The sequence below is a fragment of the Boleophthalmus pectinirostris genome, unplaced genomic scaffold, assembly GCF_026225935.1.
Source record: "Boleophthalmus pectinirostris isolate CB_2022bp ecotype Guang Dong unplaced genomic scaffold, ASM2622593v1 HiC_scaffold_6, whole genome shotgun sequence".
NCBI classification, from domain to species: Eukaryota; Metazoa; Chordata; class Actinopteri; order Gobiiformes; family Gobiidae; genus Boleophthalmus; species Boleophthalmus pectinirostris.
Window position 1 is genome coordinate 20499837 of NW_026571447.1, and position 113712 is coordinate 20613548.

Genomic DNA, 113712 nt, shown 5'->3' on the forward strand with positions numbered 1-113712 from the left:
TTGCCTTAAGCTACAGAGAAGTTCGTGGGATATATTTCCCACAGTGGTGGGACTGGCCTTGCTTGTAGCAGCTGTCAGTGATATTTCAAACAGACCCCACTGAGCCACACGACTTGATGATTAAAGTCGTATTTGTACAAATGCCCAACTTTCCACCAAGGACACTGAGCCGTTATGCAATTTCTCTATTTGTCACTTCTGATTTATGTCATTTTTCGTGAGACCCTCTTGTGGCACAAAACTGATAATCACGAAATCTGCTATGGAATATTAGTTTAACGGATTCATTTACAAAAACGGGTCAGAAAGAGAATGGCACAATATATCAATACGCAACTCACACAGGCTGTATGAGACAGAGCACTAGTTGTGGTGACAACTTGACAGGAAAGAACCAAAAATAAAAAACAATACTGAGAAACCTACTTGTCGGGATCAATAAGTTAAACTTAGTTACTGTTTAAGGAATGTCATATGTTTAACCCCAAAGAGTATTACCATTACCACATGGCAAATACCAACTCTTGGATTCCGGAAAAGAGTTGGTCAAAGGATCACATTAGGCATAAATCAATCAATCACATCTCATAAATAGTGCATAGAAGACCATTGCAACCACAGCAGTCATATGTGAGTGCACCAATGTGCCAGTCTGCATGAAAATCATTGAAGTGTAAAACCTATGTCCATTCAATAAGCTCAGTCATAGGAGGCAAATATTAAGCTTCCTCTAAAAGGTGATGATGGCATTATTTTGCTATTACTTGTCTCCATGGGCCATTGGACTGTATAATTTGGTACCAGACCTGAGCTGGCATCAAATTTACATCAAGCATAAAACGCCAAATCCAAATTCAAGGGCGCAGATGATTTGCAATGGCATGGAAAGCCAATTAAAAAAACAGACTTAAACCCAAATAGATCTTTTGGCCAATCTAAATAATACAACCTAGTTTTAAGGCTGCAATTTGGATGTTGTATCTCAATGACAGGGCTCTGTGTTTAGCTCTGATTTACTCCCATTAGTTATTGTTTAACAGCGGCTGGCAGGGTGGTTTCCCTTTGACAGGCTGTGTGGGTTTATAGGTTTATATATGTGCGAGTTGTTTGTCACACAGCTGTCACAGTGATCTTCCCTCTGCCTCTTCTGCTGTCTCTATCATCGCTCTGCACTTAAACTCCATAAATCACCAGATTATTGGAAAAGCCCACTTAACCCACAAGTAACAAAGGCGTGTGAGAAATATTAAATTACAATGGCATGGGTTAACAGAGCAAGCTACTGTATGAGGCTATACAACCCAAGCTGACAAATAGAGATCTGAGCTTTAATCACTGGCTGCAATTTTGAATTTGATTTCTCTGCTATTTAATAAGCTTTGGGGAAATATACCCACTGTTTGATCCATAAAAGATGATAGCTGTTGTTTAAATGGCAGAAAAGCCTGGCATATGGCATGGATCAACACAAGATTATGTTGCACACAAGGTCATTTGAGTCATGATACATCTCTCTAAAGAACTGTTGCATTGAGTAGGACCATATGTAAAAACATGGGATGACTTCAGCTTTTACTGTCACATTATTATGAATTACAACATTATATCTTCAAGAAATACAAAGGCTCTTAGCGCAACATGAACCTAGTGCCATTTCAGTATAATATTTTTAAGGTTGACGTGTTATGTATCATTGGGCTGTTTTATAAAGGTCAGACAGGAACCATAAAAACGAATAAGGGACCCATTGAAATGTATTTGAGTGAAACAAACTGGCATCTTATTTTATGCTAATAACTTTGTCAATCAAAATGTCCCTGTGCCATTCCACTGGTCCGTGCTTTCCCTGCCTATAATCCATGTGAACATAAAGTACGTATAAGCAGTAAAACAAACAAATAAAAAAAGCTACATACCTTTTTCTTTGATGCCTCTGACTTTTTGGACATGTTTCTTAGCTTTTTGTGTAAGTGATTTAAAACCTGAAAGGAACACAACATAAGTAAGAAACGTCGTCCAAGTCCAAAAAAGTTGTGCATGATATAAACTTGTGCCTACCTTCGCATAACAGAAGGAGATGAGGAGCAGAGGCAACACATAACCAAACACAAATGTACACACGACATAAATCTTCCTCTGGTTTTGATCCGGCCACACTTCCCAGCAGTACGTGTGGTTCTCACCTCTGAGGAATATGTTCTGGTAATACATAATAGGCGCAGCCATGGCCAGCGACAGTATCCAAATGACTACCACGCCGATTAAGGCATGTTTGGCCACGCGGATGGATGAGGACTTTCTTGAGTGCACGATCGCAATGTAGCGGTCCACGGACATAGCAGAGAGCGTAAATATGCTCACGAGCATGGAAACAGTGAAGAAATAGTGAATGAATTTACATATGAACGCACCGAGGACCCAAGTTTGCATCATGTAAATTGTTGATTGAAAGGGGATACAGAGGAGCAGGTAGGAGAGGTCAGCTATACTCAGATTGAGGATGAAAATATTAGTAGTGCTCCGTGGTTTTCCCGGCTTGCTTTTGGCTAATACTGTGATAACCATAGAGTTCCCAAGCACCCCAAGCGTAAAGATAAGTCCAAACACCAGGAGCGTGATGAAATTATCCGCGCCAATGCCAAATAAAAGTTCATGGTCTTCTTCCTCCCCTGTGCTACTATTCCAAGGCTCCTCATAGAGCCAGACAGCATCCGACAAGTTCATATTTACGATCATCATCTAAAAAATATAAGAAGTTGCTGTGGTGCGCATGGCACAGTTTTTAAAAGTCGTGATTGAAGATCCTTTCCATTTACGCACGACGTAACTGCCCTTCTTTCTCATGTCGTATCGTTTCAAATGCACATTTGTCTGCAACAAAACAGCCACGCAAGTTCATAATTCTGTAGAAATCTCTCTAGCCCCGTGCGTTTCTGTGCGCACCTGATGCGCTCGGACAGACGCGCAGACCCAGTCACCATAGACTCCCTCTCCTGCGCGCTCTTCATATAACGGGGGTTGGGCCAATAAGGCACGTCAGTACCACGACATTACCTCTCCAGAATGGGCCTGAATATGAAAATATGTACCTGGGTGTTTTTTTTTTTTTCCCTCCACTTTTTCCTCTTCAGACTTAGATCATGGAAACGCATAGCCTATTCGTCACTGAATCCAGAGTAATAATTACTGAATGTATGATCTCCTGTTTGGTCTGAAGTCTGGAACCAATTTAACAGCGAGACAGAAGAAGGGGTTAAACTGGTGTATTTGGGAAGCTATACTATTGAAATGAAACGTCAAAAAGCAAATGTCTTTGTATGTTGGTGTATAAGATTGGACAGTAATTTGTTTAATGATGTTTAGTGTTCCTGAAAAGATTAACTGGGCATAAGTATGGAGGCATTAATCAAACAAGAAAAATAATATTAATAACAAAAAAATAAAGTAATTTATGGTTCAATTTATTCCAAGTTATAAATAGTTCCATATTTACATTTGGATTCTTATCCATTCACTATTCACTGCAGTGTATTACCCAATAGAGGAACCTTCCTGCTCCCTAGACACTGCCTTCAGCAACTAGAGGCATTCCTTAAGCCATGACCCGTCCCTGGGAGTCCATGGAGCCGATTTCAAGAGGTATGCCAAAGCACACGTCTGATCTCCTCTCTTCACTGGACTCAGGAACAGCAGCAGTTTTATTATTCAGTGTGACTGGTTTCAGTATCCAGATAGTGTATCCACATTTGTCCTCTGGTCATGATCCGTAGGTGAGAGCTGGAATGCAAAATAAACTAGAATTGAGACTTCAGTTACTTTCTCTATTCATAAATGAGATCCAAAGGTCCTTGAGTTCTCCTAAAACCCCCAGGAAGAAAAACTGTTGACAGTCTCCAGTGATGAATTATGTGTTCTTAACTTAAAAAAAAACATCACATCATCTATTTCTTCACGTTTAATATACAACTTTTTAGGTACACGTGAAAGGCTTAATATACTGTTTCTATATTTCCATGAATTTTCTTCTACAGTACTGCAAATTTAGTCAACTTTAACATTATAATGACACAGAAGAACTACTTTAAATCCCAGATTATAGAAACCATATCCTAAAGCCAAAATACATTTGAACCCGGGGTCACTCTGTACTCCCCCATCATGCAGACTTCTTTTCCCTTTGGACTTTTAGAGTCATGCTAAGATCATGGAGCGGTCAATGAAAATTTAACACATGAACTATTGGCCTTTTGTTCATCTGAAATAAGTTTGGTATGCAGCTGCTACAGTTTGAAATGTACATGTGAATTTGGTATTCTGGAAGATTTGCAGCTGGCGGCATTATATTAACTACTGGCTTTACATAATGGAAGTATCCCAGCAGGAAGTGATGTACTAACAAATAAAAAAGATGAGGTTAGCAAATGTAAGTTGCAAACGGATTCAGTTTTCACACTTCAAAATGCATTATCATGTTTTAAAAGTCAATGAATTCCCACTCCAGCTATTTCAATCCCTTTTTGGCTCCACAGCAGTCACAGTTTTCCTCAGTTAGAAGTCTAATGCTTTAACCACTGCACATTTTCAGCTGTTCTTGTCTGACTTCCCTTTTTGTCATTGCCAGTGTATCGTTACCTTCAATTGTGTTGAAAAATTAAAAAAGATTGGAGATACAGAGTTTTGTTGGCATACAGAAGCCAGCTCTATAAAATTTAGTTAGAAGATAAAAAAACAATAATATGAGTGTATATTCCAACATAAAACTGAAAAACAAATCTAATGCTTCTATATATTTGTTTGTGGTATGTCGGCAGAAGATTTCTGTTTAAGGAAGGATTCTTAATGGAGGATTCCAGCATAATCTTTCTCCTATTTACAACTCCATCCAAACAAAGAAAGCAATAGGGATGGCCAGGTCAGGTGATTATGCCTACATGACCCCACACTCAGTGCAGTTCAATAGGCCTAGCTAACTAACAGAAGCTGTGAACAAGTCGGTGTGCTAGTTTCAGAGTAGTTTCAGTGTAGTTAGCTCCTCCGTTCAGACAGATATAAGGCAGTGTTCACCAGTGTCTGACCAGAACTGAAGAAGCAGCTTGGATGAGCTGTGAAACATATTCAACCAAAAATAAACTTTTGTCCAGTTGACAAATTGATTTTTTTCTTTTTTGTCATGGATTCTCCCTGGACGACTGAGGGATTGTACACACATCTTGTGGCTTGTTGATTAATGTGACCTCTTAATGGGCTGAGGGACCATCATTCAAAGGTCAGACGCTCAACAAAACTAAGTACAAAACAAATTTCTAAAAGGTCAATTCGATTGGACATACCATATTACAAAACCCATTGACATTTTGTATACACTCTCCATCGTTTATAATATAACACTAGTCATGCTCTTTTTCAGATGATTAAAGTATATGTCACTTGAGCAAAATCAACACTCACTATGTGACCTTCATTCACTGTTAAAATGTTGTAATTTACAAAAATACTTTGAAAATGAAGTATGTGTCAAAAATGTATATTTCTTAGTAAATTATATACATTAATTAAAGAATTAATTTAAGTAAATTATGTTAACCACTTTAAATGGAACATTAACTTAATATTGCTCATATTATCAGAAGTTATTTATTTCAGCATAAATAATATTAGGCACTGTTTAGATAGTATTGTGACTAACCAAGATTCACACATCTATATAATATGTTCCACTAGATGGGGCTATTTTTTATAACAGGGTTTCATTATGACCAGTATAACCATGCTGGGAAGGGCATCTTCTTTTCAGTTGAACTTTTACTATGATTTGCATTCAGTTAGTGATGAGCAGATATAATAATATAAACATAACTACCCTTGTGAAAGAGTGTAGTTACTCAAGAGAATCCCTGTGGAAAAACAAAACAAAGCATTGGCAATAAGCCTGACTACCCTGCCAGATGATACAGAGAAAATATAATAATTATTTTTACAGTATGTGAAGACATAAATCACGTATACCACAAGGAAGGAACACAGTGGGAGAGCCTGCCAACTTCACTTTGCACCCTCTCTGGAGCTCCCATTGCTATCAATACATCTACTTACAGGTCAGCCCTAGAGCTTATGTAGTGGAGAAAATTTTTTCCTGAAAAGCTTTTTGAATGTACTTGTACAGTGAGTGTCTGGAAGGTATTTAACTCAATAAACTTAATAAAGTTTACCACAAATTGCCTGTATTGTTTTACTGTGTTGGTTGAGTCTGTCTAATGTAATAGATACATATCTAAATTGTTCAAACAGAATAAAACAGTTTGCCATTATTTACATTTATTCACAGTTTGTGGCTGTTTTGTCTGAAAGTTTAAAGTTTTCACCACACGCTGTAGCTGTAAGGCTTATCTGAGGGGTAAGGGTGTGCAGCTCTGTGCTGTGGAGCTCTTGTATATGGGGCCATGGTCAGCGTTGGATGAGATCACAGAGATTGTCCCTTTTCCCTCTTGATTAAAGTCAGTAAGGGGAAACTAGGCAGCAAGCTTTAATATTCACTTTGTTACATGGAGGTCATTAGCCAAATGTGTCTGTGAAGAGAAACTGTTCTTCTTTGGAAGCCTTTAACTTTATGAAGTTTTTAATGATTCGCTTAGCCTATGTCTACAGTAAAAGGGAGTCTAAATTAAATATGGTAGGCAAAGAAAATTAGTGTTTTATAGAGCTTTTATCACTTTATTATGTGCTGCTTTCATATGACAACCAATTCAAATTAGATACAACATTAAAGCACTGGTGTTCGCCTGATGATCTGCTAAAGCCTTCAGTGACCTTCTGGCCTGGTGGCTTTAGTTAAACATATGGTGAAGTATATTCCATGTCTGTGTGTTCACGCGGCTAACATCTGCACTACAAGGTGAAATAGTGAATGAATGTGACAGCCTTGTGACTACTACCCAAGGTTTATGATATATACAGCCCTCAAGTCAGTTCTAACAGTGAAAAGACACTACTGAACAAAGTGCACATTGTGATTTAATATAGATTCTATTAACTAACCCTCTGTTGTGTATCAAGGTCATTGTCTATGGCATACTCACTTAAGGACCATAAATGCTACAATATGCAAAAACACTGAATTAACAATATTATGAAAGGTGCATAACTTTTCTGATTGAGGGTCAGCCCCCCGTTGTCTCCTTGGGGATGAAATTACTTTACCAATGTCCCACAGTATTGCATCAAACTTATATATCTCACATTTACTAAGTCTGAGATGTTTATTGCTCCAAAATACACTGCAAAAAAAAGCTTGTCTCTCCAGAGATATGACCCTTAACTTGACCTGGTAGAGTCATCTGTTTGTCTCCATAGAAAGAGATACGTTTAATGTCACACTCTGGAACATTAGCATCAATACAACCCATCAATGGCTCAAATAAATGATGGACCCTATATAAAAAGTTACACAGTGCACCTTTAACACTACTGTTCAAAGGTAAATTGTATTATCAGGGTAAAAGGTAATAATGTTTTCAAGAAAGGCATCAAACTTTTCAGGAAATCACTTTTAAAATCACACTTAAAATGCGTTCATCATAATTTTCGATCCAACCACGGTATTGATGGAAACAAATAAATGAGTGAAATTCTGAAATCCAATTAAGTCAGGCAGAGACAGAAAATTCAATTCCAAACCAGAAGACCCTCAGGACAAGGACTGGTCATGGCCTTGTCTAAACTGAAATGTACTGTACAATGCTACTGTAGCTATAAACATGTCAGATCCACAGTCTAGATCTATATAGAGCTTTTTGCTAAAGATAAGAGGAAATCCATCTTGCTTTTATATTCATGAGGACTTTCAATCAAGCTAATAGCATCCACCACACACAAACATAAGCGAGGCACTGGGGTTTCTGTTTTCAAGCAGTAATCAGAGAAAATCAGTGAGCGATACATAAAATCATGAAATCAGCAGGATGTTTCTTTTTGAGGTCTTTCGTTTGGAGTTCACCATCTGTCTTTGTTCAAAAACTATTCACCTCTGTCTCTATCCCAGTGTGTCTTTTCTCTCACATAAGCTGTTACGAATTAAAGGTGCACTGCGTAACATTTTTGGAGAGTCCGCCAACAGCTTGTCTCCATGGAAATGTTATCGCTTTGTCTAGAATGTTCCACAGTATAGATTAAACCTTTCTATCACAAGGGAGACGAGCATGTTACTGCACTACGCTACATTACAATTCAGATCTGTGGAGAGTCACCCCCACAGGTGGGGACTTGTGAGTCATGACTTGGACTCAAGTCAGACTTGAGTCACAATTTTTAGGACTTGAGACTTGACTTGATAAAATGGACTAAGACTTGGGACTCGGGATTTGACTCGGACTTGAGGCCTGTGACTTGAGAAGACTTGATGCTTCTCCTAAAAAAAAATATTTTTAGAAAGTACTTTTCTCGGTGCTGAATTTTACAAGAACAAACTGGAACATGTCCCTCCCACTTCTTCTTATTACTTTGGATGTAACTGATATGGTATCCTCAAATGTACTACAGTAATATATAGAACAATACAGTAAAATACAGTAGAGACTAGAGAGAACACAACCTTTCGTGATAAAATAACTGTTATTAAGCATTTTTAAATCTGAATTCTTTCTGTTCTGATTGTAATGATTCACACTAAAACAAGACAAGACATTTATATATATATGTACTCTTATATAAATGTACAATAAAGTACAAATTAGCTTAAAATTCATATAAACTGCAAAAATTTAAGCTATATTTAGCACTTTGGTTTAAAGACCTGAAATGACTTGAGGCTGAAAGCAGATGACTTGGACTTGACTTGGACTTATGGGCCAGTGACTCCAGACTTGACATGGACTTGCCTGTCTTTGACTTGGGACTTGACTCGAACTTGAGACTTACATAAGACTTGCAAAACAATGACTTGGTCCCATGTCTGGTCACCCCTATAGAAGAAATTATCCTGTTTTTGAGCAATAAAAACACCCGTAATGAATAAATGCTACATGTTTAAAGCCATACCATGGAACATTCCAGGCAACGCAATAACATCTCCATATAGACAGCAGACCCTCCACCAGAAAAGTTGCACAGTGCACCTTTAATTTTCAAGTAAAAATGATGACCTCATAGTATCTAAATGATGGATAACCTACACGATTCTAGGTTCATTACCTTTCGCCTGTGCCAGGAGATTTCCATGACAACGCGTTAGCATATCTCTGTCTAAATCAATCAGGCCAATGCACTAATGGTCCTACGATTATGACCGCCGTTTGTTGAGCCATTCTCTGTCCTTTGGCTCTTCTCCATAGAAAGCGATCAGATCACCCCCCTGTGCCACAGCTCATCAAACCTCTGCTCTCACAATGGCTCAAACAGGATACATTACCATGGCAATTTGATTTCTCTGGCCATCTTTGTCTCATTATTACAAATTGCATCATCTTTAAGTGGAATTGTTGAAGCTCAACAAACTGAGCAATGACTAGGCCTGTCACAATAACAGATTTTGGAGTTTGATATATTGCCTCAGTAACTATAGCCACTAATTCACGCCAGTGACACAATACGAGCAGATTTAGACCACAAAAACTAATATTCTAAATAGCTTGTGAGTCATGGAAGTTATTAATTCAACCTTTTACGGCTTAAATCTTATCATAAAACCAAACATTTCCAAGTAGTGAAAAGAAAATGCACCACAAACGATAAATACTGACCCTAAAATGTTGTTTCATCTTTTATATATATTGAATGATAAGTTGTAATAGTAATTATCATGACTAACCTACCAAAGACTAGAGTTGGATATTGTTTAAAAGGACCACTATCCCCCTAATATACGTATTAATATCTTATCATTTGAATGCCTGATGGGTCCTGGTAGAGCAATATCAAAAGTGATGAAATTTCACCGCAAATGAATGATAAAATCTATAGCGTCTCTTCAAATAAATACTACTCATTTGGTTACTACTTTCGTGGTTTTGGATTAACACATTAACACAGATAAAGAATCAAGTATTAGTGAAAACCACAGACTATCACACCAAACTGAGGTGATGCTACAGGTTACAGTTGGTTTATTTTAAGATTTGAAATGTGTTAGACTGAATTGCCTTTTTATTTGGATCTACGTGGCTAATGGGTTGGTGGTTTGCTCAAGGCGTGACAAGGCACAAGCACTCTCCAAATGAAAGACATCTTCAGACTCAACATAATACTTAAAAATCCGTATTTTTGACATCTCAAAGTGATAAGTGAATTTTCAACACTATTTTATTGGTAGGTCAACATGAGACTATAAAAATATCACAACGGCTGCGCATAAAAGTCTTATGACTAAACACAATAAAAAAGTAGCAGACCTATTAATGTTAAAGAGGGGGGTATTATATTTCTATGGGGTATTAACTGGTAACTTAACATATTTAGATCACCCTGTTACCTTTAATTGTTTTGAATATTTGAATGTTTTGCTATATTCACCAAAAATGACATATTAAAAGACACTCCCCTATTTTTGATGAGGGAACAATATTGTAGAAAACTCAAAAAATCAAATTTGTCAAACCTTCTTAAACTTTCAGCCAATGCATTTCACATTTATGATTACAACTTTCACTTCTATCAATTGTGCTAAAACAAAATTGCTACTCCTGCTTGTTTTTTTGTATTGAATCTTTAGTTTTGTAACTTGGCGCTTGGGTCAACAGAGCACAAATACACAGTGTTTAAACAAGCTGGAACAGATGATGTGTGGTAAAAGAACAAATAAAAGGTGTCATGAAAGATAGTGTGGAGAGCAGAAAGTGCTGCAGGGCTCTGGCACTGGGGACACAGGTAGACACAGACAAAGTGGAGAAAGCGAATTTATCTTTAAGACTGCCAAGGATGGAATGACATACTTCCATGGCTCCTGCATTATTGAACTCTTTTCTGTACTGCTGTCTGTTTGGGGCAAATCACTTTGGATTGTTACTGATTTTAATATCCTCAAAGCTCTCACAATCTCACCCACTTCACTGAACTACAGGGGGCAGTGGAGCTCATTACTGATTAATGCCCTGGACTAGCTGTTACTGAATTCTCCTTCTTATCTCATTTTGTTTTTTACTTGAGTAACTTACTTTGAGGGTCAAAGGGTTAGTTATCAAAAGCCATACAATATATAAAAAAAGACAAACAGAATAACTTTTAGTGATCTATGATTATTGCACACACCTCATTGTGCAAGACAAGCCAAGCTCACTAGGATATGTCAAGATGTGTAGATATAGTACTATTATAATGTATTGTTTATTTATTCCATAACATGGCAGCATTTCCCTGCATTACTCTCTCTATAAAGACTTGTCAGTCAGTAAAAACAGTTTTATTATATCCTAGCTTTGCCTAAGAATTGTATTTTTCTGCAAAACCATTTATATTGAGGATAGATTAAGGACCTTGTTTATTTGTCAGTTAAACCAAAGCAAACATAATTTTACCTTCAAAAGTGAGCCACAGAGCCACTATGCACATTGTGGAGAATAATTTTCCCATTGATCAACACTGAAGAGAAAGATGTGTAAGACAAAGACTACAAAACACAGTTTCACATTTGTCATGGATTCCGCAGAACACAAATACAACTCATCATCTTGTTCCCTTTAAGACAAAATCAAATTTGATACATTTTCTATTTGACAGAACATAAGAGATGTAAGAGAAACAAGAATTTGTGTCACAGTATTGGTAAAGCCTGTCATGTAGGCTAAAAAGTAGATCAGCATAAACAGTACCAAAAAAATAGATAATTGATTGTACCAGACTAAAACATAGTCTGATGATCCTAATGCACTGTATAGCCTGTTATAGCAAATTGCTTAAATTGTTTGTAGGTTTGGAATAAAATGGGATTTCATGATGTTTGATAATCCTCTCTAGTTTTCATAAACACCAGCCAGGTAAGGAATAGTTACACTCTTTCTCTTGGGTTCTTATTCTCTTTCTTCTTTCTTCTCTCTTATCTTTCCTTTGCCATGGATTCACATCATAAATATAAATATAAATAAATAAATAATAAATTATATATATATGTATATATATATATATATATCTGAACCTGAGTTGCCTTAACCTGCACATACAAGTTTTCCTCATTCTCAGTATATGGCCTCATGTGAAAACTCAGAACCTCCTTACTCACTGAGCTGCAGAGGCTGCACTGGCACTGATTCACGATTGGCTGCAAGTGCCTGGGTTTAGGTAGAGACCATTCAGATCAGAGAGAGGGATTAAACAGAGAATTAAACCAACTGGATTTCAGCATTGAAAATGGGAACCCAAATGAAGGACCCATGTGAGGCTGAGATTCTGCTTTCTGATTGGATGATTTGTTTTGATTTACTGTAATGGCCACAGCGATGGAACGCCGATTCCAGTACTGTGTTCATCACTTTTCTAATTTCTGACCTGTTACAGAAAAGACATATTTCAAGAGTTTAGAGCAACTTTATGGAAAACCTCCACAGACCAATGCTGTAGAAACACTGTACACAGAAAGCAGATACACAGCTAAATATGGCACTTGGACCTAAATTCAAGATGGCAGCCATGCAAACTCCTGCACGGGCACAGCCAGGGGCACCTTCAAGAACGCCCTGGCTCAGGTTTGACAAAGATTTATGTAAAACTGCTTGTACAAACAGTGATAAATCTCTTTTGTAACTTATTTTCATGTTTTTACAACTTAAATAATCAGCAATGAAGCACATGTATGTTACAAAATGATCATTTTTGTGCATTTGGCTTGAAAATGGCCTCAACTGCTTAACATACTCAATTAGTTAATGGTCAGTTAAAATTAAATAAGGGTGTATACTAGTAGAAGTTGTGTTTCTAGATCATACACACATTTTAAATCATGCTAGTTCAAAGTTTTACGTTTTAAGGGTTTTTGAAATACATAAACAGCAGTGCCAGGATTCCAGTTTTCAATGTGGCTGTGTTCTGCTTCTCCAAACAAACAGTCTAAATTTTAACCCCATTCTGTATTGAATTTTGTGTCACCGATGAGCAACTGTGATTTTGAGTGTGAGAAGATTGATACAGTGAATATAGATTTCTTTAAAATCATTTGTGTTACAGGTGAAGGCGCTGGCAACAAGCACCACTTGGTTCTTTGTTGCCAGCAGCATGGCCCAGCCCACGAGAGGATCTTCTCTATCACCCTCACAGTGGGAACTCTCTCCGCTCTGGGTCAGGCTCGCAGGTGCCTTACGTAACTTTTCTGACACCCCACCTGCTTGTCCACAAGAAGATATTACATTACTGTGCCTGGAATGTTTCAGTGTACAGCTTCAAACTTGTCTAGTGGCCAAGTATATGAAGTGACCAGGTCAAGTTACAGGTCAGATCTGTGGAAAGGGGAGTCCAGCATAAAATAAACAATCCAAACCATTAACATTCAAATTAATTAAAATAAAGACTACCCATGTATTTTATATGTTGATTACTTCAGTTTGTGGAGTTGTTTTAATTAAAAGTAACATGCACACATACATCATCACATGGGAAAGTATTTGAGGTATTTATTGCATTTTTTAAAAGACTGAACTAAAATACTGTAGCTACAAGTCTTTTCCTGTTCAAACCTGCGCAAGTGTGAGATGTTGCAACATTACACAGCAGATCAGTACTGGGTACTGACATAGTCCCAATAGGTTAACAATTGCCCAGCTATTTGTGTTTTATGAAGATTAAATTTTTTACCACCACTTTTTGCGATCCAATTCCCACAACTTCAGTCAAAAGTACGCGCATTTAAACCAAGACGTGTCACAGATTGCTATTAAGATATATATTTAAGATCAGTCTATTATAAATCACGCGCGTAAAAGCTAAAAACATATGCATCTTCTACAAGGCGTGCTTTGCTGTAGCGAGCGCTCTTCTAGGCGGCTTAAAGCTGCGCTCCGCCCCACCCCTTTACAAACATCATCACTACACTGTACCTAAATCAGGAAGCACCCTCGTCACACGTTTCTCTTCTCGTTTTTTTCATTTGGTTTATTAATTTATTTTCTACGGACGCATTCGGGTGGCCAAGGCAACGGAGGCACCATCACAAAAGGGGAAGAGGTTCAATTTTTTACGAGCCCCGACGACAAGAAAATACTGACAATTTGGCACATCTAGTACGAGGCTGCGCTTTGGATGCATTTGGCACAGACTTATCGGACACGGGTATGTGCACTGTGAAATGGAAATGTGTAAAGGTGGACAAATATAAGAGATGGTGTTTTAATTTGTCAAACACTACGTACGCACGCACGGGGTGTTAAAACAGCAGCTACTCCACGTCGACTTGTTTACAACTGCACTTACGAAATTACCAGTGCTGCTGGCGTAAACGCGCTACAGTTTCAACACTGGCGCTCCAGCTGTTTTGCTCGCTTGTGGTGTGCGTACGTTAAAGTACTGTTTATTTACTCGCATCACTGTCACTGCTGTCACCGTATTTTAGTCATGTGCTCGCCCCCTCCACCTCTGCACTGCACTACGTAGCCTACGCTGCAACCCCCACTAGATGCGCTCTGCACACTTGCCCCAATCTCGCCTGAAATCTTAGATATTTAAATTTCTATTACAGCATTTGCGCAAGGGCGGGACCTATAGATTATATATGTATAAAAGTATGTCACGTGACTAGATTCTCCTGAGTAGATCGGAAAGTACATGGGGTTTACAAGCAGGAACATATGGCATTAAATTGAGAGCTTTTAATCGATCTGTACAGCTGTGAAAAGGAAGGGGGGAAGAGCAGAGGAGGGCAAAGCCAGCCAGTCATTAGTTAGTGTGTATTAGCCTTCTGCACCTTTATTTTAGAGTCAGATTTTATAACCAGTATGTTAATGCGTTCATTTCTAGTTCAGTTCATGTAAAAAGGAACAACTGTCGACTACGCACATGGGCTTTGCTGCCAGATGCGATGTTTTCTTGCTTTGGTGAGTATAGGCCAAAGTAACAAACTGCTGGAAACAGGCTGTGGCAGGGCTGCTCTAGTGCACATCCATCACTGGCTCTGCTACACACAGTACAAGACAACAGGGCAGTTGTATCCAGCAAATATTGTGGGTCCTTACCAGAGCTCTTGGGCACCATGTTACATCACTGTCTTAATCAAGAAGTGCTTTACAATAAGCTCCACACATTGCCAGACTGATCACAAAGCAGTTTGGTCTATCTCATTTAGGCTGCACTTTCAGGGTCTATAGGGCTGAGATCAGATGAAGCTGTTTTTACTTGAACTTAAATTCTCAGATGATGTTTCTTTGCTTCACTGTAATGTACACTGGGTTAGATGAAGCAGAAGTGTTTGGATTTATTTAAGGTATCAATGGCAAATATTTAGTTGAGAAATTTGGGATTGTATTAATCTGTATGCTGTATGAACATAATATTCTTTCTGATATTTGCATTGATTTTCTCTTTCTCAAATCAAATGTTGGATGAAACTGTGAGTAATTTAATTTTGATGTATCATATCCCAGGAACTTGAAACTTGGATGTAATTCAGTCCTGCCCCCTCCGTTTTTAGTCAGCATGATCCAACTTGTCTTTTACTTTCTGTGCAAGAATCTCTTTGGCATGACCTAATGGATTTTGTTCAGTTTGAAAGGCTGTAGTAAAATAAGAAAAAATATGAAAAGTTTTCACTGTGAGATGCCAGCGTTTTTTGATTTGCCTAGTTTCAATTTTATTCTAAACTACAGGTTAAATCTAGCTCAGAATAGTGCAGGAATGCATTCCTTTGTACTCGACAGAACTGGCCTCAGCATATCCAGGAGAGAAATACCTCAAAAATTGCTAAGCCTAGCCTTCACATGGTCTAGACTGCACAGCATTCCTTTCTCGTGTCAAAAACAGGCAGGCTTTCCACCTATCTGAGGCTATATTGTTTACCACCATAGTTGCTTTCAGAAGCTTCTGTTTGAATAGCAGCAAATCCTCATGCTACATCTGTGTTTTGCAGTTTACGTTTGAGGTTAGTCAACATCCGTCCCCACAGACTGACAGGCTTCCTGTATTTTCTCAGTTTCCAGTTGGTACTGCTTGTTCTTGGCAGACAGGTTGAGTCACATTACCTGCTATGCTTCTACCTCCTGTGTAGCAACGCACTAGTTCTGCCCAAGGCGTGGTTTTACAGACTGAGTCTCTTGACATCTACTGAAGTGTCAGAGCATAAAGCATCTGAAGAAACTCACTGTGATCCCAGCAGATGGCTTACTTGAACACTCTCACTTCAGATGTTCATGAAGAGATTGAGGCTCAAGGAGAAGATGGCAAACTCCAGAAGTCATTTCCTCACTAGAGTATTTACTAAACACTATGGCTACTTACACTGTGCCAAGGAAACCCCAGGGGGACTTAGAGGACAGAATGTGTGAATTACCAAAACAAATATTAGCTAATTGTTAGCTATTAGCTGCAGTGTATCTTGCACAGTGTACAGGGACTTGCTGTTCTGCATATAACAGGAATGTCCTCTCTGTCTGTGTCATATAGCTTTGGCGTACACTGCTGTTTTGGTGGTGAGCTGCAGTCTCTGGGCAGGCCTGAGTTGTGTGTAGGGGTAAATCTGTCTGACTCGATGCTCGCGGTTCAGCAGTTACAGAGCCGTCCAAATTCTGCATACTCCCATCTGCTCCAACTGTCAACATTTACCCCGTGATAACCATGTGTTAAACATGCTCTGTGTAATGTCCACTTTATTGGATATGGACATGTTTAGTGCACTCATAAGTGACATTTGGACTCCTTTTTCTTTTAGTATTCTTGTTTTAATATGGGTTCAAGTCTTGCACAGCCAGCCTCATATTCTCTTTGATTATTCACCAAGAAATGCTGATTTCACCATGGAAATCTTTAATAACTGGAGCATGCCGTTTCTGTTTTATTATAATTTTTTTTCTACTCTCAACCTTAGAGTTTTCTTGCTCTGGCAACCTCATCTCATAAAATATGCACAGAGAAACTAATAAACCAAGCAGACAATGCAAAATTGCAGATCTTAATATCTCTGGTCTGGTCAAATATTGTTCCTTTTGGGGCTGTAGAAAGAAAGATTCAAATACCAGATGATGAATAAAATACCATCCTAATTTAGCTGTGAATATTTATGTATTGATCAAAAAATAATGTATGTTCTTGTACTATACGTTACAGTGTGTTTCTCTGGTTAAAGCAGCCTTTGCTCCCCCTCCCCCACTGACCCCGATGCACATGCTCTGTGTTATTACATAATTGACTGGGAGCATAGTGACAGGAAGCAGCTGACGGGTTAAAGCCATGCTGGCGTGTGCGGACATGTCCGGGGCAATAAAGTTTGTTGTAATATTTGGCTTCTGTGCAAATTTGCCTGACATATGTTTTTGTTGTTTTGTTTGGTTGTTTGTTTTTTGACTTGCACAATTCATTTCACAGGCAAGCAGGCTTTAGGAGTCCTTAAAAGCTGTGGTTTCATGTTTCAGAATAGCTTTATTAAAATGTAAGAATGGACAACCAAAAATTAGACAACAAAGTACTGTGACAACAGGCATGAAGCCACTTGACTGGGCCCTGAATTCCGTCCTTGATACTTGCAGAATTCCTGTCTTGATTTACTACTACAGTTTCCTCTATCAATGATGCCTGCTTTGGCCAAATATTTAAAATATTTAGTCACCTAAAGTTGCTTCAATACTAAAGCATCTAAATCTTGTCGTAAATTTGGTGTAGCCTCTCCCTAAGATGAAAAATGTCAGTTATGCATTATTAGCTGACACTGGCATAACATCTGGAGCATCAAGCTGCAAGTCAATAGCCGCTCGATAGTGAAATCCTCTGCATAAACTGATGGTCAGCTGCCAATGTCCGAACACGCCAACAACACCTCGCTTTGCATACAATTTCAAGTCTTTGCATAATTGGTCTGTGTATTTGGCTTAATTAGTTATAAGTAACTTGACTTTAGGCGAACTCTGAAGGGGCTAGACCAAGAAGTTAAAGCCATTGTTTTTTTCTTTTGATACAGCACTTTTCCATGTCTTGTTTTTTTTTGTTTGTTTGTTTGTTTTTTACCACTTGGATAGAGTGAATTGCATTTTTTTGTTTATCTCCAGCCATCATTTCTCAAATTCCATTCTTGCATGAATCATTTAAGTGTCACCCAACTGTTTGTCTTTGGAAAAAGACATGGCACATTGTCAACAGTTTGCAAAGGCTCACAGATGTGCTTAACAGGTGGATAAAGCCTGTTTCTGGTACAGCAAAGATTGTTTTCAACGCCTGATAGCTCACCAACAGTTTTATGGCTATAGTGAGGTTATCCTTTTTTCCATTTGACAGCGTTTATAAAAAGACTCTTGTAATCCTGATTTGGAGGATTTATGTCACAAAACCTTTTTATCTCTGAAGACCTAAAGCCTGACTTAGGCAGCTTTAGCACCACTGTTATGAAACTCCATCTATGTATCCAGTTAATTTTTGCTTAACTCTTAATTAAATCTTATCACTGTTCATAATTATCCTGCTTCCATCTTTGAACTGCTGGACAGGAGATGCGTGTGTAGTTTTTGTTTTAGTTTGTCTGAATGTCAACATGCAGTGTGTTTACACATCTAATGATCTCCTCACCGTCTGGTTTGAGAGAGCTGAAGGCCCCCAGGTAATGTGGTGCTACATGTAAAGGCCGATCTCATGCTTTGACTTGTAATATGGAATTTATGTTTGTGTATTTTCCATGATCATGCAAAGGAATCTGAAATTTTAAAATTATTTGAAAAGAAAAAGTCATGCTTCTTCTTAGACGTGGCATGATTTTAGGATTATTTAAATCTGATTGTGGAAGAATGCACTGCACAACTGTCCAGTTTTGAAGCATGTCTCAAATGTGGAAGACTCATCTTAAAAATCCTCATAACATTCAGAATGAAATAGAACTACTTTAACCTCAGATTTTATAGATGCATACTTTTCTCATTGATTCTACAGAAATGCATGCTGTTTCTCAGTCCTCTGCATTATTTTTTGTTTTAAGTCGCCATGATTGTTTTGACACAAATTGACCATGCGTTTCTCTGAGTGGTTACCCCGTCTGTCACATGAGGATTTGATTCCAGACTGTATGTCTTGGTAAAAGGATGTGGTTTTAGCTGCCCAGGAAACATTGTGGTTAGTGATTAGTGATAGTTGTTAGTGTTCATAAAACTGTTAAATTAAGTTCCAGGGCACATTGGGTAAACACACTGAGTTTGGTGTGGTCTGCATTTTTCCACTGTGCATGTGTGATTCAGATCCACTCCCCAAGTTAATCATTTGCTATATTCCCTATTCATAAGCCCTGTTTTTAAGAGACAAAATTGGTCCTATCCTGCACAGTAATTTAAAACATTTGTGTAACATGACACAAATCATTGATCACGGTATGCTACATAAAAATGCCAAATCTATTGTTTCATTATTTTAATTGTGCTTATTGCTTGTGTTTCCCTGTTTGTATTTCAGTATTTAAGGCAGGGGATTTTACTTTTGTACAGAAGTGTTAAAAAGTTTAAGAGCTGCTACTTCTGCGTAGTCTCACACCCGCCCTCTTCCTCTGCCCATGCCTTTCACTCCATTGTGCAACAGTCGTTTTCTTGCATGTCCTCGTGAGGATCGCAGTTTAGATTGTGCAACGAGCTGGAGTGAAACTAGCTGCACAGACTCTTATTTAGACCCATACCATTACACTGAATTTCTGCAGTAAGCAGGCTTTTGTCAACTCATCGGCTTATTGACCGGTAAAGCTGAGTAAGTGCTGGGTTCAAAAAGGATACAGTACATTCACAAACCAAAGACTGTTTTTTCACTACAGTTGTTTTGGTTTGGCCCAAATGAATGTGTGACAGAATTCATAGATGTATGTTTGTGGGTGTAAATATTGAGCCTATAATGTTGACTAACTGGGGATTGTTTATGATTTCATACAGAGTGTTAACCACTTTCCCACTGTGCCTCCAGTACATGTGGCTTGTTGAGTGAGGTGGGGGTTTTTGAAGAGGCGCGTGTTGTAGATTGACAGCTACTTGCCACTTTGCATCAGTCAGGCCAGTGTTTAGTGCAGACAGCACTTACCACCAGTCTGAAGATGAAATACGAATTAGCCCCTATGCTATAATCGGTATCAGTGCAGTATTTAAGTGTTTCCAAAGTGACCCATATTGGACGATATGAGGGTCCGAAGAGGCACTTGTGAGGAACTACCTTCCTGAGGGGTCCCACGAGGACATGCTCCAGGTCAGCTTTGGCTAAGAAGGAGCTATGCACTTCTGCTGTATGAGAGCATACTCAGGTGACAACAAGGCATGACAAAGCAGATATTTAGCTGAAACTTACTTGATCGTGTGTTAAACAGGCTGAAGATAGTAACTAGTATACTAAGCAACAAAGCAGAACACTGAAAAAACTGAAAGAATGAGTGCATCAGTAGGTCAAGACGGTAATCTCTGCTAGGATGAGGCCAAAAAGTATTTAAAAATAGATAGCGGGTGGCTTGCCACCACTTGTCATGTTACAATATGGTTTCCTGTTTTCTGATGCTCGGCACTCACATCAAAAGGACATTGAGTACAGACTGAAAACAAACTTGGGATTACTCTTTTTGTCAATTTCTGAGTTCGGCCTTATTTATTAAGAAAACATTTGTTGTGTTTGGGTGACATCAGTTGCTGATGTAGCTGCACTCAGAGCCATGCTAGTCAAAAAATGCCTTTAGTGCTATCGTTTTTTGAGCACACATTTTATTATAATTGACTGAAACACTGAGAAGTTCTACTTGAAGCATTTAGCCAACCCACAGGACACTGGATAGCGTAGGCCTTTTGGTGCTCTAAGCCCCAGTCTGTGATGAGAATGTGTCATACAAATTGGTAAGATTATTAAGAGGGAACCATCAGTCTCATTTTCTCCGTGGGACAGCACTATTGTTACAGTCGGGCCAGAGCATGATTCTGACTCAGACTATGTTGGGAACCGCTCAGTCATTTCAAAGACTTTTACTGTAACACTGTGGGCCGAAACACATCAGAGCTGCCCTCATAGTCTGACAACAGTAATATATCAAGAGTTTTATGGCTCATGATAACCTTTTAAATAAAGCAAAGTGCCTCGAAAGAAGCGGCTGTAAAGTCCCCTATTACCATCAGGCAGCATCTTAAAGCCCAGGTGGAAGAGACGCTCAGCTTTAATAAAGTAGTCACTGTTTTAGACCTGTGCAGCTGCTGTGCATAATACTAAAATGAAGAGCTGTTTAGTGCTTCTGGAGAGGTTACCTCATCACTCTTCAGTGCTGAATTACCTGGCTGGAAAAACTAAAAATACACAAAAAGAAAAGGTAATTTCAATCACTCAGAATGTCTGTTTAGTTAGTAGTATGATAAATTGTCCTTCTGCCTTGAAATCTAGTTGTGTCAATAATAAGACATTATGAGGATTCATTATCCTTTTCCCAGTGTTGGAAATGGCAAAAGTGAAGAAAAAAACACAGTTAAAGAACAAGAGGGAACAAGGCACGCTTTTTGGTTTATATATGTTTAAAAAATACTTCTCAGGAGAGACAAATTCTCTGTATTCAGGCAATAAACTGCAACTCTGAGGCCAACTGGAGATTCACAGTTTGTGTTCTGATATTTTTTGGTATCATAGTATTTTATAACATCTAACATCTAACCCTAACCCTCACTTCTTAGATTAGAGTATGTATTATAGTATAAAGTAATATAGTAATATAATCTTGAGACATATGCTGGTGCCATTTGCCTATAACCAAGCTGCAGAGAGATGAGTAGCCTGCTGTAGACACAGACGATGCCTAGATGGTTTGTAATCTGATTAAAGCACAGTAATATACTCATTGAGAGTCTGGGACAGTTCTCCCTCTTCAATGTGAACATCCATGATTAGTTTTACATTTCCGGCCTGACTGAACCTGCAAAATGTGACAAGTTTGGCCAATAAGAGGTCTGACCCACTCCACAGGATAGCACTTGAGGACAATTGCTTGACAAGTGAGATGAGACTGTGGAGGAGAAACTTAGATAGATAGAAGATAAGGTGTCCATCTCCTTTTTCCTGCAATTTCACTTTTAGTTTGTGTGACACATGTGACATGTGTCCTTGCAGTCATGGTGTTAAACTTGAAAAACCTTTAAACTACTCAAATGTAATCACGTTTCCTTTAGTTGTAATGTTAAGTGTGTAGTTTAAAAAGCAGCAGCTCTCTCTGAGTAAATAGTTGTTCCCCTCTGTGTTCCCGTTTCAGAGAACAATGCTATCGCAATCGCACTTCCCCCACAGTAATCTCTATTCACTGTGGAAACAGGTGTAACCCTTTAATACACCTCACCTGACCGACCGTGTTTGCTAGACAAGGGTTAGCAAAAGTCAACATCACCATAATTTGCAATCTTTTGGCTCCAGTGACCTGTTGTAGGAAATGACAGAGGCTTGGGATTTGCATGAAAGTCTGCTTTGTAGCATACATAGACTTGATCAAATGAATAGTTGAATTTAGATGTTTTGTCTGCATATTTTAGTTTTGACCTTTTTTGGTTGATAAGGAAAAAGGAAGTTTAGGGGCTGTCACCTATACTAAGTGGTTACTGCCATTGCCAGGGTATACTTCATCTTTTGCTTTAGTTGCTGGGATAATATTTGATAACCCCATTACTGAGAATGCATTAGAAACATTGGACAACTTCTATCTTCTTATAGTTCCATATTTGTTCTTGTATTAGTTGACTACTATTACGACCGTGTCAGCTAAGATCAAAGTTTTAGCCTGAATTAACTCTCCAAGTCTGTGCTGCGATCATTAAAAGGAGACTGCCTCCTGTGAAGAAAGATATTTGCTCTGAAAGGTAGGGATTTGACTCATGCAATAACCAGTTTGATATAAACTTTGACTAAAATATTTTGAAATGACTCACACAAGAGTAGGTTAAGGTCTGTCATTTCTGCTGCTAATAAAACCACAATACCTGTAACACTGGCAAATGTCACTGCACTTGTATTTACATTGAATGCATAAAAACTTTTCTGCCTGACATCTATTTCAGAAGGCTGGAGAAACCATCCATCTGTACTGGAAAAAAATCTTTTGGCAATAACAGCATGACAATGAACCAATGTTCCCTTGGGCCTTAAAAAGCTCTTTTAATTGAATTGAAAATAGAACAACATCTTTCCCCTCTGCTGCTGTAAACCAGCCTTTGCCATTCAAAAATGTCACCTCACGGCTCCAATTGACTGGACAAATATTTAGTCAGAAAAGTTGATTGCCTGGGACCGAGAAGCAGAATTGTAATTGTTTGCAAATGTTGCTTCAGAAATATCCCCCTCTGTTTACAATAGAGAATAATGTAGTGGCGCACTGGCAAATTGACTATTGTTAATATGATATTTTTTTCTTTATCATATGACAACCTTCTGTTTGAGCAGTTTCTCAATATTCCAAACATTTTGGTTTAAAAAGGCATTCCCATTTGATATAAAAATAACTAACCGTGAAGGAAATGGATGGAAAATATACAATTGTTTCACTCAGATTCTGCCTTTACTGTAGCAAATGACCTCTCCCTATGACCTTTCCACATGTTCTGAATGCAGAGGAATGAAAATAGAGGTTTATGTGAGTTTATGCAAGATGTTATAATGAGCACACCTTGGTGTGATCTTCTATGTCTTGAAAAAATGCAAAAAATCCTAAATTCCATTACAAAAAGCCTTTCAAATCAAACACTGAATAAGTCACTGTTTATTATATTTTCTCTGAGCTTAATTTGCTTAGATAAGGAGCAGTGCCCAGCTACACTGTGGTTTAAATTCTTCTTCTCATGGACCTGTCTTTGTGTGCTCTCTTGCAGTCTCTGTCTGCAGCATGGGCCAACATCTAGGAAAGAGGGAGACTTCTATGGACACTAAGGTATGACTACACACTGTATTAAATAGCCCTCAGGCTGTTGCTTTTATCACTTGTGAGATTTTACTTGGGCCTTTCCCACTGGCCTTTATCAGCTGGACTCTAGACCCTGCCATAAACAAGCTGTCCAACTTCTGCACTTGTTTTGATTTAGTACTTAGAGTGAGACATCAGGAGCATTGCTGAAGTCTGGGATATTACACTTTAGTAAAAAAATGCTAAGTTTTTTTATTTTTTTATTTTTTAAGATTCAGCTTCTAAATCTGATATCACAGGGCTATGCACAAACGTTATGTTTATGTTTTTAAGATACTGTGCTGTGCTCACAGATCACAGATAAACTCATTATACAATATCACCTCTACTGCACAAAACAACCCACTTATCTTCATATTCATTTTTCTCATTTTGCGGGGCTTAAGTTATCTTTGGTACTGCACTACAATTTACCTATAGTGTTGAAATACTTAACTTATGTATGACTCAACTCTACTACTACCACTGTAGTTCATTTAGTTATTAGTTTCATTGTGGTATTTATTTATAGCAGATCATGTTTTATCAAGCGTTAAGGTCATTGTGTTAATGGCATAAATGTGATTTCCATACTATTATTAGCAATAATATACCGGTAATCCAAAAAAGAGGATATTATACATCAGTGATCCTTAACCTTAGGGCTGCGGCCCAAACTTGGGCCTCAAGTCGTCTGTGCTCGAAGACTACAGTGGTGCAAAGCATCTGGACAGAGGCGTGAATCCAGTTTGGTTGCTGCTCCTGCTGGTTCAGGACTCTGGGTTTGGATCTAGTCCGACTGTAGCATTTCTCACACTAGGCTAAATGCAGTTTATTTTATAAGTTGAATCAATTGAATAGGGCCTATTCAGTTTAGATTCTAACTTCACAGCAATGTATTAATGGACCAAGGACCATACAAACCAATCGTGATGCTACTTAGCCAATCAAATCTGTGTATTCAAGGCAATCATAACTCTGAATGCAGACACAGAGCAAAGAGGTTTTGAGGTATCTGTTGAAAAAGGTATTGAGACTGTTAAGTCGAGATGTGAAAGCTAAAGAAAAAGGGAAACTCAAGCTCCTATTTTTTTTCTGAAATTAAGCACTTTGTTTTAAGATGCAGTTTATCCCTTTTATTTATTTTCTCTATTTTAAACTGCACCCTGTATCTAATGTAGGCCTACTGTGTGTTTCAGTATTAACAAAATGTATTTTTGTTGAAATATTTTTAACTTGTATTTTCGTTGATTTGACATATAGTGTTAATATTTAATGGGCCCTGGGCCACTCTGCATTGGAAAAATCGGGCCTCAGCGTCAAAAAGGTTAAGAACCCCTGTTATACATGATATTATATTCATAAGTCGTCATGTTATATTGTCATTGAAAACACTATCAGCCCAAACATCATGATGCCATCTCTGAAAAAAGTTCAGTAACTTAACTTATTTTAGAAAATAAACAAACACTATGAGGTGTGTTTTGGGTACTTTTTTATGATAATCTCTAAATATCTATACTTCTGTCGATAAAAAGCAAAAATGAAGTAACAGCATCCATTTCCACTTCCAAGTTATGGAAGAAAGTAGAATTCCATGTTAGTTTAAACCCTCTAGTCTCTGTTGGAGATCTCGCTTACAAAGTCACATATCATAAAATCAAATAAATCAAATAAAAGGATCAAATGAAAAATTAATTAAATTATTCTGAATGCATGACTGGAGAATATTTCAAAGATAATATTTAGCCTGTCTGCCTTTATCAGTGTCCATTTTTAATTGAATTTGGTGGCCATGGTTACAGTGCGATGAGTTTGAGTCTTTCATATTAGCCCACCACCACTGAGAGCCGTGTTTGAACTCATGGTGCGCATGATGAAGAGCAATGGCACTGACACTGGACTTCTATTAAAATATATAAATGATTTTAGCTCAGCCCTGAAGCACTTTAGATTCTGATTATATTACTAATGGACTTTGTTTCAAATTGACTTTACATTGAAAAACTGTCACCCCTTTCTCTGTAACTGCTGCTGTGAGCCTCGTCATTTTGGTCTTAAAATGTTCGTATTAACCTGCTTACATGATTCTGGTGGCATTATTTTGTCTGTAAATAAAATCCTATTTCTAATATGGAATTCTTCTCCAAATTCACCCCTATATCCACTAGCATTGTGAGCTTCATTTGACTGGTGCCGAACACTGCCTTAGTTCACTTCTTAATATGATCATCTATGAAACTACCTCATCAAGAAAGGAAAGGTGAAACTAACACATTCTATATCTTAGCAGAATAATCAAGATATGAGTTCTCCTCTTTGAACACTGTAATGACTGTCCATTGCTGCTCTGTCTAGTCTGTGTGGGCTGTCTGGGCTTATACCGAGATGGTAATGTGTTTTAATGGCTTCATGCAATTAACCTCAGCCCTGCACAGACTCCTTTTGTCACAGCTTTTCAAAGTGACTGCCAATATAATGAGTTTGCCCATTAGCCCAGAGGTTGCAATCAAATTTGAAGAGGTTGCCGGATTGTTGTCAGCTTTCCTACCCCTGTACAGGGGAGTAAAAAGGAAAGACTGGCAAAGGGATATGACAGAAAAAAGAGTTCATCAGTGTCAGGGGACTGCAGTGTGCTGCTGGGTTGAGTCTGTGGATCTGTGTAATGGGGAGTTCTGGTGCAGATCAGGCCACGTGGCTACCAGCAGGGAGACCATTGTAGCAGCCCAGACTTCATATGTTTCTGATACCTTCAAGCACAGTGAGAAGAAAGGATAGACCTAGTATATAATCTGTAGGTGCAGTAGGTCCAATCTTGGAACTTATGTAACTCAGTTTGGCCTGGAGACTAGAGTAAGGGAGGGAGATTTTCACAATTTTAATTTTATCACTCATTCATTCATGTATATTTTTTCTATTGCTTTTAAGAGGAATATGAAGTAAGTAAACTTTATTTACATTGCACTTTTCACAGACATGTAGTCACAAAGTGCTTCACAGTAAAACTCATCAAAGTAAAATTCTTCTTCTGAAAGTGACACTTCACTGTGATAGGTTAAATCCAGCTGTCACTCACTCAGAGTCTTACAGATACTGGGTAATTGGTGAAGTCAGTGGGAAAATGGGTCTACATTTGAGCAGACTGCATTAAATATAGAAATAGTGAATCATGATATGACAAAAAAACATGTGTCCATATAGCCACACAGCCCAGTTTGTTAAATAAGCAGAAGATGCCAGACCTGTAAAACTGAAGTATTTTGTGCCCGACTATTCCCATACCTGCATGTCCTTTTCTCTGTCTTTGGAGCCAACAATCAGAGTCAATTTGAAAGGTCTGGCACAACAGCTGGTTGTCATAGGAACAGTCAAGCTGGCGCAGAGCGTGACAGTCAGAGGTAGGTTTGTGTTTAGGAGTCGTGAGCCCACTCTAAGTCCCAGTGGCTTTGAATGATGGCTGAATAATGATGTTGAATGACAGGTAGCCACTGCTCCCTTTAGTACTAGCTCTGGAACATTCCCCTGTAACAGACAGCTGGAGTTCGTTGCAAGGCAGTATCATTTTGTGCCAGGTACAATATGAAAAAACAGAGATTATTTTATCAGGCCAGGTGTTGCACCTGTATTATATCTACTTTATTCTTGATACATAACTGTATGTTTGCTGATGCTCACAAAAACCATACTTTTGCATTGACAAAGGGATAAAAAAGCTCAGATGTACAACAGATGTACACTAAACATTACAAAAAGAGTATTTCCACAACAAGCCTCTATAACACCCAGTATAACACCAAACTAATCTGTGATGCATTAGTTGAATAATGAAGTGGATTCAAGTCTTAATATGTTTGAGTCTGCCGGCTTTGTTCTGGTCTATTATTGTAAAATGTCACCAGTGTAGTGTTTACTTTGCCACCCACAATCGGTCAACATACACAGCCTGAAATTAAGCCGGTTTTAATGAACAGTTGAAAACCATTTGTCACTGTTTACATAGTTTTAGATGTAATACTGATACTAAGGTCTACATACAATAATATAGGATTTCATAACTATAGTGGCATCATAGGTAAATGTTGTTTTGCAACTGATGACTCACTTACCTAAAATGGTCCAATTCTTTGCTCATCTTAAGCAAATATTTTTCTCTAAAAGGTAAGACCAACCTAGAGCTCTCTCCTCCTTCTTAAGTATTAGAAAAATTAATTATTTGTGAAAGTATAATTAATAATTGCTAAATGACCTTGGTTATTGCAATAATTAGTACTCATTCATGAATGTCATAAAAATTTAAATGCAATTAGACTACCAACAAAGGTCAGGCAACACAAAATCATGCTGCTAGAGGCATGTTTTTTCACCCAATTTTTCAGCTTCTTTTGATAACAGCAATGAAAAATGTTTTTATTTGTCATAAGGGCCTTAGGGTTTTGACGATTTTTCACAGTTGCTTATCACACAGAAACTCAAACCAAGCAAAGAAATCCATCAGTTCAAAGGCGGATCGTACCCTGAGTGTGTCTGCTTTGTATGGATCCTCTGTAGGTCTGTGCAGGTCCAGACTTCCAATGGACTCAGCAAAACACTTTTCCTGTATCTGTTTATAGTGGGGAATACATAAAAATTTGGGATTTGCAGAATATCGATATATCTTAATACTAAATTTGGTGATACAGTACTGTTATCATGGGCTGCTTTATCGATATATCACCAAGAGTGTTTTGGGTTTTTTTTTTGCTGTTTTTTGTAACTGTACTACAATTTTGTTGCTCCTTTAGTTGAAGATAACGTGTTTATGCATTTCACTTCCCTGTTTTGATGTTTTAAATTTATGTATTTCATATTAATAAATTAACAAAGAAATATTGTTGCAAAAATGTATTTGGTTCTTAAAAGACAGCAATAGATCATGTGCAATGCATCAATTATTGCATGTTTGCCATATCCTCATAATATATCGTATCGTGAGCCATGTATTGTGTATTGTATCGAATTGCAAGAGACATATGATTCCCAACCCCTAATTAAAATGGCTCTCAATCTAAAAGTAAAGTATTACATCTTTTGGGAATTAAATCCACACAGACAACAGGTGAATCATGAATTAACTTCTGCATAGATTTTAATTTTGACTAGACATTCAAAGGGCTGAGTTGCTGAAGAAAGCTCAAATAGAATAATGCATTCCATGCCATGAATATTCCTCTGTGATTTGACTGTGGTTTCATATTAAAAAGGGGCTTTGTCAGTCACTTTGCTATTGCTGAGCTGAAGGTTGCAGTCTCCAGACGAGGGAGCAGGAGACTCATCTGGGAGAACTGCAGCTTATAGATTCAGCGAACGCCATTGTACCACTGAGGGCGCGCTGTGCATTGTGGTCAGCCAGACAGCCTCAGAGCACTCCCTTGTGTTCTCATCTACAGGAAAAGAAAAACAACTGTTGTTTTTTTCACTCAGTTCCTTCGATACAATCGCCTCTTTCTCACAGCACTCTCACTCTACTGCTTCAGAATCCTGCCTCCTGCTTTCCTTAATCTTAGTCAAAAAGCCAAGATGAAGGGTGCTCTTTGTCTTCCATTTTTAAAGTGCATGGACAGGATGGAGCTCTGAAGGGCACACCTATCCCCACACTGCAGCAGATGGGAAGGAGAGCGAGGATTCCTTTGATTGTCTCAAATCACCTTGGCCTTTGAAAGGTGTCCAAATCACCACACTCCTTGTGCACTTTGCCTCTCGAGCCTAGGCTGTACCTACACTTACAGCAGCTACACTTACAGCAGCTCATCCACTGCTCCTGCCCCCAATGGGGATCAAAGGCCTGAGTGGAGATGGAGCATGACGAGTATTAGAGCACAAAATCATCCCAATACAGTAACTGTAAAAAAGACTCTGAAAGTCATATTGTTTTTCAGAGTCATAGGCCTATCTTTTATGTTCAAATGCATTGGATATCCATTTAAGTCATGAACACAGATATTTAGCTGGATTTTAGGCCCTTTTATCCTCTTTGTAGCACTTTGCCATGACACTCCCCATGTGTGATGTGTGATGATGCGATTCCTCCATGTGCCGTACATCTCTCCTAAAGTCCAGTGTGGTCTCATATTCCTTCATACGACTGTGAGATAACTCATTGTTGCATGATGTTGTTAAATCTGCCATTGATAGATTTTTAATTGTATGTGAATGTAAAAGGCAAATTACTGATGTGTGATGTGATGACTCAAGAAAAAAAACACAGGAATTAAGACTGCTGTTTTCTGTTGTATTAGGGTAATTATTATCAATTTAACTATATTCAGTCATTATTAGCAGTATCTTGTGTTTCAAACAGTAGTTTAACAGACTTGCTGACCTATTGTTTGCTGTTCTGCAGTCTTTTAATCAAGCACTTTTAATAATTCTGATCACCATCAATCATTCATACACCAAATTGTGGGTGACTTGCCCATCCTATACCAGCGGGGTTCACTCTGCCAGCCTATGGCGGGTGGGGAAACTTTCTAAACACTGCATTTGCAGCCCTTTATGGGCTAATCTCTGTGAAAAATGTTTTAGCTTACTTAGGTGCAGAATAGCCTCAAATACTTTATTATGGTCACTACTTAATAGCCGTATCATGGCACCATGGAATGCCTGTTAATAAATGTCCCAGTGTGAGTGTAATGTAGTGCATGTTTCACTGTGCACACTTGTCTCTGAGTTGAAGTTCAGTTTAACTATAGGTGATTTATGAGCCAGTGCTGAGTAGGTGTGTAGTCATTTTGACAGCTCTTGCCCAAGAATATCAGCTGGCTGTGAGATCACTGCCTGGTCCGCTCCTTAGCCTTCATAAGGTAATAATCAGGGTCATAGCAGGCAACAAGGCCCATCTCTACTAACAAGTTCAACACCTATAGGAAAAGTATTCACATTATTTATTACATTTTAATAGTTTAACCACACTGTTTGCATAAATGTCATTATGGTAATGTTTGGATTTGATTATAGAGTGCACACTAATGCAAACACACCTGACCATAACCATGTTTTCAATGCAAATCGTACCTGAATTATACCCTTTAGGCAAATATTTGTGGAGGTATCAGACCTGAGATGATCTCACCTATAAGAACTATAAGAACTAAACACTATATGACTCAAGATGGGATCAATGGGCTGAGAAAAAAGAAAACAAAACGAAAAAAAAAAAACAAGCTGAGCACAATAGCTCTGGTCAAATGCAACAAGGACTAAATATTGACACTATATTGTTAATTGTGTTTTTTATTTGAAACCACATGTATCTATTTCGCACAATAACTCAGGGCTATACAGGTGAAGCCTGACACAAAATATGATTGTCCAGCCTTCCCCAGAACAACCACTTGGATTTATATATCATTTTTCCTTTGGATTCCTTGTGTGTGAGACAAAGGAAAGGCAGCTCAACCTAATGCAGGGGATTCATGGTGTAGATCAGCAGTAAACCTTCCCAAACCTTCCCAAACTTATTTTATTGGACTTATATTTAAAGATGAACAATGTAAGTGTTTGTCTTGGTTGTTAGTTCTGCCTGATGTCACACATGATGTTTTTGTTTCGACACTTTGAAGTCACAGACTTTTTTTTAAGCTCAACCAAATTTCAACTTCTCATTGTGTTCGTGGAATACATTTAGTAGTATCAAGTGGGAGGATGAGGAGAAGAACAGGAAGTCAAATAGTTAAATAATTTAATGTCCTCTCCAAAAGGAAGTGTGTAACATATGGAGCAGCATATTCAGCAGGTGGTCACAATGCAGTGACTGGCTGGTGTAAATAAAGACTTCACTCCAGTTCAGTGAATCCCAAATGGAGAATTCCCCAATGAAATCAGACCAACAACATTACTACATGCTCTACGGACATAGAGCCAGAACAGACGCCCACGGTCTGCTGCCGTGTTTGATGGAGACCATTTTTACCAACAATGGGCTGCATCATCACTGTCCCTTCTACACAAGAGCTGTGGATATTTGGGAGAGATTCACTTGCCAGATGTACTTTTAAAACTTTACACAGTGCTAACTATTTATGAGCAGCACTGAATTGTGTTTTCAAAGTAAACTTTTCTTTCTGAGGCCATTTGTCTCCAAATCTAATTTCAGCTTTCAAACTTAAAGTAAGTTAAATCTTAAGGGGCCAATATGTAGAACATTGTACATGCTGAGTCACTTTCCTGTCCAATATTTTTCAAAGCAAATGTTGAAATAATGCACTTGAGCATAGTGTACAATTCATAAATATAATGTTGTACTACTGTGAATTGATTTGAACTTGTCCGTTTGGTCAGTGTAGCTAACCCACCTTTTTAGCATAGGAGTAATAAGGTTGTTGGAGTTTGTAATAATGTAATTTCATGCTTGAGCTTGCAGCAGTTATAGGAGAGCACTGGTGCAGAGACAGATGCAGAGGTGGAAATGTACAGAGATGCTAAAATTAGCTTCATTGTTGGGGTGAAACGCCAGTGCAGTTTACACTTGGAAAGGGTAGATAAAAGCAGTCATGTTGATGCCTGTTTGTGCGTGAACAATGTGTCCTTCAAAAAGACTTGAGTGTCTTGACTTATGTATTGACTTTACTAGATACAACATTGTATTGACCTCAGTTTCTCATTACTGATTGCTTATTGATAATAAGTTCTGTTTGTTTTAATGAAGGGAGAGATTGCTTTGCAATTCAAAAAGACAATATTTGTTTATGACCAAACTTATTATAAGTAAACAATAGCTTTGTTTTGGCTTACAACTCTTTGTTACATAAACTGGATAATAAACTATAATGATGGTCACAGTTTTCACACGCACTGCATCTAGACTGACTAGAACCAAACCAAACCAAGTGTACATCATTCAGGACTAAATTGGGGTCACACCAGGAGGAGTGTGTATGCAGCCTAAGCCTTATAATACTATATATATATATATATATATATATATATATATATATATATATATATATATATATATATATATATATATATATATATATATATATATATATATATATAGTAATACTTTGGTAGTGGAAATGCTGCTGACTCAGTTCTCATTTTTGTTCACCTTTGCTCTTAGCTCTTTCAATCACTGGTAGCATCCCATTTTCACATTTTCTGGTCTTTCCAAGTGGTTACCTTTTCCTGTGTTTTTGTCTGAAGGTTATATGAGGCCTCTGTGCTTTATAGGTGAGAGAGTTTAGAGAATCACATTGGTGTCTTTGAGTCTGGGCTATTTGAAACATCCTTTTTTAATGCACTCTGAGTATCACATGATCTGCCAACGGGAAGCCACAGGGTTTCATTGCACAAAAAACACCTGAGGTTATTTGCCTTTCTCACGTCTCACTGTCTAAAAAAAAGACATCATGAAAAATTGTGTTTTTTTTATTTGAATTCTAAACCACTACAAGGCCTTCACTTGTCAGTTCATGGTACTTCATTGGCATAGTTGCGTTTTGTTGAAAGTTGAAAAGTTTATTTTGAGATAATTATAAGTCCAAATCATGTTCATTCTTTGGGCCCACAGACTTTGTCAAAGTTGCTTGATAAAGCCATAACGGCTTGTCAAACCCTGATCCCGTCAGATCTCAGAAGCTAAGCAAGGACAGCCCTGGTTAGTACCTGAATGGGAGACTGCTGGGAATTCCATGTGCCATAGTTGGGTACCAGTGGCAAAAAACTGTTGGTGTGTCCTTGGGCAAGTCACTTCGCCTACATTGCCTACTATGAAAGTGGTGTGTGCGTGCATGATTTGTGGTGGTCGAAGGAGCGATGGCGCAGATTGGCAGCCCTGCTTCAGTCACATCTGCCTTAGGGTAACTGTGGCTGCAATAGTATCTTACCATCATGGAGTATGGAGTGAATTATGCACAAAGCTCCTTTGAGTGTACAAAAATATACATTTGATGCTTTATTATTATTTATTATGTATTAAAGTTGTTTGTTTTAAACACATTCTGTTGTATTTCCCCCCATAAGGATCATTAGGATCATCTTAGTACCTACAGACACAAAACTTTACAGTCTTGTGCTTAACAATATTTAGATTTATCTCCCAAAAATTAGGCAAATTTTTTTTTATTTTAGGCATTTTTTTCTGTGAGATTTAGTTTATTCAAATGCTAAATAAGAGAAATATTAATTAGTTTTATATGAAAACATGACATGATGAAAAAACTTTTATTACATTTTCTCTCATATTTATGTCACTACAGAAGAAGTTTCAAATTGATACCTCTAAATTTAAGATTTTTTTTTTCCCTATTCACCTGCAGTGTCTTGCCTTAAGTGCAGAAAATCAGATCAAACGCTGGTGTAACAACAATGCAAATCTTTTTAATTAGATTTTGGGTTTTATATAGAGATATATATAGAGAGATATTTATATAGAGATGTTTGTCTCTCCTCAAGATTATTCTGTCACAGATCTTACTGGGATAAAGAAGTAGCTTTCCACAAATCTTTTAAGATGCTCTGCATATTTACACAAATATAGAAGTTATCTTTCACCCACAGCCTTTTAATTGGAGATCAAAACAGACAGAGCAGATTAGAGGAATAAGAACTCTTTAGGCAATGCGTGGAGACAAGGATAAACCGTCAATTGCGAAATCATTGTTCTGAAATCTGCAGTTTGACCCCAAGTTGTTTATCATGTTATCTTTTCTATTGTAATTATTTTTTTTTTTTTTTTTTTTTTTTGAAAAAATATAAAATTATTAGCTGTCTTAAAACTCAAGAGTGTGAACAGAGTGGCATAGCATAAAGGGCAGATGGGAATTAGTTACTGTGGTTTTCATAACAGAATTCAAATATCTGGGTCCGGTTCTTGATCCCCAACTTAAATTTGATAAACATGTCAAAAAAATATCCAAAACCATCTAAAGCAATCTCAGCTGTTTCAAATGCATCAGGCATTACATCCCAAACCAGGCGGCCCTGCTGTACACGCATGCTATGATCTTCTCTCATGTCATACTGCATGACAGCATGGGCCCAGGGAGCTCCCTCAATCACTAAACACACTGAGTCATTCTACAATCAAGCAATAAAACATAATAAAAAAATAATAATAATCTGTTATCACTGTAATATACTTAAGAAATATAATTTATTAAGCTTTGAAAGCTTTAGTAAATTATATTCTCTTAAACTGTTATTCAAATGCATTAATAATCTAGCATCAGAGACATTTACTTAGTTACTTACATTTAGAGATAAACAAGCAACAGAGTCACCAGAAGCACCTCCAGTAACAAGTGTACAATCCTATGCCGCAGAACCACATTTAGAGAGTCAGTGCATAACAGAGCTTAAGCTGTTCACCTCAAGACTCAAGTCCTGGTTAAAAACAAACCAAAGTTGGACCCACTTCTTTAAAATGTTTTTGTTTTAATTGTCAGCATATTTCTCGTAGGTAGTATGTAATAAGAGCAGTATAGGTACTTATTAAAACACAAAGAGGGTAAGTGTTTTAAACCGTACTTTCAAAACTGATAGAGAACTGCTATAGCAATATCTCTGCAGTAAATATTTCATTTTATTTTTCTTGGTTCACTCATTTTTTTACACTCACAATGAAAAAAAAAATCTAAAACCGAACAAAGAACAAACATAATGACAGATGTTTTGTCCCTGTTTGTTTCTCCCAGTGCCGGATCGTCCTTTGCTTTGTTACCATGGTACCTAAGAGCTTCACCTATTTTTGTTTTTTCCATCACAGGCACCTGAACCCAAAGCAGCCGACGCCACAGACCCAGGAGAGACGGATGAAGTCTTTGGTAAGACTCAAACATATAAAATCACATGAAATATACTGAAAATATACTTTGTGGACATTGCTACAAAATACTTTTAATTATTGAAAGGTTAAATTATGGGTTAATGATGATACATGGTTGTTTACTCATCTTTTAATAGCAACCATTACTCAAGTCTGTCATAACCTGCACAAGATTTAGAAAGTTTTCCTCATACTTATGTAACATTCATTAGCCAACAGAATATAGCCTTTGCAATACTGCACCCCAGCAGAGGAGGGCAGAGTCCATTACACAATAAATATAGGCCACTTTGGTAATAACTATGGACTAATGCAAGATGCCCATTATCATAGAATATCAAAAGATTGTTCAAATGGGATTGATTAAAACAGCTCTGCATGAATAATATATGAAGTGTTCAGCATAATCAAGAATTGTGCTGGAGCTGAAAATGAGAATGGTATTGCAGATATATAGACTTTGATTTAGACCTGTCCTATATTTAGACCAAGGTTAAAGCAAGTCACTTCCTCTTTCTCAACTGAACCGAGCATATCACTGTACATTGACTTCCTGTTGGATCTGTGTCCGATAAGTTTGTGCTACAGTATGTTTCAAAGACACTGCAGGCCATGGCAAAAAGTAATCGTATATTGCACTGAGGTGGAGTGCAAGGGGCAAGAAGCAGCTATGTGGAGACTGTAGTTTTTGAGAAATCCTGATTTATTATTTTCATCTAAGGAAACTCAGAGGGCACATTGGTTTAATGGTCATTGCTCCTGCCCTGAACCCTGAAAGTTGAGTTCTATTGTTGCAGTATTTTCGTTTTGCTGTACAGTGGTATACTATACACGCCCTCCTAAAGTCTACAGTGGCTATCGATCACACTGTAATGGTACTTGACAATACATTGGCATTGCAGAGAGTTGCCGAATTTTAAGTAGAGTTTCTTTCTACTCTTGCTAGTTTCCTTATATTTTTTCCACAAAGCTTACACAGTGCCTTCTAGGATTGAGTTCATACAGTTCATGTAGTCTTTTTTGTCCTAAGTTTCTATGTCACCTTTTGCAGATAATGAATTGTGTTTTGAAGTAATTAACTAAAGCTGCCAATGATAAAGGTCGCAGTGCTGGTACTAGAAAGTGATTGGTGATGGTGCATTCTTCTTCCTTTTACACTTGCCTCTTTTCAGATCCCCACTGCATTTGCCTCCTAGCCCGCAGTGATTTGCATATTAATTTTGTTCAGTCCGCCTTTCACAATACTTACGAGTGGTTTCTTTAGTTCTTCACTTGTTAATTCTTGTGTCTGAGTTAATGTTAGGGTTAACGTTTCAACCAAATCAGTAAAATTACATTGTTCCTATTTCAAGTTGCCCTAGTTTCTGAGCTCAGCAGTCAATACTCCATCAATCAGTGATGCTGGGAACTCATTTCATAATCAGCCTCAAATGCAAATGTACATTCCAAACAATACTAATGATTTAAGGCTGTGAACCATTCAATCAGCTCCCCATACATTTAACCTGTTCTAGTAATTACACCGTAGCCTGCGTGGCCAAGATTACGCTGTCTATTGATGTCATTTCAGCCTGGCTCGATGTTATCTGTCCTTAGTGTCTGAATGTGTTTACCGAGGAGTTAGTCACTTATCACGGAAAGTTCTAGCTTTCTGAAGTCTCACTAAAATTGATCAGTTTGTCAATCGATGTACTCCTTCTACAGCAGCTAATTAATGCTCCCTGCGTTGTAACAGCATGGTGCAGGCATATAGGCAATCCGGCTTTGACACTTCCACTGAGTTCCCCAATATAGTGGATATATCCAGAAGACTTTGCACTGACATCACGCCAGGGGTTTTCTACATGTATCTTTAATGGTGGAAAGCTTAGAAGTTACCATGGTGACACAGTGCACATATTTTAGATTGTTTGAAAAGAAAAGAAAATATACAAAATGGATTTAAACAGTACATTTTCAGGATCAGTACGAGCATTTGTGGTCCTGTTTAGGTGTTTTAGGTGATTTTCAACAATGTGAGATTAATGTAATGTGTGAGACATTTGTTAATTTAATGTGTGAGAGATTTGGTTTTCTCGCCTGTTGTAAGTCCAAGTAAGGCAGTTCTTTCTGGTCAGACTGTGTTAAAACAAAGCTCAGATTAAGTCTAACTTTAGTAACACAGCTTCTAACAGAGTAGTGCTTTCAGTTAGCATCGCACCTGCAGGAAATGTTGATGCCATCAGCAGTGTGGCAGTGACATACAGGGGTTAGGTGTAATAAGAGCAGCTTATTACATCCAATTTTATGCACTGCCCTGTAAATCACAGTGTCACAATTATGTAATTTCCAATGGGATGTCCTGTGCTTTAGGTGAACTTGTGTGATCTATTTAAGCATGGTCCGTGTATTGCGAAGAGGGATGCAGACTTCTCCACATCCCCCTCCGGTCCATAATTAGTTTTTTCGCACAATGGGAGGGATGATAATAACACAGTGGTGCTCAGAATGGATGTTAGAAAAGGATACGAGATTAGCTTGTTGAGCTGAGATTGTTACAGGAAATAAATCTCTTCGAAGCAGAGAAACCAGCTTCACATAAAGGAATATCACTTTGTTAGGTGTGAAGCAAGTTATAATTTTAGTACTCGACTGTCTCAGGTTATCATTTCTTCTGTACAGTGAGATATTTTCCCATAGACTTAACAAAATAAAGGTTTTTGAGAGATGGTGACTAAGGGCTTCTGGAGACTGAACATCTACGAATAAAATGTAAATCAGAAATTGTTTATTCCTTTTTGACATTTAGATTTAATAATGCTGCTGTTGTAAAAGTCTTTTGAGATGTGTTTTAGAGTCTGTATATGCCAGATAATGATAACAATTATCAAACTCATCTTTTACATTTTAGTTGCATGACTTTTTCTTTTTTTTTTTTTTTTTTTATCGTCATGTGTATCTCAGGCCTTTTTTCCTTTCACACAGCAATGCATTCACCATTTACCTTTTGCCATTTAATGTTGTTTCTTCATCAAAAACACACAAAGCCTGAGTTCTTCTCTCAAACAGAAAATACTGTTCCACCTTGTGATGTCACGTGGTAATACAGAAAATGCTCCTTTGTGTTTTTAAATTCCATACACCTTCACTAGAATAATTTGGAAAATTTCATCCTTTGAATTACTGCTGAACATCTCTGCTGAACAAAAAAGAAACGATAGCTTTTCAACTACCACTTCATGACATCACAAGGTAGAAGAGCATTTTGATCCTTGGAGATGTAGACAGACTAATAATAAACATGTGTGAGTAAAACAAAACACAACTCCAGATATGTTTTGAGGAGGTACAGCATAGCTAAAAGCTCATAAAAATCAGTAATATTGGACCTTTAAAGTACTAGTAGTACTTGTGAGTGATGGATATCTTCTTTATCATAATATACATTTTGTGTAGAAACCAGAAACTATACTTTGTCTGCATGTGCAGATGTTAGTGCCATGCTTAATGTTTAACTGGCTGACCCGGTCACAAGGTGAAAAAAGCCCATTTTCTTATCACTTAGTTAGCTTCACAGGTGGAACATTGTGGTTATGAGGGGTATTTAGAAACCTGTCTTTGACCTGTGCACTAAGGCCTACCTAATTTAACACCATTTGGTCGATTCAGGGCGCGAGCTCCAAACCAAATAAGACCGATTTCCAACAAATTGAGCGGCGTAAGCGTTTTATGATGACAGGGCGAGGTGCTTTGGAGATGTCCTTTGTCGGCGTCAAGGGTCCGTTCGGGGATGTCTCCGTGCACTGCTTCCTGTTTGCTCTACTTTTCCACTGCAGGACAAACACCACTGTCAGCGCCGTGGCAGTTAAAAGCCCATTATACATCCATTACCTGGTCCTAGTTTGTGGCAGGACCCCGCCCAGAACAGCAGACCCTCTTTCTGCCTGCCTCAGTGTCTGTTGCATAATGGTTTTGTCCAGGATACTGTCTCTACTGACTAGTATTGACCTTAAATGGCTTGATGCTTTCGACAAATATTCAAATGGTGATTTTGTTCATCCTTTTTATTCTCATACAAAATCTACAGTATACTGACATAAAATGGAGACTTGGAGAGTAGCTCCTGTCTGTCAGAACTGAGTTTATAGATTCAAATCTTTGGCTTTAGTTTTAATGTACTGAAGATTTTCTCTGGCCAATTTGAGATCAGCCTAAATAGTTGCTGTCAGGTTGTACCCCCTATGGGAGGAGCTTCAGCCATCTCCAAGCAGATACTGTACACTTTTTTTGCTTTTGAGTGAGAACTAGGTCTGAATATCCTGCTGAAAATCGATTTAAAAATGTAAAATATGGAGCTAGTTAAACTACTGTCGTAAAAAATTTAAATACTTGATCTTGCCTGGAACAATGATAGGAATCATTGCGGGAGTGCTGAGCATAACACAGTGCAGGGAGTACTCTCCACATCATTTTAATACTGATTCATGTTCCCTCTGAGACTCAATTCTTCTCCCACAAAAATGAGATGATATAGTTTAAGCCATTTATCACATGTTTGCATATAGCACAGGGACTTCTGGAAAATGCAGTCTACTACACAAGACAGAGACCAAGGCAACCTTGTTTATTTATCCAAGTGTGACAGGGTGGGCGTAGAGTGTGGAAACTGCTATCTAAGAAAGTGCAGAGATAGCGTCATAAAATGATAGAAATGTGTGGTAAGGGCAAACATTAAGGCAAGGGAGTCCAAAAGTGTTTAAGTGCTTCACTCTTCATCAGATTTGCCAGCAGGTATATGGCAGAAGTTTTATGAACAAGAATTCCAGAAAGTATATTACTGTATTGCTTATTTCAAGTTTGGAGTTTATGATTAGGTCCTCCAAGGCTATACTTAAAACTTTTTTGTGGATGGTCCTCTACTGGTTTGCTTCCCATGAGCCCCTGTAAATGAATAAATTAAGATTAAATGAAGTCTAATGCCATACTGTGAAACATTCCAGGAAAAGCAATAATATCCAAGTTACAAATTGTGACTTTCAGATTTTTTTCAGCAGCTTTTATGACATTGTTGAGCTGTCCATAGTCTTTCAAATATAATGCAGGATATTTTATTAGAAAGTATAAGGTCGAGGTTTAGACTGTCAGAGACATATTATTTTTGATTTTGCTTATTGAGCATGTCTGAATGCAACAGCTGAGACAGTTACTTGTCTCTGTTGCCGTGGCTGTCACTGGCCAGTACATGCCCTGGTACTGCCAACTCTCCACCCCCATCCCCATCTCAAAAGCTTTGATTGTTAAAGGGCAAGATCCGTCACTGCACCATTGTTTTCAGTCTTATTCTGACTTAGTTTTTTCTCTGATTTGACACTTTCTCTAAACTAAGCTTCTGCATCTCCATTATAACATTTTTATTGCTACCACTCTTCCGTAATGTGCAAAGTTTTTTGTATGACAGCGAATTCAGGAGGACCACTGCGTCATCTGCTTTGGACCATCTGGCAGCACAATCAGCGAGTGTGTGTGCATCTTAGCAGCTGGCTCTATGGCTACGAGAGTCCAGTGGGGAGGCAGTGATGAGAAGCCAACAGAGAACAAAAGTACTACCATGGATACTGTGTTCCCATATGTCAGACAAGATGAACACAAGCCATTTCCCCTCCGCTCCAAACAACAAACTCCTCTTAATGCAACAAGTCTCATCGCATGTTTTATCCTGACAGCGCCCACATCCGAACATAGATGACATTTCACACTCTCCATTAGATAATGTCCGTCATGGCTGGCTGGGTCGATGACTTGTAGAGGGATCTGGCATCGCCACTGTGGCTCTTAGTGGGAAAGATGGCAGATGCTCCCCACATTCGTGCCTATCCTAACACAGACGGCAAACTAGTCCATCATTGAAATCCAAGAACACGCCTCGGGACCAAATTAAAAATTATTTGTCTTCGGTTGTTGAATATGTGTGTAATCATCTCAAGATATTAGATGAATAAGTGCAAATTAGGCCCATTACTGACAGAGCTTTTGGTTTAGAGCAGCTGGTTTGTATTCCTTTGAGATCAACTTGTGATGAACCTTTTAATCCTTCTTATCTTTCAGCTCAGTTTCTTCTTAAGAGACTGCATCCATCTTCCATCTGTGCTGATCTGACATGTGCTCTAGTGCGGGCAACAAAACAGATCCTAATTGTTGCTGCTGTCACTACACAGATTACTGTTACTCTTAGTCCATTCATTAGTTTTTATTTTAGCGTGTAGTGCTGTTTGTGAGTTTATTTCAAATCCTTCCTTTATTATTGTATTTGTGAAATGCTCTTGTCTTGGTTAGTGTACTTTTTTTCATATAATTTTCTGAAAAGATATTTATAGATCTCATGGACAGGGATTATGATACGTCTGTAGAACTTCCGGGTCCCTGCATGTCTTCTCTTTGTTAATTAGGTTTTCCCTCTCTTGGACTCCTCGTATCAATTAAGATGCAATTTGTCTGCAGAATATGTTGGGCCCAAAGTGGCAGCATGGACTTCATCTGTGTGTGACCCCTGTTAGGAAGAAGAAGAATGAATGATGAATAATTGAAAACGACCTTTACTGACATTAACAGGCTCCTACAGACTCAACCAATTATAGTGTGATTTTCGAGTTCTGTGTCAAATCTTATAGTTTAAACCTTTCTTCATAAGTGACATAAGCAACTGATATCAAATCTGAGCATCTCAATCTTGCATCATTTAGAAAAGATTCTGAAAGCGTGTGTGTGTGTGTGTGTGTGTGTGTGTGTGTGTGTGTGTGTGTGTGTGTGTGTGTGTGTGTGTGTGTGTGTGTGTGTGTGTGTGTGTGTGTGTGTGTGTGTGTGTGTGTGTGTGTGTGTGTGCTAATCAGTGTTGTACCAAGAAGATTTCAAAACTATTCACTTCATAAAAAGATTGTCCCACTCAGAAAATTGAAAAATGTATTTCTTAAACGAATTCCACAAAAAAATTAACCAATGAACCTGTTCCACTTGAAAGGAGCAGGACCAAGTCTATTCAAAGCACAGTTTTTATCTTTAAACTATAAACCACAAGGAAAATTTTGAATAGCTTCGAGGAGTGCTACAGAGGCTTTCAAAAAAAAAAAAAAAAAAATGTTTTGCACAAGGAACTCAGTGGGGCTTGTGTTTAGTCTGGCTGGCCTGGTGGGTCTTTTAGCGTTTGCTCAGCCAAGGAAGTGCATTGTATAAACCTCTTGTCGCTCTAGTGCATCTTCTGACTTCCTTTCAAACATAAAATCTCCACAGCTTAAACTTTTGGCTCTCAAAATGTGGCACCGGTTTTCTGTGTTTGGCCCAGGTTTAGATTTGGATTTTCTTGTCATCCTCACTTTGTGCAGCAGCAGTATTAATTGACATTGTACAGGGATATAAACTAATGTAATAAGACTAACTACTGGTCATAGTTGGCTCAGAAAGTCTCATGATATTTGATTTTTTTTTTTATATACAAAGCTGTTCTTTAGTTACTTGAGAGATAAATAACAGCTCTGTAACACATTTGGATCAGTTTGTCTTATTTTATTTTTGTTTTAAGGAAATAAATGCCATTATCAGTTGATCTTGACTTTCAGCAGATACTTAAAGCCAGCATTGAAATCTGTATTGGGAATGTAAAAGCTGGATTAGTGCATCCTGCATCCATACAGCTCTGATGCAGGAGGTGTAGTTTGGGTACACCGAACTCTTATTCACGCTGTCACTGGTTTAAGCTTCTTTACACAAATCCTGCCCTTTTTCTGAAATACTTAATTATTCTCTAGTTTGTTCATTGCACTCAAACATCATGAATCACCCCCGTTTGTCTGAAGCGGAGTTATAAATATTTAATATGAAACTGTCAAGAAAAGCTGAAGATGTGGAAATCACATTGGGTCTAACAGGGGAAGTATGAGCGCTGCACTAGGCTGTTGCGTCGTCTGAATGAACATGAATCGATCATATTTGGTGGGTCTGACAGTTCTGCTGACAGCTGTAGGATGAATGAAGATCTTAAACCTGAAATGTGCGCACAATAGGACTAGCTTCCACAGTATATGATTCGATTGCGGTTGCGAAGATATGTATTTTAAAGTGTACTTTGTACCCTTTCTGGTAGAGGACCCACCAGATGCTTGTTCCCATGAAGATGTTATTACTTTGTCTGCAATGTTCCAAAGTTTGGCATTAAACTTACCAATCTCCATAGAGCCAAGCAGAAGATGACACCAGGTCCATTTACAGGTGAGATCTGTGAAGAGGCGACCCCAGTCACAGTCAGAATGCATGTTTTTAAAGGTATTTTGAGCAATAAAAACACCCATAATTGAATAAATGCATTTTATATAAATTTAATACCATATTGTGGAACATTTCAGTCAAAGCAATAGCAATTCCACTGTAGCGGACCCCCAGCTGGAATAGTTTAGTTTCACAGTGCACTTTTAAGTGTTTTCATACAAGAAGTACATCAAAGGAGTATACAACATAACAAGAGGAAGTTAGGAGAAATTATTGTCCCTGTGTTTCCATTTTATTACTTTTTTATGTCAGTATTTTCTCTAGCTAAGTGTTCAATCTCTCCATGTTGTTAAATTGAGTGTTGTGGATTTTTTAAAGCACAGGATATTAAAGGTATGCTTACTTCTGAAATAGGGCCATTTGAGATTTTGTCATTTCTAATTGATAATGATTTTCTGGGGACAATTTAAGAGAGCGGCACAGTCCAATCCTTTTTCTAAAATTGTGAACAGTATGATCAATATGAGGAAATTGTGATTCATTTCCCAGCCCTACTTTCAAAGCCATTATGCACTGATTTCGATGGGTGTCTACTGTTTTCAAGGTGATGTAATGAATCTTAGGACAGTTTTTTTGTGAGGTTGGAGTTCAAAATGGAATTGTCATGGTTGTCACTTTGTCACACCAAGTGCAGTTCAACTGGATTTGTTTGGCTATCTGTTCTCAATGGGGTGATTGCTCATCTATTCGAGGTCACTACTTCAGTATTCTGTATTGCACCTTGTCTTTTTCTCCTCTTCCCTTTTGATTTCTTGAGATGGAAAGCTGTACTGTATGGGTAATTTTTCCAAATGTCATCCTTGAATCAATGTATATCTCCACTCAAAGGGGATGGACTTATCATTCAGTATATGAAAACCCTAACAATATAGTTTGAGGCTCAATATTTATCGTGTAGACAATTTATTTGCAATAGTGTGGAGCTTTTTTCCCACTTTTATGTACAGTAATGTAAGGTTTGAGCTGTAGAGGCTAGAATAAATAACTTCTATGGCTAATTCTTGGTTCATTTAGCCTTTTATTTGTTGCAGCTCAGGTTTTTAATGATGCAGTATATCTAAAAAATTGTTTCCTGGAGCATTATCTTGCTTTGCGTTAGTGGAATGAAGTAGTTTAAACATTATTGTTTATTGCTGTATTTCTCTGTAGCATTATATTGTGCAATATATATGTGCTTTAGTTTGTTATCGTGACAGGCCTACGTGGACGTGTCTTGGGTTAGAAATAGGGAGTGGCTCTTCTCTGACTCTTATCTGGTCCAGAACAATGTCCCGAATGCCAGATGGGTTTGGAGACAGAGAGAGGGGCTGTTCGGTCCGAGCTGGTGGGTGCTTCAGATTCTGCCTGAAGAGGAATTGCCAGAGGCCCGGTGGGAGGTTTGGTGCGCAGCCACATAACTATCGATGGTTTTTCAGCAAAATGCTTCCCGTGCTTCATCCCACTGTTATCTTTGTTGTTGTCCCAGATGCACGGTTACACATCCTCTTCACACTAGAAGAAGAGGAGGCAAAATGGGGAGATTGAGCCCACATCTCGCATACTTCAATGTTGATTTGGCTGCTTTTGGTTTTCAGTATTTGTGACTGACTACTCTTACACAATACATTTAATGATTTAATACTGATTTGACTTTGATTACTTTACCATCACCACAACTTTATCTATGATATTTCTATCTTCAATCCAGTGGTCTCCAATCTTTTTTTTTTTATTCTGGAGACAAAAGCATTGTGTGATTTATTTTTTATTTTTTATTTTATTATTATAATTTTTTCAGATAAACATCACATGACAATCTCTCCCATAGGTATATCCATTTGAATGAAGCATAATCAGTATATACTGTATATAGACTCCTTTTGGCCCTGCACTTCAAATCACTACACTTTGATGCTTATTTCTTGTTATTTTGCTACTTATTTTCAGTGTTTCAGTATTTTCATTATTAACAATAATATATTTGCTCTTTGTTGTAAGATTAAATTATATTGTGATGTGTGAGCCACTGGGTCCAAAAAATTTTCCTTTCCTTTTCCACATGGATCAATAAAGTTTGTCTAAGTCTAAGTGCTTATCGTGTTACCTCCTACAGAAATATTGATTTGACCTTGTTGTTAGGTAACATAGCGTTTCTTCTGACAATAAAAAGCAAGTTTAAAAAGTGTTTTACATATGTACTGTGTGTGCTTTTGAGCCAATAAGTGGATGCTGCTACCTCTGCTGCTCCTGTGAGGTGGCTTTAAGGACCCTGGGGGTATGTGCGCATAAATAAAGTTTAGTATTTATGAAGGATGGAACCCCTGCCTCTCCATCTCTGCTGTGCTCCACACCGCCAGGTAATTGGCCCTTAGTGTTGTTTACAAAGCTGGGTTTGAATCCTTTTGGTGAACGTCTGGAAGAAGGATGTGACAAAAGAGCATACGGATAATGTTATATGCAAAGACTAGACCATTATATTCTTTCTTTCATCTCACCGTATTTTTCTGTGTGTGTGTGTGTGTGTGTGTGTGTGTCTGGCAGGCATAAGTACAGAGATAACAATGAAAGTTAACAGGGAGAATGAGTAGAGCTGTGAATTGTTGTTCTAACAATAGGCAGGAAGATCATATATTCACTGTGAATTCATTAAGATTTTAACATATTCCCTTTATCATTATTTAATCCATCCTTCATACATTGAACAATAAGTCAATATAGTAATTATATTGACAGACCTATTTCTTATCTTATCTGTGCTCGGTCAGATGCATACACTGTGCCAGTCTATAGACCTTATGTTACCCTTTTCGCCATAGTTCAAGCTTATAATAATGGCTATAAAAGCAACATTCAAAATGACAGTGTTGATGCTTCTGGTGATCTTCTCAAGGACAACTGCATTTTCAAGCCATTTTCTCTCTTTAGCCTCAAGCTGTTAGTTTAATGGCTACACTTTACAGACAAGTCCAGTACTATTTATACATTTACTACCTATGCGTCCTCCAGATCTCCTCAGTAAACACAACAGACAAACAACACCACATCTCGCCCTTCAGTTTTATTTCCCAGCCTGCTGTCTCCGTCATACCACATTAACTGCACTTCCATGGACCATTGTTCGACGTGTTGTGTGGACCCTCCCCACAAAAGCACACTTCATCCTTGGGCTTTTGTGCTTACTCCACACCAATATTTGATGCTCATTTCTTTCCAAACCCAGGGCTTTTCATGGCTACAAGAACACAGTACATATATAGTTTATGTGGAAAAAAACATCGAGATTGGAATGAGAGATGTAGCCCCAATTTCTGTAGTACACAAATATTTTTATATATTATTCAGGTCACACACTGTCTATTGCCATGCAGCGGGGGATGATAGCTCAGTTGGTCTGTTATCTGATCTAAAGTTTGGAGGTTCAAATCTTGCTCCTCGCATATATATATTGTTGGAGCAATGAGAACCACTGGTCCACAGTTTGGCAGTGTGACCTCAGCTTCCACACATAAATATGGTTGTTGTGTTGTTGAGCAAGACCCCTCACCCCCTGTGTATGAATGTTTGCGTGAATGCGTCAGTGGATCTTTGATTTAAAGTGATGGCTAATGCATTGATTGAGGCAAGGAGGTAGAGAGAAACAATCGATCCATACTTAGTCTTAATATGTGTGCTCTAAAATGCTATGCGAGTTACTATGTGTGAATGTGTCCTATGTCCCTGTTCTACTGCACCAAAAGACTAAACTAGATGCTGGCATAAGCTTCAGACACCCATGGGAAAAACAAATGAAAGATATTGCTTGGTTTTTACTGCATTTTGGTCATAAAATGTTGAAGTGTTTTATGTATTTTTATGGTTATAGATGTTACTCATGGCCCACATTTAGCTTCTGGGATTTGTTTTGCATGACAGACTAAAGAGCAGTTGGACTGTGATTAGCCTGAGAACACAACGCCCAGGCCACCTTTTTGGTGAGTCACGCTCAGTGATCAAGAGGCCCAACAAAAACATCCCTGGACACATCCATAATGCACCTGTAATGACACGCCAACGGTCTCAGTCATTAGCACATCTCCACAGCACGAACCAGGAATTGTAAACATCATGGCTCAATATTTGAGTTTTGTAAGCACCAATGAAATGCGGGTGGGTGGAACTGGTCCTGCAGATGGATGATAATACAGGAAATCGAAATAAAAGGTCGGTAAAAGGTCAGTGAATGGTGTAAAAAACTTAAAAATCTTAGTGGATTCATATTTTATGCTTATTTATTAAATATGGGACAGTGCACATTAATCAACATGTGTTAGTGCAGCAAACAACAAAAATATAAAGTGAACATTTAGCCTAAATTAAATCAAAATGCCCTTGAAACAGCACTGGGGAAGACCACAGTAGGATTCTTACTTGACAAACTGGATATATGACTAAAGTATACATCTTAGAAGAAGTAAATAAACAATCTGTAGAGCTTGTATATCTTCCTACTCTCCTCCAATTAGAGAAGCAAATATGAGAGTAAATGGTTGTTATATAAGCCTGCCTCAGGTCCATAGTTTCTTGTATTTGCTGCTTAGCCCCATGTGTCTCGTTGCCAAATTCAGCAGAAAGAAATATTGATTAATTTTGCGGTAGACAGCACCGTCTACACACAACAGTATAAACATGTCAAAAACACACTTGTTGTCAGCGCTGTGTGTGGATCCAAGGCTGCCTCCACTGACAGAAGCGTTGAGTGCTAAATAATAGAGAATGCAATGTCAGGGATTACTATTGTGAGTTGTATATGTTACACACACAGCATGCAATACAGCACTGTTATTTATGTTTGCATTTACAATGATGAATGTAGGAAGAACTAAAGCAAATGTGTGAGTACAGTATCCAGACACATATGTACATCAAGGTGCATGTATGGAATAATAAATATATAAATAAATAACATTCACGGTATGATTCGCAATATGACAAATGATATGAGAAAGAGGACACAGCTGATTTGACAGAAACATCTTTATTAGTTTTTAAAGCCAAATGGTTCAATGTATGGTGTACTCATTGCAACAACACTATTCCCAGGATGGCAACATGTAATTATGGATTATCTTCTGTGGAAATAATTCCTTTTTGATTTAATAACATTAAAATTTCCCCATGAACCAGAAAGCCATAAAAGAGCAGGTGTTGGCACTACCCATTGTGCATACTTCATATCACTAAGTCTACTGGTTACTTATACTGTGAAGCTTCATGTAGTGTACTAGATCATCTCTCCCTAACCCTCAAACCAATTAGCTGTACAAGCTTTTTGTGCTTTTGTCTCACAGGAATTGAAGACAGTCTGGGCTTGTTTTTAAAAGTTTGCATCAGCCCTCAAGAGGAGACTGACTTGTCCACCCACATATAGATTTTTGTTAATTTGATGCAAAAAAGTTTAGTAAACCAGCTCATTATAATAGGAGATCTCATTTGCAGGGCTGTCTGCAACAACAACTCCAGCTCGCCTCGAACCCGATAAGTATCACTGTGCATCTTGGTGAAAAGTCTTACTTATAGGAGTTATTTTTGTGACACAAGCGCCATTGTTTTTTCTGTCATAACTATGTGGCACTCAACAACAAGCCCACTGTTAGGCTGATATTAGCATGCAAGTTCCCTGGTGTAGCACAACGCCATTTCTGCTAGCACAGTGAGGAGATTGTGTGAGGGCAGGAATGCACTGGATGCTCTCCTTGGCGGTGGGAGCCTAATGGATAGCTGTCAACTGTGGACATTTGAGGAATAGCTCTGCTCCTAAATGAATGGGCTCAATATGCCGGGACATGCCGCTGATGGTGGAGATGATAGGCCCGATGGAAAAACACAATTGAAAGCCATAACCCTAACTGCCCTGTGCCCTCGAGTTTTCCTGTGTCTTGCCCCCCTGCAGTTATTTGAAATACTCTCAATGCCCTCTACTTCCTTTTATCATCACATAGAGAAGTATCAGTGTCCTGGGGTGATGGCGCCTTAATAGTTAGAGCAATTGCAGTCCAGCAGAAAGGTTTGATTTTTGGATTGGCCTTCTCATGATTACTCTGAGGTGATGGAGGTTGTCAAAAAGCAAATATTGTCTTTTTCTGTATTTTTCTCTGTTAAAATAAAATGCACAATGCTCTCGATGTGTCCTGTCTACAGCCCATAATTAGTGGGATAGACAATCAATACAGGAAACCAATGAGACAAAAGAGAACAATTGTGATGGTTTGTTCAAGAAAATATAATAGGAAATAAAGTAGTTAGCAAAGTTATAGCTCTCCATCAGGCAAGTTTAGTTGATTTGAAATATGAAAAATGCTAGCTGCAGTAGTTAGCCCCAGACTATATAGAGAGCCCATTGTCCTGTGTACAGTGTGTTGTGTGCCATAGATGACCCTTTTTGTCTCTCGCCTAGGCCTGTGTGAGGCAGATGCCAACCAGAACAATGGCTGCATCTCCAAGAAGCCGGCGGTGACTGACTCCACGGGCGCTGAGGGCCCCCATCCTCCCGGGACCCCCCCGACTACAGCTGACCCTGACGAAGCCACGCCACGCCCCCACCTGGTACGCCTCTTCTCCCGAGATGCCCCGGGGAGGGAGGACAACACCTTCAAAGAGCGACCCTCCGAATCGGACGAGCTGCAGACCATCCAAGAGCACAGCGGAGCGGCTTCGGAGTGCGGGTCGGAGAGCCCAGAACAGGACCTAGAGTAGGCTTAGCTTAACCCTTCCTCTCCTCGCTAATCTCTTCTCCCTCCTCCAAAACGAGCCACTTTTGACCAATACAAACCCACAGACTACTACTATTATAGCACCATGGCTTCCGCAAGCAGCAAGAAGAACCCCGGAGTCCTGGATCACATTGGAAAGATTTTTGGAGGGGACAAAAAGAAGAAGAGCAAGGTGAGGTAGCAGGACACCACCTGCCGATCACTCTCAGAACCACTTTTACCTTCTTTTAGTTTTATTGTATATTTTAAGTTTTGTTTTCGTTTGATGGTACCCCCAAGTTGCCAAGACATTGTCCACAAAGAGGTTATAACTGGACTTTGAACGACTTGGGGCGGGGTTGCATTTTTATTCAATCATGTTGAATGCAGGCTACTGATTTTCTTTATAATTTCTATTTGTATAATTTTGAAAGGTACTGACACGAGAAGAAATGTTGTTTCAAGTAGAATTTTATTGTGAAAATGCTTTAGTCTTAAATTAATGTTGGCATTGTTTGTGACGGAGTTTGTCGAGTATAAAAGAGCAGTTTGGCACACAGCTATTTTATGGTACTTCCTAATGAGATTGCAAAGATTTCTCCAGTGTGACTCATTATGGTGTTCTGGTAAAAGTCTTCATAGATACACTGTACAATTGAATAATTTAGTCCCCTGTTGAAAGAGGTAATGACTATATTACAATGAAACAATCAATGGCTTTCAGCTATGAACACTACGCCATTAAATGTGATTGGAAGCCACAGGGAATGTAAACAAGAAGGTGCAAGACATCCAACTAGTATTTTGCTTAACTGCTTTTTTAATTTCAAAAGAGAATACAGAGATGTCTGAGCTAGTTTTGGGATCATCTAAATGGCGGCTTGCACACAATATACTGTAGCTTTGGCTGCAAATATCCACCATAATTACTCCTCTCTATGTGGGATTTGCTTGCACTCAGCTATTTTGGAGTTATATTGAAACTTTATGGCTAGAACAGCATGTGTTAACTAAACTCCTGTCTGTTATTGAAAATACCATCATGTCTGCAGTGCAAGGAAAGACATCAACCTTAAAGCTGAGGACAGAATACTTTAGGTTTTTGCTCATATTTTGTTAACAATAAAGAGATATGAAAAAGTTTAAATATAATGAACAAAAATATGCACTCCCTCTTGCCTTACACAGTCTACTTCAACTATGAAACGCAGTTGAGAATTCAGGAATAAAAAGATATATTTTGCAAATGCTTTTACCAGAATCAGTCTTATGAAATGTTACTTTGAGATTGTTCAGGGAAATGTCAGAACAAGTTGTGATTTTTGACTACGTAGCTAAGGCTATGACCAACTTCTGCTGCAGTATTTTTGGTGCCAGGAAAACTGTCTGCTGCTCTCCACTTTAATGCTGTTGTTACTTAGAAAAACAAGAGCTGTTTAATCTGTGTTTATGTATTCACCGTGGATTTGCCTTCTAATGATTAGTGTTGGTGTTGCAGATAAGAGACGAGAAGGCTCACTCCACCTCACAAACACAAACAAATTTTTTAGCTTCCAGCTTTTTTATGGAGACAGCTGTGATTTAGCCTCACTTTGAACCCAACCTGCCTCTCTGTCTGTTTGTGTGCCAACATTCACATATGATTTTTAAACTTCCATCAGTGCAGTATTACTAAAAAATCTGATGTACAAAGGCAAAATGTGGTATCAGCGTCTCTGTGGCAAATTACGGAGAAATCAATGTTTGATTTGACAATAACTTGAACATTTACAAACATGTAAAATTGTAAAAAGTAAATTGCTATTCTTCAAACTGAAAACTTTCAAACTTTTTTGGGAGCGGAGATTTTTGTAGTTACTGTTGGATTCTAAGGGGAAAATGTGACAATGGACTGAACTGTGACATTTTTAATAACCATTTGATTTGGATAGAGATCAGTTACCTCTTAAATACATCTAATATAATTGCTATGATATTTCGGGATGTGTAGGCATATTAATAGTTATGGATGATATATATACTATATACATATAGTAACTGTATATATACACTTTTTTTTTTTCTTATGGGCAACAGTGCACACGTATTACACTACCATTATGTGAAATGGAGATGCCACCTTCTGCCTATGTACGCCAGTGTTGTACCATACCCTTATTTTCTGTGTTTAAAAATGCATGCTGCTTTGGTATTTTTCTTTTACATTTTTTGCTAGGTTAAAAATATTTTATGGTTCTTTGTTGTAATTAGAACATTTTCGAATCAAAAATGAATGCTTACAGCTGTCTTTTAGTGAAAGTGAAATTATACCAAAAATGATTGAAAAATATCTCAGGATGTCAAAAACAAAGAGTGGGTTAATTTGCATCACAAAGCCAAAGCTAATTAAAAGCTTCATTATCTTGTCATTAAAAAGAAATACACTTTGCATAAGAATAAGCTTTTCATGCAGAAATATGAAAAATTGGCATATTTTCTGGCTCAGTTTGCATCTGTTGAAAGGCAGACAAAATCACTGATGTAAAATTTGGGTTTGGCAGAAGTACTAACTGTACGGTCAGTCACTCCAGTGTCTTGAAAGTGGAGGGGCCTCTCTCCCAAACATCTCCGAGCTCACCTCAGGACCACATTCTTTGGAAAGCTGTTTAAAACCAGATTTGTACTAAAAAGCCTTGTTATTTCTCTATATATGTTTGTATTCGCTGTTCCTAACCTGATTCTGTTCTTAGTGTTTGATTATTACTGCTTGATTAAACCTCTTTAACAACATCTGTCATGCCTTTTTTGTTTTGTTTTATTAATAAACTTGGCTGATGATGTGTCCATGTGTTAAAACCAAACTTCTAATGTGTCCCCTAACAGCTGGTGAAAGTCATCCTAACATGGGATCCAGTCATGCAACACTGAGCTACACAAAAAGACACATTTAACATTTCTTCTGCTGGTGTCGGTCTAAACTAAAGTAGCATAAAGTTTTAAAATTGCTAATCCTAAATTAAATGTAGGAGTAAGTTGACCATGACCAAAGGGAAGATCAGGCAAATGGGTTTATTGGTCTGAGAAATGTTGTATTTTGGGGTATGTTAAAAGTACTAGCGCATGAGAAATATCCAAAGTTTGCAAGTTGTGTTCAATAAAAACACAAACATTTTCAGATTTGTAAAGCTAAATGACTGTTTTGAGGAGACAGACCTGAGAAGCATTTGAATGACTGCTAGAAATTATATGGGAATTGATAAGAAAAGAGCTTCTTTCTTTGATTTGACTGAATATAAACTTCACTTGAACAGACAAATTAATGTAACAAACAGACAGGTATAAAAAAAATAGAGAAAAGCATGTAATTTCTTCTGTGGAAAGTACTTAGAAGTGAATGCCAGATTTTCCAGTTGCTAAGACAAACACGAAACACATCTGAACATTCATAGCACCGCGCTCTGCAAATTGAAAAGCAAGAGGCTAACTCATGAATGACATTGACAAACATTTAGCATTCTTTGGACAAATTGAGTATCACAGCCGTTTATTGCCTTAAACATGTGGATCTTTAGTTCTACGACACGACAGAAATCAGTATAGAAAGCTATGTTGAGTTTTACAAGAGTTGCCTATTACTTCAGTGAATGATAGTAGGGGTCAAAGGTCATCTTACTGTATCCCCAACACAACTCATAACTATTAATATTATTTTTAGCTTTGTAGCTGAAAAATGCTTTAAAGGTGTACTGTAAACTTTCAAGTGGTGTTGATACTGTGCACTGTTCCAAAGTGTATTATATCGTAGGTTTCCACTGTTTTTCCCTGTAAATTGGCTCTCACTTGAAAGGAAACCAAAGATCTGTTAATATATCTAAACATGTTTTACTTTTTACTTACTCCTTTAACATCATGTCATAATAATAAAATAATCATAATAATACAGTTGACTTGTATAGAGCTTTTTTGGACACTTTACAAACAATAAGAAGACATCGGTGGAATCATGGTGGAATACCTGACTGAACAGGTGAGTTTTTAGTAGTGATTTGAAGTTCTGAGATCCAAAGGGCGTGGGTGGTGTCCCCCGAGGTTCATGCTTTGTTCTGACGAGTGGGAGTGCGGAGGTTGGGGTCGGTTGATCTGAGGTGGCGGGTGGGACAGTGCGGTTGGAGGAGGTCGTGAGAGAGGGAGGACAGGTGGCTGGTGTGAGCTTTGAAAGAAAGGGGGGACATTGGGTTCGGTGATGAGAAGTTTTGTTTTATTGCTGTTGAGTTGAAGGAAGTTGTGGTCCATCTAGCTTTTGAGGTTTGTGATGGTATAAAGTATGACTGGGCTGAAAACCTGAATATCATCAGTGTAATTAGTCCATGGTGACAGATAGGAAAGCATGTAATGATGAAGAGGAGGGGTCCAAGCACTGAACCTTGGGGAACACCAGAAGAAAGAAGGGAGGTGTGCAATTTGCATTTATGCAGACGAGGTGGTGAGAAAGAGGTAGAAGAAGAACCAGGAGAGTGCAGTGCTGAAGATGCCAGTAGACGGTGGAGGAGGATGGTGTGGCCGATGGTGTCAAAGGTCTGAGGAGGAGAAGGATGGAGAGGGAACCAGAGTCTGCAGTGAAGAGAACATCGTTGGTGTCTTTCAGGATGGCTGTTTCAGAGCAGTTATGGGAGCTAAAACGAGACTGAAATGTTTCGAAGAGCTGGGAGCTGAGAAGGTATTGTTGGAGATGGGTGATGATGGGCATGTTGTATTCTTTTGTACAGGAGAGGGAGATTGGATTACTGTCCCAACACAGATGGGCAATTCTCGGATTACTGTTCATGGATTGCTGTCAACAATAATTACAACCTTTACAACATTGGTTTGATTCAGAAAAAACACAATCACGTATAAAGCATTCCCTTTCTCCAGTATCTGGATTCGAGAAACTGATCCAGCCAGTCAAACCGACCCAGAAAATGATTACTTTAGCGACCATTATGAAAACAAATCACTTTGAGTGACAGGTATTGTGTGTGGAAACATGCTGTGAGTAGGCGATAGTTCAGGATTTGAAGCCCAGTCTATTTACCAATCTTTCAACAGTGCCAGTAAGCTTCCCAACATGGACAGATTTGGCATAATCCCTTTCAGAGCATTCAATTTTTAACAAGATTGGACTGAATGAGATTTGCATATTTGTCAGAGAATAAAAATAACAGAATTTCCTTTAATCTTTTATTCTCTGTATGGGTTTATATGTATATCCTATCATTAAGTCTAAGAAGAATGGCAGAATATGTCAATTAAAAAGCTGATAACAATAGCGAATGCCAGCACTCGTCTCCCCCGCTATTCTGTTGTATTGAGAATAATAACCAGATGGGAGGGAGCCTACACAGTTTAGCAGAAGATAAAGTTTGCATACACATTTATAAGTCAAAAGTGCAGCTGGGAGCTGAACTCAGGGCTTATTAACAAATGATTATGCCACAGACAAGAGACGCTCCAGACATGGCCATACAGTTAGGCTGCTGTTTGTCCCAGGTGGAGAGAAGAAGTTTAGTTTGTGAAGTTAGAATGAGGAAGGAGATGGAGAGTTAGTTACTAAGTTAGTTGTGCTTGTTAGCGAAAGTAAAATCTCCCCCAAACTCAAAGCTTTTTTTGGTCAGGAGAGTGAGGGACTGGCAGGTCAGCATGGGAGAGACTCGACGGACATTTGGTTGAACCCACAACATTGATGTTTTGGTCTTTTCCAAGTTCTCCTGTTTCCCATCACCCTAAAACATGTGCACTCTTTCAACTAAGTCACCCATCTATGAGGTAAGATCTGCTCATGACAGGCTGCCCATGTGGAATTGAGTGGCAGGTCAAAAGCAGAAGACTAGGGCTTCATCTCTTCATTTCAAAGTTTCTAGAGTTAAACTACAGAAATCTTGGCAACAAAAAGTTGACACAAATCCAAGTTGCACAGATGTCGAAACATGAATCTCATTATATTTTTAATGTATTAATTAATTTATTTATTTTTACTTTCTTTGTAACATTTTGGATTAATCTGTCTACTCTACTGCCTCTGTTACTGTTAAGGCATTTGGCACATGCCCCAAAACAAGAAGCATAACAGAACTGAGATAATGTCTTTTAAATAATACATTTATTTTCTTACTTCATATGAGACAACTTTAAATACGTCTATAAAACTATTGAAGAGCTGAAAAAATGACACCAAAGACTGCAGCTGTGGTTGTTTTGCTTTTACTCAAGCCCTGAGCTTTTTCACTTATTCATGGTGCACCTGTGCCCTATTTATTCTGTCTCACTCAATCAAAGAGTCGAAAGGGCACAGCAATGATACCCTGCTGTTTCAAATAGATACCATTATATTCTATTATATAACATTTTCAATATCACATTAACATCTGACTAGCCTGTTTTTATTCTTTAACCTCCTGGGAGTCGTTTTGGTGATCAGATATTGAAAATAGGCAAAAAAACTAAACAAAAAAAAAGACAAAAGAGCAACAAAATAGCCAAAGATAGAAGACAGAAGTCCGTATCAGTGTGAAACATAGTGGATAATAGCGCACTATCTGTACATCTATCTAATTCTGACATACTAGTTTTGAATCCTTGGTCTTTCAGTGTCCATGTGTCCAATATATCACTGTTATCAGAACCCGCCCTTATGAAAAGCACAGGAGAATGACGCACACTTGCAAATAGGCATCATTATGGACCACACTAGAATGAAACTGAAGCTCTTAAGAAAAGGATATTTTGAACAATAGGAAGTGGTCAATTTGTTGTCCATCCTACAATTTTCCTTTAAAACTCACAGGCAAACTTCTTTTCTTTTGTCTCTCAAATTGCTGGTCCATGATATAGACTCAGTAACAATATCGCCGCCTGCAAATGGAGTCTATTTTTGGTTACTTGAAACTACTTTGATGTGAGATAATGGACTGTGCAAAACTCACACTCACACCTCCATTAAAGGGTCAGATAAAAAGTATGAGCAAGGGAGGCGACATTATCTAAAAGACTACACTCAACCTGGAGGTGGAAATGAGCTTGTACTCCTGTGGGCAGCAGGTGGCATGTATTCGTATTAGGGAAATTATAAACTGTTTTTTGTTTTGTTTTTTACAGCTTTCTTCATGCTAGGTTTTTGTTTCAAGGTTTATGTGCCACAAAGTAAATACAATTGACCACCATCACCTTGTATATAGCATTCAAGTACATTTTGTAATCTTCTAACCTTTTGTAAACACACATTTTTGCACAGTTTATTTAGAACAAAGAACATATTGGAATAATTTGTTTGTTAAATTGTTATACCATGAGAGTATTTCTATAGCAAGCAAATACCTGCCAAAGCCCTCTAAACTTGGGTACATTGATTTGTATGGAACAAGTGGAAAAATGTATCGTTCTTACATTATCTGATATTAAAGTTGCACTGTGTAACTTTTCTGGTCACCTGCTTCTCTCCATGGACATATTGCCTGGAATGCTCACATAGTGTAATGCCATACACACAGTATTACACTTATTAATCTTTAGGAAGAAAGTAGGTGACGCCACAGGGCCAAGTTACATGTCAGATATGTGGTGAGGCAAGCCCACTCACAGTGAGAATGCAAGTTTTTAGGTCAATAAAAATCCATGGATTGGATGTAAAAGGAAGATGGATATGTTTAATGTTATACTGGGTTATTACAAATAAAACAATAACATCTCCATGGAGACAAACAGGTGACCAGAAAAGTTACAGTGCACCTTTAAGTGAGTCCTGGGTCTCATTTTAGTTCATTTAAGGATCTGAGCAACAACTTTGGTTAACATCTAGTGATCCAGTGAGCCATAGTGCCTCCTGTACTCCAAAAAACAAGTTGTGTGGTAAAGGTGGAGGCATTCTAAGATCACATTAGTAGGATATGACATTTACATATTGATAGGCATACATAGACATGCAGCCATCCGATTCAATGAGAACAGTTTACACAGTAGGCTGTAAAAGGCTATTGGCTATTTCAGTGTGTTATACCATGTATTTACTATAAGGTATGTCACTACATGAATTTATCAATGCCAGTAGAGTTCATTTCCATTACACGCAGTTGCAGGTTTGGAGAGGTTAAGTACAAGGTGCGTCCAAATGGCACAGACACTTTGAACTGGAACAACCCACAACTGCTTATTTTCAGCGCTTTTCTGATTACATTTAGTGCCCTTTGCCCTCTCTCTTTCAGGAAGAACGAATTTCCCCTTGCTGAGCGTGATTTGAATTTAGATTTGAGATTGTTTTTGTACATTAGACTCTTCCCAGAGCAAGCTTTGGGCTGGCATCAAGAATATACTGATGGGAGCAATCTGTTTTAATGTTGGCTGAAACTGAAGTACACATGCATAGAGTGGAATAAATTTAAGTAAATCACCAGTGCCAACTATATTTTATCACTATCATGCATTCCCCTCACTGCCATTTCTGAGCGCTGAATCTGTCTGCTGTTGAGACAGTCAATCCCTCAGAGAACTCTTCACAAAATAAAAGTATCTCACCAAAACTTGGCAATGAAACTGTCTGAAAGAATTACTTATTAATATTTTATTACACTCAAGCTCCCATATTTATTTTAAATTATTTAACTACCATTATTCCCTATTTTTATTCTTTCATGATAAGTTTTCCAAAAGAAAAGGTGAACAAAATATCATATTATGAATTACATAATGAAATAAAGCTGCAGGATCTGGGGTCACTTCAATGTCTTGGTTGCTTGACCCATAGCTTTATAGATGGACTTAGTAACTTTTCAGGCTAGGGGGCAGCTACCATGGAGATGCTACTGCTATGCCTGTAAAGTTCCAAAATATGATATTAAACTTAGAAAATGCATTTATTCAGTTATGGATGGTTTTATTGCTCCAAAATACTTTTCAAATGATGCATTCTGACTGTCAGTAGGGTTTCCTCTTCACAGATCTCGCCTGTAATTTGACCTGGTGTTGGCTCTTGCTTGTCTCTATATCTTTAATGCCATACCTTTGGTACATTACAGACAAAGCAATAACATTTCCATGGAAACAAGTATCTGGGACCTGTGTCAGAAAAGTTACATAGTGCACCATACATTTAAATGGTGATGGTTTCAGAGCTAAATGACAGTTGAATAAATGAGCCAGTTGTATCCCTCACACTCTCTATAACCAAAAGATAGTAATAATAATAATCATAATAATAATAGCATATCTTTCTCATGTTGGGAAATATACGCTCTTATAACCACACACTCTGCTCTACTCAGTTTATTGCAAGGCTCCACAAATGATGTTTTGGCAACACATGAGCAAACTCTTCACTGTTGACAATGATCCAAAGTAATGCTCCAGCATCTACTCCCCTGTGTACAAGTGTAATATAGACTAGTTTGTCATCAATACATTTCATACTTGTTGAAACGTCTATGCCAAAATTACATTCAGTTTGTGGAAATCTGGCAGTGTTTTTAGCCTCAAGCAGGTGAGTATGGTGCTTTTTTATTCACAATCATCCTATCTGATTCCTGTATGTTGCTTGTGCACTGTCTTGCCCATAGGCTCTTGGATCAAATCTACTGATACTTTACAGCTCATATCATCAACGTTCCCTAGGGGTGTGGAGCTAACTGAAGGCTCTGCTCTGTCTGAGGCTTTATTAGAATTGAATCTGAGCTCTATTTTAACACAATCCGACCACAGAGAACTGATTATAGCTGGAACTACAACAGGAGAGCTGATTTCTGCTGTTAAAGAAGCCTCTCACACATAAAATTATATTCACAAGCAAGTTTGCATGAGCCAGCAGTTTTTCAGTTACCACTTTTTGTTGAAAATCAAACACTTTAACAGGACTATGAATGCTCACATTGATCATAGGCTACTGAAAATGTGCTGTGTAAATTCATTTCTTTCTTTGACATTGTTTGTTAATGCATTAATTGTGTCTCCATGGTAACTCCTAAACATTTCTCCTTAGAGATATATGTAGAACACCCCCAGCATGAAATCTCTGCAAAGTATCAGTTGTACCCCTTTGTTTTCCACAGGGCTCTTTCCGAGGTGCTCTCTCTCCTGCTCCTCAGAAAGCAGCAGCCTCTCAGAAGAAGAAGGGAGCAGACAGCGCCGTGGTCACGTTCCTTCGTAGCATTGTAAGTCATTTTGAATAATTGACCAAATGTAAATGTTGGTTGTTAATTGCTTCTCTTGTGGAGCTGACTTTCTTCTTGTCTTTGTTTGTCAAACTTTCTAACTTTGTGTGACTAATTCTTTCTCAGGTATCCCCTGCCCCTCCCAAGTCTAGGGTGAGTTCAATCAGACCTGTTTTATACTGAAGTAAACTTATTGAGGAAGACGATGAAAAATGTATGTTCTGTGGTACTTGAGAATAATTCAGACAAAGATTTGTTCTTGTCGCTATTTCCAGATTTATTTTTGAAACTAAATAGTAAATCTGGTGGGGTGTGGTGCATTTATGGCCTGGTCACCTGCTAATCCCCATAGAGATAAATACATTATTATGGAACATTACAGGCAAAGCAATACACTGCAAAAAATCTTGGCCAAAATTTAAACACCAAAAGATATAAACACTTAAATCTATCAGAAAATTATTTCAAAGTTGTGAAATTATCTGTCCATGCAGCAAGATAATTTTACTTGACAAGTTTTCTTAAAATAAACGAACTCTAGACTAGAATGAAGCAGTCTCAGAACTAGTAAGTAGATCATAAACCTGTAAACAAGATGAATAACCTGATATAAGTTTTAAAATCTTGGCCAGATCAGAGAAGTTTGCAGTGTAACTACCTCTCAAGCTATGTACAAAATATGTAAGAAATGTGATTAAAATGTATGATTGCACATCTCATTTTGTGTGCATCAAAGCTGTAAGGCTGAGGACATAGGGAGAATAAAGGCATTGTTTCCATTACATTTTATCTATCAATATAAAATAATGCCTATAGAGGTAAGAGCCAAAATAATAAAAGAATGAATTAATGTTGTTTTGAAGTTGCATAGGATGAAATATAGCCTATAAATCAAAAAGCTATTTCTATTAACGGCTTTTTAAATCAGTCAAATTTCGCAAACAGGTGAAGTAAGAAAATTCTGATAAAACTGAAAAATGTAATTGCATTTTGTGTATTGTGCTTGGCTGACTTTAATTGTGCCATTACTCATTGTGGTTATGTGCTTGCCTTACCTCCCCCTTCCACCCTCCTGGACGGACCCTTGCACCACCTCTCCCTACACTTCTCCTTGTGCATTGAGTAAGCTCTCTCATTTTCTACCGTTCTATCCTCTGTGTTTTACTTCTGTGTGTGTTTGCTTGTCTTTCCTTGTCTTCTTAGTGGAGAGGACTAGCCACCAAGATAGGCCTGGTAGGTTTGGTTCTGAGAAAGAAAAAACAACCGCTCATGCCTAATTAAACTGATGCGATACTTGGGATTGGATTCAGAGCTTTTTACCATCAGCGGCCGTGGTCCATCAAGCACTTTAGCTGTGGTAATCTGCCCATACATCAGCTGTAATGGCCTCATTTGCTTCAGAGCGCAGTCCATTTTGAAGATTTCTCACAGCACTGCCGCCATATAACTCATCCCATGATAACACAAGCGTTATCCAACTTCTCATTATGTGTGCTTTTTCTCTTTGTCAACTATGCTGTCATTAACAGGCATACACACTACCAGTCAAAAGTTTGGGCACATCATCTCATTCAATGATTTCATTTATTTATTTATTTGACTATTTGTACAATTTATAAACATAGAGAAGACATCATATGTATGAAGTAAGATATATGGAATTATATAACACATTTTATATTTTATTATTTTATTTTATTTTTAAATCCCGAAAGTAGCCATCCTTCACCTTGTCAAAAAAAAAAAAAAAATTTAATGGTATGAGCAAACAGTGAAAATGGCCGTGCTTGTAGAATAAAAACTTACTGTGACAAAGTTTTAAAAAGTGGTCCAGAAGGTCTGAGGCACCCTGTTAGTGAAGATTGTGTCCTGACATAGACACAATCTGTGTCGAAATGTGTTGGCTCATCCCATGTAAGCAGTAAAGAACTTTTGCCTTCACTACCAGGGCACTTCAGACCTTTTTGACTACTTTTTAAAACTTTGTCACAGTAAGTTTTTATATCAAAAGCCCGGTCATTTTTACTGTTTGCTCACATTTGAGCCCTGTCCTTGAGGAGCACCTATTCTGTATTTTTAAGTAAGAGAACACTCTGAAGCTATCACTTTTGCTGTGTTATTTTATGGCGTGTCCAAACTTTTGACTGGTAGTGTATGTTTAAACAAGTGTATATCAAAAGGCCAACTAAAAAAAAGTATAATGTCCCAAACTGGACAATCTGTCTACCCAATCTTGGGGCCATAGTCCTTAGGAAAGAACCAGTTAACCTGGATTGTTGCTATTTGACCTAAAATGTCATCACTTAGTATTTCTTTGTGAAGTACTGCCACAATCAAAAGTCACAATCAAAGTTATTTTTGTACAATTGTGACAAAATTTGAGAACTTGCAATCAGCATTGGAGAACAAAAAAAAAAAAAAAAAAAAAAGAACAGTAAAAATGTTGTTTAGTTTTCACATCAAATTGCAAACAACAAAATACGAAGTACTTTTTAATTTGCATATTTTTGACAGATGAAAGACAAATTAATATTTTACATAAAAATGCTGTGAAAGCGAAAGAGCACAGAACATTTGGTATCAGCTCCTAGGAAGTACATAAATCTTGGTAAATGGCAGTGGCTGACAGAAAACAGACTTGTGGTAAACTAATTAGAGTGCTGCTTGTAGGTGTAGAGACTGCACAGTGTTAGTAAGCCTGCAGCGTATTACAATATAGCCACTACCAGTGAAAGAACAAGGACACTTATTTGATTAGACTTTGCTGCCAGGTCCTCCGACTTCTCTTGCAACTTTATAAATCCATAAATGTTCAATCCAGTATTTTGCAATTTATTCTTATGAAACCGTATATGGGATTAATCCTCACAGGTAAAAGTGCGTATTTTGGAGAAATTACTATTTAATATGTGAATTAAAAGAGTAACTGCCTAAAGGTAACATTTAATTCATAATTTGTTAAATGAATATGACTGGAAGAAAAAATGCACAAAATTTGCTATAAAAAATGCACAAAATCTGATCTTTTCAATTGATAGACACACAAAAAAAAGTCTAAATCATAACTGAAGGAAACACCAATATTTAATAATAAAAGCTTATTCCAGCTTATTATTACACAAGATTAATAGTAGTTCAACTTTTACTTGAGCAAAAGTACTAGTGTATACTGCAAAATACAATTAATTTAATAAAATAACTATTCATATTTTGCAGCTTTAATAAAACTAACTTATTCCTTTTTTCTTAACTTTCTCAGGGTGATCAGAAGTCACAGCCAAAAGCCAAGAAGGCCGCTGCAGGAGACGGCAAAGGGACCCTGACTAGGATGTTCAAAATGGTAAAATATACAGTAGGAGTACCAGTATTAGTAGGTACCATATGATTAGTTTGTATAGTCCCTGTTTTCTGGTATATTTGTTGTCTTTTTAATGACTCCCTGCCCTTCTTTCTCCCTGCTCTAGTGATAACAACAACAAAGTGAGTGAGTAACTGAGACGCAGGCAACTCTCTTGTCTTTCTTATACTTAGACAGTAGCCTAATCTCATTACCATCACGGCAGCGGCAGAATAACAAAGAGCTTTTAGTGGACAGGCGATGCTTAATTCTAGCACGAAGAGTCGGCTCAGGTGCTGGGAGGGAATCGGCTGGGGGCCAACCAGCGATTGCTTATGCACATTTACTAACATCATTATGTTTTATCGTGCTATGTTCAAGAGGGTCATGGTGCTTCCAGGCTCTTCACAAGCTCTCATGCTAAACTAGTGCTAATGTAGGTCAAGTTATGATGTCTGAGCATGAAACTATGACATAAGGGATTTCGATTGAACAATGAAACACATGAATATTGATATCGAGCATGTTAGACGGTTTCAAAGCAAGGTTAATATCATGCAGAAGTTACATCAGTATTGTGGTTCTATATTACACAGAATCGACTCTTGGGAGCTTTCAGCTTTCTTGTTTTAATGTTGTTACCTCCTCTAAAATATACCTGGAATTGTGTTTGGTTTCATTCACACATGTTTGAGTAACCCTGGTTTATTAGTTGGTCTACATCTCCAAAGCTCAAAATGCTCTGTTCCACCTTGTGATGTCATGGAGTGATAGTTTGCAAGTTAACATATGCCTTTTACTTTTAGTTCAGTAGGGATCGATAGACTGAAATAACACAAATGATTTGTTTGTGTGTTTTCTGTTTGAGAAAAGAACTCAGCCTAAATATGCAAGATTTGTGTGTTATGTGTGAATGAACCAAACACAGCTCCGGGTATGTTTCTGATGAGGAAACAGCATTATAACATAAATCAGAAAATAATGAGCCCTTTAGTTTATGCACTCATGCATAAAAGTCACGTTGCCTTGACATGTTTTGCTGCCTGATTTGCATTTAAGCTTGGTATAGAAAAAAGGTCCATTCAGACGACGAATACTGCCTCCATCTCTGATAAAATACACTGGTTGTACTATTATAATTATTCAATTGTATGTGCACAAATCATGTGTAGCTGATGTCTTTGGAAATTAGAAACATGTAGTAGTTAATGTCATTTTATATGGATGTTAAACAGTCTTTTAGTGGACATGGGTAGACTTAAAGAGCCATATTACACATTATTTTGTGATCTGTTATCATCAAAAACATACCTGCAGTTGTGTTTTGTTTCATTCACACATTTTTAACACCAAACCCATCATATTTAGGTTGAGAGAGTTTTTCTCTCAAACAGAAAACTCTGCTTTGTGATGCCGTGTGGTAATATAGAAATATTACAATAATATTTACAAGGTGAGACAGAGCATTTTGAGCTTTGGAGACAGACAAACTAATAAAAAAGGGTTATTGAACAGAACTCAATAAAACAAAAGACTGCTCCAAGTATGTTTTGATGAGGTAATAGTGTCATAACATGGCTAGAAGCTCACGAGTCAGTTTTGCATAATATTAGGCCTATGAGAATAAAGGTTGTAGGTGAGGTTGTAGTCAGTTAGGAGGAAAGAAAATTAAATTTGAAAATTATGAAAAAAGTACTGCCAAATGGAGGTAATAGAGGAGAGTGTAGTAGAGTGTTCAGTTTAGTTGAAACAAAATTTAAAAAACAGGTAAGTCTGCAAAATCCAGTTCTGCAGACAAGTATTACTCCCAATTTAATAGACAGAGATGATTTGACTATTCCCAGTGGCAGGACTTTCTCATTTACAGAGCTTGGTTTTATAACTTGATTTGTTTACATCCATCTTGAAAAGGAGTGGCAGCTTTCACGCTCCACTGGGTCTCCCCTGTCTGCTTTTAATTACGGACTCATTCTCACACTACCTGAAATGAGTTAGACTCGTAATTATCGAACCACAGACAAACCCAAATTTCCCAGAGGTCGTCTCCCCATCAGAAACAGGCTAAATGGTTGTCACTAAGCCACAACAAGCAAAACCACATGGGGCGAAGGGCATCTCGGAACACGCATCCAAAAAGAAATTTGTGAGACTAATTGGCGTATAAACAGCTATTGTTGTAGAATTTACTCAAGAGCCCCATTAGCTGTTAATTAACCATTGTCTTTATTTAAATCTGTGGACAGTTGCACAATATTGATATTTAGCCAGTTCCGAGGATAATGAAATGTATCTAAACTGACTGGATTTAAACAAAAGCCCAGATTTTGTATATGCAGACGCAGGCAGCAGCGCAGTACAGATTATCGACTTATGACATTCATGAAGATTTATCTCATTTCTCTACGCTGCTACCCATTTCTCAAGTCCTGGGGTTTGTTCGTTTGTTTTTCAGAAAATTTAAAGGTCATATATTATGCAAAATAGACTTTTGTGAGCATTAACCCATGCTATAACGCTGTTACCGCGACTAAAACATGCTCAGTATAGTGTTTTGTTTCATTCACATGTTTGAGTAAACCTTTAATCTGACTACATCTCAAAAGCTCAAAATGCTCTGCTCCACCTTGTGATGTCATGTAATGGCAGTTTTCAAGTTTACAGTTACCTTTTACCTTTTGTTTGATGGAGATTGAGATTGAGTGGGGCACATCCTGTTTTACCACATGACATCACAATGTGGAACAGAGTGATTCAGAGAAGAACTCGAGATAAATATGTAGTGTTTGTGTGTTAAACGTGTGAATAAACCAAACACAACTCGAAGCATGTTTGTGTTGAGAAAAGAACATTATAACAGAGATCAGAAAATAGTGTAATATGAGCTTTTAGTTTACACTACAGCAATAAAAAATCATTAAGCTCAGCGCATTTTCCAATAATGTATCTGTACAGCTTTTATCAACTTATGGGCGTTTGCCTTGAAACAGACATTCTTACTGGACAGACTTGGCCTGTGGAGAGTAATGGAGTGTCAACAGAGTAATAACATTTTTATGAAGCCCGTGGTGTTCATGCCTTCTACCAGAAATGTTCCATAGTGGATCGAGATGGCGTGGGCAGGACTAGTGGAGCTGTACAATAAGCCCCGCATGACTTGACTGACTTGGGAGCTTCTCTGTTGACATTGTGTTATGAGAATGTAAAACTTAAACACTTAAAATTTAGGATCTCTTTAATATATTAGGCTATGTATTCAACTGAACACTGCCCAAGGTGATGTGTAAATACTAGTGTTATATTATGTTAGTATTATATGTACTTATATAGATGTGTGTATTTTTGTGTCTCTGTGACCTTGAGATCCAGAGAATGACAGTATTAATGTCTGAATTTTTCATTTTAAAAGCTTTACATTCTCAAACCTCTGCAATTAATGTAATGCTATTTGATTATTCTTTGCACCATTTTACTTGGTAGTAATGGTTTACAATGGTTTACTTAACTAAATATATAATTTTACATTTTCATTTCACTGCCAAAAAAACAAAAACAAAAACAGTGCAGTTCCTGTCTGTTTATTCGTGTTCTTAGCTAAAAGCCTTTGGACAGTTAGGGGTGAATATACTAATCACTTAATAACACCGTCATTATCAGGCCTGCTGCTGTGTGCGTCACCCATTACAAAAGCTGTCCTTGTTGTGCAGGGGAGCCGGAGCGCGTCTCCATCCAAACGCTGAGGCCTCTCCACCCTGTCTGTGCCATCGGACCCCACCGTACAAAGAGGGGAACAGAGAAGAAATGTCCAACTGTCACTACCTTTTCTGCACTCACAACCTTCTATCCAACTGTAACCTCCTAACTTTGCTCCGTTTTGGCTGGTAATAAGCGACACAATCTGTTTCATGTTATGCTAATTCCTTCCATTGTCCCATTATGCCCCGAGCACGCCCTGTAGCCGCTCGCAAGTGCAGCCTGAATGACCCCCCCCCCCGTGACCCCTGCCGTGGCTCTCTCAATATCTCAGTCTTTGCTTTATTGTAAATGTACGATTTTTCTAACACAGTCTGGCTCAATGGATAAGTGCTTGGAGAATTTGAAGGTTATAAGGCCGGTTGCAAGCTATGAAACTTGACCGTCATTGCCTCTTGAAGATGGGAGGAAACGTCCAGTGCATTTCTATGAGCAAAGAGCGGTTTTATGTCCTGTCTTGTTGTCTGTGTCTATATATATATATCATTTTATCCTGAATATTTCTGGCTAACTATTTTACAAAGCAGAGAGAGCCATAATAGTCAATATCCCTTTGTAATTAGTATGTCTTTGTCTTTTTATGTCGTTAGTGTTGTTAGGGCGTCCACTGGATGTGACTTGAGTGGGTTTGTCTAAAACTTCTAAATACATTTTGGGAAAGATAAAAAAAAATAAAAAAAACTGATTGATCTGGATAAAACACTAATATTATTGTACATATTCTGTCCAGGCCAATTATAATGTGCATGGTAAACGTTTTACATTATTAATTGTATGTTCAGTATATGTATCGTTTGGCTACTATGCAAAAAGATTTTTACCAAAGTAAGGAATTTCCCATAGAGGATATTTCAAACACATTTTCAACATGGTGCTCAATGTGACTAACTCCATATTTGATAAAGTATTTTTTGTCCAATGAGAAAGTTGAAATACTGAAATATATATACAATTTAAGTACCGTCACTACTATGTACTGTACTTTTCAAAATGCATACGTGATCCTTGTCTCTCTCATGTCTGTGTGTGCTTGAGTCGTGCTGTTTTTCAATAAGAATGAATGTAAATCCACCCTTTCCCATCATTCTAAGTGTAATAAACATGACCAGCCACTTAACGGATAATAAAAAAATAAAAATGATAAAACCTACTCGAGTGAAGTGTGTTTTGTTCCCTGGATGTGACTGAACCATAAAGAACAAGAGCGATGGAGATGGTCAGTGGGTCAGTGGGTCAGAACACAACCACATAGACACAAGATTAATGAAGCATTATGTTATCTAGGCCCAGATAGGATTTTATAAGGTACTTCAGAGTTGATAATATACCAGCTAAGTGTTGTAATACTGATTAGTGCAGGTTTATAGGGCAAGGAATAGGGACAGTGTTTGTTAAATCAAGACATTAAACTGTCACCAGGAAGCATTTATAAATCTGAAAGTTCTGGTCTGAGGAGAAGAAGAGGACTCTAAGGGGAGCAGAGTAGATGAGTACTGCAATATGGGCAAAGTTTAATGTGTTCACTTTCCAAACTATTTCTCCTCCCCTTATAAAATCTAGCTTCTCATACCAGTACTTTCAGATTGATGGCTTCCAGATGGCAGCCATAGGACTATAATAAAATCAAAAGTATTTATTATAGATCCATGATGGCAGCCAAAGCATCTCGATTAAAAAACTAAATCCAGGACTTCTTCCACCACAGAACTGTTGAAGAAATACTACATTTTGTAGTACAGATACTGGAGCAAAAAATATTTAAAACAGTAAAAGTATCACATGAAAAAAATCTGCTTAAGTAAATGTTTAAAATACCTGTTTAAAAATGTAGAAGAGTAAAAAAAAAAAAGGTATTTTGCACAGATTCTAGATCTAAAAGTACTGATTTTGTGCTGAATCTGAGCTGTTTTTCTTTGTATAGTTTTTGCTTACTGAAATTATGAATAAAAAAAAATAAAAAATACAACCTGTGCCTTTTCAGCAGGCCTCAGACAATAATAAAAAATACTTTAACTTTTCAGTCCAGTAAAAAAATGCAGTGAAGTAGAAAGTACAAATATTTTCTCTCAAATGTATGGGAAGCTTTACTTCTTTTCAATTTATAACTACTAAGACGCCATCTCTATTTACCATACTTTTGTGAACTATTACAACAACTTTGTGATAATGTACAGGCATTTGTGTTGTTCTGGGCAGCTAGTCTCTTGTGTCATATTTATTCAGAGTAAATAAAAGTCTTAGTCAGTCCCATTTGTTCTTTTCCCCTCAATATAAGACTATACATATGAGATTATTCTGTCCCAGTGATGGAGCTATAGCCTCCAGGGTCCTTACGCATGATTCATTTGTTTAACTCTGCTGCTGAGAGAATCGCTGCAGGACACAGTGCGCACTGTGAAAGAACCATTAGAACAGCACTAAAAGACTTTTGACTTGTAACTAAAGAACATTAAACCACTCAATCAGGCACCAGGGAGTTAACAGGCAGAGTTTGTATGAGTTTTCAGATGATACCAAGAACTCCTGCTGTTTGTTGTGGTATATAAATGATATTTACAGATATAAACATTCTATAAAATGCATAATGTTTCACTTTTGTTTGTTTGTTTATTAGGATTCCCATTAACTGTAGCCAAGGACAAGCTAGTCTTCCTGGGGTCCTGTAAAAATAATTGTACTTTTTCATGATGGTTGTGTAAACATACAGATTCCTCTTCAGCTGCAATGCTCTTTCATTTGAACTCACTCACTTAAGTCTGTTAAAAAAGACACAACTGATACACTGAGAACAAAATGAGAAAAATATAAGGAAATATAGATCCAATGCAGATGCAAAAAATGAATCCCCCCATATCACTGAGGCAGACGTTAACCTCCAGTGGAATGGGCTGGTAATATTGCAGTAGTACTTCTTCTACAGAAACTATTAGACTGCATTTGCAATTCAACATCAGCTGGGCGTCAGTCTATTTTTAATGACAAACAGAAGTCTTTTAGCTTATGTAAAAATATTTAATTTTCTTAATTAAATATTGCCAATAGAAAAACAACAGCAAAAAAAGAAAAAAAATAAACAACTTTTTGACTGTACATTCCTTCAAAACAAAACTTTGCTTAAGCTGAAAAAATATACAAATATACATACTTAAACTACAGTATTTACATATTAACAAAATAAATTCTACAGCAAAGCAATGTTTATGTGTTTTAAAGTATAATACAGTTGATGTTTTTCCAATGAGGTACAGCTCAGGAGTATTTTTGAAATCTTAGAACAAACATGTAAACTTAATGTTGTAAACAATAAACATGGAGGTGGCTTTTCCCTTTGTTGCTCGCTGACTTTGGTTACAGCTCTGTTCTCACTTATTGAGGTGGAGAGTTAGTGAGTGCACTTTTCTCTGTTTAGCAGGTCAACGTGTCCTTAAGGGGAGCTGCTGTGATGCCTGGCCGTACTAAGGCAATCACAGTTTTATAGCTGTTATTAAGCCAATTACAAGAAGGCAGACTCTCCTTCCATTTGGATAAACTTTCTCTTTATTGTCAGACGTAGAGTTTAGCAACAGATTTTTTACATTTCATTTTTAAGAATAGTATGTATATTTTTTATAAAAATTCTGCAAATGAATACAAAAGAATTCAGTTGAAATGGATACCCAACCATTTTTGACAATATGAATTTGTATGGAATGGGATTAGATATTTTATATAGCAAATATTTCCGCACCAGTTGATCAAAACCTTCAAATGTCTTTGAGTTAAACCTTTTTGTTATCTATATTAAAATGTAAACAAATCTGTTGCTTAAATTCAATGTCAACCTGAGAAAGGTGTGCCCCCAGTGCAGCTCATCCATAAACGTCTTCTTTAGAGTTTTTTTTTTTTTTTTGGCCACAGTCAGCACTGATATAACTCTACAGTGTTTAGGAGAAGACATTGTGCCAGTCTCCAGAGGACTCGGGGACTACCTCCAGGTCGAGTTCAGGACCCACTTCCACCTGAGGGGGCGCTGTATCGTCTTGGCCCAGTGACACATCCTGGATTTGACCTGCAATCATACACATCAAAACAAAAGTATACCATTACTGATTTTCATTTCAATAATAGTTCAAAAATATTGGGAGACAACAACACTAAACAATAGGGTAATTTCTTCAGGTATATTTGTAATCATTATTGATCCTTGTAAAGGATCATACAGACATGGTAAATATCTTTAAACTGTGAACATGTATAAAACTGGTTTGGGAGTCCTTTCGACAGTGCCCTTGCCTATTTTGCAAGATTTCAAAACACCACCCCATTAAGTTTCACACTGTAACCTGTAGTGTTTTCTTATGCAGAGTGACTGTACTGAAAATTAAATTCAGTCTAGTTAGTAGACGGTAGAGGCCATTCAGAAGGGCAAAAACAAACATGGGGCTGAATATGAGCTGATTATGAGCAGAGTAAGCCATGCTAATGCAGTCTGTGTTTGGGGTGACCCTGAGCATGTTCGCTGAGCTAAGCTAAGTGACTGTACGCCCATCCTTTACTGGCTGCTTTTGTGGCTTTTCAGTTTATTATAGCATTATCTTGTCAGCTGCTACTAAAATATTTCAATGAGCAAAACTGTTAAATAACACATAAATCAAAGCAAATAACAATTTTATGATATTTAGTTTATCTACTGAGGGTAAACTGTTCCCACGTTCCTATGTTTCTACAGCCAAATGTAAAAAAGGCTTATGTTTCCACAGCCCTGTTTTCTGACATTGTTATTTTACAAGTAAACCTTAACCAAAACCCTGTTGACCCTAAGAGCTGCTTTTACAATATATCTGTTCTAAGGCAAGACTCATTTTATTATGTGAACCGATTGATTTTACACCCTTTAACATGGATAATTTAAACAACTAACCACTGCACTTTTTGCCATTGGACCTGTGTTAGAGTCACTCAAATTATTGCTTCGCCCATTAACACGTGTCAGTAGCTGTAGACTCTATTCACGCCTACCTCACAACGTTTGGAAACATGCGGACAATGACTTCCTTTGGGCTCTGTTGGCGATAGCAACTCTGACAAAATCTGGGAAAAACTGGGAAAATGGCGCGTTTTTCTTCATCTACATGTCATTGTATTCTTTCTTTTTTCCTTTTATAAACTGTCTATTAACTTGTGTATTGTGTATCTGGCCAATAAAAAAAATAAAAAATAAAAAAAAGATGTAATTTTTCTGTTATGTTCGGCAGTTACTACCAGCTGCCTGTAAGTGCGATGAGAGTCACATCCTCCATGGAAAGCTTTGGCAGGTTGTGAAGACATTGCTGCTGAATCCATGGTTTTATCACGTGCCCTGTGTTGGTAATTACACCAGAAGTCGTCATCCGCATGTTTTCAAACATCTTACGGCAAGTGTGAATAGAGCCTATTCAAAGTGCACAAATGTGATAATGTGACTATGTTTAATATTTTATATTTTTTTATAATATAATTTTGACACCACAAGTTAAACTAAATCAGATAAGAGAACCTTTATGTGTCCTACAATGAGGACCTTTCAGTTAAATTAAACACCAATGTAAAGGCTTTGTCAAACAGATACAAAATACAAAATTTAACAATGACTAATCCAAGGCAAAATAATAATCATCAAAATACAAGAATCATTTAAAGCATCTGGTTAACTAAATAGAACTTGGACTAAGATTAAGAGGTAAAAAAAGGAGACATGTTGCGTGTGTGAGCATGTATATGATCAGTGAGAGCCTCAGAGGATTGATTAGACCCAGTCTGCTCTAACAAGAGGAGTTGTAGAGTGGAAATGACTGAATCAAAACCGAGTTGAGGGATGGTTAATGCCTCTCAAAGGGAGCCCATCAAGCCTCTCCAAAGTGAAGCGCCTACAGCTACCTTTTAATGAGATGCTCCTTCCTATAGAGAACCAGACAGTCTCAGAGAAATGAGTGGACAGCACAACAATAAGTTATAAAGAGGATTTCATTAGTCCACTGCTTGTCACTTTGCAATGCTATTGAGTCCGATTAATGAGAAACTTCTAATAAAAGAGCCAAGAGTGACAACAGGCTGAGGCGCGATCGATTGAGAACTATAGCTATATCTGCTAGAATGTCTTTGTTGAAATGACAAAGAATAAAAGTGATCGGATGGGGCACGGCCTATTGATACTTTGCAGAGATGTCACACTGGGGGTGGTCTCCCTGTATGTTTATGACAGAATGTTCAGAAGTGACCAGGGTGAAACCCAGCTGATACTGCCATAAGACAGCATGAAAAATACAAAATGGATTTAAACAACACATTTTGTTTGATCAACAAAAAAAGTGAGAGTGATTAACCGAAAAACTGTTGGCTAATGCTAGCTAACGTGTCACTGTAATGTTATTTGAGAGGGACTTGTTGAACAGCACTGATCTGCTCATCTGTTGTAGTTCCAGCTAAATCAGTTCTTTCTGGTCAGATTGTGTTAAAATAAAGCTCAGATTAAAGGCATAAAAACTTTTGTAACAAAGCTTCTGACAGAGCAGAGCTGCAAAGTACCAGCTGACAATGAAATAATAAAAATGTAAAAACACATGTTTGAAAGGCAGCAGTTCCTCAGATGATGGGGAAGTTAAGTTGCTCATTCACTGTCACAGACTGGGAGTTTAAGACCCTTTTACCAACATTGTAAACTGTAATTTTATCCTTGGGCAGGACACTTGCCAATGTGCCAATGTGGTTGCAGGACTAAACAACATGGCAAAACATTGATTTCTTTTTTTGTTGTTTTTGTTTCCTTTTGAATAAAATTTCTCCAATTGAATCAAATAAAATGGTTTTCAATACTACTTTCCTGAAAATAAACAATAGCCTTTTAATTATAGCCATTTAACACCAAAATCTAATTTCTTCCTTCAAAGTGTGAATCCTGCTCCAAACCACATGCTTTTATCGACAGAAGACTGGCTGTGGACCTCTCATTTAAAAAGACTCAAGATGATCATTGACGATTAGAAATGACTGACTCTTAATCTCGAATAAAATTACATTAAAAGCCCAACCACAAAATTGCTGTCAGGTTTTCATCAGAAATTATTATGTGCACTCACAAAACCCACAACATTAGAGAATTTGTACTGACCATAGCCGTGCGCTCTCTTCATGTGGTGCTTCATGTTGCTTTTCTGAGTAAAGCGAATGCTGCACACCTCACATTTAAACGGCTTCTTCCCTGTGTGTTTGACCATGTGCACCTGTAGGGCACTCTTCTGGTTAAAAGCCTTGTCACACTGTGGGCATTTAAAGGGACGTTCACCTGAAATACATTGAAGGTCTTGTTATGACTGGAAAATAACAGAATAAACTGCTAAAACTGCCATGAAATCTCTCCAATATTGTGTCCCCTTTAACCCACCATGATGACTTTAGAATGCAAATGGTCTAGTTTGTTTTTTTAAGATAAAAAAGATAAGCACACTCTGTAATGTACTGAAATGAATACAATGGAAAACAAAATGAAGTATTTAAACAAATGAATTTTTTATGAAGCCTTTAACTGTATGCATTTTATTTTTCAAATGCTCATAAGAAGTTGTGTTTTTGGGCACTGCTATAACTAAATAAACTCATGGACTTAATACAACAATCTTTGAGCAGCTGTTGTTACTGCATGCCTTGCCACAACAGAAAAAGTTTTGAAAAGCCCAGAGTGCAATCATCAAATTTCAAGAGCTCTAAAAAGACGGCGAGAGATAACACAACGCAAGGAAAACACATCTGACAAACTTCGGGGGCTCATTATTACATATGCATGCCTCGTCTTTCACTAAAATCCACCTATTCACACCATTCAGCTGCCTATTAGTTTGAGCTGAATACATTTTATGCAACTTTCACTCCACTTTCAAAACTTTTGAAAGAGGCTCATGTCCTTTTGGAGCTAAGTGATGTTTTGTTTTGTTGACTCATTATTCTAAGAAGAGTCAAGACATTTTTACAAAGAACAATTTTGTTGCAAAAAAACTGCAAACTTTTTTTGTTTGTTTTGTTTTGTCTTTTTAATGGCCAGCGATGCTGGCAAAGTTAGTTATCCAAATGTCAACATTCAGAGATAATGATTTCTTTTTCTCATAGCAGGCTTTTTCAGACAATTTTTAAGGTACCTACTGTGTTTTGGGTCAAACTTTAGTCATTTTAACTACTTTTGCATTTGGAGTAGTAGTTAAAGTAGTTAACAAATTTCCAGTCTAATTAAGTCTGAAACGTGGAAAGAGAAAAGTTTTAAACAAGCATTGTACAAAAGCCTGGGGCAGCTAAAATGCTATGAAAGGGTAAAAAGAAAGTAAAGCTCCACTGAAAGACCATTTGCTCAATAGTTAAAAGGCCCATATTACACCATTTTCTGATCTACGTTGTTTGCACTTATGTTTTATTCACATGTTTAACATACAAACACTCTGTTCCACCTTGTGATGTCAAGTGGTACTACAGGAATGCAGGAAAAACACCTTGACTGAAATCATGTGGATAATTTCAGCCCTAAAATTGCCAATCTCTACTGAACAAAAGGTAAAATGTAGCTGTAAACTAAACTACCACTTTATGATATTACAAAATGGAACAGAGCATTTTTAACGTTCTAACATGGCTTAAAGCTCCCAAGAGTCAATTTTGGATCATATAGTACCTCTGAAATAGAGCCATAATTATAAACCGTACCTGTATGTGTGCGGTTGTGCCTCTCCAGCTGACTGCGTTTAGCGAAAGCTTTGGAACAGGATGAGCAGTTGAAGACTCTGGGTTTCTGGGAACTGGGGGAAGGGCCCGGCTGATGCACCCGTTCATGTTCCTGTCAACAACACAATAAAATAAATAAAGATGGTTTTGCTCCATCACACAAATCCCTCTATTATGGAGAAAGGGGAGAGGTCTGACTTTCTGCAGAAGCTAAAGTCTGGCAACAAAATTGTCATTTCACAGTATTGATTTTACCACCTGTGCTGTCCGAGCTGTCAGAATGTTACACCAAAGAAATACCATTTATATTTCTAGTTTTATATGATATAAAGTTTTCTGTGACCATTACCACAAAAAACATGCGCATAGCACCATGTATTGATCTTAATATTGTCAAAATACTAATCTAGTAGCAAAAGTAGAACCAGTATGACAATTTTTCAGGACTTTCAGGACAATTCATTGTTCATTCATTCGTTAGACCACATGGTAATATTAAAGAAATTTCCTCAGTATCGAAATTAAGTCAGATTTTTTTTTACATCACTACACTCTAATTTCATCCATCAGAACTCAACTGCAGCCAAGGAACTCCCCCAGAAGCTACAGTATTGGAAAAGCTATAACACAGTTGGTTATCTCCACAATTAAGCCTTTCCAAGCATGCTCTTGGCCATTTAATCCCTGCCATAGAGACCACTGTTATTCACATCATTTACCAGCATTCATAAAGTTACACCTTATTAGTGCAGTCTAATAAAAGTATATAGAAACACAAATTATCTTAAGTTGGTAATTCTCTAACTAATTCAAACGGCAGTGGGTAATTATTACACACTGAATAATTTCAAAGCAAAAATAACAATCATCTTTTCTATAAGTATTTATATCAGTAGCTTTTTACAAGGTAATTAAAACAGTAAAAAAGCATAATGTCAATTACTGTACTTAAGTTCATTATGCTGATTGCTAAAATACTGAGAGAACCAATGTCTGACCATCGAACTGTCACAGCATGGTCAGGGCAATTAGTCTTTTAGCTCTCAAACACTTTCATGTGATTGAAGCCATTGTTCAGTTGTATAACTCTAATTAGAGGATGCGTTTGCAGGAAGAGGGAAAAAGACAGATCTGTTTATTACAGATCTCTTTGTCATAAACAACAATTAGAAAAGTGCAGAAAATCTTCTCTCCAACAATACACTTGTTAGCCACTTTCAGGGCTCATTTTCAAACACTGCTTAGCCTGATTGTGCGTGTGGCTTGAAAATACAAGCAACTGATCTCCAGTTGTTAAAAATGATCAGTTTATTCCAGGCAATTTGAAATCATCTTAACGTGCACTATGTAACTTTTCTGAGAAGAGTGTCTGTCACCTTTTTTAGTTTCCATGGAGATGTTATTGCTTTGCATAAAATGTTCCATAGTAATGGCATTTAACCAATGCATCAATACGCACGTTTTTACATATTTTCTCAAAAATACCTCTCCAAAAAGCTAACCTCCTAACCTGCCTGGTGGTGTCATCTATAGATATATAATTCTCTATGCCGTAACCTGCTTGTCTCCATGATGATGGAGTTTAATACCATACTGTGGAACATTCAAGGCAACGCAATAACATCTCCATGGAGATAAAGAAATGTACATAATCACGCACCTAATCAATCACACATTAAGGTCAAGAAGAATGTTTTTGTATTTCGGGGGGTGTACTACTGTCCTAAAACCTGAGCGGGGTAAACTATACTGTTACCTTTAAGTGTGTGGCTCGTTTAAAAGCCTTATTGCAGACTGGGCACACGTGGCAGCGGTCCTTGCCATGAGCTTGTTTACAGTGGCGTCGCAGGGAGTTGGCGTTTGGAAACATCTGGTTACAGTAGAAGCACTGGTTTCTGGAGTCTGCCTCTGAAGAGACATCCTTCAGCCCTTTATGAGTCTCCTCTGCAATCTAATAAAGACACATTTCCAAATTACATGCATTTTAATGGCATATGCACCTTTGGATTATTGTGTCTATGGTTGTCTCCTGTTATGAATTGATCTACTGTATCTTTTTAAACTAAAGACAGTAGCGATGCTTCATAGAACAAACTTCCATATCTACAGTACCTATGTAACTGAATAAAAGCCAGACATGACTTACGAGTATGACCTGCTGACCAGAGGCAGTGGCTTGTCCCTGTAGTGCGGAGTCATTGAGCACTGGAAATGACTGACCCTATGAGCAAATTTTCAAATTACCCAAAAAAAACACCAACTGTAATTTATTCCTGTATTTTTTTAGTTTGCTGTATGTAGTGTCTCTGTGTGTATGTAGTACCTGTGCATTGAGATTGAGCGTGACTCCGTCAAGCATGCCCTGGGCGTCTGCCAGGGTCAGAGTCACACTGCCGTCACTGGCCACCGTGGCAGGGGACATGACCAGACTCTGAGATGCAGCGCTGTGGGACAGAGCCGAGCTGGCAGGGAGGCTTGTAACTAAGGCATAAAACAATATTACAATGATTTCACCTTACATCATGCAATTTAAAAGATAAAGGTGAATATGAAATCAGATTATTATAGAAGAGTTAAATCATTCAATTAGAATAAAGGAGTATTGCAATTATCTATGGGGTATTAATTGTTAACATACATTGTTGTTACCTTTTATTGTTTTGAAAATGCTATAATTGTTAAAAAAAAGCTATTAAAATGTGTAATTAGCTCTACGTCCCCCCTCCACTTGCTCCCCACGGTAACAAAAGCAAAATTCAAATTTGACGATTGGACAAAAGTTTCAATGAAATGATTTCCTCCCTTCAGACAGATACAAAACAGTGTCTGACCAGCAATCTGACCAGAACAGAAGAAGCCACATGGATGAGAGGCAAAACTTCACTTTAAAACCTTTCTCCAGTTGACAGATCTGAATTTTTCTTTTGTTATGGGTCATACCTGCCTGAGGGATTACACAGACCTCTGTGGTAAATCACTCCCCCTTCAGAGTGCCATTACAACACAATAAGTGTGCATTCTGCTGTTGAAACTAATGCACCTTGCGTCATGTTTGTGAAGTTGTAGTGTATTAATTTGTATGCTACTCTTGTATATTTATGGAAAATGGCCCTGGGGAAGCATGGATTACATAGACTCAGCCCACTTATGTGAGCCTTGTACAACAGATGTGTGCTTGTTCTGCTAACTGAAAGGAGGGCTTGAATAGTGCCCAGGAGGTTAAAAAAGGTCAGGGTCAACATGTTTTCCTAGCTATTAATGCAGCCAACTACAGCCATGCAGTTTATCAGTCACTATATTTGCATGCAAAGTGATAGGGCTGTGGCTAAATCAACTAAAGTTGTGATAGCTCTGGCGTCTTTGAGGCAGTGGGGATGCTTCTCTACTTGAGTCAAGTCTTGAGATGGAGGGTAATTGAGAGCAGGAGATGGGCCTGGAAATCTGATCAAGCCTCTCACTGACAAGCGTCAACAATCAGGAAACCATCTGAGATAAAACCAATCCCCTCACTTCACAGCACACCAAATTACCCTGGGGCAAAACAGCAAATGTATTTACTGGAGTCACTTGTACAAAGTTGAAGGGTAAAGGATAAAAAAATCAAGTACATTCACTTTGCACATGCGAAGGGTTTTGATATGAATGCATTTTGATAAATACGCTGCCCCAGGGGAAGGGAAGGATCTGTCAGTGAGTGACTCATGGCTCTAACACCACTGTGTGATTTGTAGACTACTCATTCTGTAATATAATTTCAACTTTTCAATCTGGAAAATCATTACAGTGCAGCACGCCCCATGTAACGCACAGGAGGAAAAACTATAGCAAATCCAGGGGCTTCAGTTCATGCTCAAAAATACCCTTGCTGTGCCATCAGCCATCAAAGTCTCTATATGGCACAGATCACAGCCAGTCCATTTTCAATAAAAAGAACTTCATTTTCACTTTTGAGAGTAAGCCTAGCGGGCCTAGCCATGACCCATCCTACAATTACTATGCGCATCATTATCAGGAAACTGTGTATAATTTTGAATTTGTGCAAAAACAGCTGGAGTTTGACAGAAGTCTTTGCTGAACTCATTTATGCCTCTCACATCCTCCTGAGAGTGCCATTTCATCAGCTCTGATGGAGGGACTATTGGGGCCTCTCCATCATTTTTACAGTGAGGTAAAATCCAGCAACAAAATGAAACATGTTTTTAGGGTAAGCTATTTTGAAAAAGTGGCTCACACACTGAGAAGGTTTTGAAACTTTTTGTGTTGAGTTTTTGACATCATATCTTGGGATTTTTAACCAATTAAGAAGTGCACCATGTGCAGGTTAAAGGACACAAGTAAGACACTGTTGGATTGTGAGAAATTAAGTCAATTAAGGCAAGTGAAGGTGCTAGCTAAGGAGCTACCTATGGACATTTGAGGTGCTACAGGCTCTTTACACCATATGTGTTAGCAAATATGGCAGAAGACCTTCCAGAGGAAATAATTTGGAATGAACCATTTCATCACCAGCAGAAACAACTGAGTGAAACCTTTCCTGTTGTGTTCACCTGCAAAAGAGGAGGGACACTTTTGGCTCTTCCTCTCTTCCCTCTTATGTGATTTTTAAAATTTTATTTAATTTTCTTTTTCTTTCAAGTTATGCAACTTGAAGATTATGAGTCCAAAATAGTTCAGAGAGCCTGAATAATGTAATGTAATATAGGACCTTTATACATTTGATATTTACAAGTGATTCAAAATATTGTATTTAAGCTAAAAACAAAAGTCTGAAAAATTACATTGAGACTTTGGAGCATAGTTTTGCAATACTTGTGGTGAAATGAAATGAAAGAGTGAGACCTGAAGTAAATCCATGTTTTATACTGAACACCAGAGTGGGACATATGCTGCATGGCTGGCAGGATGATAAAAGCAGATTATAATGTTTTTTTTATGCAGTGCTTTCCTCCACATTGTGAGTCTGAAATGTGTGCTGGCGGTACTGCTTCTCCCTTGGCTTCCATACAAAGTCAGTCAAACCAAAGATGCATATTTCTTTGTTTTTTAAAACAACCAAATGACACAAACACACCACTTGAACACTGTTTACATGACCTTGTTTGCTTATCGCCTCTGCATGAATGATTGCCTCCTCCTGTCTATGTGAGAAACACACTTAATAAATGTAGCAGCGCAGCTCACCTGCCAGTCCAGTGTTGGCAGGGCTGGGGGGGAGCAGGTGGTCATTAGTGATGGTCAAAGTGGCGTTGGTGGACTGACTGGTGAGAGGCGATGCCAGTCTAATGCTGCCGTTAATCTCTGCGCCTGCTGAGTTATTATGCTGTGGTAGTAGATCTTGACCTGTGAAACAGGAGGAAAATGGATGTGACTTACTGAAATGCAAAGAGAGGTCGTATATATGCATATTTACATACACATAAACTTTGCATAAACCACAAAACCGAAAGTGTGTAGACTGAAGCCAGGGCTTCTTACCATTTTCAACTGTACAATATTTTGCATGCTATCAATATAATAAGTCTTCCCTCCTTGATCCCTCTAATTTTAGTTTAACCTTTATAACATACCTGTAACAGTTTTTGCACTTGAACTGAGTTCTATATTTGTTCTCTATTTACATCATTGCCTCTAGTCCACTCCTTCCTTGAATCAATTTTGAAAGATGGTGTAAAAAAAAATTATAAGCTCAGTCCATGCCTTTGTGCAATAATATTATAATTAGTATAATTAGTAAGATGTGTAAACACATGCAGATTTGTAGCAGATGTGTAGTTAGATGTGTAAATACATGCCTGATATGGTGAGCGTGATCTCCTGAGTGCCTCCTGTTGCAGAGCCGGCACCTGCGGCAGAAGCCTGAGCTTGTACTTGGGCAATGGCCTGGGACAGACTGGAGTTATTGAAGGTGAAGGTGATTTCTTGGCTACTGTTGCTCCCCGATACAAGACCTGAACTGCCCATCACATGACTGAGATCCTGAGAACCTGGATGAAACACCACAGAAAAGTCCAATAATTAACATCAACATCCATCTGAAATATTAGAATGTCAGTGTCATCTTTAACAGATCATGACTAAAGATTAAATTAGAGACTACAAACAGAAAAATACTTAATAAATACTAGAAATGATAATCTGGAACAGGATAAAACCCCGCAAATCTGTGAGTGATTGAAAACATAATCTTTAATAGACTAAATAAACAATGACTAAAGAAGATTAAATGATTATACTATACAAAGAGAACTGAATTGGGAGAAAGAAATTATTCAAGACAAAACCCTGCAGATCAAAATTATTGAAAACAAGGACAAAGCACAAGCACAGCACTGATGTTGAACTTAAACTGAAAGGTTTCCACCTGCAGTGTCGTGGTCGGAGAGGCCTGCCATGGTGACCTGTGCCGGGGTGATGGTGGGGGGCTGGAGGGGCAGGCTGGTGAGGGGGTGAAGCACCACACTGGCTGATGACGTGGGGTCAGTGCTGGACAGGAGCTGGTTTCCTGAGTGAGACACGAGGCCAGAGTCTACACTGAGGGGCTGAGAGAGGAGACCGCCCTGCTGTAAGGTCTGCTGTAATGTCTGCTGAAGCAGGGTCGGATCAATCTGGGGAAAACACAATATAACAGGTCATGACTCCACATGACAGAGGAGAGTGATGCTTATAAAATGCAATTTCATAAAGAAATCATACCAGAACAATGTCTAAAAAACAAATGTTTTTTTTTTAATTTGCTGGTAGTTTCAGGTATCATTTTAGTAGATATACATAAAGGTTTACCAATATATTACACTTTTTTTTTATTCCATTGCTTAATTGTTCAGAGATTAATAAATTTCTAATTTACTCTTAAACAAAACTGATTTAAATTGCTGTACCAACAAACATTTGATCACAATTAGTTTTGATTTGAGTGAGTATAAATTACAGAAACAACAGGAATAATTGCAGACTACAGTAATTTAGTTATTAGATACTCAATTAAAATATTTGAAAGCCCTAAAAGAAAAACAGAAGAGATTGTTGTGACTATTAAAACTTTGGTGAAAGTGTGTAACCTGGAGTGTGATGTTGTTGATGTTGCTGGCATCAATGCCAGAGATCTGCACATTGGGGCACACCAGATTAGCAGGGGTCAGCTGAAGCTGGATACCCTCCAGTGTCGTCAAGCCATCAGACAGAGAAACAGTGAGGTCTCCCGCTGCTGCAAAACAAAACAATTTATACAGTCAATTCAAAGATCAACATACATAAGATAATAGGGTCATACTGGTTCTAGCACGGTATGGCTTGTTATTTGACTATTATTAGTTAAATGTTATTCACAAAACATTATATTAATAACATTATTATGTGCCACATATTTTCAGTTCTCTAAGCTTAATGTCTAGTTAAACACTCCTACCTTTTTAATATATGCAATGTTTCTATAATCTATCATTTTTATGGACATGTACATGCCACTGATGTAATAGATAAGTACACAGGTATATTTAAGCTGGTCAAAACACTACGAAGTGTCTGAACACATTTGGGAGGTTATTGTGGCTGGTAAAAGCAGTGTAGAAAACAGTGAAATTATATCTGAAAAGGAAAATATGCTTTTGGGACATCTCTGTTAGACTGTAATGAAATTCAGTTTCCAAACAGGTAGAAGCCATTTTACTCCAATTTTACTGAAAATAGAGATTATCATTCTCAGAGCTATTTGGTGGTCTGCAGATCTGTGTTTGTCTATCAGTCCGAAAGTATAATTAATTTAAGGTCATTGAATCAACTGATTTTTTTTTTGTTCCCTTTGGCTTTTCCCTTGCTGCAGTGGCTCATCAGTCAGAGTGTTTGATAATACATACAGCACAACATATAGCATTCACAAGCATAATGCTTGGAACTAACAAAGAATTTCCATGCAGCCATTGCAGTTCCTAAGAGGGCAGTCTAAGTCTATACACATTTATACACATGTGCCTCACACAAGTCAAGGAACACCACTACATGCTACCAGGCAGATAATGTGCTATGTGATCCATGATAACAGCCATAACTCACCTGACATAGAGGCTGGGAGGATGGCTTGTCCGACCAGCCCTGGTTGCAATAGGTTCTGGTCCAGTCCTGTGAGGCTGGTTTGGAGGTAAATGTTTGAATCGTTGTTTGGTGTCTGGAGCAGGCCTACAGACTGCAGATCTGAGGCTCCCGTGGTCTGGCCCTCCCCTGAAACCACTGTCTGCGAGGTGCTGGTATCTTGACTGGATTGACTGTGTGCTGAGGCTGAGCGCTTGCTCTTACGTTCACTGTTGGGTCTGAAATGACACTGGATGTGTGTTTTGCGGTGACCAGATGTTCTGAATCGAAGTTCACAGAAAGGACATTTGAAGGGTTTGGAGCCTGTGTGGAGGCGCATGTGGACCTTCAGGCTGCCCTTTGTGGAGAAGGAGGTATTGCACATGTGGCAGCTGAACAATTTCTGACCTGAAAACACACACAGGAATTTGAATGAATATTACCTATTACTCTAATTAAAACAACAGTGGTTTAAAATAAGTTTATCCATGCACAAACCTGTATGTGTCTTAACATGGCTGTCCAAAGTAGATTTGACTGTAAAGCTCTTGCCACATTCATCACACTTGTACGGCCGTTCACCAGTATGGATTCGAATGTGTCTATAAATAAATAAATAAATGTATAGTTTAAAGTCAATAGATGAATAGCAATGATAGAAAAAATAGGCTGTATCTTGTTGGATGGGTGTTTATCCAATGGAAAAGCTTTTCCATCTCAGATTTCCAAGAGAAAGACAATGAGAATTTTGAGATTTAGAAGATTTAGATTTGGATTTATCTGCAAACTGCTAGTTCCAGGGACAAAATATGTGTTGCAGTACAAATAGATACAATTTCAATTTGGTCGGCCTGTTCTATGCCAGTCATCTCAAGTAGGTACTACAGTAACAAGGGGGGATTGTTCAATATTGGTCAGCACAAGGATCAATCTGTAATCTTGTTGCTGTGAGAGAGGAGTATCAAGAGCAGTGCACATGTGCACCTCATAATCAGTTTTTCAATAGAAATTAGAGTGAGATAAATGAACAGTCACTGTCATTAAATAAGTTTGTGCCCTTTGTTTAAACAGCTATAAAATGCTGATGCTGATCAGAAAATTTAAGTGTGAAGTATTGTACTGTGTGCGCACAGTGGTGTAATTAGCAGGATCAATACATAATTGCTTCGGTGGAGTGTATGCAGAGATGGACTGTCGGGTTGACTTTTTCTTCTTTCATTAAAATGTGATTTATTTATGATGACCTGAGCTACCAAAGCAAAGCAGCTGTTTTGAGTAAAGAGGAGTTTCAAACATGGAGGTGAATACCAACCACATTGTGCATCTTTAGAGTAACTTTATCAGCACTTAAAAAGAGTTATATGAGCTCTGGAAAAGACCTTCAGTTTGTGTGTAACTATTACCTGACAAGATCGCTGGGTTTCTTGAAGCTTTTGGGACAGTAATTACAGCAGTTTGCAAATTTGGGTTCAGTCTCAAGCTCAACGGCTTTGTCCTTGATTTCACTGATCCTATCCCGCTCAGCTGCAGACTGAGCCAGGATACGCTCAGACACAGAGGCGTCCTCCCCTGGGTCTTTGGCCAGTTCTGCGGTCTGCTCCTCAGTGAAAGTGATGATTCCCATACACCGCCGCTTTGACGCTTTCGGCTCTCCATCTTCATCATCATCCTCATCATCTTCATCCTCGGGATGACTTTCAATACCTACGAACAAACTAGAATTATATCTCTGCGATCTTGCATTTTGGTAAACCTCAGAATAACACCATTACCAGTAAGTATTAAGAAACGTACTGTTTGGTTCAATACTGAGGGGTGTTAGTATACATAATATAACTTTACAAACTACGAAAATTAAAGTACTGTACTTAATTGTACTTAAAGAGCACCATGTGACTTTTCTGGTTGTGGGTCTACCATTTGTTTGTTATTGCAATTGTGGTAATGTTCCACAATATGGCATTAAACTTAGCTATCTTATTATACCTACTTTAAAAACATGCATGACCTCATGGTACCAATGGTCTTGCCAGTTTTTGAGGTGTACAACAAAATGTACCTGTTTCGATTGAGTGCTCTTTCTTCAAGTGCTTCTTACACATCAGACTGGTCCTAAAGCTGTCCCCACATATACTGCATTTGTAAGACTTCATATGTGTGATCATGTGTCGGCTCAGGCTGCCGTTGGTGGTGAACGTGGCTTCGCAAACATCACATTTGAAAGGCTTCACACCTGACAGAAAATAACAAACATTAAACTACCTTGTGATAATAATAGATTCATTTTTTTCTTTTACAATCAAAAGTATCAACATATACTGTTATTCTATTGAAATACTTAGAGCTTATTAAAAAAAACAAAGCATTTGTCTATTAATATGCTCACTCCTCCCACTCCCAAGACCCTTGCAGATATGGCTAACCTGTGTGTGTGTTGAGGTGGGCCTTGAGCACTCCAGCTGACACAAAGGATCGTTCACATAAATGGCACCTGAATGGTTTCTCCCCTGTGTGGGACCGCACGTGCTGCTTGAGGTGGCTGGACTTTTTGAAACCCTTTTTACACCAGTTGCATCTGAAATAGAGAAAAATCAACACAATACGTGATTTTCTATTTTACAGATTTTATTGGTCTTTGAAAAATTGCTATTTTTCTGGTAGAGCTAGAGATACGAATTTTTGCCCAATCACATAAAAATACGCTTGTTCATCCAAGACCAGTGACACTTTTAAGGCTGAAATAATTATTGCTACATTATTGTCATCCTACATTTTATTCTGAATTGCTTTTGCCTTGAACCATTGCCAATCTAACAGTCCTCTGGCACTAGCCTCACTGTAATTCCTCAACTCATGACACTTAATGTTATCAGTATTATTGCCCGTAACAGCCTGCTATATTTCTTGATGTGCAATTAGATTTACTTTGTTGGTTGGCTCAAACTTGTATGACAGATTAATAACATCAGCAAATGCACGATTTTTGCAAAACATTTTTACATCAGCATTTAAATTAAAGTGTAATTGACACTGGTACTTTCTATTCACAGTTCTCTCTGTTCTAAGTGTTTTGTTTGTTTGGGTTAAAAAGGTTGCCCTACGACAATGTGTTTCTTTAGATGTGAGGGATTCAGGTGTATTGTGATGCTGAGGTGCAAATTACATTCACTTTATAAGGTCACACTCCTCACCTGGTAGGTCAGGTGTGAATAAATTATAAAGTGAAATTAGCTCCAAACAAAAGTGGGCTGAACTGTTGTAATGGATTTCTTCAGCAAATGTACTCTAGCCTTTAGAGAAAAATCACTTAAAAGGTGCACACTGTGACTTTCCTGGGAGGTAGCCACAGTATGGCTTAATCTTATCTATCTCCATGGAGACAAGCAGGTAAAACAAGGCCAAAAGAATGCATTTATAAATGTATTTCTAAGGTATAAAAACACAAGATACATGTATAATGCCATACTGTGGAACACTGCAGTCAATAACGTCACCATGGAGACAAACAGCTGGACACCCCCAGTCAGAAAACTTACATAGTGTACCTTTAAGAAGTCAGAGGAGAAGACTACAAAGCACATGTCATTCTCCATTTTGTCATCAAAATCCATCACATTTCTTAGTGTTTGGATAGGCTTGCCTGATGTTGCACCATCAGCATCAGAATATCTTTAACATCTGCTTATCTGAGACAATAAAATGTTCCTGGAGGAGGAAAAAGTTTTAAAAGTGTAATGCTGAGAAAAATGTGTCAACTTCAAAAAAAAAAAAAGAAAAATCTATAAAGTCTTGTGAGGCAGGTTATGATTTTAGGCAATACTAGATAGAATGCAATAATTATTTTAATCTTAGGACAGGTTTCCATTTATTCCTGAAACTTTTGCAACTTCTATCACAATACTAAAAGCATGCTGCATCGAAAATGGCACCATCTTTAGCTTTCAAAAGCATATTCACCTGGCTATACATTACTTTTGGGGGCTAGAGAAGTTTGCATTTACTCGTTTACCTTAAAATAAAAATTCAAGCCTTTAGGGCTGCTTTGATATATTTATGGTGAATATTGTGTTGGGGATATTCAGGTCTACACTGCATGAGAAAATAATGGTGTGTATTTAATTTAATTGACCTTCATTAGTAATCAGCTATTCTTCCTGGAGACCTATTATATGGGCATGTTTTTGCTTGATGGGGAAACTGAAGTGCCCGGAGGAAACCCATCCAGACGCGGGGAGAAACATGCAAACTCCACACAGAAAGGCCCAGGTTGATCTGGGGATCAAACCCGGAACCATCTTGCTGTGAGGCATGAGTGCTAGCCACTGTGCCATGCTGTGTACAGCCAACTGGGAAAAAAATCAGGAATAAATTGGAGAGATGCCTTAAGGCAGTTGAGGCCTTGGTTATTCCCATGTTGCCAAGACAAGAAATCCAAAATATCAGAAAAACCATCCGGCAACTAGCGTGACAGTTAGCAGACTAAGAGATCACAAGGCACATGCTTCAACAGAGTGATAACAAAAGCTTAAGTACAAATGTGTATATGTGTGTGTATATATAAATATATAAATATATATACATACATACATACATACATACATACATACACACACACACACACTATATATATATATATATATATATATATATATATATATTATGTAGAGAGAGAGAGAGAGAGATACACACACACGCACCACACACACACACACACGCACACGCACACACACCCACACACACACACACGCACTCACACACACACAGGGAAAGTATTGGGAAATTTAACCTGTGAACTCGCTTGCTGTTGTCTTCACTGTCATCCTGATAATCCTGTGCCTCTGCTGTGAGCTGCAGTTCATCCTGACTATTCTGCAGAAGATCATTATGTGTCTAAGAAAACACAAACACAAAAAATAGATATTTAATACAAAAATTATCACTGCTGATAATTAAATGTGTAGTTCTGATAGAATGGGTAATGTTGGAAAGTTGTGTATACATACCACCTCATCACTAGAAACCAGTAGATTTGGGGGAGGGTAACTGGTGGATAGAGCCTGGGATTCAAGGGTGCTTGAATCCTGAAGCTGCTGGACGGTGGAAAACTGATTCTGATTATAGCTCGGATCACTAATTGTGAAACCTATAGAAATAATATGAAGAATAAGCTAAATATTTACAATAACAGTATTAATTATAACATTTCAGCCATATCAAACAATATTTTGTATGGTATACAAAATTTAATTCTCAAATGAATTATTTTAAGTATCTCGAGGACATATGGTTTTGTACTTTCACTATGTTGCAAAAACAAAACGTGTTTTTATTTTCATTGGCATGCATCGAGTTACTGAACAGGCACATGTTTTTAAAATCACATTTCAAACATCTTCAAACCATCAGTCAGTTGTAACCTGACAGGGAGGGAGATCTTGATAAACAGATGTACCTTGTGTGAGAGACTGCTGATCAAAGCTGGGCTGGGGAAGAGCTGGGGTCTCAAATTGGCTGATATTCTGTGGCAAAGCATGCTGAGTGCTCACATAGGAGTCTGCATCACAAGAAACACGGGAGAGAAGCCATATTATTTCTTACAGCCGAAAAGAAACCCTATACTCTCTATAGATAAAGTCTTAGAAACATGTCATGAAACCTCATTTGAACTACCAAACCATATCTCTTGAAAAGCAGCAGGCAACAATAGAAAGTCTATAGTTAATAAACAGGTAGTATATTTCTTACCTTCTCCTTGTACAAGTGGTTGGTCTGCTAGTGTTGTCTCCAGTGTCACCTGTTGATCACCATTCACCACCTCTGTCTGGTCCAATCCCAGCATGCTTTGTTGTTCGGGTGTAGTTGTGGATGCCGGTTGTAGGGAACCATCAGATATTTCCACCTGAATATCAGTTGTCGCTCCCAATGGGTCATCTGCTGATTGGTTCTGCAGCTGCTGGGCCAGTTCATATCTGACAACACAGGAAAACACAGGGATCAGAGTCAACAATGCTCAAACTCAAAATAACTTTACATAAACACAAGATAAAAGAGGTCATGAAAAAGCTTGGGTAGTATCATAAAAATAAACAACAAAATAAAAAATGCAATTGGTAGAACATGCAAATATTATTTAAATGATAATTGTCATACAATGATGTAAAAAGTTTTTCCATAAATTAATCTACTTGTTGGATCAACTGGTCCTGATTTAAAGCTAACATTTGTAATTAGACTGATCGACCGGGCCCTGTTGCTTTCTCACATAACAGCACTAGCTGCTATCTATGTTACTACTGTCTGACAGTGTACCAGCTTTGGCCTAATGGAAGAAGAACATAGAGCACAGGTGACACTAAACAAATGCCAGGTGAAGTAAGAGGAGGGAGGTTTCTCATCTGCCATCTACTGGTCAAAAACAAACTTAGAGATGGTAGGTTTAACAACATAATTTAAGAAAAAAATTATAACTTCATGACATCAGTTACATAGTTAAGTAGAAGCTAAATTGCAATAAAACTCTTGACAAGGTCTCGACAAGGCAAAATAGGCAAAACCCTTACAGCACTTAAGTATACTGTACCAACAGACCTGTGTGTCTTCATGTGCTTCCTACAGTTGGGTGATGACTTAAAGGTCTTCTGACAGTAGGGGCACATGTAAGGTCGTAGGTCACTGTGAGTGGTCATGTGACGACGCAGGCTTCCGCTGGTGGTGAATGTGGTGTCGCACATGAGGCACTTGTATGCCTTCAGTCCAGAATGGGTTCGGATGTGAGCTTTGAGCACTCCAGACGAAGAGAAGCCACGACTGCACTGCACACACTTGTATGGTCGTTCTCCTGTATGAGACCTGAGGACATAAAAAAGGGAATTTTACATTAAAACAAACCTGTGTATATGTGGAACTTACTGAAACAGCCACTAAGTGACTTGTGGAAGTATTTTTACTTGAAGTTATATAAGCTCATAAAGTTACACCATGGCTATTTAGAACACTGTTTCTAGCAAAATATTGGAAAGACATACTTGCAGGTTACATCATATACTGAATACATTTTAGTATAACATCACACTGACTGACTGAGGTTAGAAATAAGTTAACAGAATGAAAAAAGGTGTGATCATTTTGCAATTTGTGGAGTTAGCCATCATGTGAAAGTAGCTTTTGGATGGCCAATTATAGGAATACAAGGAAACTGTCAGTAGATGTAAATACGGCCCTCCTGTTTGAGATAATGGAGCCTCATCTCAAGCTGAAGGATAAGAGGAACAAATTGTAGGGCATTGACCATCTCAGGGCACAGCAAAAATGACAGTCCCATTATTCAGATTAGCCTCTAAATTTCAAATGAAAAATGACACACATAATAATGTAAGTTCTAAATTGCAAGGTTATGAAGCTCAGAGGACGTTTGCAGATCAAATCGAATTATTGATCAACTTGTTCATCAAGCACAGATAAACTAACAGGTCCTCAGCAGAATCGATGTCAACAAAATCACGGACTGTATTATTTATGTCTATCAAGTATCAAAACAACAATGCAATATACAATAAATATCAAAAAAGTCTTGAGAAGTGACATTAAAAAACCTTTCAAAAAAGGACTTTTCAAAAATGAAGCTGGGGATTCTCTTCTTTAATCTATAGTTTCTGACGTCTACACCCTAATTTAAATTTAAAGTTTAAGTAAATTCTAAGATTAGGCAAACTGTAAAACATTAAGATTGGTCACAATTCCTGACCAATTAACGCGCCAATAATCCAAAAAAAGAGGGTTTCATTATTATTAAATCTACAAAGGCTACTGACATAATTAAAATATTCATTGTGGTCTAGCTGACAAGAAGACAGACACTTCAGTGGAGGTGTGATATTTGAGAAAGTGTTGATATATAAAGCAGATTTAGAGATTATTATAGTCAAACCTGACATGCTGTTTCAGATGGCTGGATTTCTTGTAAGCCTTATTACAGAATTGGCATTTGAATGGTCTGTCGGTTGTCACCACATCCAGATACTGTTGGAACGCCAAGCGATTCTGGGAAAGGATGAGGCCTGGAATATAGGATAATCATGTCTGAATAATGCAATATAAATAATAAATAAATGTGTGGCTGAATGATCTCTATTACCAAAATCAGTGATGAGGATGGGCTCTTGTAAGGGGATATCTGGGAGAGGTACATTAGTCTTAGGCACTTTCGTCTTGTTGGCTTTTCGGGGAAACTTATGCTTTTTCTGCTGGGCATTTTTGAAGTGGGAAGCTATATGTGTTTTTCTGTGACCTGATGTTCGGAAGATTTTGTCACAGTGAGGACAGGAGAACGGTCGCACACCTAACGGAAAGGACAAAAGTTTAACACATTAAAATGATTAATGATCACAAAAATAGAGATGAGGACATAGTTACATAAATTACTTATGATGCAACACAAAGGTTATATTCTTAAAGCACTTAACAAGACTAATGTGCAATAGCTTATTTTGTTTTAATTGTTTTTGATTATTTATTACACCCAAAGTGTTCAGATTAGATAAAGATGCTCGAAGCTGAGGTCTAAAAGTAAAACCAATGCTTTTGTGCAAATGTGAGTAAATGAGCTGTATGGGCTGTATCTCTTAAGATGCCAATAAAATTAATTCATCATACACTTCAGGTGCATTGTGAGTAATAGTCATCATTCATACCCGAGAAAATAAATGATAGAGTGCAATAACAACACTGTCTTGAGTGCTTCTCTGGTTCCCTCTTAAGTTATGTACATGTTGATGAAGTGATGTGACAAGAATGAGTGGATGCTGAAATAGGAGTCCATATGCTCCTGTCCCTCTGGCCTAGCTCCCTGCTGAGAGTGGATAGGCAGCGTACCTGTATGCAGCCGCATGTGCACCTTCATGCTCCCAGAAGTGGAGAAACACTTGAGGCAGCTCTGGCACTCGAAGGCCTTGATACCAGTATGTGTTTTCATGTGTGCCGTGAGGGTGCTCTTCACTGCAAAGGCTCTGTAGCACTGTTTGCACTTAAAAGGCTTCTCGTGGGTGTGGATGCGAATGTGGCGCACAAGGTCGCTGGGTTTCTTGAACTCTTTGGTGCAGTATGGACAGCCGTGCCAACGGACGCCATTTTCCTCCCGGATGGAACCTGGGTCGCAGCAAAAAGGTACAGTAAACAGTTACAAAAGAGACAGTCTATTAAGAAAAAGAAAATAACATACAAAACATAAACAAATGGTAGCTGAGAACCATTTTATAGACTTAATTCCTGAAGAGAAAGTTAACTGTTTTTCCACTATGATTACTCAGTACTCTGTGTCAACATACCTGGCATTTGTATAGGTTTCTTGAATATACTCCTTTTCTTCTCTCTTATTCTCTCAAGCACTTTCTTATTGGACACTGTTGGAGTGTGTGTGTTGTTACTGCTGCTGTTATTGTGAATGTTTTCTATCGGTCTTGGAGTTGTATTGTCTTCGGGCTGTACTACACTTAGGCCACTATTCTCCAGAGCTTGCTGTAAAAAGACAAAAAAGGAAAAAAAAAACATATTTAATGGTGTATTAAACAACACAATAACTTAAAGTTGCACATCTCTTACAAAAGACTTGTTTTTTAAAATACAGCAAACTTAACCATATCAAACAATAGTGTTGTTGTTTGTCATCTGAGCCTGGCAAAATCATTGTTCTGTCAAAGCCATGAGTAAAACTGCCAGCACTGTTTTCTACTTGTTGTCAAGAGTTTATTTTTCAGAGATGATAGCTGCAGTGAAACTTTTATTTTTCTCCAACATAACACACAGTATATATTTATGATATTTACCAGTACATTCACAGTACATATGAATATATGTATCTGAACACACTAATCCACCATTTTCAAAGTACTGTCAAAAATAAAATGACATTACTCACCCCTATCACAACAACAGTACCACACACTGTTATTGTATGCTCTTTTAAATATACAAACCAAGACCTAGACTTACTTGTAGGATATCTTGATTGATAGCCGATTCGATGGGGATGGAAGGTTCAGGAGGCGGGGGTTGGCTGGTCTCCCCGCTCACCTGCTCGGACAGCTCCAGAAGCTGTTGGATAACATCTGTGACCCCCTCCCCACCCTCTGGTCCTCCTGGTGCTTGACCCGATGTCTCAGTTTCCTGGGAAATACAGTCAGTTAGGATGGAAAAGACAGAGAAAGAAGGGAAACAAACAGGATGAATAATTGAAAATCTGGTTGATGAGTAATAGCAAGTCTCCAAAGCATGAAATGAGCAGAGCACCATCACTGATTGAACAAGATCACAAAAATGGATTTGGAATTTCATCATAATAATGGTGTAGCTATTAACCATAATAACCAGTATGGTTAATGTGAGATTAGGGGGAATATTTTGGGGTGAAACAAAACATGAATGCAAAGAGTGCGCCTTTTTTATGTTACACTAATAACACTGGTCCAAGCCAATGTAAGTGACGCAACTTAAGTATAATATGCCAAATCAACTGCTTTGCTTACCGATGCACTGGAGGGTACCTCAATGACAGAAATATGCATTTTGCTGATGTGGGCATTTAGGCTGCCCAACTTCTTAAACACACAACTGCAGTCCATACATGGAAACATGCCACCTTTTGCCTGCAAGACACAACCACAAGTTGTAATTAGCAAAGATCGGATAACAAACATTTTAGAGAGACCATTAAGAAAGACTAAAAAAAAAGTAATACATTTTTATCATTCAGAAGATACAAATGTGTAGTTGTTCTCTTTTCACAGATTTCAGAAATGTTACTGTAACTCCAGTTACTTAAATTAGGGTCACTTCTACAGCTATGTAAACATTATCTCCTACTTCTCAAAATTACTCTGACTTTAAATTTTTTTTTCTGCTTTCATTCATAGAGCCTCCAGCTGCTGTCTCCCACCTCAAAATACATGCTTTACTTAATTTCTGCGGTCTGACACATGCATTTCAATTGGATTTAAGCAGAGTTGTAAACTCTCACCCAAATTACTTCTTATTTATCACCCAAATGATGAGCTATAGTGCCATTATCAGTTGTTAGGAATCATGCTTTGTAACTTTGTGTTGTCAAAAATTTTATACAAAGATTGTGAATATAAAAAAAAAAAGATATTACACTACATATTCAAAGCAAAATGATAACTATAGGAGAGAGGCATAAAATAAATTATGCATGCCCCATCTGCAAGTTTATGTAATCAGAATCAGAATCTCTCTGTTAGGAAAGGCATCAGTATGCGAACTGTCATTACTATGGTACATGCACTGTCCTCTCCTGAATACCAAAGCATCTTCCTGGAGAAGAACATAGATACACTACAGATAACAAGGGAAAGAAATTCTTTTTGGATATATTTTAACATCTTGGCAAAGGCTAACAATGTTATGTTAAAGGTAACACAATAGAGGTAATTTTTTCCTCTAAGAGGAAAAAATAGTTTTCAAGGTGACCATTAAGACATAAAAAAAACTGCAATAGAATATGGAGGTAAACTCATACAGATTTTACACCAACTGACAACAACAGACATTAGGCTATGTAAATTGTAAAGATACATAATGCCCAGGCCACGAGGCTCAAGAATAGTTTAAATGCTTTCAAATTTCAAAAAATAGTATTGTATCATTTAACGATACAATACAAAAATGCTATTTTTTTCAGTGAGTGAAGTAAAATTTCTTTGAATTCTATGAATGTTATGAAATAAAAATAATAGTCATAATAACATTTATTTAAAACCCTGATCTGGAGCCATGGCTCTACATCTACACATTTATACAATATGTGGCCCACACAAAAATGAACAAATAACATGTCCACATACTGTGAAGAGAAGTGGTGGGAGTTTTAAATGCACACCCTGTAATTCTTCAAAGCAATAATTTCTGATGTTTTTTATAGTACGTGAAGAGGCTCTAATAAGGTGTTAGGCATATAAAGATGACGTGGTATAGTGGGCATCAATGTAAGATACATGATTGGCTGATCATAATGGACATTTTCCAAGAACAAGAATTGTTCTTAGTGAGGGAGGTTATAAACATAGTGCTACACAGGAAGTGGTGCATGACCTATGTAGAGGTGTTGACAACAGTGAAAAGTGAAAGTGTGGGGGAAGACAAAGAACTTAAGATGATACGGTGTAGGTATTTATGTCAGAAATAGAACTACCCATTGACATATCCAGAGATGTCCAATTACAGCTACAGCTTGTGTATTGAGTGCTATGAAGGCAAAAACAATACAGCTCTAAAGAGGGTGAGCATCAATCTAACACCTTGTAAAAGTAGATTTTGAAAATACTATATGTGAATGAGCTGTCAGTCACACAGCCAGTCCTCCAAATGATTACTGGTAAGTGTAAAGTAGATCTGAAAATAGTCTTAGGTTTTAACTGGTACCAAAGAACTGTGTGTTGTGAATGGTAATGCAGCATTGTAGAAGAATTATGAATTATTCACTATTGCCAGTTTGGTCCAAAGTAATTCAAAAGGCTAGCTAGCATAAATCTAACATAACTTATCTTCTCATCAACAAGAAGATGGTAAATGGTCACATTTTTCTATAGCGCTTTTCCACCTTCAAGGCACTTAAAGCGCTTTACAACAAGGAACCACTCACCCATTCACACACCAGTGTACACAGACACTGGGCAAGGTGGGTTAAGTGTCTTGCCAAAGGACACAATGACAACATTCATCTGTGGGAGCCAACCTGTGGGTCAGTGGATCTGACCGCTCAACCTTTGATGTTTATGTCGAGAGCTTGATTCGAACCGCCAACCTTCAGATCAGTGGGCAAACGCTCTACCAACTGAGCGACTGCCGCCCAAGATGCTATTGCTTAGTCAAGAATGTTCCACAGTATGGCATTAATTTTAACCATCTCCATGGAAACAAGTAACATTATTAGGCCAAGTTACAGATCAGATGTGTGGAGAGGCAGCTGCGCTCAAAGTAAAATGCAGATATTAGATGTTTTCTAAGATACTTTTTAATCAAATGTAATTAAAGACACAAGATAACAGACCTAAATAGTAATATTATCTTATTAACAATGTGTAATCAATGAGCAGTAGCAAAACAATTTACAAGTTTCAAGGTACAAAACAAGTGGGGTTGAAAAGGTAATCATAAAAAACATTTCAATGTAAAGTGTTAGTGTCTTAGGCCTTTATTCTGGATGAGACTCACATAAATTCAACTCTAATGATATTGTTCCCAGACCGCTGAATATAAATCTGCACATGAAACAAAACCGCAACTAAGTCCTTGCGCTATTTATTCATCCAGTCAGTCATAAGGATAAACTCGCTCTGGAACATGAAAGCTGAAGTACACTCGTGAAAATTAGACGCATTATTCAAATTGACCGTCTGCTTGGCTTTCTACGGGCAATTCAATCATGTGGTTGGATTGTGGGCTTTTAGCATGGAATACAAACTTGTGCCATCAGCAGATGAGATGTGGCCCTCATAAAACAAAACATGTGTTAAAGCAAGTGGCATACTGTTAATGCAATGATAAAAGATATGATTTGAACTCACTAAGTTGTTTGTAAGGACCTTTCAAATTAGACCCAAAATGGACATGCCCATCAATTGCAAATCAAACAAGTAAAACTGATTTAATACCAAATAAGATGGTGAAATTAATGCAAGTGAATTATTAAATTAAAATTATATGCTCTAAAAAATTTAAGTTTGTATGCAACTTATCACTTAGAGACTTCTGTAAGAAATGACTTGAATGTAAAAAAGAAATATGGTTGAAACAATTTCATTAAGTAATTTTGTGCTAATGTCTCTATATCCGCAGGAGTAAACAGCTCCAGGTGGCTCTTGCTTAGTAATCGACTCACTTCGCTAACTGCTTAATAACAAAAATAGAAGAAGAAGGAGCAATTAAGAATGGGTTTCCTTTTCTCCTCATTTACAGCCTGTTGTAGTGATCCTGTCATTTATCATTTTAATAAATACTTGACCCCTGTAATGGCCGTTGTAATTAACCATCCATAATCCATATACATGCACAGATTCCCAAAGAAAAAATCAAATGATTACTGTGCACATTATCAGGATTATCAGGATTTTATATTAGAGATTGCCATATATGGTTTTAAATGACCAATACCAATAATTAGAATCCAGAGCAGCTGATGACCAATAAGTTATCTCAATATTTTAAAGCTGATGTATGTTAATTTTCCTCAAACTATATGATTTGTATATGATTTCAATTTACTAAACTCATTTACTGTTCATATACAGTTGTCTGCTCTACATAGAAATAAAATACAGAGTACAAAATATTAGGCCTGTCCATAGACTGTATATATAAATGGACATAGCTAATTTGTTGGCCGTCGCGTTCCAGATAGGAAGTTCGCTTGCAGATGCTTTCGGCTCTTTCTGGCCTTGGCTCTCATTGACTTATATTCAAATATTGTGGCCCCTCTCTTTGTAACTACTACTGCTGGTTTTAGTCACCCAAAAGTATGATTAGCCCCCAAAAAACAATTTTAAATGTATAATATGTTTAAAATCCACAAATTAAATAGCAGAATGAAACACTTCCACAATTGTTAGGTTGTATCTATAATGAGTCTCAGGAGTTATTTATTCAACCCTCTAAAGCTCAAATCGTATTATAGCACAACAAAATGTTCCCCACTAGTACAAAGAAAAAGTGCCCATGATAAATACTGACCCCAAAAATTACTGTTTCATCTAACACTTTTCAGGGCAGGCGTACAAAATATAAATACATCATTAATACATAAACTCCAAGCTTTTACAATAAAATGAAGTCTGCCAAACCATTTTAATGATATAATAAACAGTGATCTGAAAGCCCACGCCACCATCCTATTTCCACACATTTATGACTTTGATTAATACCGCCTTCTACTATACATGTTTTTGGCATACTGTACAGGCAAAAGATTCTACCATTATGGCTGCAACTGCACAACAAAACTAAACTAGATGGGGATGAAACCAATGATGAATAAACCAGAGGGATCCTCACAACCGCCCGCTGTGAAGCGCTTACAAAGGGAAAAGGACTAGATGAGCACTAAAGAGTGGGGATTCTGTGTCATTCTTTTGTCAACACACAAACAACATGGCAAGGTGTCCCACTGCAATGAATGTAACAAGCACTGGCCTGGCAATTTAGAGGCTGAGAGAGAGAAGGCGAACAAAGCAGCACATAATAACACTGCCATTGAAAATGGCATTGGGTAAAATACAAGATATTGGAAAAACATGGAGAGTTAAAAGCATGGGTGTATTGAGAGAAGAGGCCGGCTGAGGTTACAAATAAGCACTTCAATTACATGTATTGAAGGTTAGGTAAAATTTTTAATTTAGGGAGAATGAACTATTAAAACTTGTTAGTAGCTTTTAGGACAATATGGTATGGTACAGTGATTGACTGACATCTATCTATCTATCTTATATGATATGTATCTATCAGTGTTTTCACAAATGCAGTGACTGAGTTTAAGTTTATAAAGTTTGTTCTTGTTTTTTTCAATTTGTTCAGTTTAGTCTTTTTCTTTATTTAATATTGAACGCTATATTTTTTGAATAATAGTTACTATGAGAAAAAGCACCCCTGTACGTATCACAAGTTGTATAGTTATTGCATGTTTTATTCAAATGTAGAGCCTGTTATTAATTATGCTTGCAAACACTAAGTAGTATGTTTAAATGTTAGTTTAGTTTCCATTTTAAATGCCGTGATCTGTGCATAGCTATAGTCTTAAATATGCAACATTAAGAATTCTAAAGCTGACATTGCACCTTTTCATGTAAATCCCCTGTGCATGTGAGTACCATGCCAACAGCCTTACCTCAGAGTGAACTCTCTGAACATGGCAGTGCAGGTTTCCTTTCTGGGAGAAGGATGCAGGGCAGAACATGCACAGGTGTGGCTTCTCACCAGTGTGCTTCACCATGTGGGTCTGCAGCACCGCCTTCTGGTTAAACGCTTTTCCACAATGTGAACATTTAAAGGGACGTTCACCTGAAGAACAGCACATTTCCATCGGACAACAGCAGTGGGACGTTTGATAATATCACAGCTAAAATGTTCTGTGAGTGCTTAACACATCTGCAATATTTACCACAGTTTTTTTTTTCCAGCATTTGTATTTTTCATGTGCCAACATTTATAAAGAATACAATGACTCAAATTTTAAAAATGTAGAAAATTTATACTTTTATACTGATTTATTTACGTCTCTAGCGATACTTTAATTAAATACCTTAAGCCACTTTCTTTAAAGTCTTTAAATTTCACTTATTTAAACACATTTGATCTTTTACCGAAGTATGTTTTGGAGTAAAAGAGTGTTTTAAATTATGAAGATAAAGAAATACAAACAGCAGATATAACTTGAAACTCACTGGACTTTTTAGAACCAGGCAGGCAGAGCTGCACAAGTTATTAAAATTGATAAAACGAATTTTCAAAAAAATATAGAAGTAATAACCAGACCTTATATTATTTTTCATCTCATTAACTTTAAAAGCTATTTTAGATTCACAGTGCTCCATCTCCATCCTATAATGCAAAACAACAGATTTATGTAAACAACATGTTGATGGATTCCACTGATCACGAGACCTCAGGTAAAAGGGAAACATAATATATGAAATGTGAATCAGTGTTTTGATATTCTGTCCACATAAGATGAAGTGATTCAAGCATAGAAAATACTGCTGGGCTTAGGGCGTTATTTAATTCTAGTAATGTCTTAAAAGGTTATGCCTGCTGTAAAATGATAAATACAAACCAAAAAGACAAAAGTGTAAAACATCAGATTCAAATTACTTGGCGTGATAGACTCTTCTCTTACCTGTGTGTATCCTAATGTGTCTGACCAGCTGACTGGGTTTTTTGAATGTTTTTCCACAATGGAGACAGCTGTTTGTGAAGCCACTGCGATCAATACTTTTTTTATAGTTTCTAGTAGATGAGAGAAGTGGTCTAGAGGGTAAAAACAAAAGATATTTTTTACATAATTAGGACTAAAAATGTTCAAATAGTGACACATGTCCTATAAAGAAGATAGATGTGTTATTAAATAAGCACAAATTAGCTGAAGAGAATGGTTGAAAGCTTTGAGCAATCTTATGCATGGAAAAAAGTATTTGCCATCACAATATTCAAGTCATTTTAAACAAAGATGAAATACAATGAGCACGTGACACCTGGCTGACCTCATCTTGACATGAGTCTTCATGTGCTCCTTGAGAAGCGTTGACGTCTTTAACTCTGCATTACACGTCTTACAGGTGAAGACCTTGGCCCCTGACAGCTCTTTACGATGCTCCTCTAAGTGAAGAGAGAGCTGGCTCTGAAGAACAAACTCATCCCCGCACTCAGCACACATCAAGTTCTAAAATGAAATCATAAGAAAGCATTAGTAGATGTAAGTGTCTTGTATAAGTATTTAAAACTTTTAAACTGACCTCCTCCTTTTCATGTAACATTAGGTGAGATTTGAGGCTAGCGATGCGTGAAAACTTCTTATGGCAAACCGGGCATGAGAAGTCTGATGTGCTGTGTGTTGACTTGTGAAGCGTAAGATTGAACTCCAAATTGAAGCTCTGTGGACACTCATCACATCGGTGAGGCTGCAAAAGAAAGATGATATTAGACATACTATTGTGCACAACTTGCTAACATGGCCATTTAATTACACAACAAAAACAAAAACTTTTTATAAAATGGTTATATTGTATGTAGTATGTACACCACTTTTTTGGCATTGTATACTTGGAAATAAGTAAATAATGAACATATTTACATACTGATTCAACAGGCTACAACAATTTCTAAAACTTCAATAGAAAAGGGTAAACAAATGCCAATGTGTGTTCCAGATACAATATAGGACAATGCTTCACAGCTGCTGGAAGAACACACAATGCACAAGCTTTAGATGGAGCTGGCACAGAAGCTATGGCTATGGTTTAAAGCTGTTTGTGCTGAATTTGGCAGCACCATTCCACAACATATAAGCTCTTGATAAACAATGTTCTAAAGCTCAAAACACTTTTGCAACATAACTATGCCATAAATAAACACAACACTATCGACTTTTAAACTCACAGGGCCCAAATGTAATGCTATGTTGCTGTTATTCATGCCAGTGCTGACAATGCCATGTTGAACTGGCACCTAAGCTACAAGCTATCAGATGGAGGTCAAAAGGTTATTTTTCCTTTAAATGTCAGATGTACATTACTCATGGCCCCTCATGCACCACCTGGTATTCCATACACGGACTGCTTCTTTGAACTTAGTGAAAAAACATACTAGTTGATTACTGATGACTAACTGTACATTGATATACCAAGTGGTTGATTACTACTATTCAAGGATTAAAGATTTTATTGTTATTGTCAAAGAAAAACAACTAAATGTCTTCTCTATGGGACAGTATTAGTTTAATTTGCAGTTAAAATATGAAGGAAGGTGAAATGATTGTGTGACTTTGCCAGTGATATAGGTTTACTTCCAAGTAAAAACACCTAAACCTTTTTATTAATCTGTGCAATTATTAAAGATAGAGATTTTATTTGATGCGAAGACTCTTTGCTCTTATGTGTACTGTGGACTTGCCTTATCACTCTCATGTTCGCGAAGGTGCTTCTGCAGTTGACTCTCAGTAGAAAAGGTTTGGGTACATGTTGTGCACTTCTTGTCCTTTAGCTCTCCATCACTCTCACCTTTATTAGGATCTGCATCAACAATAGGGAGATTCAATCAATTCAATTTAGGTCAAGTGGATCTTCAGGCCCCAAGTGGGTATGACATAAGACAGTTCCAGCTATGTTTGTTTTGCAAATGAATCAATCATTTTAAATTAAGATGATCCAATATTTAAAGTTTCTTGTAGCCTTATGTCAAGTCATTTCATGTTCAACCAAATACCGTTATTCTCCAATATTCTGTAAGTTAATAATTGTATACTGTTATTAATAGTAATAAATGGTAAAAGGGAAAAATCCTAAATGAAAATATCATCCAGACAAAAAAAAAATATCTAGGAGAATCAATTGGCGGTGATTTGATAGGCTTGATCTATTGTATGCTACATTAACTGTTACTTACTTAGATGTATGCTTATATTATTTTTATACTCTTAAGACCAGCTTTAACCCACTGGATTCACTAACATTTTGCTTTAACGCTAACTTGTTGCGAACAACTTTTGTCCTAGTAACCACCCTTTAAAAGGCACAGAAAACAATGAAGTGCGTTCAAGGAACAATTCGGTGTTCAATAACCAAATAAGAACTTTGCCTACAGAGTTCACCGGGCAACTGGGCACGCAGAGACAAGTCCTGCACAACCAAAACAATAACAGCATTTTAGCATGTTAGCCGTTAGCCTATTGAGCTAGTTAGCAAAGACAAGCTAGCGATAAATTTATAAAAGGGTTTAATTAAAATCTAAAAGCATATAGCAACTATTTCTGCAGCGCGGTACAGATGTTAACCCCGCGGACGCCAATTTACACTGGAAGCCAATAAGAAGAGGCACCGAAATGTTATTAATATCATTCCGCCTCAATCGCCGCACAAAGCAAAGCCCACCCGCAATACTATATCCGGGGACTATATACACAATATTCAACTAATATTATCTAGACTACGGAGATGTTTGCCTGACTGGTCCAAGAATATTTAGATACCTCGAAATATTTATTTTTTATTGATCCCATTTTGGCACTAGTTACCTGTCTCCTCGTTGCTTTTAACTCTCAGTTTGCGAGGCCGGCCCCGCGGCATAGTTCCAGTATTCAGGGCGGGTGTGCTGTGAACAATTTGCTTTTCAAAATGGCGACACCGTCGTCCGTCTGTGGGCATCAGTGCATCCAGCGGCCTCAGCTTCATGGACAAGGGAGACATCTACTGTTCGGTTTCTGGAACACACATCCACAACTAAATTGTGCCAGGGTAACACAAACTGCCAGCCTATTTTACTGTCCTCATGATGTTGCATGTTATGTTATGTTTGTCATATGCATATTTGTGTTTATTTTGTAATGCATTATTGATATTAGCAAAATTCTATTGCTAGTAGCCTACAAGCCTCCCATCAAATTAATTAACCTCTGGAAAGAATTATGAAGAGTAGGGCATATATATATATATATATATATATATATATATATATATATATATATAGGTATATAAATATATCTCTATATATTATATATTAAGATAGACACAATTTTGAAGGGTAGGCTATAGTTTAATGTCCCCATAATGGCCAAATGTAATGTCATCAGCTGTTCATGTGATCATCTGTACATATGAACTGTATGTGATCAAGTTACACCAGCAGAGGGAGACAATAGGTTGTAATTAGATGGTTCCCAGTGTCTTCTTGTTCTTGAAACTGATGGTGACCATGCATGTAAAAATGTCAGTGTAGCATAGGTACCTAAGGAATAGAATTCATTTCATACAAAAATAAAAGCATAATGTGACATACAAGATAAATCTTTATTTTATAAAATACAGGCTTGTCTCATCCCGAATTACAGCACACACAAGCTTTAGGCTACTATATGCAGCTGCATTTTCTGTCTATAAATAGATAACCATCTGTTATAGGGATCTATCTTTTGCACGATGAAAATCACAAGGTAAGCTTGATTGCCTCAGCAGCATTTTATCTCCATGATAAGCCCTCAGGTGAAAAAGTCGTGACTCTTCTCTGTATATGACTTGGTCCTGAAAAAGAAGACCCCACCCTCTTGACTTTCAGTGAACACACAGCCAACTATAAGTGCATGTTCATTGTGTAAGAACATCTGTTCCAGCCAGGCTGCCACTCGCACTGCTTGTCCTCTAATGTCTGCACAGGACACTGATCTCACCACTAAAACAAAAGACTGGACATCATTCTGACCTTGTGAGATGGTCCATTCCCCTGCTCTATCCCTGTGTGTTTACCCCTCTCCATCTCTCCTTCCTGTTAGCGCGGTCTAGAGAGTGATCAATCATTAAAATTGACATGTGCTGGAGGAGTGGGACTGTCAGTGAGATTGCCTGTTCCTCTAACCTACAGAGTGAAAAACCTGCTGAGAGTGGTGTCTGTTGTTATCCCAACCTTTGGCTTGTCGTTGATCCTAACAAGCTACATAAACTGTCCACTCTTGACATCAAAGATACTGGTGCCGTTTTTCCATCAAGGCTAGACGTGACTCAGACTTGGAAATGTGCAGCTCATTTGCACCACTTTACTGATGAGGTTATGTATCCCATGAAAATCTCTGCTGAAATTGATCCTGCATTAACAACAAAATCAGCTATGAATGCAGCTACGAGCCAGGTCAATTGACAACAATAGCAAAATAACTCAATATAATATATAAAGCAAAGTCAAGAGTTAAAGCTATAACCAATATCAATTTGTTTATTTTTTCTCTCCAGTCAAAGGACACAAAGCGAGCACTGTGTGTCAAGAATTGTCTAAGTATATTGGCTAAATGTAACAGTATTATGCAAATCACCTGAAACACAATTACCAATTAAAATTGCCTATCTTATTCAGTGTAAAGATTCCTATGTGTGCAAAACTTTGTGTATTGTGAATATATCCGGAAGGTTTATTACAGACGAAAAAGCAAGCAAAATTATTGGACTTTGGACTACTACATGCAAGAAGAACCATCGCCTTAAACTGGAAAAACATTGAAGCCCCCTCAACAAAACAGTGGGTTAAGGAAATTTCAGAATGTGTCGGCCTTGAAAGATTGACATTTATAGCAAAGGGAAAACGAAAAGACTTTGTGAAATTATGGGAACCTTATTTAAATATTATATCCAAAAAGTGGAAGTGATGTATGTGTAGGTATATGTGTATATACTGTATATATAGAATAGTATTGTTATTGTTGTTGTCCAGCATTGACAGTGATGATGATAGCAGTAACAAAAACAGATTTTTATTTATTGTCATAAATGTTGTTGTTGTTATTGTTGTAGTTATTACAATTTTATTTTAGTATTATTATTTACCTATCTCATTTTATAGTTTATTAATTATTATTATTTATTTTTATTTATTTATTTTTATTTTAGTATTATTACTTTTTATATATATTATCTATATCCATTTATTTATTCATGTTTCCCTACTAATTTTTAATTAACATATTTCTATTTTTTTTATTTATCTATTTATTTATTTTTATTATTGTTGTGTGTATGTATATATATATATACATATATTTATTTATATTTTATTTTATTCGTTTTAAGTACATATGGTCACCAAATACAAATCAAAGACTCACCTGCGATTGATGGATTGTATTGTACAAGTATTGCATAGTGAATGTGTGAATGTGTATGAGTGTGTGAGAGTGTGGAATTTGTTATTTGTTATTATTATTATCATTATCTTTATTGTGTTTTATTTATTTATTTTATTATTATTATTATTATTATTATTGGTTATATGTTGACCTGTGTTAACGTGGTCAGTTGTTCAGATGGAATTTTTATTGTCTGAAAATTAATAAAAAATACTTGGGGGAAAAAAAAAAAAAAAAAAGCCTATCTAATCTTTATTGATTGCAGTTAGTATTTTCTTAAAACGGGACAATGTGTTGACCTCAGGTCAAGCCAGACAAACAGAGCACACTGGCATCTTAAACAAAGGGTGAGACAAAATATTCTTTGTATGTAGCACACGCCGATCCCTCAGTGATGCTGGCGATTGGGTGACAGGTCTTACCATGACCCCCAGAATGACCTTGTTCAGAAACATTTCACATCCTGCCACTGCCTCGTCTCCCAGGTGTGGCTGACTCTCCCCCTGTGCTGTCAGAGAGCACCATCCCGATCCATGAAACCAATCACTCTTCAGCGCGGTGAAAACAGCTTGTGACAGGCACGGTCGTCATGGGCGCCCTCCCTGGTGACCGCGCACAACGGGCAGCACCAAGGTGAGGCCAGTCTCCGAGACACTCATGGGATTAAAGTGGGCCTTCATAAAACTCATTTTTTTATATTTTAATGCTGCTGTTCACACACTGCAGGGTGTAATTGAATATTGCATAACTTTACAATGTGAAAAAGTGGATTATAAGTGGACACTTCATCATTTGTAGCACAGTGAACTATCACAATGAGATAGGGCTGTGAGGTAATGCTCAATGTGTCGCAGTGGTATATGTCTTCATGCTTTCCATTTCAGGGTCAACTCATGAAATCATCTGCTGCTCAGCACACACGAGTTTGTATATCCTTTTGGCACTGGATTTACACTAATGACTAACTAACTTTACCTCCTGATTTCTGACACTCCATATTTGCAACTGACTCAAAGACTACATTATTAAATAAGTAATTATTGATACATTTCATTTAAATAATTTGTTGCATTGAAGAACTGGCCAGATATAATAAATTGAAACCATAGAAATGAAATTTAACTTTCACAAGAAACTCAATGAAATTATTTTTTTCATTTTAAATTACTATATATAGATAGGTATTTTTTATCAGTGCATAGTATGCAAACAATAGTGTAAACATCAGAAGCCTACAAGTTTTGCTTTATGAGCCTAAAAGTGAAGTTAAGGAAGTTGTTTTCTCATATCTACCTGCAATCTCCTGCTGGTTATTATTGTTGTTATGCAAAGGGTGCAGAGGGGAGGAGGGGAGCAGTATTTTACCAAACCACACAAACCAATCAAAACATATGCCCCCCTTAAGACAAACTAACTGTGGGCCAGTGCAAAGTGAAGCCCAATTCATGGTCAGCTGTGCTGGAAAAGATGAAATAGCATCGCAGGAGTGTTTTGTAATCAATAATGCATGGCTGTCCATCTTCGGTAAGAGAAAGCCCCTCCAAACACACCAGAGGCATCAGACACTTTTCATTTCAAGCTGAAGGTCAGAGCAGCAGCATGTTCTATATCCCTACAGTGCGTAAGGCTGCTTTACACAAGGAAAACAACATAAACAAAAGCTCAATCTAATCTTGATTTCAGGGTATCAGGAACATAAAAGAGCTATGTCAGCTGAAAATTTGACTGAAAATAGCTCTGTGCAATGTCTGAAAATAAGCAAAAAATGTGCATTACCATGTCATGACAGGATAACAGTGAAAATAAAAATGTGCTTAACAAACGTGAACAGTTCTGAAATAGGTCTAAAGAAATCATAAACAAAGCAATTTTACATGATCACCCCCTCTAACTGACATCAGCTATTATTTATATATATATATATATATATATATATATATATTATATATATATATAATTATATATATATATATATATTTTTTTTTTTTTTTTTTTTTTATACATATACTACATACTGACTTAGACAATCTGATGTTAAATTGTTATCTCATTTGCTAATTATAATGCAGTCTTGTTTGGAATACCAATAATGGCGTTTGCTGTGAGCTGTTAGCTGGCCTTGTTATAAACTAACTAAGCACACCCATCTGCTTGCTCCAGATCACTGTTAAGTATTAGTCCCTGCCGGTCCATGCTGCATTATGACACAGGACTCATCACCTGGGTCCAGAGTCATCGTCTGTATTGATTTCCCTCTGGCTCCCACACATCTGGATGGTAAATTATTCTGACCACAGCACAGCCCCTCTCCTCTCTGCCACGATAAATACAAATATACACTCATAAAATAAAGCCCTAGTCAGCCTTTGTACCTAGTAATATAGTGCTCATTCAGCTAACAGAAAGCAAAACAACCAGACAAAAGTATAACATATGCAACACTCTACTGAGTGGGCACATAGAAATATGATTTTTTTTTTACATACAGTAAATCTATTGTCAGATTTTTTTTTATGGGTTTGCATCAGTGGTGGGCGATATTGGCAAAAATGAATACCTCTTTTTTTTTTTTTTTTTACAATCCAGCAAAAATGTACAGTATATAATAGTTCAATTTAAAAGCATCAGACAAATGCAAAAGGAGTCGGTAGCAATGTATTTTTAATAGCTTTAATTCATAATGAAGTACAACTAGTAACTTCTTGATTAATCCCCTAACTCCTTATCCTAACCCCTTAATTAAATAGTTACTAAGTTTGAATCATTATAAAGAAAAAAAAAAAAAAGATGCTTTATGTATATGCTTTATTAAGACTAATTAGGGTGTAATTATCACAAAGTGGTACTAAGGCTTGAGAATTTCTCACTCAAGTACAGAAATGTCATATGTCACAATACTATAACTGTTTCATTTTAATTTTTACTCTACTTATATCTTAAAAACAAAATGTTAATATTATTGATACTTTCAATATATTGCCCTCCTCTAATGTATATAGATACTCATCGTGACTGTCCTCATTAATCTAGGCCAAGCATAAAAAATGTCTAAAAATTGTAGCTGTTCCTTATAATAGACTACATTAAAAATATGTTATATGCATTTCAAATCCTTTTCACCTTTTGTCAGTATACTCACATGAACTACTAAAATAACCTCTCTTTTCTTTCATTGAAGTAGGACCTGTGAGTGCTGTGCTAATTCTCGAGTATGACACATTGAGATAATCATCTTCCTACCACCAGAAAACAGCGGCTCCACTGCTGCACCAGATCAATTAGACACCATTAAAAGACTGGTCCCAGAACAGCCATGGAGACTTCCTATAATGTCTTCTCCTCTCCTCTGCACGGCGCTAACTAAATCCATCCTCAGCCTCATCCAAACCTAATTACAGGTAGAGATGCACTGTGTGAGATGAAAAGCACAGAGAACCTTTGATGGATGGCGAGTTCCTGCAAAACAGAGCAAACAGGTAATTAACATGACAATAGGCAAGAGGCAGGGGTCTCATACAAAGACATGGGGTGGTGCCTGTGTCGGGTATATGGGAGCTGGGATGTGCAAATGTATGGAATCAGTTGTTAAAGGGTCAACAAAGACACCTAAAGTGAAGCAAACTGAATTCAACTAACTTAATACAGGCTACATGGCAATCTAATGTAAAATAAAAACAATAGCATTAGCAGCACCTTAAAACATTCCACATGGGAGTGGCCAGACATCTAATGGAGGTGTTGAAACCATGTGCAGGGATAAATAATGTATCCTTTGACAAAGTATACCTCATTCATTTTTCATGGTGACATATTTATGGTTGAGTCATTTAGATGTGATGGCTGTATCAACTGGTCAAGTCTACACAAAAAGTACTTTGTACTTGTTAAGGGGTAGTATCTTGATAGAAATACTAAAAAATAGTTTTGCAATCCAACATAAATGTCCTAAAATATTTAAGTAGGATTTAGTAAAAGACAATTGTCAAAGGTCTGTAAAAAGACACACAAATGTGCAGTAATCATAGACCGTAGTTTCTTGAATAATATTTTGTTCCATTTTTATTTAAAATCAGGTCTTTCTGCAGCATATTTTTTATTAGCAGATATACTTGATATGCTTTTTGCTTATCAATATTATGGATAATTTTACACATTGGCCACCTCTCGTATAAATGAATGAAGCATTTTATTGTGAATTTACAACGCAGAGTTATGAAGAAATATTTTTGTTACTGCTAGATTATTTATCTATAACATTGTTTTTATGCAGTATTTCATTTGTCCCCATGGTTGAGAGCGATGTTGCCGAAATTTACCAATTAATACAAATATCACATAAAATGATTTACTGCAATTGTCCAAACAATAGTGAGAGCTGCCCATTTTGGTCAAATTGTCTTGCCAGAATAGGAATGCCTTCATACATACCATACAAACCTATTCTAGGATGTACAGTTTATGCATAAGTGAAGAGGTAAAGCTACTGTATTGATTTGAGTAATTACCTCATCAGTGACGTGTTCTTGAGTCAGACATAAATGAGACAGTTAACATGTGAAACAGGTTGTGACATCTGCTTTTGTTTGCAAACGCATCCAGGACTGGCTGCAGTCTATGGCAGAAGCACTGTTTGTACAGTCTACTGATAATAGACCATCAGGTTAAACCATGCACATTAGTTAAGCTTATAAAGCTGTAGATTCTGAGCTTTGTATTTATTTATCTTTGGTTTGACAAAAGGCAGAGATTTAAACATGACCCCTGGAGCTGTCAGAAAAATATCCATTTATAGCCGTACCTCCTACTGGTTACACAAGGTTTACACAAAAACTCACAAGATTTCAAAAACCTTTCAGTTGTGTCTTTCAGGTAACAGTATTGATGCATTCTATTCTATTAATATGTTTCAGGTAAATGCCACAACCCCAGGGCTATATTCTCAAGAAACGTCTGTAAAGCCCTTTTGATTGGACCTGTCGCATGATCTAAGTACACAGTAAGTCTAACTCTGGATTATAATTGTGATGGTATTGCTTTCGTTTTGCATTTGGCTCTTCAATAATTTACAACTATGCAAATGTCTAAGGCAGGTTTTTGGGAAACACAAAGAAAGAAAGATATCTCATAGACCAAATTAAGAAATTTCAACTCACAAATTGAATATTAATTCTACTGGTAACACTTCTAATGTAATGTAATGGTAACACTTCTAAACCATTTTAAAAATATAATATAAAATATTTTTTTTACATTTTTAGTTATGGTTATCAAGATAATTATCCAATCAGAAAACTGAATGATCCCCTTGGTTGAGACCAACTTTTTGTGTCCTCAATACTTGGTAGCTAATGGCACAGTAGAGTTTTTAAGGCATTTTAATTTTGGTTGTATATGTCATCATTACTAAGTTTCCTTGTAAGTTCTGTTAAATGCCACTTTTCACAGTAAGAACTAAAAACACTCCTTCTCAGTTTCATAGTAATTTGCCATTCTGAAAAGTTTGCAATTATCAAATAGAATCAAAACAAAACACATAGCTACAGTGTTCATTTGATACAATATGGTTTAGAGGAGAGTGAATGCAGGACTTGCTCTCATGAGGGACGCCCTGAAACTTTCCATTGGACATTTGTCATGCTTTTAAGTGATTTACAAATGAGAGGCACGCCGGCATTGTCCAGGAGACCGGGAGAGAGGACTGAGTTTTCCTAGTGTGAGGGCCTTTGTGCTCCTTGCCTACCCACAGCATAAGGAAGAAGACGGAAATGTTGTGCGTCATTTGTGGTGATTAAAGTGGGAGATACAGCAGAGCCACTTGTAGCATAAAAACGCAACTGACATTTTTAAAGACGCATTTCCTAGACAATTTATTCATTGTGGCAGCGGATAACATGCATAGTTTTGAATGTAAAATCTAACAATGATTGAAGTATTGTGATAATCCCTTATGGGGGTTTATATGCTATAAAACATAATTGAAATAGTTATGTTCACTTCACAGCACCTCCCTTGATACCCCGCCCACTCATTCCCATAACCCTCAAACACAAACCCACAACCACATTATAATAACTCTCCGATTCTTAGACTATACTCAGACTGAGTTTTTATTTTCAATTGCAAACTTTTGACTTTTTTGCTCTGACTTTTCTCAGAGTGGTGAGGTTGCTGTAGCCGGGCAGCCCTTGAACAAAGATGAGAGAGAAAAAAAACAGACAGGGGAAGAGGGAGGAGGGACGATCTAAAAAAGCACCCATCCCCCATCTGACAAAAAACACGGGCTAACCATGATTTCCTCCCTCACCTTCCTCTATAGAGGTTTTTAACAACTTTTTCAAAATACTGTTATCGCTATCATAATGCAAAACACATACACATGACCCGACTTGTATGTCCTTGTCCCCTAGCACTGACTCATTCTTCATTTGTTTATAACTTTTGGCAGATTGGGGCAACAGGTTTCCCATAATAATGTGATATAATAATG

General features: G+C 37.6%; 4 protein-coding genes across 9 annotated transcripts in view; 2 read left to right on the forward strand and 2 right to left on the reverse strand.

Moving 5' to 3' along the window:
• Positions 1-2724, reverse strand: part of LOC110171844 (galanin receptor type 1) — an 8805-nt gene extending 6081 nt beyond the window's left edge. The window contains exons 1-2 of the mRNA XM_020937638.1: positions 2059-2724; positions 1917-1982 (exon numbers count right to left, since the gene is read on the reverse strand). Coding sequence (XP_020793297.1) covers positions 1917-1982; positions 2059-2724 — 732 coding nt within the window. The remainder of the gene's footprint in view (positions 1-1916; positions 1983-2058) is intronic.
• An 11283-nt stretch (positions 2725-14007) lies between these two features.
• Positions 14008-50972, forward strand: LOC110171682 (myelin basic protein-like). 2 transcript variants are annotated; one of them, XM_020937442.2, is made up of 4 exons: positions 14008-14244; positions 23943-24001; positions 35757-35814; positions 50524-50972. In XM_020937442.2, exons 2-4 carry the CDS (start codon positions 23957-23959, stop codon positions 50820-50822), a joined length of 402 nt encoding a protein of 133 aa, XP_020793101.1. In that variant the 5' UTR covers positions 14008-14244; positions 23943-23956; the 3' UTR covers positions 50823-50972. The 2 variants fall into 2 exon arrangements, with proteins under 2 accessions (XP_020793101.1, XP_055019627.1); XM_055163652.1 differs by lacking the exon at positions 14008-14244 and adding an exon at positions 14790-15005 and having other exon boundaries at positions 50524-50822.
• LOC110171683 (myelin basic protein-like) lies at positions 50881-69221 on the forward strand. Of its 4 annotated transcripts, XM_020937443.2 has the most exons (6): positions 50881-51011; positions 60871-60972; positions 61099-61125; positions 62176-62205; positions 64232-64312; positions 68014-69221. In XM_020937443.2, exons 1-6 carry the CDS (start codon positions 50925-50927, stop codon positions 68044-68046), a joined length of 360 nt encoding a protein of 119 aa, XP_020793102.1. In that variant the 5' UTR covers positions 50881-50924; the 3' UTR covers positions 68047-69221. The 4 variants fall into 4 exon arrangements, with proteins under 4 accessions (XP_020793102.1, XP_020793103.1, XP_055019628.1 ...); XM_020937444.2 differs by lacking the exon at positions 62176-62205; XM_055163653.1 differs by lacking the exon at positions 62176-62205 and having other exon boundaries at positions 64241-64312.
• A 1829-nt stretch (positions 69222-71050) lies between these two features.
• Positions 71051-104728, reverse strand: LOC110171582 (zinc finger protein 236). 2 transcript variants are annotated; one of them, XM_055164215.1, is made up of 32 exons: positions 104634-104728; positions 103514-103632; positions 102358-102522; positions 102106-102284; positions 101742-101872; positions 100734-100906; positions 95365-95484; positions 94832-95005; positions 94168-94357; positions 93716-93988; positions 92979-93182; positions 92772-92901; positions 91433-91693; positions 90590-90813; positions 90297-90398; positions 89848-89987; positions 89631-89734; positions 87268-87419; positions 86904-87077; positions 86248-86548; positions 85343-85446; positions 84830-85252; positions 83839-83984; positions 83142-83385; positions 82573-82764; positions 81962-82120; positions 79104-79261; positions 78927-79001; positions 78537-78731; positions 76763-76892; positions 75186-75359; positions 71051-72107 (listed from the first exon to the last, which is right to left on the reverse strand). In XM_055164215.1, the coding sequence occupies exons 1-32, from the start codon at positions 104683-104685 to the stop codon at positions 71983-71985; spliced, it is 5493 nt and encodes a 1830-aa protein (XP_055020190.1). In that variant the 5' UTR covers positions 104686-104728; the 3' UTR covers positions 71051-71982. The 2 variants fall into 2 exon arrangements, with proteins under 2 accessions (XP_055020190.1, XP_055020191.1); XM_055164216.1 differs by lacking the exons at positions 101742-101872; positions 102106-102284; positions 102358-102522; positions 103514-103632; positions 104634-104728 and adding an exon at positions 101381-101400.
• Positions 104729-113712: the final 8984 nt, after the last annotated feature.

What these genes read in the sequence shown, in the direction of transcription:
- LOC110171682 (XM_055163652.1), top strand. An exon ending in AGACTTCTATGGACACTAAG is followed by an intron (nt 24,002 to 35,756) that starts GTATGACTACAC and finishes TTTCCATCACAG; the next exon opens with GCACCTGAACCCAAAGCAGC. An exon ending in AGAGACGGATGAAGTCTTTG is followed by an intron (nt 35,815 to 50,523) that starts GTAAGACTCAAA and finishes TCTCTCGCCTAG; the next exon opens with GCCTGTGTGAGGCAGATGCC.
- LOC110171683 (XM_020937443.2), top strand. Translation starts at nt 50,925, where the DNA reads ATGGCTTCCGCAAGCAGCAAGAAGAACCCCGGAGTCCTGGATCACATT. An exon ending in TCACGTTCCTTCGTAGCATT is followed by an intron (nt 60,973 to 61,098) that starts GTAAGTCATTTT and finishes ATTCTTTCTCAG; the next exon opens with GTATCCCCTGCCCCTCCCAA. An exon ending in CTGCCCCTCCCAAGTCTAGG is followed by an intron (nt 61,126 to 62,175) that starts GTGAGTTCAATC and finishes TTGTCTTCTTAG; the next exon opens with TGGAGAGGACTAGCCACCAA.
- LOC110171582 (XM_055164215.1), bottom strand. Translation starts at nt 104,685, where the DNA reads ATGCCGCGGGGCCGGCCTCGCAAACTGAGAGTTAAAAGCAACGAGGAG. An exon ending in CATCTGAAACAGCATGTCAG is followed by an intron (nt 91,694 to 92,771) that starts GTTTGACTATAA and finishes TTATGTCCTCAG; the next exon opens with GTCTCATACAGGAGAACGAC. An exon ending in AAACCCAGCGATCTTGTCAG is followed by an intron (nt 85,447 to 86,247) that starts GTAATAGTTACA and finishes ATTTATTTATAG; the next exon opens with ACACATTCGAATCCATACTG.